General features: G+C 43.0%; 1 protein-coding gene across 2 annotated transcripts; it reads right to left on the bottom strand.

Moving 5' to 3' along the window:
- Positions 1-22,340: 22,340 nt before the first annotated feature.
- Positions 22,341-65,546, bottom strand: LOC121282039 (magnesium transporter protein 1-like). Of its 2 annotated transcripts, XM_041195399.1 has the most exons (11): positions 65,402-65,546; positions 48,216-48,385; positions 47,977-48,094; positions 46,854-46,994; positions 38,583-38,723; positions 37,059-37,148; positions 30,476-30,539; positions 28,961-29,035; positions 28,551-28,586; positions 24,398-24,488; positions 22,341-22,875 (listed from the first exon to the last, which is right to left on the bottom strand). In XM_041195399.1, the coding sequence occupies exons 1-11, from the start codon at positions 65,483-65,485 to the stop codon at positions 22,860-22,862; spliced, it is 1,026 nt and encodes a 341-aa protein (XP_041051333.1). In that variant the 5' UTR covers positions 65,486-65,546; the 3' UTR covers positions 22,341-22,859. The 2 variants fall into 2 exon arrangements, with proteins under 2 accessions (XP_041051333.1, XP_041051334.1); XM_041195400.1 differs by lacking the exon at positions 28,551-28,586.
- Positions 65,547-121,896: the final 56,350 nt, after the last annotated feature.

The following is a 121,896-nucleotide window of genomic DNA, read 5'->3' as shown; positions in this document are numbered from 1 at the left end:
GGTGTGAGGCACTCTCGCTGTTGCTGTACGTGGCGCAGGTCTGGCCCATTCCAAACTCCTGCGCAAAGGCGATCACCCGAGCCATCTTTCACTTTATCTGGAGGTCGAAAATGAATCGTGTCGCAGGGACGCGATGTACAAGCCTCTAGATAAAGGGGGAAAAAATGTGCCCAACATCATCCTCATACTGATGGCCACCTTTGTGTGCGGCTGCATCAAGCTGTGTGTAGACCCTCGGTACGCAAACACCAAGTGTCACTACATGTTGAGGTTCTACCTGTCCCTGGTGTTGCAAAGGATGGGTCTGGCCACGCTGCCGCGGATCAGTCCAAGTAGTTGGACTGTGCTGTACCACATGTCCCTGGTGGAAAAATTTATGCAGAGAAACACCTTTGACCACAAGTCGATCAGGCAGTGGTCAGCACGTAACATCTTAGAGGCTCTGCGGGAAAAGGAGAGGGTGGATCCTGTGGGATGGTTCCCCGAGCAGACTGTCAAAGTCATTTGGCAGAATACCTCATCACCAGAACTTTCTAACAAGCACCAAGATGTAGCTTGGCTAGTGGTGAGAAAGGCCCTCCCGGTCAGATCCTTCCAACACGCCAGGAGTCTCACCCCCTTCGCACGTTGCCCTCGAGGTGGCTATGGTGGGGACAAGACCATTGTTCACCTCCTTGTGGATTGTGCCTTTGCAAAGAAGGTCTGGAGAGAGATGCAGTGGTTTCTGTTGAGGTTCATCCTGAGCAGTTCTGAGACACAGGACTCTGTGCTCTACGGGCTGTTCCCAGGGACACACACCGAGACAAACATCAACTGCAGCTGGAGGATCATCAACTCGGTGAAAGACGCTCTTTGGTCTGCCTGAAACTTGTTGGTCTTCCAGCGCAAAGAGTTGTCCCCGACCGAGTGTTGCAGACTGGCACATTCCAAAGTCCAGGACTATGTGCTGAGGGACGCACTAAAGCTTGGGGCAGCTGCCGCAAAGGCGCAATGGGGAAGGGTCACTGTCTAAGACCTTTCTGCCACAGTGCACCGAGGGGCTGGGAACTGTTGAGAGCCCCTCGGGCTGTACAGCTCAAAATGAATGTATGCAGTGAATACTAAGTGTATTATAAATGTATTGAAGCACCTCAGAGTGCAACATGATTTATGTTAATAACTCCAATACCTTTATCTGGTTGTCTGCATTGACCATATTGAAATTATTGTAATATTCGTTGATTGTATTTATGTACCTTGTGATACATGTGTAAAAGTTGAATCTGATTGTACTTATGTGATGGTGATTTTGAAATGGTTTGGAATGTTCTTCCAGAAATTTTATGAATAAAGTATATTTTTCAAAAAAAAATTCTGGGAGAAGTCAGCACAGTCACCGCAACTCAGAAGGGGATTGAAGAGGACCCACTGTCAAAGAACGGAATAGCCCCAAACATTACATTGCTGTAGTGTTTCCATCCCTCCCTCCTCCTCAAACCAAAAAAAAAGAGAGAGCGAGGGAGAGGCAGTACCTTCAGGAGTGCACCAGACCTGGGAGGGACACTTCTGAAAGTGGAATTTTTTTAAAAAGCAGCTGATTGTTGAGTAAATCCTGGTGAGTTTTTTTTTCAATCTATAAAAGTAATTCATTGCTTAAAACTGAGGTAGGAGCTAAAAAATATATAGAATAATACTGTACAAGTATAATTAGTCAAAAAACAAGGTTCTTAGCTAAATTAAATACGGCCCCGAGCTAGCATATTTTTTAAGGGAGTAACTAGCTTAATCGAGAGGGACATCATTGGCAGGAGAACTCAGACCCGTGATATGCTCCTCCTGCAGCATGTGGGAAATGAGGGACGCTTCCAGCATTCCTGATGACCATGTGTGCGGAAGGTGTGTCCAAAAGCAGTGTCTAGCTAACCAGATTTCAGAGCTGGAGCTGCGGGTAGACTCATTGTGGAGCATCCGTGATGCTGAGCAAGTCATGGATAGCATGTTTAGCAAGGTGGTCACACCGCAGGTGAAGATTACACAGGCAGAAAGGAAATGGGTGACCATCAGGAACAGTAAAAGACTCAGGAAGGTAGTGCAGGAGTCCCCTGTGGTCATCCCCCTCTCTAACAGATATACCGCTTTGGATACTGTTGGGGGAGATGGCCTCTCAGGGGAAAACAGCAACAGCCAAGTTCATGGCACCGTGGGTAGCTCTGCTGCTCAGAGGGTTGGGAGGAAAACATGTGGCAGGGCTATAGTGATAGGGGATTCAATAGTTAGGGGCACAGACAGACACTTCTGTGGCCGCAAACGTGAATCAAGGATGGTATGTTGCCTCCCTGGTGACAGGGTCCAGGATGTCACAGAGCAGCTGCGGGACATTCTGGGGAGGGAAGGTAAGCAGCCAGTGGTCGTGGTACACATTGGTACCAGCGACATAAGTAAACTAAGGGATGAGGACCTGCAAGCTCAGTACAGGAAGTTAGTAGATAAATTAAAATGCAGGACCTCAAATGTAGTAACCTCAGTATTACTCCCAGGTCCACGTGCTAGCGAGAGCAGGAATAAGAGGATAGACCAAATGTACACGTGGCTAGAGAGATGATGTAACCGGGAGGGATTCAGATTCTTGATGCATTGGAACCGGTTCTGGAGAAGGTGGGACCTGTAGAAACTGAACGGGCTGCACCCAGGCAGACCTGGGACCAGTGTCCTTGCGAGGGCTTTTGCTAGTTCTGTTGGGGAGTATTTAAACTAGTGTGACAGGGGGATGGGATCCCAGGAGTAGGATCAGATAGGTCAGATTCAGATCAGAAAAATGGAGGTAGAACATTAGCTAGAGACATTGTGATAGACATGGAGTTACAGGAGAAGCGAAGTTTACAAAGTGTCCAGCAAGGGAAATTGACGGGGTTAAACTGTTTATATTTCAATGCAAGGAGTATTACAAACAAGGTAGATGAGTTAAGGGCACAGGTAGACACATGGCAGCAGGATATCATTGCTATAACGGAGACCTGGCTAAAGGAGGGACAAAACTGGCAGCTTAATATCCCTGGTTATAGAGTCTTCTGACACGATAGAGTAGGAGATAAAAAAGGAGGGGGGTAGCACTAATGGTTAAAGAATCAATTCCAGTTGTGAGAAGGGATGATATACTAAATGGATCAACAAACAAGGCTTTATGGAATGAGCTTAGAAATAAAAAAGGGGCAGTCACACTACTGGGAGCATATTATAGTGAAATAGTGAAAGGGAGATAGAAGAACAAATATGTAGGCAAATTTCTGCTTGTAAGAACAAGAGGGCAATAATAGTAGGAGACTTCAACTATCCTAATATCGACTGGGATTCAAACAATATAAGAGGATATAATTAATTAACAGCCACCCTTTTTCCTAGCTTCCTATCTTTTCTAAACATCACATACCCTTCAATATTCAGGTTCCAATCTATGTCACCCTGCAGCCATGGGCAGAATTTTCAGAGTGACGTGTGGGGGGCAGTGCGTAAAATGGTGGGCGGTGACTTCGGGTGAGTGTCCCAACGTCACTGTGTGCCATCACGATATTTAGTTGGGTGGGCATGCGATGTAGTGCAATGCTAGTTAAAGCCCTTAACTCAGCAATCAACGCCGATTTTCAGGTGCCCAAGAGATCTTCGGCTCGACGCACGGGTGCAACGGGCAGGTGGGTAAGCGACTTTTTAACAAAACTTATCCACGGGCGGGATATGAGGGCTCAGTGGGGTTGTCAATATGTTCTAATGAAGTATTTATTGCAGAAAGTGTTTTAAACTTGCCTGTGTCATCTGTAGCAGTTCAGATCGAATTTCAGCAGCTTTCTGTGTCTTCTGAACCTTCAGCTCAGCAATCTGCAGTCAGTAATCTTTGTCGGGCCTGCAGCTTTCTGGAGGTCTCCATTTAGCCTGGGTATGGGCTCTGACATTTCCACTGGAGGCAGCTCCTCTGAGGAGGCCAGGAGTGGACAATTAGCCTCCAGGGGAGCCATCTTTGGGAGTACAGGCGCAGGCACAAGGGGCGCAGGACCAAGAGGTTGTCCAAGGTAGAAGGGACCGCAGAAAATGCCACTATCCTGCTGCCAGGGTATAAAAGCGGAGAAGCAGCTACCTCAATATGACTGAGATGCAGGGCTGAAGGAGGCTCCGACTGTCAAGGGAGAAAGTCAATTATATCTGTTAGATGATTGGCCCTGAGATCTCTCCTTACTGTGTGGGCAGACACCCCATGCCAGTGGCTCTGAAGGTCACAGTTGCCCCCCACTTCTATGCCTCTGGCTCCTTCCAGTGCTTGGTGGGTGATCTTTGCAGTGTCTTCCAATCAGCTGTCCACACTTGTGTTAAGCATGTTTCAGGAGCTCTGTTCAGACGGCCATTGACCTTCGTCCATTTCAGCTGCGACCAGGCAAGTTAGACACAGCGAGCCAGAGGCTTCGCGGCCATTGCTGGCTTTCCCCGTGTCCAGGGTGCAATAGACTGTACACATGTGGCCATCAAGATGCCAGCAGGTGAGCCCGATCCCTTCGTCAACAGGAAGGGCTTCCACTCCATGAACGTGCAGATAGTGTATGATCACAGGATGCTGATTCTACGTCTGTGCAAGGTACCCAGGCAGCTCCCACGATGCCTACATCCTCAGACACTCCAGCTCAGCTAGATGGATAGCTGCTCAGTGACAAGGGCTATCCCCTCAGAAGGTGGCTCATGTTGCCTCTCCACCATCCAAGAACAGAACTGAGCAGCGCAACAAAAGGAGCCACGCCTCCATGAGGGCTATGGTGGAGAGAGCCATTGGTCTTCTCAAGATGCACTTCCGATGCCTGGACTGCTCAGGGGGCGCACTCCAGTACCATCCAGATTGTGTCTCTGTGATAGTGGTAGCATGTTGCGCACAATCTTGCGCTGGAAAGGGGGGATGCAGTGGACGATGAGAACCTTGACACAGTGGATGCGGCTGCACACGATAACTCCAGCAGTAGTTCAGAGGATGTGGAAACACAGGGCAATGATGAGGGGCAGCACGCCGACCTGGAACTACACCAAGGAGGCAGGGACACCTGGGAGACTTTAATCCAACGAACCTTCAGCTAGCTCCACACAAATGGACCTGCAGGACCAGCATTGTCTGGTTCATCCATTCGCAGCACTTAAGTGCTATATCTTCCACTTCAGCAGCTGCAACTAAGGGCTTAGTACATAAAGCTCGATGTCCACTCAAACACTCATGACATGTCTGTGAAACATACAAATGCAGCACAAAGGAGCCACCCTCAGCCATGGTAACACATGTGGATTTTATTTTCATCCATCATATGGTGCAACAAAATTAATTCCTAACGTTGTTACATTAAAAAATATAAATTCCCTAATCTAGGGCCAACAGAAAAGCACCAGTGAGAAACCCGTGGTGTGCCTAAGGTGTCTTATGCTTATGTTTAGGAGTGCTACTTCTTGGTGCCGCCCCATTGCTCAGAGTGGCTTCTGAGACAGCCTACTCACTCTGCTGTCCTGTTGGTCTCGATGACCTTGGCGGATGTCTGTGGTCCGTGGAGCTGTGCTGGCCCCGCGTGGGACGGAGCTGCCAGTTCCACAGCTGGCACCTCCCCAGTCGTCGCAGCCTCATCAGATGCTACGGTTACTGGGAGAGGGGCGGAGGAGCTGCTGTCCTCATCCGCAGCACCCTGAGAGGAGACGACAGGCAGCTGCTGCGCTGACATGGAGTCACTTCGGACCTCCCTGCTCACCGTAGATGGATGGGCACCGAGCTGGGACACTTGATGCCCAGACCATCTCCCACATTGCCAATGACCAGCTGTGGCCACTAGTGCTATGAGGGCTTGTAGGTCCGAACATATCCCCAGGAGAAGTAGGTTATTCTGTTGGAAGCCCCTCTCTGTGAGAGTCACCAATCCCTCCATGAAGGAAGCCTGATGCTCTGACATGAGGTTCATGGCATCACTGGCGTGGATTCCTCCACCATGGAAACCAAGTGAAGCACACTCTCATGCAACACTCCCAGATGCTCCTGCGCACCCAGCCGCTTTTCCTGCAGCTACTGCGTGGCGGATGACTCCAGAGGCACATCATCACGGCCCGACTCAGCATGTGCCTGGTCCCCTGCAGTCCTCCGGCTGCCTGCGCCATTGGCACTCTCTGTCTCTGCCATCTCCTCCAGCGATTACAAAGTGCCCTCTCCACTGTGCCCCGGTACACTAGCCAATGTAACAATTCCCACTGATGTGGTAGTTGCTGCACTGGTGCCTGCCTCGCTGAAATGGTATGATGATGCAGGTGACAATTCAGGCCCCTCAGGTGTGAGAGGGGGCATCTGCACTTCCTCATGGCAGCCATGCTCTGATGATGCTGAAATTAACAACAAAGACAGTGCATCAGTTAGCGTGCACTCAGTAACACAATTCATCCCTTTCCCCCCAGGCTCCTAATGCGCTCAACCTTCAAAAACCTAAGGAGGTGAACATTGGTGGGGTGGCAAATAGTCAGGAGGAGGCCCAAACATTACAGACGGATACAGACGGGCTGGTCAGATGGCCTAAGGAATGCTACATGGAATGTTACGTGGATAAATGTGAGGTGATGCACTTGGGCAAGACAAACAAGGTACAGGGATACTTGAGAAATATTAGGACCATGGAAAGTAAGGACGATTAGAGGGACCTTGCTGGACATGTCGACAGGCCCGTTAAGGTAGTGGGACAGGATCATAAGGCATTTACCAAGGTAAAAGCCATACTTGCCTTTAATAGCTGAAGAATAGAATGTAGGAACATGGAGGTCATGTTGCAAGGGCAGAAAACGCTGTCAGCTACACTTCTGCTTTCAGTTGTGATCAGCGCTTGATTGGAGTGGAGAGAGTACAGAGGTTTGTGACCAGGATGCAGGCTGGCCTGGAGAGTTGGAGTTATGAGGAAACATAGCATACACTGGTGAAATTTGCTGTGGAGCACAGGAGATTGATGGGTGACATTATTAAGCTTCATACCATTATCAGGGGCATAGATCAGGTGCACAGAAAGCAACATTACCCCTTGGCAGAGGATGACTAACCTGGTGGCATTTATTTAAGGTGAGGGGCATGAGGTTGATAGGTGAGGTGACGAGGAACTTTTGGACAGAGTATTGTGGGACGCACTGGCTGAAAGGATGGTGGAGGCACAAACCCTCCTAAGATGTGCAGTAGCAATGTCCTGGCATATAAGGCCATGGGGATAGTGGTCAGAAATGAGATAAGGCGACTTTGGAAGGTGCTAGAGACACGCATCTTTGAAGGGCCAAGGGACCTTTGTCTATGACCCACACATCTGACTCTATCAGTCTGTGAATGAGCAGTGTTGCTGCATTAACGATTGCAACAATCATCAGTGCTGTGGCCCTCAAATACTTGGCCGCTTCACCCCAGCATCACCAACACTTGTCGACCTGGGCGCATGGCGGATTTCTAGCTCCAGGGCCTGCTGTTCGAAGCGGCTCAAGATGACGAGCTGGGCCTAGCCACCTCTAGTGCGCAAATGTTCGTGCACATTATGCGCATTTTTCTCCTGCAGAACAGAGAAGAGCATTTATTGGGGCTGATCGCTCATGCACTCTGCACTTGCACACCGCACCCCAACCACAGTGGCCCATCTGAGGCCTCCAGTGCCTCCTGTCCACACTATTGGTGATCGGTCACCAAAAGATAGTACGGCTGCTCCCAACCTCCACCACCCCCAACAGCCACCTTGGACACATTCTGCATCTATCACTTTCAGAAACACACAGTCATATTCCGATGGCAGGGAGGCGCAACTAGGTGCGGCGCCGAGACCACCAGATGGCTCTTGGCCACGACATCTTGAGGCTTCCCTTCCACCATCTCATCACCGTGAGTAGGACATGTGTTAGAGTTATGAGTATGCGCCTAACTGCATCTCCTGCGGGTTGTCCCCAGACTACTCAAGTGCATCTAAGACCAACACATGGTGTGGGGAGAACCCATCTTCTCATTAACCACTAGGGCTGATGTAAGCACGGTGACTATCTGTTTGACCACCCAGCGTGCGACAAATGCCCAACTTGAGTCAATGCATTCACGACACTAAGACGGTGGGGGGGGGGGGGGGGGGGGGGGGGGGGGTGCTCAAAGGTTAAGGCTACCTCTTGGGTTAAATGCCCAAGGCTAACATGGTACTCACCCTTCCAGAGTGCAACAAATTATTGAACCGCTTCCAACATTGGTCGGCGCACCACTTCCAGGGAGCTCACCATCCCCGCCACGGTTTGTCATGTGGGGGGCCCTCCTCCTCCCATCCTGGGGAAACAACACTCCCTGCTATGTTGCCACCTCCTCCACAAGGGCAGCACAGCAGTCATCAGAAAAGCGAGAGGCACATTGGCCCTCCGCTGGCCTACCCTACAGCCTGCCCTGCTCCTGGCCCACACCCTGCAGCCTGCCCTCCTCCTCTGGCCTTCCCTCTACATCGGCCTGCGGTGGCACCTGTAGCTGACCATGGAAAACAGTCTAAAGGAGGCTGGCTGGCCTTTTTTTATACAGACTGCCGGGTCGCCATTAGACTCCAAATTTAAGACTCCCGCTCTCCGCAGGAGTGGGAAATGCACCGGACAGGCCTTAATTGGCCCGCCCATGCAAAATGGAGGCGTGACCACGATCACTGATGGCAATCAGGTCCGCACCCGCACACTCAACAGCTTCAGCTCCGCCCGCCTGCCTAACGGAAAATTTAGGCTCATGTCTCTGTGATGGCTATCAGATTATACTTATTTATTTCTATTTTCACTCTCAGTTTATCAGTTTTGTTTTGAATGCTTCATGCATTCAGATACAGAGCCTTTAGTTTTGTCCTTTTATTATTTTTGTAACTTTTAGCCTTATCTGTTAAATTACTGTTAGATTTGTACACCCTGTACTCTCTGTCCCTTCCTCTCATGGTCTGGTTATCATTTCCCACATTAATACCTTTCTCTCTTGCCTTTTCTCTACTCTTTGATTTACCACATCTTCCCAAATTTGATCCCTTGCATCTCACATACGATGCTAATAAAAGGCATAATTTTCAAATGCATTGTCCAAAAGAAATGTCACAAGCATATGCTCACTGTTAGCATTTGGCATGGATAGTGAGCATCTCATGAATTGATATTTTCATGTTCATATTTGCACATGAGAATAAGCACTGCTGTTAGTCTGCATCCACAGCACTACGGTAAGACTACTGCCTCAAGTTGTTGCTCCACTTTTGAATTGTGATGCACATTAGGAGTACCTGAGCCTGGCACAGGGCAGAGTGCAGAAAACTAAAAGTTTAATTGAAATTGTTTATTTCTGAGGCGTGGTATCCAACAACAGCTGAACCCCAGAATGGCACTGAGAATGCAGCAAAAGAAGTGGACAGCAGATAGACAGAACAGAGAAAGAAGAGTGGTGGCATGAACAGCTGGGACTGGAGTGGGAGAGTCTTTGAGGGAAGAGAATGTTTAAAATTTACCATTAAACATTATTTTAATGGAAAAATAAAACATTTTCCAGCAAAGCATGCCCAGATCTCCAAAAAAGAATTACCAATTGGGGATGGGGGAACTGTGTAAAATTCTAAATTTGCTACCTACAACCCTGAATATGTTCTGTAAGGTCAGGTTCAAAACTGCTATTTACTAATTCTCTCGGGGAAGCACCCCAAATCCCTCTTATAAAATAAGCCTTGTGTTTTTGATACACATATTCCTCTACAGATTTCCAAAACAAATGAAGAAACTTTGCTGTCTTGTTACTCATGATCAAGCAGCTCAAAGCCTTCTGAATAAAAGTAAGTTGTTTTATTTTTGTGGCTTATGTATTCATGGAATAAAAGGGACTGTAGCAACATTGAGACAAAATTGGCTGAGTAACAGGAAACAGAGATAATTGTTGATGGATGTTTTTCGGAGTGGAGGATGGTTTATAGTGGAGTTCCCCAGGGGCTGGTTTTGGTATTGGGTATTTCCTGATATATATTAATGATCTCGACCTTGATGTACAGGGAACAATTTCAAAATTTGCAAACTATACAAAACTTGAAAGCATTTAAACTGTGAGGAGAACAGTGTAGAACTTCAAAAGGGCATAGACAATTTGGTGGAATGGGTGGATAGGTGGCAGATGAAGTTCAATACGGATAAATGTGAGATGATACATTTTGGTAGGAAGAACATGGAGGGACAGTATAAAATAAAGGGTACTACTCAAAAGAGGGTGCAGGAGCAAAGGAACCTGGGTGTATATGTGCGTAGGTCATTGAAGGTGGCAGGACAGGTTGAAAGTGCAGTTAATAAAGCATACAGTATCCTAGGCTTCATTAATGGGGGCATAGAGTACAAGAGCAAGGTTACGTTGAACTTGCATAAGACACTAGCCAGACCTCAGCTGGAGTATTGCATACAGTTCTGGGCACCTCATTTTAGGAAAAATGTGAAGGCATTGGAGAGAGTGCAGAAAAAATTTACGAGAATGGTTCCAGGAATGAGTAACTTCAGTTATGAAGTAAAATTGGAGAAATTGGGACTCTTTTCCTCAGAGAAAAGAAGGCCGAGAGGAGATTTGATAGAGGTGTTCAAAATCATGAGGAGTCTGGACAGAGTAGATAGGGAGAAACTGTTCCCCCTTGTGAAGGGATTGAGCCCAACAAGAGGGCACAGATTTAAAGTAATTGGCAAAAGAAGCAAAAGCAATATGAGAAAAAACTTTTTCACACAGCGAATGGTTAGGGTCTGGAATGCATTGCCTGAGAGGGTGGTGGAAGCAGGTTCAATTGAGTTTTTCAAGAGGGAATTAGATGATTATTTGAAAAGAAGCAATCTGCTGGGTTACGGAGAGAAGGCAGGAGAACGGCAACAGGCAAAATCTCATTCGGAGAGCCAGTGTAGACACGATGAGCCAAATGGTCTCCTTCTGCACTGTAACAATTCTGTGAATCTGAGATAAGAAAAATAGGGGTCCAAACATTGAACCTTGTGAGACTCCAGATTGCAGTTCCCTTCAACCTGATATTAAATATTTCATGCTTACTACCTGCTTTTTTTAACTTCTAACTCCATCCACGCTGAACCTTGTATTCCTTTAGTTTTATTAGCAGTTTTTCACATAGAACCTTGTCAAAAGCTTTCTGAAAGATTTAACAATACTACAGCATAGACAATGGCATAATTAACTTTATAACGTGCTCAAAGAAGTCAGGGAGGTTCATCAGGATCAAGTCAAATCATGTCCACTAACTAAATTATCTGGTGCCCCAAGAGCTTTGCATGCTGATGATGGCAATGCTTTAAAATGGCTGGAATTATATGCCATGTCTACATATAATAAATACATCAGGAGGACCTCCCCTTTTTGAAAGTGTGTAGGCATTTTCTGAGTTTATTGTTGTACAAATAGTCCTCCACTCCTCCCCTCGGAAAGCTTCCATTATTTTAGTGCCCACTGCTTAGTATGAATTTGAATCTTACCTTAGGTGTTTTTTCTGTTGCTGGTCACTTCCACAAATGGTCTTTATATTTTCCATTCAGGAGTTTACACAAACGATCCAATACATAACTGTGCAATAATGTAATCTAGGAGTGTAACAATGTCCCTTTGTGACCTGAACTAGGTACTTGTGTTAATCACACATTTAATTCTCCAGTGTCCCTAATGATGGAGTTATCAACATTTGATGGGATGGGAATTGTTGAGCTGTTTTATTTCACAGCAAGTTAACATACAGATCAACAGTTATAATCAGATATTTATAGTTCAACCAGTTTTTTCTTTATGTAATAATAAATGTAATAAATATGGTATGCATATCCACATCAGTATATTGCTTGATTTTAACAAATAACTTCTAATTAATTTCTTGTTATTATTTACAGTCTTTGGGGAAAACAACTTTTATTAACATTTAAACCACCTATCATTTTAATGCCTTTTTAACATGTGTGAATACATTTTACTTAAAAAAACTAATATTTAAACATTTTTTAAAAATATTTTTCTAAATTTTGGGAACCAAATCCCAAAATATGACACTGATGCTAGGCCAAAGACATAAAACATGGATTCTTTCCTAGTAACTCAAAACTACCTGTGTGTAGTCACTCAATTTTCCCTTCCTCCAACAATCTTCATCAATTTGAATGGTTGTCACATCCCAGTTTTGTGTTGCTTAATTGCTGCTGCTTCATTTAAATAATATTCTCTCCTATTCTCAATAAAAGCTTAAATTTATGCAGCAGCTTTAATGTAGAAAAGTGTCGCAAGATGCTTCACAGAAGTATAACTCTTTTCTTACAAAACAAACAAACTAAATTAATAAATCAAGGGACAAAGTAAAAGGCAGCCCCTTAAAGGGTGACTGCAAAAACAAAAGACAAAATGCAAAGGAAACTTCTGACATTAAATCAAAATGTGATTAAAGGGGTTGATAAAACACCCCAGACCCCGTGGTGCCCACCGAGCATGGAAGGCCTCGATGGTGCTGGCAGATACCACATGCTCCCTCACTAAGGTTCACAGAAGTGTAGTTAGACAAAAGAATAGATGTCGAGCTAAAAGAGCGATTAGGAGTGGTTCCCAAAAACAGTTGAGCTTTAAAGAGGATCAAAGGAAGGTGGAGTGGGTAGAGGTACTTGAGGGAAGGAATTCTAGAGAATGGGGTCTTGACGACAATGCACACCTGCCATGCCATAGGGAGAATGCTGAAGAGGCTAGAGTTGGAATAACAGGGAGTTTGGGGAGAGGTGTGGGGTGGACTTTTAGGGCTGGAGAAGGTTACAGTAGGGAGGGAGACCATGATTTAAACACAAGGTGTAAAAATATGGATATATTTTTACATTATTTAATATGGAGCAACGACTGAACAACAGGGACTCCCCGGGTTTCTGGCATTTGGAGGACTGCTGGAGGCCAGAACTTTGCTGTGTCTGAGTCAGATGATGAGCCTCTGGACTCGGTCATGTCACAGTTGCTGGAGATGCAAAGGCAAGCTCAGGAACATCAGGAAGCGATGTCCGCTGCACTCCTCAGAATGCAAGACACAATGGAAGACCGTCAGTCTGAGGTGATAGCACCGGCATGTCAATGCACCGAGCTCAACACTGGCAGGATGGCGGCCACCATGGAGGCCTTGGTCCAGGACTTTGCTCCTGCACTGGTGAGCAGACACAGCCCCATCGCTGATGCCATAGTTGGCCTCCAACAGTGTGTACGCGAGAGGGGTGCTGGGCAGATCGATCTCACTCCAGCTACCCCTGCTCCTCAAGGAGTCAGACTGGGGCCCCTGGGCACCCATAGGGAGGAGGATCAGCAGGAGCACCCCAGGCCCATCCATCCAGATGAATCCGAAAGTGTTTGGCCCATCCGATTCCCCTCTTCCTGTGACCTTAGCAGCTCCAGCTTCACAGGCCAAGGAGGGTGCCACTGCCACACAGCAGGACCCCGAAAGCTAACTGGGGCCCTCCAAGTCTTGGCCCTCCAGAGGATGCCCACCAAAGTCATCACAAATAGGACGTCACAGTCAGCAGGCTGCCTCTACCTCTGCTGTGGATGTCCGGAGAGCACCAAGACATAGCAGCTGGGTTAGGAAGGTTAAGGAGTATTAGTTGCACAACCTGGGCATGGGTGTTGATCACCTGTACATACTGTTCACTATTGTCAATAAACTCCCAAGAATGTCTCCCTGCCTATGGTTCCTTGTTCTGGTGAACAGTGTTCTTCTCACTCAGATGTGAAACCTTTCTGCACAAGATAAAGGCAGGTGTCTCAGTCCAGGTTCTCTTCCCTGTGTTCTGTGGAGCCTTCAGACCAAAGTGATGGTCCAGCCTCACACTCCCCGGAAACATTGCTGATGGCTGCACCTTGGCGGTGCTTGTCATTGCTGCCAGAATGTAGTGGGCAGGCGTCACAGAGTTCTCTCATTCTCTCTGTGTGCTCTCAGCACCTTTAAGGAGGAGCTGGCCCCCATCTCTTCAGCATCTGTGACCACTGATGCTGTACTCCTGAAGGGCTCAGGTGCTGAAGGTGAGTGAAAGATCAGATGCTTCTAAAGTTTCATGACTGAAACTCTATGATATGACCCTGATCACAGAGCGCAAGTGTTCTGTTCTCAGCCAGACAGGAGTCAGACATTCTCAAAGGCTATGTGAAAATCTATGGAGTGTCCTCACTGCATGTTGTCATCATCCTCCTGCAATCAAGTGACTATTGGGGCCTCCACTGCATCTCCATGACAGGAGCATTCTCACAGAGGATATTCGTGCCGCCATAAGCCAGCCTGGAGTCAAACATTCACTGACGCGATTTGAGGATCTATGGGGTCACCTCACTGCATGTCATCATCCTCCAGAAATCTAGCAGCTATGAGGGCCTCCTGAGCATACCTGCCCTGTCTAGCCAGTGTGAGGACCTCATCCCCATCATCATCGCCTTTGAGGACCTCCACCCTCGTCCCCGTTGGCATCCTCCTCATCAGAGAAGACTTGCATCTCCTCCATCTCCTCAACCAGCTCGTCTCCTTATTGGAGTGCCAGGTTGTAAAGGGCACAACAGATGATGACGATGCATGGCACCCTCTGCGGACTGTATTGCAGAGCTCCACCAGACCCGTCCAGGCACTGGAACCTCATCTTCAGCGTCCCAGTGGTCTGTTCCACCAAATTGCGAACTGCAGCATGAGCCTCATTATACCGTTGCTCTGCTACAGACTGAGGCCACCACACAGGTGTCATCAGCTACGGCCTCTGCAGGTAACCCTTGTCCCCAAGGAAACATCCCTGCAGCTTCTGTGGACCCTGGAAGACTCCAGGGATCTGTGATTGACTGAGGATGTAGGCATCGTTCATATTCCCTGGAAACAGTGCGCACACCTGCAGGATGTGTTTCTGGTGGATGCACACCAGCTGCACATTCAGTGAATGGAACCTCTTGTGATTGATGTAGTCCACCGTGTGTTGCAATGGAAATCTGAGCACGGTTGATCGCACCTTGCACCTGTGGGAAACCCGAGGTCTGCGCAAATCCAATTGCTCTTGCATCCTAGTTGTTCTGGTCCCGGTCGAAGTGCACAAGATTGTGTGCCTTCGCAAAGATGGCATATGTGACCTCATGGATGCATTTGTGGGCGGAGGCTTGTAAGAACCCAGAGGTCACATGTGGAGCCCTGAAAGGAGCCACTGGCGTAGAAATTGAGCGCCATGGTTACTTTCACAACCACTGGCAGTGGATGCCCTCCATGTACCCATGGCGCCAAATCCTGCAGTAGCTGGCAGAAGTGAGTGACCAGTTCCCTAGACATGCACGGTCTTTGGTGACACTGATTCTCAGTCATCTGCAGGAATGACAGAGGGCATCTATAGACGCTGGGAGTCACTAGGCAATGGCTTGCGAAGGCTCACTGTGGCTCTTCAGCGGCGGGAGTGGGAGCTCGAGCCATCACTTCTTTCTGAATTTGTTGCTCCTGCCTCTGCACAACCAGAAGCCTGAGTTGCTCCATCTTCCATCATCTTTGTGCTCTATCAGCATACAGCTAGTTCACCAGGCTCCATGCAGGATGAAAGACACACAATTAGTATGGGTGTACTCAGAACTTGTCCAGGTTAAGTGTGATGGCTCCTTAGTGCTTCCTGGAGACTGCTGGCATCCACTTGGATGGCCAGAGATTACTGCACTGCATAGCTGCCCTGTTAGCTTGAACCATAGGGGAGACTGGTCCAAACCAAGATGCTGACATTGCAAGGAGCTGTCAGTGCCTCCAGCAGTGACTGCTCCATGGCCAACTTTAGTGAGAAGATTGTACGTGTACAGTTGTCCAACTGTTCTGCAGTTCATTAAAATGCTTATGAATTTGCAGTCTGTGCCAGGGGGCTGGAGGGGGAATTGGGGTGAAAGCTCTGGAGCACTTGGTGGCACTTTGATGTCTCTGCATTGCTCGAATGGGCAGATAAGCTAGGAGCCCAACCCCAATCATATCAACGTGGCTGCGTCTGAACTGTCTCAGTTACAGAGGAATGGTGACTTTATACAGGTTTCCCAATTTGTGACCACTTCCCTCACTCACCCTACCCACCTCGAATGCTTGAGCACTATATTCAATGGCAGGGCTGCCCTTAACCCCACCCCCTTGCAGCTTGAAGTACAACAGATGACCCTGGTGAGCGCTGCATGTTACTGTGTACTCACCTCCAAGTTCCCCTCAAAGTGTAGGCCGCCAAGTGCACACCTTTTGCGTGCTGTGAAACACATCGACGTGCTTTGTGCTTTCCTGCCAATGTGGACAATGATCCAGCTTGGGGGTGGGGGGGAGGAACGATTCTGGGGGGCTGGCCTAATGATGTGCTGATGTATTACAAGGTTCCTGCTGTCCGATAGGAAATGCGGCCCACCATTGGCGGGCTGAGCGGATGATCGTGACCGACTCCTACTCCTAGTTTCTGTGAACTGGTTTCCCACCAGTGCCATATTGTCCACTTATGCCACTGATCACACCTGACGTCAGTGGGCACAGGAAATTCCGTTCAAAATTAAACTCAGTAAGATCTAAACAATATATTCTTGTTGGTGTAAAATAATATAAAAGAGGGATATAAAGCAAAACTTTGCTACTTTCAAGGAGAGGTGCTATGAATGGTCTGCAGCAACAATCACTCGTTTCCTGGGAAGTTCCTTACATAAGTTTCTAGATTTTGCACAGTGTGCTGCTCTGTATGTAGGCTTAAGATGAATGTTTTGAAATAAATTAGCTTGTCAGACTTATCACTGTCTCTGCATAAATCTGTTATTTAAACAATAAGGATTACCCAAAGCAATAACAAGAATTTGAGATTTGGGAACTAGGAGCCAATATAGATTAGCAAGGACAGGAGTGATGGCTGGACAGAAATTGGTGGGGTATCAGATACAGGCAGCAGAATTTTGGACGAACTGAAGTTTAAAGTATGGAGGAAAGGAAATTTCTGAGAAAAGCATTGAAATAGTTGAGCCTGGAGATCACAAAGGCATGGATGAGAGTTCCAGCACCAGACAGTCACAGTGAGCTCTCACCTTCAACCATGGGTTCACAGTAAAAAAAAAAATCAGAGAATTTACTGCGCAGTTTAGGTAATTTTCTATAAGAGACCCAATAAGTTTTATGCCCAAGACTCCTACTTGTCTTCAGGGGACTCAGCCAACAATGGTTAGAGCACAATCCCTTGAGGCTGTCACCACTTAAAAAATATATAAGTAGCCATGTTGGCAATACAATTAATGCTATTAATCTAATTTATATATTATATATTAAGCATGCCAAGCTGTTTTGATGATCTTTATGTACTAACAAATTCTGTACAATGAATATGACAAATCTAAATTTATTTTTGATCAGAACTACTTCTAAAGTTGGTTGCTTTTACTCAAAATATATATTCCTTTGTGAATGGGAGAGTGGTAAGCAGGGTTTCTTTCATTGACACTAGATTATAGAAAATGGGAACTGAGCTAATATTTAATGACAGAGTTGAATCTTGAACCAAGTAGGCCTGCAATATTCACCATTTTTGATTAATCAACCAGCTTGCCTAATTCATGTGATTTGAAGATATATACACTAGTCAGTTTCAGACAACCCTGCAAACCAGCATTCTAATAGCCAACATGGTTTTGGTGGAGAAGGCACAGGAAGGTTTCTAGTTTTGTGCTTGTAAGCTGTATGGTTTTAATTGGTTAACCTTGCGTCAAACGGAGTGTAGCCCTTTTATCTTTCTTCCAGACCTAGATGTATGCAACCTAAGTTTCTGGGTCATATATAAAGTTTAAATCAATATTCTCATTAAACTGCATATAGCTCAAGCTGTTATTAATAAATCTCATTATATCCAATGGTGCATCTATGCTAAGAGCAGCCCTTTATGAATCTCCAAACCCACAAACCTCAACCAGAATAAACCAGCAAAGAAATATAAGCTCAAAAAAGACCAAGTTGAGGGGGCTGTGAGGGTTGCAATTCCAGTTTTTTTTGCTTGGGGGTGGGTGGGGGGGTGAGGTATCCCTACAGCTATATGCACATTGATTTCCACAGCTTGCCGTTGCCAACCTGCGCCTCAGCTCTCATGTCACTTTTGGAAGGAGTATGTTCACTCCATATTAAACAATCAATCTGTAGATTGCTCAATAGCTTGGTTTAGAGACTCTTAAGCTTGGCATGAGTTTCTGCTTGTATCAGATGTGCATGCAAAGAAAACAAATACAATATTTAGCTGAGGTGTTTTATTTATTGGATTAGCAGTTCTGCATACAGTAAAGATTGGAATGGAGTAGAAATTTGTTTCGGGCTTTGTAATTTGTCTTATAATTCTCAGGGGCATCACCTCCATAAGTCAATGCATGGAGACTTGTATCTCTGCAAATAGGACTGAACATTATGATGAATTTGAGAACTTCAAACATATATATCTGCAACACAGCAAATATGGAATAATTCGGTAGAATCTGTATATCCTTTTCTTTTTAGAGAACATAATGCATCTCACAGGGACACATGCAATAAGGGATTTTACAGCCTAGAGGGAAAAACGTTTAGGACAAACAGTACAAAGCAAAGCTCGGTTGCTGGTGGTACTCATCAGTTGCAATGAGGTGATAAATGAAGCACCTAGAGAACAGATTAGGGTCCCATGCCCTTCCTCATTCTCACTAATCTTCGCAAGTTAATATGTTAAAATGTGCATAAAAGCAAACTGTCAAATTACTAATTTATAGTTACATGCTAGATAAATGGAAAGTGGCCTTTAGTGTGGTGAGGTATTATGAAATAGTACTAAATGAAGCAAACCATTAAATTGTTTAAGGGAGTTTGGAAGTAACACTTAATCAGTTAAAGGTATTTCTGTAGCATAATTATAAAGCCAGTATAAACTAAAAAATGTTATACATTTTAAGTCCAATTAAATATGGGCTTTTGACAATGTATTAGTAAAACCACAATGGTACAAATATTGCTTCAGTATAGGCTTTTTTTAAAAAGGAGTAAGAGACATCCAGTTAAAATAATTCCTGTGCTCAGACTGATGTTACATGGATAAGCTGAAAGATTATGCTGCTTAGCAAAACAAGGGAAGAAACATAGCAGTAAGCCCAAGAAAAATATATCTGATTCACAGTGCCGAAATTGTATTCTGAAGTGCAGAATAAGTTTCCCCACCCCCCCTTCTGCCTGGGATAAATTGCAATCCATTAGGCATTCTTGTGAACTTGGACAGTAGGTGCAAGCAGAGTACTCAATCAGCAGCATCATTAAAGCTGAATTTAATCATGTTACTTGCTTTCCATATAGGCAAGCTACCATCATGGCTTGTGAATATTCTGTAAAAGTGGGAGCCCTGGGTTAATTACCAGCATTATTTTACTGCATTGCAAGAAAGCTTCATATTTATTTCCCTATTAGACAGTATCACCATGACAATTAAATAGAAGCATCCAGTGACTTGCCCCTCATCTTCTGCCCTGTACAAAATCAGGCAGCATAGGATAATTAAAAAATAAAGTGCATTATGTACAAAACAGATCTAAATACACAGGAAATTGGTGACCGAAAACTGACCATACATGATAGTTATTTAGTGAAACTGGAAAGCAGGCTTGTGCAATCTAGTTTTCAATTATCAGAATTAGCATGTGGTAATTTCTAGTATCAGACAGTCCAATTCAAAAAATCCACATGACTCCAATAGTCCAACATTTAAAATTTGGTTTTAAGGTACAGTATTGACTCCCTTATGTTGTTTATGATCATAGAACATGCCATCTTCTAATGTTATGCCAAGTGATGTACAATACATAATTGTGGCAATTTTGTCATAATATTCCATGATCATCATCACTGCTTTGGGGATTGAATTCTATTGCTTTGTCCATTTTGGCTCAAACCTTAAACAAGTGATAATTATGTTAATTTTATTTTTAGGTAATTTAAAAACAGTACACACAGGAAAATGGTAGGCAACATAAAAATTGGAGACACGTGTCCCTTAGCAACAACAGAGCTGGAATATTGAGATTTTGGAGCCGTTGGGAGCAAGGGAATTGGTCTTTGGTTGTAATGGAGTGTGGTTCAGAGGGTATGGGAGTATTTTTGATGGTGAGTCCATGAGTTAGTAACACTGGTGGAATGTGGAGCTTGATAATATTGGGTTTTGGCACTGATAGTGGAATTACATGGTTTGTGTAGTGGGTGGGGTAGAGGAAGCCAAGCCCAGGGAGGGAGACCCACAGGAGATGTTAACAGTGGAAGCTATGCTAGACTGGGGGAAGGGCAGATCGTACTCACATACACTTCCTATAAACATCACACTTACATTCTGTAACACTTCCCAAAAGACTTTTAATATACTATAAGGGTATTTTTAAAACCAGGCATCAAACCAAGAGGAGGTACACAGGGAAAAGCCCTTTACTATCATCACTCTCCATTCCTAAAGACGCCCTTCTCCTAAATGTTCATTTTAACTCCTTTTATGGCTATGGTGTTGTACAAAAACAAAACCATGTCAAAATAACTTTCCATTTCTGAAGGTATTGACTCACGCTTAAGTACAGTGCCCTCTGACCACAGCCATTCTTTGAGAGGATAGGCTATTTTAACACAAGATGTGGTACAACTCAGCTCAATTGTCTCCTCACCTGACATCTATATGCACTTTTCAGCAAATGCCTCTGGGTATCAATCAACAGCCCATGCTGATTTTCTCTTCCCAAACCCAGGAAACCAACAGTACTGATAATGAATTCATTGTCAATCCAATTGAGGTCAGCAAACGAGAGAACTCTGTGCTCATTTTACCACTGGAATATACTAATATATATTGCACCCCATACTCAAATCAGACACCTGCATTTCAGGTATACCCTGGTACAGCTGCAAAGTTAAAGCTTCTCTAGCCATGGGTCAGGAAGGTCCAGTGCAATCCTTAGTCAGACCCTTGATTAGAAAACTCTCCATCATTACCACGCCTATCACAATTCAGTGAGCACTGCTACAGAGGAACACATGAATGAAGTCTGATTAAGCTATAATGGCCCTCACATTGGGAAAATCTGAGTGGAACTGTACCCTAGCAAGAAGTTGATGCCTTCAGAAGAGGGATAAACAAATGAGAAAAATTAGGTAATCAAACTTTGAAGAGTGAGAAAAGCAAATTAATTCTAATTAAGTTCTACATTTAACATATAGCTATAATGTGCTTACCCCTCCCTAAATAAACTTGCAGTCAATTCCCTCAATCCACTGTTATGAGTTCTTTGAAAACAATTTACATTACATCTAAAAAACCACTGTGTTCATGAAAAGTTCACTTGGCGCAAAGTAGGAGGTTACATATTTATGACAATGCACTAACATGACAAATTCTGGCACAAATTGAGTCGAGTACGAACAAAAACGTTTGCCAAACTTTTCATGAACACACTGGATTTTCAGACACAATGTAAATTGTCTTCAAAGAATCAAAGATAGCACTTTGAGGGAATTTGACCTACATATTGAATACAGAACTTAATCAGATTAAATTTGCTTCTACTCTCTCTTCAAAAGTTTAGTTACATAATTTTTTTCATTTGTTTATTCTTCTTTACTTCTCTCCTAAAGGTACCGACTTCTTGCACGGGTACAATTCTACACATTTATTGGGAGGCTATTCCACTATGAGCCCATCACAACTTAGTCAGACTTCATTCATATGTACACTTGTAGCTCTGTTCACTGAATCATGGTCAGGATTGCGGTAACTCTGGGGAATTTTCCTGAACCAGGGGTTCCGACTAAGGACTCTACATGGGGCCTTCCTGAACTATGAATGGAGAAGCTTTAACTTTGCAGCTGTCCCAGACTGAAACAGGTGTCTGATATCCATACTGGATGCAAAATGTGTTCTTTTATTCCAGTAATATTAGTCCCTTTTATGGAGCATAAAATTACATTCATCAGAAATGTTTAGAAAGAAAATTAAATCTAATTTTGCAATTACATAAAATAGTTAATTCAGTTTTGTATCTAATTTACATTTAATTTAAAATTTAAGGCATTAAGCTAGATTCTTACTCGGCATTTTCAATCAACTAACATCTTTCCGGTTGTGAACCCAAGTCTTGAGGTAACAGCACCATACACTCCCCATTCACTTCATTTAGTTAAGTTGCATTAATATTTTACATCAAAATTCTCCATGAACCGTCAGAATCAATAGCTTAATCACATTTTAAAAGACTCCCAGATGATCTCTCAAGCATCAAGGTATTTCAAGAAAGTTACTTACAGACTTAAGTTCGCTCCCAGATATTAACACCACAGACATCAAGTTATCTCTTTATTGTAAATGCAACAGCCAAGTTCACAGTATTGTTAAAGAAAATGATCCAACATACAAAATGAAACGTAGCATTTTAGGTCAACTTACTGAAAATTATACTTAAATTTTACATTTCACCAACTAGTACAAATTCAAAAGTATGCAAATCAGCCCTTTGAGTCTTGATGAACAATTCCATTTAAGGCACTTTATCAACAGAAATTGCACACTTTTTTGAAAACAGCAAATCAATTTCTAATTATTTTCTACTTTTCCCCAGGGTACCTTGAAATCTTTTCATAAGGAAATGGTTTAATTTTTAAAATATTTTTGTTGCCCGAGAGTAAACTCAAAAATCTACTAAGGCACTGTAGGCTCTCTTTGGTTCAAGTCTTCCTTTGAGAGACCTTGATTGGAACAACATTGGGAGGTAGTCTGAAACTAAACTCTCCTTCGTGTATATTTTCATGTATATCTCTCAAGCCATGGTGCTGTTCTTCTAGCTTCTGCCTAGATCTCTTGGATCAACTAATAAGAAAGCTAAAAAGGCAAAAAAGATAAAACAGCAGAGTTTAAAATGGATCCAGTTAGTGAACATTCTGGAGTTTACTAAGTTTGAAACAAGCAAGATATTTCGATTATAGCACTTTAGCTCCACTTACATGCAAGACTGCAATTGTTCAAAATGCTTCATTTTTCATAGGTGTTAGACTTGCCAGAATTTTACTGACTTCCCAAATGATAATATGGATTTCTAGAATCCCAAAGCTTCAATCTTAAGTCTCAGCCCTTGCCAATTCCTACAAAGCAGTATCAAATTGGCCCAGCAGCAAAGAAGTCTCAACCTGAGAGTCTCCATGTTGCTAAGAAATTGATGATTTATAAAGAACCAATTACCCCAAGAAAAATGCTTTCTTGTACAAAATGAAGGAACACTTCAAACAAAAAATATTTTCCCTAGAGTCGCCTTACTGTTTGAGCTTTAATAAGTAAATATTCCCAGACATGCTTACATTAAAAAAAAATGTTTATAGGACTCCTTCACGGAACCAACTACGTGTGAGACAGGCATAGAAACCATGTTTTCCAAAGAACTCCAAACAGGTAGAAATTGTATTCAACTGCAGAATCTCTATAGGCTCACTTCCCCTCATCTAAACCACCCCCCACCACCCCGAAGAGCTGAGGTCCAGGTTGACAAAGTCATCAAGTATGTAAAGAAGTGCTGCTTGAGTTTAATGAACTAAAACTGTATAAACCTGCTGACAAAGAGCAGTGGGAAGCTTCCCACTTCTCATCCAGATAGGACCACTAGGCCTTTAGGGCCCCGATTTCCAGTATTACAGAGAGCAGAATTGGAAGGATTCCCATTTCCAATGGCTGACCCAGTCCTCCAAATTATGTTAATGAACTAAACTGCCTGCTCCATCATCAACAATGCCACGAAGCATTGCCCATGCTCAGCAATTGGGTTAAAATGAGACTTTAAAGAGGATTGATTGGCTCAGATCCAATCCATCAACACAGGCATGACTTCTTCAAGATACCTTGACTCCAAAGATATCAGGTACACAATGAAGATAAGTTTAGGTGATATAAAAATCAAAGGATTCTCATTTTTACCAGCTTGTAAACAGACCGATGGTGAGAAGGATGCAGTAGCCAGAGGGGAGAGGGAGCAAGGAGGTAATATTTTCCTTCTTACTCTGCTGAATGATGATAATAAATTAACAAAAAACTTGAAACCAAAATGGTGGACAGAGGGGAATATGGAACAAAATTACTTTCACTAGGCCTTAAAAACCAGCTTAACATATTCCACAATGTGTGAATGTACAATGCATAATTCCATTGCTAATCACAGCTGTACATCAAGTGCGCAGAGAAGCTGCTGAAATAGATGAGAGAGACGCTTCAAAGAAGAAACCCTGCCAAATGGAAATTAGTTGCAATTCCTGTTTGATATGGAAATGTATACAACAAATACAGATTTTAATTGTGATAAAGTATTCACTCACTGTAACATAACTGCATATGCGATCAACATATATCCACAACTCACCTGTATGGATACCCATGGTATTTAGCTCTGAAAATGGACAACATCAGGCTGAAGAAAAACCCAACCAGTCCTAGTCCTGCCACACATAAAACTGCAGAGTAAAGAGTAAAAACAAAGGTCAATTACTAACCCACTACAGCCTCACATGGTTATTACAATCTATCCCAATCACATGCATGTTTGCTTTTAAATCACATTTTAAAAGACCAAGTCCTTACTTCCTTTCTATATCCATCAGAGTATCATATTATCTTTACAATGCAGGAGACCAGTCGGCCCATCAAGTCAGCACTGGCTCTCCGAAAGAGCATTCCACCTTGTCCCACTCCCCTGCCGTATCCCCATAATCTTGCACATTATTTCTTTTCAGCTAGCAATCCAATTCCCTTTTGAATACCTCAATTGAACCTGCCTCATACCACCCTTTCAGAAAGTTTGTTCCAGACTCCTACCACCCTCAGTGAAAAAATATTTCTTCACATCACATTTGCCAATTATTTTGAATCTGTGGCCGCTAGTTCATGATGTGTTTTCTTGCTATTCTCTTGAGTGGGAATAGTTTCTCGCTATTTACCCTATCCATACCCCTCAGGATCTTGAATACCTCTATCAAGTCTCCTCTCAGCCTTCCTTTCTCCAAGGAAAAGCGTCCCAATCTCTCCAATCTATCCACATAACTACAGTTCTTCATCCCAGGAATCAATCTCGTGAATCTCCTTTGTGCTCTCTCCAATGCCTTCACATCCTTCCTCAAGTATGGTGCCCAGGATTGGACGCAGTACTCCAGATGAGGCCTAGTGTCTTATACAAGTTCAACACGACCTCTTTACTCTTGTACTAAATGCTCCTATTAATAAAGCCTAAGATACTATGCTCTATTAACTGCTCTCTCAACATGCCCTGCCATTTTCAATGACTTATGTGCATATACACCAAGGTCCTTCTGCACCTCTTTTAGAGGCTCGCTCACTATTTTATACTGTCTCACCACATTCCTCCTGCCAAAATGAATCACCTCACACTTCTCGAACTTCATCTGCTACTTGTCTGCCCAATCTACCAATATGCTTACCTTCTTTTGAACTTCAAGACTATCCTCATCACAGTTGACAACATTTCCAATCTTCGTATCATCTGCAAATTTTGAAATCATGCCCTGCACACCAGTCTGCGTCATTAATATATATCAGGAAGAGCAAGGGTCCCAACGCTGACCCCTGAACCCCTACAAACCTTCCTCCAATCTGAAAACCGTTTATCACTACTCTCCGTTTCCTGTCACTCTGCCAATTTCTTATCCAAGCGCCTTTCTCTTTTATTCCATGACCTAGGAGTTTGCTCACAAGTCTGTTGTGTGGCACTGTATCCACCCATATACAACACATCAACAGCATTTCCCTTATCAACCTTCTGTTACCTCTTCAAAAAAACTCCAGCAAGTTAGTTAAACATGATTTTCCCTTAATTAACCCATGCTAGCTTCCCTTAATTATCCCACACCTGTCTAGGTGACTATTTTATCCTGTACCATAGTTTCCAGAAGTTTCACTACCACGGAGGTCAAAATGACTGGTCTGTAGTTGTCAGCTTTACCCTTGCACCCTAACATTCGTAGTTCTCCAGTCCTCTGATACCTCCCCACTGTGTCTAAGACAGACTGGAAGATCATCACAAGTGCCTCTGCAATTTCCACTCTCACTTCCCTCAGCAACCTTGGATGCATCTCATCTGGTCCTGGCACCTTATCTATTTTAAGTAAAGATAGCCTTTCCAACACCACCTTCCTCTCAATTGTTGTACCAGTTACCTCCTCTCACCTCCGCCTGGGTAGCATCTTCTTCCTTCGTAAAGACAGATGCAAAATATTCGTTCAACACATCTATTTTTCCAGCCCCCACATGCAGCCCCCTTTTTTTGTCCCTAATTGGCCCTACTCTTACCACCCTTTTATTATTTACATGCTTATAGAAGACCTTGCGATTCCCTTTTATGTTCGCTGCCAGCCTTTTTTCATGCTCTCTCCTTGCTTTTAATAGTTTCTTCACTTCCCCTCTGGTCCTTCTATATTCAGCCTGATTCTGCCTTGTATTTTCTACCTGACATCTGTCATACGTGCACTTCTTCTCTTACATCTTCATCTCCAACTCGCTTGTCATCCAGGGCACTCTGGACTTTTTTGTCAACGTTTCCTTTCAAGGGAACATACCTCGACATTGCCTGCAATACCTTTTCTTTGAAGGTGGCCAATTGTTCAGTCACCGTCTCTTCTGCCAACATTTGATTCCAACTCACTCAAATCAGATGCAACCTCACTCTATCAAAGCAGGCTTTCCCTAATTAATTACCCCTGTTCTGGATTTTCCCTGTCCATTTCCATGATTAACCCAAACCTTATGATACAATGGTCACTGTCCCCTAGAGGCTCTCCTGCTGATATTTAATACACTTGGGCCAACTCATTCCCCAGAACCAGGTCCAAAAGTGCATATCCTCTCATTGGACTGGAAACATACTGCTGCAGAAAATTAGCTTGAACACATTCCAGAAACTCTCGCCCCTCTGTATCCTATCCGCGTCTATATTTGGATAATTGAAGTCTTCCACTATAATTATTCTATAATTATTGCACCTCTCCATAATTTCTTTGCAAATTTGTTTCTCCACATCCCTTCCACTAGTTGGTGGTCTATATACTACACCAAGTCACTGTTATTGCACCTTTTTCATTCCTTACCTCTAGCCAAAGAGATTCCATCCTTGACCCCTCTGGAACATCCACTCTTCTCCAGTACTATAATGCTATCTTTAATCAACATTGCCAGCCACCCATCACCCACCCCCCCCAACTTTTCTTCCCTTCCTAGCTCTCCTAAACACCATCATTTTAACATTAATTCCTCTTAATTTCAGGTTCAGCATTTGTTCTTGGGCAGTTCCCTTAACCAGGCCACTAGTTAAAAAGAGTTACAACAGAAACATTCCATATGCATTTTCTCAAAAAGGTGTTAATGTTAGCATATGCATGCGTGGGATTGAAGTGTGGGATCTTGGAAGCTGAAACTATAGAGTTGATACCAAAAAAATTTATAAAGGATTGTAAATGCTAGCAGTTTATCAAGAAAACTGATAATGAAGAATGACTGAATCAGGCTTAAAAAGGGATCTGAACTAACATCAGCACAAGTGGTTAATAATCTAGGCATATCAGCGATCAAAATTAACCATGTGACCTCTCCAAGCTAGTTACCCACAAAGCAATCAAGATAACGGAAAGGGAAAAAAAGAGAAAAATAAAAAGGGATGCTATGGCTAATTCACTGGAACCATCTAACCTTTAAAAGCGGAATTGGTGTGTGTTGGCACTTACTCCTTAATCATAAACAATGTGCAATGCTGCACCACATTTCATCAGAGTATTATAAACCTATTACAAAACACATTGTCATCATTACAAATTCAAAACAACATGCCTTTTTCTCAAGTTCTTTGCCCAAAGGCAGATCTGACATACAGCGGTATGAACTCCACCATGGGTAGGGCAAAGAGGCAGGTCTCAAATCCACCCCAGCCAGAACGGGGAACGAACCCCATGCTGTTGGCACCAATCTGATCCACACCGGCCATCCAACCAACTGGCCCCCAATAAGGAGTCTGAGTTACTGTGGCCACATATACTTATATGCATTTTGTAGACTGGAGCTATGGATAGTGACAGTAGAGGTTCCAACTTCTTTCCATCACATGGCTGGCCAGGAATCGCTCCCGCTCTTACCGCCTGCCCACTGTATGTTGGAGGGATTTACAAGTTAATACTTAACCACATTATGAACCTTCCTTGGCCATCAAGTGTGGGACTTGAGCCCAGAGGCAGCGACGCTACCACTGTACCACAAGACCTCCTCTTTTGCAATATTATCCATGAATGAAAACTAATCTGTGGAAACGCTGCTCCTCTCAATGACAGTGAGCAAAGATGAGATTAACATGTTCCTACTTGTTTCACAAATTTCCTGTGTTTTGTTACCATGGATTATTGACAAGATATGTGATTACAATTTGATTAATGAAAAAAAAATTAGGTGTAGAAAATTCTCAGAATAACCACAGAATTCATCACAATTCTATGCAGATTCATACCAACTCAATAACATACCATGCATACTCATCTGACAAAAAAGCATTCTTGTTGCTGCAATAAAAGTTGTATTAATGTTAAAATGTGTTGTAATGAGGATTAATAATTCATTAGGTCTTGTAGCAATTAGAATAATTACATTTTTCTTTTGCACAAGTTACTAACTTCACTCGTAGCTCAATAAGAGTCAATAGCTTTAAGAATGGAGGGGGAAATGGCTGGAACATTTGGATGGTTACAAATGTATGGAGCTTGAAGAAGAAGCCAGTTTTTGATTAGAGTAGATTTTTTTGATGTTCTGACAAAAGCTTTTTTTAAAAAAAATCTATTGCCAAAATAAATGAATGCACATAAAATATTAATAACGATTCCCCTCAATTAACCCAGTTGCAGTAACTAGCCAACACAGATGTATTTAAAGTACTTACTTCTTCGTTTGCCTATTTCCATATTAGATGTTGCCGCTTCGTGAAGAAGCACCATACCTAATGTTATAGCAGCATCTGCAATTGGTGGTTAAGATACAACTTGTAGCAAATTCAGATTCATTACTCTCACAGAACACCTTTAAATCGTATGGTTAACGTGGGAGCATTTACTGAAAAACAAAAGTTAATTGCCAAGGAAATATATGGTCACTCAAAATTTCTTCATGTGCTATAACACCAAACATATCAAGTCTATCATGGTAACATCTCCAATGCATCACCTTTGAATTATCAAGATGAGAAAGTCACAATTTGTGACAAATTGAAACTGATGCCACTAATTTTCTCAAGTAAAACAATGCAAGGGTTCATGTTGTCTTTAAAATGGATCTTCAAACGTACCCTAAAACAGTACAATTGTCAGACAAATTTCACCAGTGAACCTCAAGTTTGTAACTGGTCACTGACAAAATGCACATTTGCTCTGTAATGGCTTTCGTAAATCTGTGTTAAGCTGTTAAAGTACATGGGATGCTTGGCAGTATTTATAGAGATAAAGAGTACAAAAACAAGGAGTTTCTGCTGAACCTTTCTAAACACCGTTTAGACCTCAGATGAAGTTGTGTGTTCAATTCTGGGCACTACACTTTAGGCAGAGAGTGTCAAGGTCTAAGAGAAGGTGCACAAGAGATTTACTAGAATGGTACCCGAAATGGGTACCATTCTAACAGAATGGGTAGTAACTGAAGGACATAGCTTTAAGGTGCTTGGCAAAAGAATCAGAGGTGACATGAGGAAACATTTAAAAAAAAACACAGTAAGTTGTTCCCATGAAAGGGTCATGGAAGTAGATTCAATAGTTAACAGGAATTGGGTAAATACTTGAAAGGGGGAAAAAAAACAGAATAAAAAGTGGGGGAGGAGGGGTGCTGGGGGCATTTACCATTTTAATTGTACTTTATTCTCTTTGATTTTTATATTTTGTACATGTCCCATCCAAATAACATTTTTCTTCATTCCCCTTTAGATGTCATACCATTTCTTCCAGGGAAGTAAGATTCAATCAAAGTTGCAAATTTCTACACAAATAGTGTGCATTTACCTTATGATAAATCTATAGCAGATGATCAATTGATCCCATCCTCTCTCCCAAAATATGTGGTGCTTCATCTCAGCTCTCCATCCGGCAATAAACCCAAGAATGGATGATGCTCAACCACCAACAGCTAAGTCAAAGTCAGTCAATCAATAAACCAAACACAAATCTCATGTTGGCAGCCTTGCAAGTGACTAGTAGAATGCATGAGTTGCTCTTGATCCTACATTTTTATGGTAACGATGCAAACTAGAAGTAGGAATGTACGTAAAATATATCTTATCCACAAATGAGGTAAACAATTTCAATCAAGTTAAATAATAAATGGTTATTACAATAATGATCATTTTCTATTCCCAGCAGTGCACTGAGTTCTTCAATATTTAAAACATTGTGCTTAGGTCAAGGCCAAAGGATACTCAGCAAAATAACAATATGCGTTTCAGCTACAAACTGTGCTTGACTGCTTCCATGAATGTAACTCTGCAAACAGAAAAAGATACAGGGTTAAAGGGTCATTCATTTAAGATTTCAATTTTACTATCTTATAGCTTTAATGGTCAACAAAACGGTCAGTCTAAAGCGTGGGTTACATTTAGGCCTCAATTTCTCATCAACAGGAAATCTTAAAATCAGAGATGCAACAGAACAGAAGGAAGCCATTTGGCCTATCACGTACATACCAGCTCTCTGCAAGAACTCAGCAAGCCCCACTCCCCCATACTTTCTCTATAGCTCTGCAAATTTCTTCTCTTCAGGTGCTTATCCAATTCACTTTTGAAAACCATGACTGAATCTGCCTCCACCACTCTCAGGCAGTGCATTCCAAATCCTAACCACAAGCTGCAAAAAGATTTTTTTGTGTCATTGGTGAAAGAACCAATCACCTTAAGTCAAATTTTCTAGTTCTCGACTTTTCTGCCAAATTGAATAGTTTCTCTCTATTTACTCTGTCTTGACCCATCATGATTTTGAACACCTCCATCAAAGCTCCTCTCACTCTCTTTTCAATCCCGGCTTCTCCAATCTATCCAAGTAGCTGAAGACCCTCTTCCCTGGAATCATTCTCTGTAAATATTTTCTAAACTCTAATGCCTTCACACCCTTCCTGAAGTGGGGTGTCCAGAATTAGATACAATGCTCCAGTGGAGGCTGAACCGAAGATTCATCAATACTTCCTTGTTTTTGTACTCTTATGTCTCTATTTAAAAAATCAAGTGTCCCAAATACCTTTTTAACCACCTTCTCAACCCTTGGATCTCCTGCACCTCCTTTAGGATTATGCCCTTTATTTTATATTGCCTCTCCTCATTCTTCCTACCAAAGTCTATCACTTCGCACTTCTTTACATTAAATTTCATCTGCACGCGTCTGTTCAGTGTCTATGTCCTCCGGAAGTCTATCACTATCCTCCTTGAAGTTCACAATACTTCTAAGTTTTGTTTCACCTGAAAATTTTGAAATGGTGCTCTGTACACTCAAGTTTTGATCATTAATACAGATCATGAAAAGCAGTGGTCCTACCCTGGGATAAAAAAAACCGTTCACAACTATTGTTTTTTTTAAATCACTCGGCCAACCTCGTATCCGCACTGCCACTGCCCCTTTTATTCTACTTGCTTCACTGTTGCTGACAAGCCTAATATGCAAACACTTTCTTGAACGCCTTCTGGAAGTCCATGTACACCACATCAACCCTCTCTGTTATAAGTTAGCCAAACACTATTTACCTTTAACAAATCTATGTTGGCTTTCTATAATTAATCCACATTTGTAAAGTGAACATTAAATTTGTGTCAGATTCTTATTTCTAAAAGCTTCTGCACCACCAAGGTTAAACAGATTGACTTGTAGTTGCTGGGTTTAGCCTTACATTATTTTTGAGCAAGGGTGCAATATTTGTAATTTCTGCAATCCCCTGGTGTCACGCCTGTATCTGAGAATTGGAAGATTATGGCTAATGCCTCTGTAATTTCCACACTTCCTTCCCTCAGCATCCTCAGATACATCCCATTCAGTTCTGGTGACTTATCAACTGAAGTACAACCAGCCTTTTCAATACCTCCAATTTATCAATTTTTAGCCAATCCAGTGTCTCAACTACCTCCTCTTTCATTATGACTTTGGCAACATCTTTTTCCTCATTTAGTAACTCAGCCTTGCCCAATGCCTCCAAACATAAATCCCCTCTTGGTCCCTAATTAGCTCCAATCCTCTTCTTACTACCCTTTAACAATTTATAAGCCTACAGCAGACTTTTGGATTCTCTTTTATGTTTGGTACTAATGTCTTAAACTCTCTCTTTGCTTCTCATTTCCTTTTTCATTTCCCCTCTGAACTCTCTACAACTAGCTTGGCTCTCACTTGTGTCAACCACCTGATATCTGTCATTGCATGCTTTTTCAGTTGCATTTTACTATTTCTTTTCCTCATCCAGAGAGTTCTGGCTGCAGCTGCTCAGTGACATCCTTGACCCTGGCACCAGGAAGGCAACAAGCCATCCTGGAATCACATCTGCGGCTGCAGAAACATTTGTCTATTCCCCTAAACACAGAATCCCCTATCACTATTGCAATCTTCCTCCTTGCTCCCCCTGTGCAGCTGAGCCATCCATGGTTCTGTGATTTGGGCCTGGCTGCAATATTCAGAAGAACCGTTACTCTCACCAGTGAATACAGACACAGAGCAAGATACACTCAGGGGATTCTTGCACTACCTGCCGATTTCTACTTGGCTATCTGGCAGTCACCCATTCCCTCTGCTTGCACACCCTTAAATTGCGGGGTGACCAGTTCTAGTAATATGCCATCCACATGGTAGCTTTTGAAGAACGAACAGCCCAACTAATCTGAAAATACAAATGTTACTTGTTTCTCTTTAAAAAATATTAATTCTGAAATACAAGAGCACTTAACACTAACTATAACACTTCATCTAAACTTCAAAATTTTCCAGTCAGATTGTCAGAAATGCCAAGTTGTGCCTTCAACATTTATATTTCCTCTTCAACTCTCAGATACCTGTCTTTTTCTCCACTATTACAAGAGAACACACATTGGATATATCTACAGATCTAACTATAAAGCCTTTTTTTCTCACATTTAAGACATTTATAGTCAGGGACATTTTTTCTGTATCAAAAAATGTTGATAGAAGTTATCTGTTAGTTTCAGCTAGCTTTCTGCATTACAAAAGAACAGTGGAGCAGGAGATGCCCATTCAGCCCCTTGAGCCTATTCTGCCATTTAATTATATTGTGGCTGATCTGTATCTTAACTCCATCAACCTGTCCTTGGTTCTGCAACCTTTTATACCGCTAAAATTCTACCAAGAGAGAGCGAAACAGAGTTAACGTTTCAGGTCCACGACCTTTCATCCGAGTTGATCTGATGTAAGGTCACTGACCTGAAACATTAACTGTTTCTCTCTCCACAGATCCAGTCAGACCTGCTGAGTATTTCCAGCATCGCTTTTGGTTTTTATTTCAGATTTACAACATCCACAGTATTTTGCTTTCATAAAAAATTGGTTTTGAAATTTTAATTGACCTAAACTCAATAGCTTTTATTTTGGGGGTGGCTGAGGGCTGCACGCAGAGGGGAGAGAGTTCCCAATTTTCAGAGCCTGTGCATGTAAATGCTCTCTGACATCACCTCTGACCTGCCTAGTTCTAATTTGAAGGCTGTTATGGATTCCTCCACCTGAGGAAATGGCTTCTGTATATCTACCATACCAACTCTTTTAATCATCTTAATCTACCATACCAACTCCTTTAATCATCTTAAAGGTCATAGTCAAATCACCCCTTAAAGAAGCCTACTCTATGCTGCATGTCCTCAATTTAACCATTTTAGTTCTGGTATCAATATGGTGAATCTATGTTGCACCACTCTAAGACCAATACCAATTCTGAAGGTTCAGTCTCCAAGACTAAGTGGAATAGTCCAGAAGGGGTTCAACCAGAGCTTAGTACAGCTATAACATAACTTCAATCACTTTGTATTCCAGCCCTCAATACAAAGGGCAACCTTTTAATTTTTTTATTTACTTTTCAAATAGCTTTAGTGATTTCTTCACTTAAGACCCAACAAGCCTCCTTAGACAGCACCTTCCAAACCCACAACCTCTACCACCTAGGTCAAGGGCAGGAGATCCATAGGAATACGATCACCTGGAAGCTCCCTTCCAAGCCACTCACCATCCTGACTTGGAAATATATCGCTTTTCCTTCACTGGCACTGGGTCAAAATTCTGGAACTCCCTCCATAATAGCACTGTGGCTCAATAAAAATAATCTCTACTCATCGACATTTGGAAAACACTTTGATCTCCTTCGAATGAGACAATAAACCGAGGTCCGATCTGACTGCTGGGGTGGATATAAAAGATCCAATGGCACAACTTCAAAGGAGAACAGTGGAGCTGTCCCAGGTGTCCTGGCCAATATTTATCCCTCAGTCAACGCAACATACAAAAAAGAAGAGATTATCTGGTCATTGTCACATTGCTGTTTATGGGAGTTTGCTGTGCTTATTCTGGCTGCTGCATTTCTTATTAAAACAGTGATGACGATTCAAAAGTACTTAATTGGCTGTAAAGCGCTTGAGACATCCAGTGGTCATGAAAAGTACTAAATAAATGCAAGTCTTTTTTTCTTGCTTTCAATTCCCTATCCAATCCAGTAGGTTGCCTCCAATTTCACATTTTTTTTAAAAACAGTCTCTTATGTGTAACCTGGTCAAATGTCTTGACATCCTTGGACATTTCCTTATTTACCACAACAGTTATTTCTCAAAAATTTTAATTACTTTCATTAGACATGGCTTGCCCACTACAAATCCTTGCTGGCTCTCACTGATCAGTTCATAATTGACCAAATGCTCAATCACTGTCTCTAATAACTGATTCTAATAGCCTCCCCAGAACTGACTTAGATGTCAGAACTGACAATAGATGTATAACATCCTAGTTTCTCTCTTACACGTTCTTAAATAGTTAAGTGACATTAGCAATTTTCCATTCAAGGGGCACAATTCCTGGAAGCGTTTTAGAACATCATTGGTGCATCAACAATTTTTTCATCTACTTGTTTTACTACCCTTGGGTGCAGCCCATCAGATTTTGGAGATTGTCTATCTTTAATCTCATTAGTCCTCTTCACTTTTTTATATATTAACATGGAATCTAGCGAGTTCCTCCTTTTGATTAATTTTTAGTTTTCCTAGTAACTCTGGTACATTATCTATCCTCTTCTGTGAAGGCTGGTTCAGGTGAAACCCAGCCCAACAATACAGCTCCTTCCTGTTGCAGTACTAGTGCCAGTGCCGCATAAAATAAAACCCCTCTTTCCTTGAGATGATTAGGTAACAGTCAAGCTCACTTCTAACTTACCAACTAATCTAACTTCATTATGCATTCTGAGGTTTTATGAACATTAGGTTCACCAGATTGCCCCCTCTGTTTTGAATGGTAGGGAGATTTATGGTAAAGTTACTAAATATCTTTTTATAAAATATATCTCACTGTGGAACAGAATGGTCCTAGAGAATGAAATGATTCTCCCAATGTTTTGTTGCATCTAGCCATAGTATTCGTGTATTTCTAGGTTGAACAAATAGCATCAACTAGGATCGCCAACCCAGGGTATTTTTATCATAGCCAAATCGTAAGCATAACTCACAGCAACTCAACGGTGTTTGAGCACTACATATAAAACAATATCATCGTACATCAAGGGCAAGAGACAACATAGGATTATTAAACTACATTTATATAAAATGGTTTATATTTGAATTATGTTGATAATACATCTCATTTGGAGAGCAAGCTGGTTGTTCAATTAAAAAAAGATTTGCATTTATATAGTGCTTTACTGTCAATTAGTAATTTCAAGAGTGGACACTGTAGCCTTTTATGAAGAACATCTGGATAGCATCCCTACACTCACCTAATCTCCTTGCTGTAAATCAACAATACAGAATCTGACTGTAGATTAATACCAAAAAGAATAGCAGTTTGATCAATTCCCACCCCCAACTGAAATAAATCATAAATCATTTACTGTAATGGTGTTTAAATCTGTATTTTTTTTTCCATTTGCCAAAATGACAACTATAACTGATAGAAAGAAGCATTCATCTGATTTCTAAAATGGCATACTAGAAAAAAAAACAAAGCCAAAATCTTTAGGAACATTACTTCATGAAAAGTACTTACAAGAAACTGACCACTTGGTTTTTAATACCAAATAGGGCTCTCAAAATTGTTACTTGAGTCTACATGTTAATGTAGATTTTTTAACACTGCACAATAAAATCCTTTTCCAAAAGCGGCAGTGTCTATTGTTTGGCCACTCCGCCCTCCAATCATTAGAGGTACATGGTGGGGTGGAGCAAAACTGGATTCCTCCACTTCATTACTTCAAATCGAACCTTTATTTCTCCCCAATCTGACTTTACAGTTTCCACCATCTGTTGCAATAAAACCACAGCCAGAATAGAGTTCGATATTGCAAAGAAGATTTCATACTTCAAGGGATAGTTCTTTAATTGCACAGCTTTGTTTCTAATGTTTGCTGTTAAACTCTGAAAAGGAGATGAAGGTGGGGTAATCTCCAAAGCACCATCTGGTGGTGAATCACATCAATGTCAAATGTTAAAAAAGTTTTTTTAAAACAATTAAAAATTGAATTTTTTCCATGTTTTCATCCCTCTATGTTTTTCCAGAGGACAAAGAGAAAGACATTTAATGGCACCCTACTCCCCATACGGAAAATGTGTTGATGTGTGTAGAACAGGAACTCCAGTGCAGATTTTAATACCAGATTATGGTATTAAAAAATAAATTGCTCGGTAGGTAGTGAGCTATAATCCCAACTGCAGCAAGAGGGATTAAATCAGTTAAAATATATGTAAACATTGGAAAAGTATTCAGCGCAACAGCAAAACCCCCTACAGCAAGGACACAAGTAATTAGAAAATCAAAGTAGGCTGAATTACTCACCACTTGACCATTATGAGGGTTCTTATGTGCATATGGGGGACCTCGGATGTGGTTCCACATCTGGCCAGAGGTCATAGCAAGTACAAAACACTGTGGATGAAAATGTAACAGAAAATTAACAGACCAGATTTTGAAACCATGGCAGCTGCTTGTTCCTACACGCTTCAGCTCAAAACATTTTTTGCCCAGGAAGTAGGTTCTTTATAAAGTTATTTACCCTGTCCATCCACTTTCAGTTCCAACAAGAGAGTTTGTGATCTCCTTTACCATTTAAAATTGGAGACATCATTCAGCTGCCCCTGCCACATTCCTTCCTTCTCCTTGTCCAGCATACTAAACATTGAGGTTCCTATCCATCCTAGCCCAGATTACTCATTTTTTTGTAGTTTCTCTATATCCCCTCATGCGAGGCGAGAAAAAACTTTTTCACACAGCGAGTAGTTAGGGCTTGGAACGCACTGCCTGGAAGTTTGGTGTAAACAAGTTCAATTGAGGCATTCAAGAGGGCATTGGGTGATTATTTAAATAGAAACAACATGCAGGTTACGGGGAAAAGGCAGGAGATTGGCACTGAGTTAAAATGCTCAGAGGGCCAGTGCAGACACGATGGTCTGAATGGCCTCCTACACTGTAACAATCCTGTGATTCTGTGATGCCTTCTCTAAGCTTTTGTCCAAGAAACCCACATTGTGCACTTGAACCTATTCCTATTAAACTGCTGACCACACAATTTCCCTTCACTGTCCCCATTCCTGTTGTTACTGCAAATGGTTCTCTCTCTTCAGGTATTATCTTAATTTCAAATCTGCCATCATCATCCCCATCATCAACAACGTCTGTGACATTTTCCACAGCAAACATTCTTTGACATTAATTACATTTTTAATTGGTGCCAAATTTTGTGTTAAACTATAGACTTATTTTTCTTTTGAGATTATTAAGGGTCTCCAGATGAAGGAGATATTGGGCCTGAACTTCCATCGAATGGCAGAGTCAGTCAGGTGGGGAAACCCCTGGGGGTTCAGGGGTGTTGGGGGAATCCCATGGTGAGGGTCAATGTGAGTCTGTGCAGTAGTTAGATGTACTTTTAATTCTTCTAATTTTTTCTGGGTAGCTATTGATGCAACCCAGTCAGAACCATCTGAAGTTTGCAATTTAAAGGGCATTTTCGATGGTTCCCAGTGCAGGGCAATTGCCCAGGAGATGTTTGCACTTTCCAGGCAATTGCTGTGCAAACCTTAGCTGGGAACTTCCAGGGTGGGGAGTCCAACGCATTTTTGGGGTACCCCTGGAAACACTGTCCTGGAGCTCAGAAGTTACAGCTCATGGATCACATTAGTGGGAACAAATTCAAACAAAGGTCCCACAACATTCATCCTTTCACTACTTCTAACACAACAGATATACATCAACGAATTATGTTTAATTATGTCATTTTCAACATGGGCATGTGATCATCCCAGCAACGGGAATGCACAAAAAGCCAGGAGAAACTTAGGAGTAAGCAATTTCATTTTCACTTACCAATGCAACAAATGCCCAGCCATTTTTGTTATATAGGAAGTCAAGGTTATTCCGCCTAAGATACACAAGACCTCCAATTATGGCAAGTAAAAATCCCAGCATCAAGGGACCAGCATAGTTTGGAGGCCTTATCACTCGGATCTGTTTCAAAAAAAAGTCACTCACTTAAGCTTTGCTTTTACAACTACTGACATTTTGTAATTAAATACAGATAATATTCTTTTGTATCACACATTTATGTCAAATCACATAGTTGCATTTTTAAATTATACAAGTTCCCTAGACACTGACTCCATCCTGCTCCTTGACAACTGTCTGAGACTAAAGCAGCCTGTTCACAATTTTGATGTCATATTTGACCCCATGATGAGCTCCTGACGACATATACAGGATATCATTAAGACCGCCTAATTCCACCTCCATAAACATCATCCACCTTCGACCTGTCTCAGCTCATCTGCTGAAACCCTCATTCATGCCTTAGTTTTTAGATTTGACTATTTCAATACAGGTCAATCCATAACCTTTACTCGTGCTTTTTGAAGAGTGTGCATTATCCCACAATGAACAATTATCAATGCAAATTTAATGGGTACACTGTCTTCCGTACATCCAGTGTACAAAATCTTACTCAAAACATTTAACAAATAGAAATCCATATCCGATGTCTCCACAAAAGTCGGTGTTTCAGCAAAGTACTTCCAACAGACAGTTTTTCCCAAGCCAAGGGACAAGTTTTCCCATTCTTACACAGAAGAAATACTATAAAATGAGCTGCACTAGAATATCCACTGGGAAGGTTGCTAAAAATAAGTTTTATGTTCTTTGGGTCATCTAAAGGTGGGCCTTTAAGTACACATTTCTCCAGATTTAGTTTTCTGATGTGACCCTTAAAAAATTCTCAACTTTTAAAGTACTTAACTCTGGCACTAACAACTCCAAAACTACCATATAGTCTAATCTGAGCGTTCAAACATTTTAACTGACCAATCAAGCTTCACAATTGCTCCGTTTCTTCTTTAGATAAAACATATTTTTGTGATGACCTAGCACAATTCATTAGGATGGAAGCAACACTCTTTAAATAAGATCGTTCCATTAAAGCCATTCCAGATCCACTTGCTTAATATTTAAACCAATATATTTAAAAGCCCAACTCCAAATTTTAAATTCTATTCTAATTTTATAGCACATTTCTCAAATTCTGTAGTGCCACTCCATAACAGATCAACATGCACCACAAAGATGCCCGAAAGTTTCCCTTTACATACCAATAAATCAACGAAAAGCAGGTCCTGCACTGAAGACAATTTATTTTCAGCAAAGCAGGTTTCACCAAAAATCACCATACTTTGGAAGCATCATTCAGATCATAAACACATTTGTTCAGTGAGAGAAGAGAGCGAGACTTCGTGCAGAGCAGGTCTATAAACAGCAAGAGAAGAGAGCAAGACTTCATGCAGAGCAGGTATATAAACAGCAAGAGAGGAGAGCGAGACTTTGTGCAAAGCAGGGCTATAAACAGCAAGAGAGGGCAATGGGTTTGCAGCAGAGCAAGACTATAAACAGCAAGAGATTAGAGCAAGACTCTGGAGCAGAACAGGGCCAGGAGCCAGTTAGAGCCCACGTTCAGAAACAAAACTCGAGGTATGGGTAGGCGGTGGCATAGTGGTATTGTCACTGGACTAGTAATCCAGAGACTCAAGGTAATGCTCTGGTGACCTGGGATTGAATCCCACCATGGCAGATGGTGAAACTTGAATTCAATTAATTAAATTATGGAATTAAAAGTCTAATCATGACCATGAAACCACTGTTGATTGTCGTAAAAGCCCATCTGGTTCTTTAAGGGAGGAAATCTGTCGTCCTTACTTGGTCTGGCCTACATCTGACTCCAGGCCTATAACAATATGGTTGACTCTTAAATGACCTCTAACAAGCCCCTCGGCTGTATCAAACCGCCAGAAAGTCTATAAGGAATGAAACCGGGTGACCACCTGGCATTGACTTAGGCACCAGTACTGTGGGCATGCCTACTGCACACGGACTGCAGCAGTTCAAGGCGTCAGCTCACCACCACCTTCTCAAGGGCAATTAGCAATGGGTCGGCTGGTATTCCTATTTATCTTACCTAAACTAGGGAATTTCATTCAGGGTAAGTAGAACATAAATTGAAATAAGAACATAAGCACAAGCAGAACTACATGCATTAATTATTAGGGAAAAATTAATTAAAACACAACAGAGATGGCTGAGTAAGTGATGTGTTGCAGCTGTAGTATGTGGACCCTGGAGAATGCCTGTGTGATCCAAAGCAAATACATCTATAGCAAGTGCCTGTAACTTATGGAGCTTTGCCTCTGAGTCATTGAGTTGGAGGCTGAGCTACGGAATCTGCAATGCGTCAGGGAGGGGAAAAGTTACCTGAACACTTTGTTCCAGAAGGCAGCCACATCAATTAGGCTAGGGACACCTGATTTGGTCCATGGTCAGGGGCAGAAAGGTGTGACTGTGACTGAGGCAGGTATGGGGATCAAGAAGGAGGATCCTCAGCTTTTGCAACTGTCCAACAGATCTGAGGTTCTTGCAGCTTGTATGGATGAGAGGAGGGGCTGCATGGTGCATTAGCAAACTGACCATGGCACTGTGGTACAGGAAGCCATTCAAGCAGGGGGATAAATAGGAATGTAGTGATAGTGAGGGAAAATATAGTCAAGGAGATGGACACAGTTCTCTGTAGCCGAGAGCAAAAGTCCAGTAGGCTGTGTTGCCTGCCTGGTGCGAGGGGTTAGGAGATCTAATCAGGGTAGGTCTTACAGGAGGAGGAGGATTCAGTTGCTGTGATCCATGTAGGTAGCAAAGACACAGAAAGGACTTAGAAAGAGATTCTGCATAGGGAGTAGGTGCAGCTAGACACTAAATTGACAAGCAGAAACTCAGAAGGTAATAATCTCTGGATGCTGCAAAGGTGATGGGTTCTGACAACATTCTCGCAATAGTGAAGACTTGTGCTCCAAAACTAGCCACATCTCTAGCCAATCTACCGAGGTGATGTGGAAAATTGTCCAGGTTTCACAATGTTCAGCACAATTTGCGATGACTCAGGTACTGAAACAGACAACATTAAGACTTGGGCTGATAAGTGGCAAGTGACATTCACATCACACAACTGCCAGGCAATAAAGAGAGAATATAACCATCTCCCCATGACATTCAACAGCATTACCATTGCTGAATCCACACTATCAACAGCCTGGGAGTTACCACTGACCAGAATCTGAACTGGACCAGCCATATAATTACTGTGGCTATAAGAGCAGGTCAGAGGCTGGGAATTCTGCGGCAAGGAACTCACCTCCTAACTCCCAAAGCCTGTCTATCATCTATCTACAAGGCACGTTCTCAGGAGCAATTGGAGATGGGCAATAAATGCTTGTCCAGCCAGCAAAGCCCACATTCCTTGAAAGGATAAATTTTTAAAAATCACCTGAGCCATGAGCAAATTGGCATAGCATAAATAAGATTAGACTTAATTGCATGGCTCAGATTGGTGTGGGAAAAATGGGTTTTGATTCATGGGGCACTGGGTATTGGGGAAAGTGTGAGATTTAGCTTTTGGACAGTCTTCACTTGAACCGTGCTGAGACTCGTGTTCTGGCGACTTGTATAACTAAGGTGGTTGAGAGGGCTTTAAATTAAATCATGAGGGCAAGGGATCACGTGATGGGGAGGTGTGGTAAAATTCAGATTAAGGGAAAGTCGAAAGAGCAGTGTAATGGGATGGGTAATAATAACCAGAATGAGGCAGGAAGGGGCAGACCTTAAAAACTTAAGAGTGCACCAACAGATAAGGCCAGAGTGTTTGTGAGAATGGTACAAAGTCAGAATTACAGGCTCTGCATCTGAATGCGTGCTGCATTCAGCACGAATAAGCATAGCCATTACAGAGACATGGTTACAAGGCGACCAAGGCTGGGTCCTAAATATTCAAGGCTTTGTGACATTTTAGAACAACAGAAAATTTGGAAAAAGGTGGTTGGGTAGTTCTATTAATTAAAGGATGATATTGGTATAGCTGCAAGAGATGACTTTAGTTCTAAAGATCAAGATATGGAATCAGTTTGCTTAGAGATAGGAAATAGCAAAGGCAAGTCGTCACTTGTTGGAGTAGTTTACAGGCCTCCTAATAGTAGCTGCACTGTAGAACAGAGTATACACGAATAAATAATGGGAGCTTGTGAGAAGGGTACTGCAAGAATCTTGGGAGATTTTAATTGTCATACAGGCTGGATGAATCAGACGGACAAAGGTAATGTGAAGATGAGTTCATAGAGTGTAGTCAGGACCGTTTCATAGAGCAGTACATTCTACTGCCAACCAGGGAGCAGGCTATCTTAGACCCTGGTAATGTACAATAAGACAGGATTAAATAATGATCTCATGCTAAAGGAGCCTCTAAGCGACATTGATCATAACATGATGGAATTTCACACACAATTTGAGGGTGAGAATTAGGGGTCTAAGACTACTGCTTTAAACTTAAAGAAAGGCAATTTCAAGGGTATGAAGACAGAGTTGGCTAAAGTGAGATGGTAAAATTGGTTAAAAGGTAGGACAGTAGAGAAATAGTGGCAGACATTTAAGGACATATTCCGTAACCCTCAAAGACATATTCCACTGAGAAGGAAAGACACACTATGAGAAGGATACACCATCTGTAGTTAAGCCAAGTGAAGGATAATACCAAAATGAAAGAAAAAAAACCATACAATACTGCGGTGATTAGTGGTAAGCCAAAGGATTGGACAGATTTTAAAAATCAGCAAAGAATAACTAAAAAAAGAGTAAATTAGAGTATGAGAGAAAGCTAACTAGAAATATAAAAATAGACAGTAATAGATTCTACAAGTATTTAAAAAGGAAAAGAAATAATAACTGAAGTGAGCATTGGTCCCTTAGAGGTTTGGAATGGGGAATTAATAATGGAAAACAGGGAAATGGCAGAAACGTTGAACAGTTATTTTGTGTGCCTTCACAGTATAAGACAAAAAAATCCCAATAATACTTCAAAGTCAAGAAGTAAAAGGGAGGGAGGAACTTGAAAAAAATCACAATCACTAGGGGAAAGGTACTAGGAAAATTATTAGAACTAAGGTTGATAAGTCCCCAGGACTTTTTGGCTTTCAAACTAGGGTCTTAAAAGAAGTGGCTGCAAAGATAGTAGCTGCATTGGTTATAATCTGCCAAAATTCCTGATATTCTGGAAAGATCCCAGCAGTTGGAAAATTATTCAAGAAAGAAGGGAGAAAGAAAGCAGGAACTATAGATCAGTTAGCCTAATGTCTGTCAGAGGGAAAATAGTAGAACATTTAGAAAATCATAACGCAATCAGGCAAAATCAACACTGTTTTACCAAAGGGAAATCATGTTTGACTAATTTATTAAACTTCTTTTGAGGAGGTAACAAGCAAGGTAGATAATGGGGAACCTGAATAGGCGGTGTACTTGGATTTCCAAAAGACATTTGATAAGGTGGCAACATCAAAGGTTACAGCACAAAATAAGAGCTCAATGCAGGGTTTAACATATTAGCTTGGATAAATTATTAATAAATTATAAATTATTAGCTAACAGGAAGCAAAGGGAGGGATAAATGGGTCATTTTTGGCTGACAAGTTGTAACTCAGTTCAGTGCCACAGGGATCAGCGCTGGGGCCTCAACTACTTACAATTAATATCAATGATTTGGATGAAAGAAACATGTATGGTAGCTAAATTTGATGATGACAAAGATAGGTAGGAAATTAAATTGTCAAGAGGACAAAGAATCTACAGAGGGATTTAAATAGGTTAAAAGTGAGTGGGCAAAAAACAGGCAGATGGGATACAATGTGGCAAAATGTGAATTAGTCCACTTTGGCAGGGAGTAAAGCAGTCTGAATGGAGAGAACTCTACAACACAGAGGGATCTGGTTGTCCTGGTTAATGAATCACAAAAAAATTGGTATTCAGGTACATCAAGTGATTAGAAAGACAAATGGAATGCTGGTGTAAATCGCTAGGGGAATTGAGTATAAAAGTATGGAAATGTTGCTGCAACTATACAGAGTGTTGGTGATACCGCACCTGAAGTATATGTACAGTTTTGGTCTCCTTACTCAAGAAGGGACATAATTGAATTCAAAGCAATTCAGAGAAGGTTGACTCAACTGATTCCTGGAATGAAAGGAATATTTTATGAGGAAAGGATGAACAGATTTAACTAATACTCACTGAAGTTTAGCAGAATAAGAGGTGATCTTATTGAGATATACAAGATTCTGAGGGTACTTGACAGGGTGGATCCTGGGAGGTCATTTCCCTTTGTGGGGGGTGTCTAGAACTAGGGGCCAGTTTAAAAATTAGAGATCTCCCATTTAAGACTGAGATAAGGGGAATTTTTTTCTCTTAGAGGGCAGTTAGTTTGTGGAATTCTCTTCCCCAGAGAGCAGTGGAGGCTGGGTCACTGAATATAATCAGGGACAAGTTAGATGGATTTTTGATCAACAAGGGAGTCAAGGATTATGGAGGGAATACAGGAAAAGGGAGTTGAGGCCACAATCAGATCAGCCATGAGCTCACTGAAAGCCGAATGGCCTAACCCTGCTAATTCTTGTGCTGCGTACACCACCTACAAGGCACAAGTCAGAGCATGGTGGAATACTCTCCATTCACCTGTATAAGTGCAATTCCAACACAAAAGGCTTGACACCATCCAGGATAACAACCTATTTGACCAGCACCCCCACCCACCAATTTAAGTATTCAGTCCCATGGAGGACACAGCACACATAGGCAGCAGTATCATTTCCAAGATGGTTTGCAGCAACCTACCAAGGTTTCTTCGACAGCACTTTCCAAACCAGTCAACTCTACCACCTAGAAGAATAAGAGCAGCAGATGCACGGGAACACCATCACCTGCATGTTTCCCACCAAGCCACACACAACCCTGATTTAGAAATGCCTCATTCCTTCACTACTACTTGGTCAGAATCCTGGGACTCAATTCCTCTCTAATAGCACTATGGGTGCAACTACATCACATTGACTGCAGCAATCTCACAACCATCTTCTCAAAGGGAATAAATGCTGTCCTGACCAGTGATGCTTACATTCTATAAAAATAAAATGAATGAACAATCAGTAGCCTGTCATATGAGGCATCTAAGCACAATCCAGGAATTTAAACATTAGTAATGATCCAGGGATCCCCAAAGTGAATTTCATCAATGATACAAATTTGTTGAAGTCCATGATATCTTCTTCTATGGAATGACCATCTGTTTCAGAAGTCTACCAAAGTCTGACCATGCCTCATAAGCATTTGATGGATGAAATCTACAAAAAATATAATCTAAGAACACTAATCGAAGTCCAAACCTTCACCAGCGTTGAATCGGCAGACATCCACATCCATCATAATTTTTCTGATTTTACTTCTTGTAGGAAGTGGCAACACCAATTGTTTCTTCTTAGGCAGGGATGTAATCTATGCCCACATATCCACTTCATTCTTCCACTGGTTGGATTCTTCAGATTCCAAGAACAGAGGGTTATCATTTTTTTAACTCTTTCACGGGATGTGGGCTTCACTGGCTGGGCCAGCACTTATTGCTCATCCCTAATTGCCTTTGAGAAGGTGATGGTGAGCTGCCTTCTTGCAGCACTGCAGTCCATGTGGTGTAGGTGCACCCACAGTGCTGCTAGAAAGGGAGTTCCAGGATTTTGACCTAGTGGCAGTGAAGGAGCAGCAATATATTTTCAAGAAAGGATGGTGAGTGAGTTGGGTGGGAATTTCTGGGTGGTGGTGTTCCCATCTATCTGCTGCCCTTGTCCTTGTAGATGGTAGTGGTCGTGGGGGGTGGTGTCTAAAGAGCCTTGGTGAATTCCTGCAATGCATCTTGTGCGTCAGTGATGGAGGGAGTGAATGTTTGTGGATGTGGTGCCACAAGGAAGGTAACAGGAAACCACCTCATGTATTCTTTTCTACAGTCATGTTGCTCATTTTTCATTGAAACTGCAAACAGGAGGCTGTTATGATCAACTGAAGAGGAAAGTGCAAGATCGCAAGGAGTGGAGAAACAGGCAAAGGACCTGCTCTTAGGCAGATCACTATTATTTATGGAGACACAAGTGGGTACCCAGTTAACACCTACTGCCTGCATACAATTAAACAAAATTAAGAATTAACAAGATGTTGATAAATACGGACACACAATCACCAACTTACATTTATCTCTGTCCTATCAGCAATCCATCGTGCAATCTGCTCAGCTGCAAAGCCTCGAACTTGAAGCTCATAAGTATCTGCCCGTTTTGGTTTCCCTTTAGCAGGAAAATGCATGAATGTTGGAGCAGAATTCATATTGAGCTGGACAAAGACACAAACATTGAAGGTTTATGATTACATTTTATGCCTTTATTCCTCTTTTCCCAATTCTCTCTCTTTCTGTACCAACAGAAGTGATTTATGTTAACATGAGGTTCTACAGGTGCCAGAAGCCCTCAAATATTTTGTCCTTGGCCATTCTCAGTGAATGTCAGAATGCTATTTACAGAGAACTTACAGCACAGACACAGGCCATTCAGGTGAACTTGTCTATGCTGGTGCTGATGATCCAAGAATATCCTTTCACTTATTTGCCCATGATGGTGACCTCAAACATGCATTTGGCAAGTCACTAGATTATGATCAGGAATTTTATCATTAGTCACTGTTCCCATCAGCCTGTTGACACTCATGCTGTCTCTCCAGCTAAAAGTTAGCTAAGTGAGAGCAGGCCATATGTTGACTATTCACTATGCCAAGGTTTAACCCAATGAGGTGTCCACATTGTTCCGAAGCAAAACAAAATTTGCAGATGGCTGCTAAAATCTCCCAAAAAACACACATGATCAACAAGACAGCGGAATCCAAAACCTCTCATCTTGATGGTTTCCAGCCCAGTGCATTGGCAAAGAAAGAAGAAAAGAGTCCCCTCTCTCTACCAGGAGATAAACAGTAAAATTAGTAAGACACATAGAAGGTAATAGTGTGTAGCATGCAAAAACAGATTGGCATCAGCTGAAATAGTCGCATAAAAAGTTATCTAATATATCAGTGTTTTCCTGATGGCTATTACAAGTGATCAACTGCTTCTCAGTTAAAGTAAGTAACAGAAATTAATAAAGAAAGACTATTTTGAGGATTATGATCAACAAAGACACAAAAACCAGTTAAGGACAATATCAAAGCCTAGAATCTTAATTAGGCTAAACAATAGTTGGTATTATTGAACCTTGTGCATGCTAATTTTATTAATAATTATTCAACACCTTACAAATATCTGAATCATAGAAGTTAGTTTTCTTACCTGGTGAAATACATCAGATCCTTCATCAAAGTCCACCATAGCAAAAAAAAGTTTATTTACAAAGGAGCTCGAATAACGCCAGGAATTAGCCAGGATTTGGTATTCTTCATCCACTTGCCTTTTGAGAGTTGAAATAAGACTTTTAGGAACTTTTGCAATTCAGTATAAAACATAAATCACATTTGATGTATCACACTTTAGTGAGGTTTTAGCACAATAATAGGTAAGTAGTAATATACTTGCAAACAGTGCACTGGCGCTGTGGCTGCAAAGCAGTGAACATCACAATGATGGAGTAGTTTCTCGGAGGAGCTCTCACAAATCGACGAAACTTGTCTCCATTCATCCGAATTACAGCTCGCCTGTTTGCCCATTCCATCATCTGACCAACTTTTTCAGACAGAAGAGTCTAATGAGGTAAAAAAAGGAAAGTCAATATATAAACCTTGTAACAAAGAGCCTTGAAAAAAACTTCCTTTTTTTAAGTTGCAGTTACATGCCAACCTTCAGTCAACTTAAAAGCAAACATAGGCAAAATGCCACATTTTAAAATGTATGTGGTGGCATCTCTTTCATGAAAGACTGAAGACCATAACTACATAGAATGCTTGAGAAGTATCAGGTGGCATATCACCAATTGGGTTATTTATTTTGTGGGTGATTCAGGACACCTCCAACGTAATTCAGGAAGAAAAGAAATTTCAGTATAATCAACGATTGGCCTTCGGCATTTATAAACTGGCATTCTAATATTCCCTTCCCTAATTGATGGGGAAATTAGTCTAACACTGTATCAGGAAATTTCAAAATAAATATGAAAGTTAAATGGAATTTGTTTCTGTATCTTGGTTCTTAGTTCCTACTTAGATTTATAAAACAGCCAAAAAAGTTTACAATTTTGAACTACCCAGTTACCTTAAAATGCAAGTCTGGAATTATGCAGTAGTTACTAATTTACAAACAGTTAACACATTTCCTTATTTATCCATTATTTTAGGAGGCATCAACCATTTACTTTAAACAAGCTACCATTTTCACTCAAACAACGGAGGACTCACAGCTGAAAATATTAAGCAGTATAGAGGTTGAAAATTCATACACATTGAAAATAATCTTGACAACTAAGGTTTTGACTTGGGCACTGATATACAAAATTCTGCTGAGTGGATCACAATTATAGACATAAATGGTTTAAACAACAATTTTTACAAAAGGCTTTCATGTGACTCTTCATATACTTAAAATGAAAAGCATCTGAAGTGTATATGGACATACTACTACCATGGTAAATGACAGTTATTATGAAGTAGGAATCTAATGAGAAATGTTTTATATTTTCCTAGTTAGAGGATAACTTGCAAGGAATCCTTGCTCTCATTATTTTTTCTTATCTCTCCTTCTCCTTCCTCCCACATGTAAAACTATTCTTCCAGTTTAGTGAGAGGCATAGAGAAAGAATGTGAATCATAGCCAGTTTATGCCCAAAGGCCAAGAGTTCTTCTTGCCAAAAGCAGCAGCCATGGACAACTAAACTAGTACCAGACAAAAAATTAAAACAAAAAGCATTCAAAAATGCAAAAAGAAAAGATTCAGAAAATAAACTTTTTTTTATTCTTTCGTGGGATGTGGGCATTTGCTGCCCATCCCAAATTGTCCTAGAACTGAGTGGCTTGCTAGGCCGTTTCAGACGACAATTAAGAGTCATCCACATTGCTGTGGGTCTCGAGTCACATATAGACCAGACTGGGTAAGGGTGGCAGATTTCAGTCCCTCAAGACTTTAGTGAAACAAATAGGTTCTTACAACAATCAATGCTAGTTTCATGGTCACTATTACTGAGACTAGCTTTCAATTCCAGGTTTTATTAATTGAATTTAAATTTCACCTGTTACCGTGGTAGGATTTTAACCCATGCCTCCAAAGCATTAACCTGGGCTTCTGGATTACCAGTCCAGTAACATTATCACATCACTGTCTCCGCTTGCAATGGATGAACGGACAATATTTACAATTATATCAGGAAAAAAAGCAGTCAGGGAAATGTGAGCCCCTTATACTGACAACTGTGATATTGTCAAGGAAATTAAGGAAATGGCAGACAAGTTGGGCAATTACTTCGCGTCAGTATTTACTGTGGAGAGGGGTCAGCATGTTGTGCATCCCAAGGAAAGTAATACTGAATCAGTGACAGGGACTTAAAAGATTATTGCAAGCAAACTAATGAAGTAATGGCACTGAAGAACGACTAATCCCTAGAATCAAAGTTTCCATCCAGGGTTTTAAAGGAAGTAAGTGAGCACATTGCAGATGCTCTAATTATAATCTTCCGAAGTTCTCCGAATTCAAAAACCATTCCTTTAGATTGACAAATTGCGCACGTCACCATTATTTAAGAAAGCTGAGGGAAGAAACAAGGGAATTACAGGCTTCACATCAGTACTCTGGAAATTACTACTGTCCATAGTTCAGGATAGTGTCTGAACATACGGAAAATTTTCATCCGATCAGACAGCAGCATGGATTGGTAAAGGGCAGAGCATGCCCAAAGAAACGGACTGAATCTTTTGAAGCGGTAACTGAAGTACTGGGAGTGGAGCATCCCTTCCTCTGGGCCAGAAGCTCTGGGTTCAAGTCCTACTTCAAGACCTGATTGCCATGGAAGGTGTGTTCAAAACATGGCCAAACAGGTTGAGTATCAGCCTGTAAATCCTTCCAATACTCTTGATGGCAATGGCGGGAGATATTCCTGGTCAGCAATACTGGAGATGGCAAAGGCAAACCGTTGCAATACTTTGCCAAACATAATCATGGACCAATCCAATGGCAGTCCATGGGTGCCAATGCCCTCTTAGGGCATGGTACCTGAAGAAGGAGGAGGAACTAAATTAGTGGACCAGGGAATGTCTATAGATGTTATTTATATTAAATTATACCAAAAAGCATTTGATAAAGTGCCTCAGAAGAGACCGTTAGCTAAAGATGAAACTTATAGAACTGAAGGTAAATTGACCTGATTTGAAACTGACTGACAGGAGGCAAAGTAGAAATAGTGGTCAGGTGCACTAATTGAACGATATGACTTGTAGAGTCCCGCAAGGATCTGTGCTTGTGCTTCAACTATCTATCATATTTTTTAATGATTTCGATGAGAGAATAAAAAGCCACATATCCAAATTTGCCAATGACACAGGCAGGCAGCACTGTAAACAGTGTAGATGGAAGAGCAAACTATAAAAAGGGATAATAGCAAACGGTGGAAAATGAATTTCAATGTAGGCAAATGTGACATCATCTACTTCGGACCTTAGAATAGAAAAGGGTACTTACTAAGTGGAGAAAAGCTAGAAACGACGGAGGTTCGAAGAGACATGGGGGTCCAGGCACACAGGTCATTAAAATCTCATGAGCAGGTCCAGAAAATAATCAAAAAAGCTACTGGAATGCTGCCTATTAGATCTAGAATAGAAGGGAGTATAAGTCTTGCTTAAGCTAAACAAAGCCCTAGTTAGATCACACCTGGATTACTGCAAGCAGCTCTGGGCACCACACCTTAGGAAGAATACAGCAGTCTTGGAGGGAGTGCACCAGAGATAATCCAGGATACGAACCAGGAGTAGGCCACTCAGCCCTTCAAGTCTCCTCTGCCATCCAATAAGATCATGGCTGATCTGATTGTAACCTCAACTCCACATTCACACCTACCCCAAATAAGCTTTCATCCCATTGCTTACCAAGAATCTATCTACTTCTGCCGTAATTCCATTACTTTTTGAGAAGTGTTCCAAAGGCTCAACTCTTAGAAAAAAATTCTCATCTCTGTCCTAAATGGGCAGTTATTTTTAAGCAGTGGCCCCTAGTACCAGATTCTCCCACAAAAGGAAACATTCTCTCCACACCCTCTCAAGACCCTCAGGATCTTATATGTTTTAATCAAGTCGCTTCTTATTCTTAGACTGTCCAACTCTTCCTCATAAGACAACCAGCCCAATCCTGGTATTAGTCTAGTAAACCTTCTTTGATCTGTTTCCAACACATTTACAGCCTTCCTTAAATAAGGAGACCAATGCTGTACACAGTACTCCAGATGTAGTCTCACCAATGTCCTGTTTAACTGAAGCATAATCTCCATACTTTTGCATTCAATTCCCCTCACAATAAATGATAACATTCTATTAGTCTTGCTGTACCTACATACTAGCCTTTTGTGATTCATGCACATGGGTGCCTAGATCCTGCTGCATTTCAGAGCTCTGTAATCTCTCACCAGTTAGACAATATACTTTTTTATTTTTCCTGCCAATATGGAAAATTTCACACTTTCTGACATTATTCTCCACTTGCCAGGCCTTTGCCCACTCACTTAACCTATGTCACTTTGTAGCCTGCTTGTGCCTTCTTCACATCTCGCTATCCAACTTATCTTTGTGTCATCAGTAAATTTAGCAATCGTTCCGTTGGTCCCTTAATCCAAGTCATTTATCTAAATTGTAAAAAGTTGAGGCCCCAGCATTGATCCCTTAGCACATCACTCGTTCCATACTGGCAACCAGAAAAAGACCCATTTATACCTACCCTCTGTTTACTGTTAGCTAGCCAATCTTCTATCCATGCCAATATGTTACCCCCTACACCGTAAGCTTTTATTTTTCGCTCTAACCTTTGATGTGGCACCTTATCTGGAAATATAAGTACAGTACATCCACTGGTTAGCTACAGTATGTGTTACTTCTTCAAAGAACTCCAATAAATTGGCTAAACATGATTTCCCTTTCTCAAAACCATGCTGACTCTGCCTGGTTACCCTGAATTTTTCCAAGTGCCCTGCTATAACGTCTTTAATAATAGCTTCTAACATTTGCCCTATGACAGATGTTAAACTAACTGGCCGAAAGTTACCTGCTTTCTGTCTCCCTCCCTTTTTGAATAAAAGAGTTACATTTGCTATTTTCCAATCTAGTGGATCAACAAATATAGGGAATTTTGGATAATTAAAACCAACGCATCAACTATCTCATTTGCCACTTCTTTTAAGACCCTAGGATGAAGTCCATCAGGACCTGGGGCTTGTCAACCCACAGCTCCAACAATTCTCATCTCCCCACCGAGTTCCACCCTCCCTTAAATTTCCTGATGATCAGCTATTTCTGGGATATTACTTGCATCCTCTAAGGTAAAGACTGATACAAAATACAGGTTCAATTCATCTGGCAGGAACAGGCTTTCCTAGATCTGGTATTGTGCAATGAGAAGGGGTTAATGAATAATCTTATTGTGATTTAGGGAACAGTGACCATAACATGATAGAGTTCTTCATTAGGATGGGAAGTGAAGTAGTCTGATACAAAGCTAGGGTCATAAATCTAAACAAAAGGAAACCATGAAAGGCAGAGTGTTATTTAAATGGTGATCGATTAGGAAATGTTGATGTACAAAGGGACCTGGGTGTCCTTGTACATCAATCACTGAAAGCAAGCACGCCTGTGCAGCAAGCAGTTAAGGCTGAAAATGGTACATTGGCCTTCATTGCGAGAGGAATGAGTACAGGAGCAAGAATGTCTCACTGCAGCTGTACAGGGCCGTGGTGAGACCACACCTGGAGTAGTGTGTGCAGTTTTGGTCTCCTCACCTAAGAAAGGACACACTTGCCATTGAGGGAGTGCAGCAAAGGTTCACTGGACTGACTTCTGGGATGGCAGGATTGGTGTATGAGGAGGCATTGGGTTGACTAGGCCAGTATTCACTGGAGTTTAGAAGAATGAAAGAGGATATCATTGAAATGTATAAAATTCTGATGGGGCTGGACAGGCTGGATGCAGGGGTGATGTTTCCTTTGGCTTGGGGGGGGGGGAGTGTTATGAAGCTATTAGTGTATATAATATTTTGGAAAATATTTTTCTTTTAAAATAGAGGTTAGTCTGTGGGTATGTCTTAATTGGATTGAAGCCAGCTAGTCTGGGTGCTTTGATATGTACTGGTTTTGATATGTAATAGAGATAGCATGCATTTGCGTTATTTTGAATAGAGCATTCGAAGTAGGGTGAAAACTTGATGCCTTTCTGACAGCTACCAAGCCATATGTTTATATTACTAATAAAATTGGTACAATGAATGGGGTTTCATTATTAAAAGGTAAAGAAACTGGTGAGACAATGAGAATTTGAATTCAATCAGTGGTGGTAGATATAACCTCAGTAGTTTTCGGGTGTGCAGGCAGAGGCAATGTAAAATCAAAAGGCAGCTGTAAGCCTCCAACTGGCTCCACAGTGAAAAGAACCTCATTTTGAATTTGTAAGGTGAAAATGCTTTGCCTGGTGTTTGGTTAAGTCTATGGGTTGCTGTTGCCTTAATGGAGATTGGAATTTGTTAAAAGATATGATAGTAAAATATATGTACACATGGCTACAAAATACTACTATGTAAATTAATAAAATGTTTCATTTAGTTTAATGTAAAACCTCGAGAACTAGTGGTTTGATTCCTGAGTTTAGAGTCGCATCTCAAACGTAACACTTAAATTATTGGTTATGACAGTTGATTAAAGTTTCCCTCTGGGATTTTAAAAATAACTCTGTTTTACCAACTGCATTGGTCATAACAATTGGGGGCAGTGCCACAATAAATTATATTTCAAATTCCTTGATTGGTTAGGAATTGGTGGATCTCAAAGCTCATGAGGCAATTTGAATTCAGGAATTGGTGAGGTATTTTATAAGACTTGTCTGGGAGCAGAAGAGATAATTCAGTGCGATGGAGAAAATAACCAAAATCAAGTTAACAGAGTTGGCGGATAAGTTACAACTGGGGTTACCTGCAGGAGCTAGGAAATCTGACATAGTTAAAAGTATAGCACATCATCTACAGTTGGGAATGAAACCTGACACTAGTAAGTCACAGCTGGAGGTAGTGAGACTTTAGTTGCAAATGAAAAAGCTTGAATTTGAAGCAAAAGACAGAGAAATGGCTTTTAAAAGGGAATTAGAAATTGCAAAGATGGAGAAGGAGGAAAGCAAAAAAAAGAGGGAAAGAGAATTCCAACTGAAAATGTTGGCAGTTAGGAAACAGATGTCAGTAGGTGAGAAAGGATTTGTCTCCAGAGAAGAACCCAGTGGGGACATATTTAAATTTATACAAGCTCTTCCAAAGTTTGAGGAAACAGATATTGAAGCGTTCTTTATTTCATTTGAGAAGCTAGCTAAACAGATGAAATGGCCACAGAAAAACTGGACATTATTATTACAATCTTAAGTTATTAGGTAGGGGGCTTGAGGTATATGCTTCGCTTTCAGAAGAAATGCCAGGGAATTATGATGTGGTGAAAAAAGCTATTTTGAGTGCATATGAGTTGGTTCCTGATGCATACAGGCAGAAATTTAGGAATGTGAGAAAACAGCCTGGGCAAACTTATTTGAGTTTGAAAGCATAAAACAAAGTAATTTTGACCAGTGGATACAGGCATTAAAAATAGAGACAACATATGCCGCTCTTAAGGAAGTCATTCTTTTGAAAGAATTTAAAGATTCAATCCCTTTGGTAATGAGAACTTATGTGGAGGAACAGAGGGTTGATTCTGTAAGACAAGCAGCAAAGGTAACTGATGATTATGAGTTAGTTCATAGAGCTAAACCTTTTTTCCGTCACGCTTTCAAATTGGAAAAGGATAAAAAGTTGCAAGGTGAAAGGAAGGCAGGTGGTCAGGGAAAAAAAGGAGTAGCTGGAAGTTCTCAGGAAGTTTTTTCTCACAACAAAAGGTGCTGAAGGCAGAAGTGACATTCGAAAATTGAGGTGTTTTCACTGTAATAAAGTAGGGCAGTCAGTGTGTTGGAGGTTGTAGGAAAAATCTGTAGGAATTATTGGGGTGCAGAAAAGCTTTGAAGGTAAAAGTTCTGTGGGCTCTGAGGTTCAGACACTGGAGAAACCAGTGGTTTGTGTACAGGTGAAACAGAGAATCAGTGAAAGGTAAAGAAGTGGGATTGTGAGCACAGTTTACTCAAGAGAATTCTGAGGAGCAGGTTTCAGAAATGTTTAAAGACTTTGTGTTTGAAGGGAAAGTCTTTCCATGTGTACAGGGTGGAGTAGGTAAAGATGTTAAAATATTGAGGTATGGACTAGTCAATCCTTAATGTTGTTGGATAGTGATTTTTGCTGTTCAGAGGGAGTGTTACAGGGGAAGGTAACAATAAGTGGGGTTCATGGAGATGCTAAATCTATTCTGTTGTGGAAGGTAAATTTAAAGAGCAGATTAAAGACGGGCGAGGTTATAGTTGGAGTGGTGGATAAATTGCCCATTGCAGGGGTTCAATTTATTCTGGGTAATGATATAGCTTGAATGCAAGTGTGAGTGATGCCTGTGATAGTTGAGCAGCCTATAGAAATGTTTTCAACAGAAGTGCTACAGAAGGAACATCCTGGATTGTTTCCTGATTATGTTATAACAAGGTCAAAGGCCCATCGGGAAGAACAAAATAAACTAGATAAGCAGACAGTTCAAAGGCAAGAAGGTGGTGTCGAAATCCACTTAGCTAACACTGTATTTAATAACATTGTTCAGGAGGAAGGAATGCAGGACAGTTCAGTTGAAGTGTTTAACTCAAAGAGGTTAGTGGAGTTACACGAAAATTATTTGCAATTAAAAGTTATATCAGAAAGCTTATTCAGAAACTGAAGCAAAATGTATTCCAGTATAAAAACAAAAAAACTGCGGATGCTGGAAATCCAAAACAAAAACAGAATTACCTGGAAAAACTCAGCAGGTCCGGCAGCATCGGCGGAGAAGAAAAGAGTTGACGTTTCGAGTCCTCATGACCCTTCGACAGAACTTGAGTTCAAGTCCAAGAAAGAGTTGAAATATAAGCTGGTTTAAGGTGGGGGGGGGGGGGGAGGAGAGCGGAGAGAGAAAGAGAGAGAGAGAAGTGGAGGGGGTTGGTGTGGTTGTAGGGACAAACAAGCAGTGATAGTAGCAGATCATCAAAAGATGTCACCAACAATAGAACAAAAGAACACATAGCTGTTAAAGTTGGTGATATTATCTAAACGAATGTGCTAATTAAGAATGGATGGTAGGGCACTCAAGGTATAGCTCTAGTGGGGGTGGGGAGAGCATAAAAGATTTTAAAATATTTAAAAATAATGGAAATAGGTGGGAAAAGAAAAATCTATATAATTTATTGGAAAAAAAAAGGAAGGGGGAAACAGAAAGGGGGTGGGGATGGAGGAGGGAGCTCAAGACCTAAAGTTGTTGAATTCAATATTCAGTCCGGAAGGCTGTAAAGTGCCTAGTCGGAAGATGAGGTGTTGTTCCTCCAGTTTGCGTTGGGCTTCACTGGAACAATGCAGCAAGCCAAGGACAGACATGTGGGCAAGAGAGCAGGGTGGAGTGTTAAAATGGCAAGCGACAGGGAGGTTTGGGTCATTCTTGCGGACAGACCACAGGTGTTCTGCAAAGCGGTCGCCCAGTTTACGTTTGGTCTCTCCAATGTAGAGGAGACCACATTGGGAGCAACGAATGCAGTAGACCAAGTTGGGGGAAATGCAAGTGAAATGCTGCTTCACTTGAAAGGAGTGTTTGGGCCCTTGGACGGTGAGGAGAGAGGAAGTGAAGGGGCAGGTGTTGCATCTTTTCCGTGGGCATGGGGTGGTGCCATAGGAGGGGGTTGAGGAGTAGGGGGTGATGGAGGAGTGGACCAGGGTGTCCCGGAGGGAGCGATCCCTACGGAATGCCGATAGGGGGGGTGAAGGGAAGATGTGTTTGGTGGTGGCATCATGCTGGAGTTGGCAGAAATGGCGGAGGATGATCCTTTGAATGCGGAGGCTGGTAGGGTGATAAGTGAGGACAAGGGGGACCCTATCATGTTTCTGGGAGGGAGGAGAAGGCGTGAGGGCGGATGCGCGGGAGATGGGCCGGACACGGTTGAGGGCCCTGTCAACGACCGTGGGTGGAAAACCTTGGTTAAGGAAGAAGGAGGACATGTCAGAGGAACTGTTTTTGAAGGTAGCATCATCGGAACAGATGCGACGGAAGCGAAGGAACTGAGAGAATGGGATGGAGTCCTTACAGGAAGCGGGGTGTGAGGAGCTGTAGTCGAGGTAGCTGTGGGAGTCGGTGGGTTTGTAATGGATATTGGTGGACAGTCTATCACCAGAGATTGAGACAGAGAGGTCAAGGAAAGGAAGGGAAGTGTCAGAGATGGACCACGTGAAAATGATGGAGGGGTGGAGATTGGAAGCAAAATTAATAAATTTTTCCAAGTCCCGACGAGAGCATGAAGCGGTACCGAAGTAATCATCGATGTACCGGTATGTTATTTTCTTCAAGGGAATATATTAATGAGAAAGTGATGGTTGGATTACGTCTCAACAAATGAAAGCTGGAGAGAGGTGCATCAGCTTGTTAAGCCATTAGGTTATAGAAATGAGATTCTGAGGATTGCTCAAGAAATTTCAATGGAGGGCATTTAGGAATTAGGAAAACACAGGAAAAGATAGAGGTATTTTTTATTAGCCAGGATTACATAGGGATGTGGTCAAATTCTGTAGAACCTGTCATATATGTCAAGTAACAGGAAAAGCACAAGCAGTGATTAAGCCTGCATAGTTAATTCTAATACCAGCATTTAAAGAACCTTTTACCAGGGTCATGATTGACTGTGTAAGACCCCTCCCTAAGACTAAAAATGAAAATCAGTTTTTATTAACAATAATGGATATATCTACTGGGTTTCCTGAAGCGATACCTTTTAGAAATATTACAATTAAGAAAACTGCAGAGGAGTTAATTACATTTTTTACAAGGTATGGTTTACCTAAGGAAATACAATCAGATCAAGGGTCAAATTTCATATCACAGTAAGTGATGAAAGTGAAAGTAGATAAGGTAGCTGAAATTCACTGTTTTGTTTCTGGAGAGAAAGTATTAGTTTTGCTACCAGTACTGGGGGATTCATTAAATGCAAGATTTAGTGGGCCTTACAAAATTGAAAAGAAATTGAGTGAAGTAAATTATTTAATAAATACTCCAGGTAGAAGGAAGAAGTAGAGGGTGTGTCATGTAAATATGCTTAAAAAGTACTTTGACAGGGAAGAGGAACAAAAAGGAGTGTTAGTGATGATGGATGATGAGAAAGAGGTAGAAGTGCAGGACTCTGAAATTGATTTTCCTCTAATCAAATTGGATATTGAGGGGGTGCTTGAAAATTTAAATGAAATATTGAGTTACCTTCCAAGCAAGTGTCTAAGTGATTTAGAAAAGCTACTGCAGTCACACAAACCTATTTGTGGAAATAAGTTGGGAAAAGCACATTTAGCTTTACATGATGTATGTATATATCATCTTCAATAATGCAACAACTTTATAAATTCAATCTGGCAAAGTTATCCCAAGTACAAAAAGAAATTGATTTCATGCTTCCAAATGATATTGAGTCTAGTTGCAGTAACTGGAATTTACCTGTTGTACTGGTACTGAAATTGGATAGAACACAAAGACTGTATGTGGACTACTGAAAGGTGAATGTGATGACAAAAACAGATTTATATTCCAAGCCACTGTTGGAGGATTGCATTGAGAAAGTGGGATAATTGAAATTTATCACAAAGGTTGACTTGCTAAAAGTATATTGGCAGGTACCATTGTCGGAGAGGGCAAAGGAGATATCAGCTTTCGTAATGCCAAGTGGACTACATCAGTTTAAAGTCATGCCGTTTGGTATGAAGAATGCAACTGCAACATTTCGAAAACTGACAAACAAAGTAATTGCCGGTCTAAGCAGTTGTATGGTTTACACTGATGATCTAATTGTTTTCAGTCAGACGTGGGAGGAGGATTTACAGCATCTGGAAGAATTACTTACTCGACTACAAGAATTGTAATTTGGTGATGAACTTGGCTAAAAGTGAATTTGCAAAAGCGCAAGTTATGTATCTAGGCCATACTACTGGACATGGTAAGGTGGCTCTGAGAGATGCAAAAGTCAAAGCTATCGTGGATTTCCCAGAATAGCACAACGAGAACTTTTAAGATTTAAGGGCATGAGTCGGTTTTACCGGAAATTTGTACCAAATTTTAGCCAAGTGGTTGCTCCACTGACTGAACTATTAAAAAACTAGAAGTTTCAATGGACACTGGAGTGTCAGAAGTCATTCAATAGCTTGAAAACTGTAATGACTACGACACCAGTCTTGGTAGTACGCAATTATGCCTAGCAACTTAAGTTGGCCATTGATGCAAGCGATATAGGCATTGGGGCTGTACTGTTACATGATGATGACACTGCAATTGAAAAACTAATAGGGTATTTTTCACGAAAGCTGAATGTACAACAGAGAAGATATTCAACGATCGAAAGAGAGCCTTTAAGTTTGGTGTTAGCATTGCAGCATTTGGAAATTTACGTTGCAAACAATTCATCAGAAACAATTGTATATACAGATCATAATCCCCTGAAGTTTTGACAAATTACAAGACAAAAATGCAAGGCTTTTCAGATGGAGTCTATTGTTACAACCATTTAATCTACATATTACACATATTGCTGGAAGAGAAAGTCTGTTCGCAGATACATTATCAAGAGTTTGAAGCTTAAAGAAAATTGGGGCATTTAAAAAAAACTTGGACACTGTACTGGAGTTATTTCTGTTGATACCAAGGACTTGTATATATATTTATGTTAATGCATACATCTGGTAATGTAATAGTGTAGTAAGTATAGGAAATGGTGTGAGATGGGTTATTAAAACAAAGCTGTCGTTTAGAACTATGACTATTCATTTTTTAGATAAAGGGGATATCATGAAACTATTACTGTAATATTTTGGAAAATATTTATCTTTTAAAATAGAGGTTAGTCTATGGGTGTGCCTTAATTGGATTGAAGCCAGTTATTCTGGGTGCTTTGATATGTACTAGTTTTGATATGTAAGAGAGATAGAATGCATTTGCATTTTTTTGACTAGAGCATTCAATAAGTGGGGTGAAAACTTGATGCCTTTCTAACAGCTACCAAGCAATATGTTGATTTTGAATTCGTAAGGTGAAAATGCTTTGCCTGGTGTTTGGTTAAGTCTATGGGTTGCTGTTGCCTTAATTTGGGAATTTGTTAAAGGTGTGATAGCAGTAATTTGTAGCCAGGTGCACATGTATTTTAACTGTAAATTAATAAAATGCTTCATGTAGTTTAATGTAAAACCTCAAGAACTAGTAGTCTGATTCTTGAGTTTAGAGTCGCATCTCAAACATAACATTTAAAATTATTGGTTATGACAGTTGTTTAAAGTTTCCCTCTGGAATTTTTAAAATAAATCCGCTTTACCAACTGCTTCCATCATAACAGGGGTCTAGAACAAGGGAGTCACACTCTTAGAGTACAGGGTCAGCCATTTAGGGCTGAGATGAGGAGAAACTTCTTCACTCAGAGGGTGGTGAATCAATGGAATTCTCTACCACAGAAAGCTATGGAGGCCAAGTCACTGAATATATTTAAGAAGGGAATAGATAGATTTCTAGACTCCCTAAAGGCATCAACGGGTATGGGGAGAGAGTGGGAGGATGGTGTTGAGATGGAGGATCAGCCATATTGAATAGCGAGCTCCTATGTTCTATGCCATCTCCTTATTTTCCATTATTAATTCCCCAGACTCATTTTTCATAGGATCAATGCTCACTTTGTTAACTATTTTTAAAATATCTATAGAAACTCTTACTATCTAGATTTACCTTTCTAGCTAACTTTTTCTCAATTACCAATTTTTCCTTCCTGATCACTCTATTGGTCATTCTTTGCTGTTTCTTTTATATTCTGTCCAATCTTCTGACCTGCCACCCATCTTTGCACAATCTTATGCTTTTTCTTTAAGTTTGATACTATCTTTAATTTTTTTAGTTAACCACAGATGATGGGTCATTCTCTTGGAATTTTTTTCTCATTGAAATGTATCTATTTTGTATATCGAAATATCCCCTTAAATTTCCACCACTGCATCTCTATCGACTTATCCCTTAACTTAATTTGCCATTTAGTTTGGCTAGCTGTGCTTTCATGTCCTCATAATTGCCCTTATTTTTTAAATATAGTCTCAAACTCAATGCAAAATTCAATATTATGATTGCTGCTTCCTAGGGGCACCTTCACTGGGGTCATTAATTAATCCTTTCACGTTGCGCAATACAAGATCTAATATAGCCTGCTTTCTGCTTGGTGCCAGAACATGCTGTTCTAAGAAAATATCCCAAAAATGTTCTCTGAATTTCTCATCTAGGCTACCTTTGCCCATTTGGACTCCCCGGTCGATATGCAGATTAAAGTCCCTCATAATTACTGCCATATCTTTCTGACAAGCTCCCATTATTTCTCCCTTTATACCCATCCTACCATATGGTTACTGTTAGGGGGCCTGTACACCACTTGCACAAGTGACTTCTTGCCGTTATCATTTCTCATCTCCACCCAAACTGTTTTGACATCCTGCTTTCCTAAACTTAGGTCTTCCCTCTCTATTGTGCTTACATCATCATTAATTAACATAGCCACCCGACATCTTTTCCTAACTTCCTGTCCTTCCTAAATGTCATGTACTCTTCAATATTCAGGTTCCCAATCTATGTCATCCTGCAGCCATGCCTCTGTAATGGCTATCAGATTGTACTTATCTATTTATATTTGCAATCTCAGTTCATCTGTTTTATTTTGAATGCTGCATGCATTCAGATACAGAGCCTTTAGTTTTGTCCTTTTATTATTTTTGTAACCTTTAGCCTGATCTGATTTACTCTTAGATTTGTACTCCCTGTACTCTCTGTCCCTTCCTCTCTCAGTCTGGTTATCATTTCCCACATTAATATCTTTCTCTCTTGCCTTTTCTCTACTCTTTGATTTACCACATCTTCTCAAATTTGATCCCTTGCATCTCACATACAATGCTAATAGGAGGCATAATTTTCAAATGCATTATCCAAAAGAAATGTCACAAGCATAAGCTAACTGTTAGCATTTGGCATGGATAGTAAGCATCTCATGAATAGATATTTTCATGTTCATATTTGCACATGAGAAAAAACACTGCTCTTAGTCTGCACCCACAGCGCTACGATAAGACTTCTGCCTCAAGTTGTTGCTCCACTTTTGAATTGTGATGCACATTAGGAGAACAGCTGTCTGGACACTCACTCTTTGCTGCAGAGAACAGTGTCAATACATCTCACTATAGTGACTCCTACTCCTACTACATTCCTTTTTGCTCCCTCCACTGACTGGCTGCCTATACCATGATCAGTTTGCTTATCCACTCTGCAGCCCCCACTCTCATCCAAACAAGCTGAGAACACCTCAAACCTATAGGAAAATTGCAAAGGCTGACACACCTGCACTCCAAGTCCCCTTACCTGCCTCACTCGCAGTCACACCCTCCTGTCTGACCGCTGACCAAATCAGAAGACCCTATCCTAAGTGATACGACTGTCTCCTGGTAACTTTCCCCCTTCCTGATGTATCCAGTATCTGCAGCTCAATGACTATGAGCCAAAGCTCCTCATTCCACGAACACTTACTGCAAACATTTGCCCTGAATCACACTGGCAGCCAGGAGCTCCCACATGCTGCAGCCTGAGCACATCACCTGTCCCACTGTCCTTAATATGTTTTAATTAATTACTTAATTATATTATTCACTTATTTATTTGCCTTTTCAATATGTTTTATTAACTTTACCACCAGTTCATATACTATTTTAAACCTCAGGAACAGGCCTTAACCACTTACCAGATACTTGCCAAACAGCTAGTTCCTTTCCCTGCAGTAGAGCAAAAACCAATTCCTACAGAGTGAAAAAGGTAGAAAAGGCAAAAGGAATGGAACACCTCCTTCTCCTCTTCACCAAACTGCCCCACCCACCAAACGCCCAGGTTTGCACTCAGTTCCAAAGCTGCACTTGCCTTAGCTGTACTAAAGAACCCTGAATTTATAGTAAACTGAACTGGAGCTAGAGAAACCGGATTCAACCAATTAGCTAACAACTACCTAGCTCTCTCAGCAAATGTGTTTACCCTGTCTGAGGCTGGAAGAAAAAAATGTAGTCTACTTACACAGTATTTTCCAGTTACTACTAATTACAGACTAATCTTTTCAAGAACAAGGTTAATACTTTAAACACCCCCACTCACCAAACTCCCAGTATGCACTCATTATGATAACTGGACCCCAAGGATTAAATTATGAGGAGCAATTATAGAAACTGGGATTGTAATCTTTGGATTTACAAAAGGAAGGGGGAAATTTGGTCAAAATTGAAGAAATTAAGGGCTCAGAGAAGGTAAATAGGGAGAAGCTGTTCTCTCTGGTTGGGGAGCATAGAACTAGGAGGCATAGCCTAAAAAAATAGAGCCAGGCTTTTTAAGACTGAAGTTAAGAATCACTTCTATACACAAATGGTAGTAGACACTTGGAACTCTTCTCCAAACAACAACTGAAGCTAGATACATTTCAAATCAACTGATTAGTTAACAAATCTAAAATATTAAGGGATATGGGTCAAAAACAGGTATTTGGAGTCAGGTCACAGATCAACCATGATCTGATTTCAGAACAGACTATTCCTGTTCCTATGCAACATCACATTAGTTATTCACTTCCTACATCTCATGTGAAATAACTGTCACTTCTTATGCAATATGTTCCATCCACCCCCATCCAGAGATTTTCTGTCCGCCTATAACACCAGCTAAAGGAATTCCTCGAAACCCAAAACAAGTGAGGATCTACCGATTTTAATAGCCCTCTGTTAAAAGGTTACTAGCCACCATTTCCAGCAAAATTCATGAATAGGACGCTAATGAAAAAAAACTTTTCTTCAAGTGGAAATTTCTGGGTACAGCGTCTAAACGTCAGTTCTGACATTACACTCAATTATTTTGGTGTGGTATTATCAGCTTGAACATAATATAGCAATGTTGTACACGTCCGCAAAAAAACGAAGGTTGATTTTAAACTGCAACCGTTTTTTAAAGGTTGAATATTTGTTCAGTGCAGAGTCAAAAAAAGCAGTCTAATTCTTAAAACGGGATCTTGTCACTGCTCTTTTGAAATGATACCAAATCCCTTTCCTGGTTAAGAGGGAAAATCTTACAAAATGGATTCCCCAGTTTATGCAGTAACGTTTGAAAAGGATTCAATTAAAAAAAAACCAACAAGGAAGTTAAGGAGAAATACTGCAGCAGTGCCAAGCCTGTGCCAGGAGAGAAAAGGCTTTTATTGTTAAGCGGTTTGAAGGCTCGCACTTCAACTGTTTATTACTGGGAGTCCCTGGCCCCTCGGCTGATCAGTGTGTGTGCAGCAGCTGCTGCCTGCACGCGGCCTCCTCCTACCCACAGGCCTGACACCCTACCCGCTTATTTTAAATTAATTAATGAGTTTCTTCCCCCGCCCCTGCCCCTTCAAACCTCTTTCTTCTTCTGCCCATCAGACGGGATTCCGCAGCACACAAACAGGACAACAAACGCCACCAACAACCGATTCCCTGCCATCTTGGCCTCCCACCTCAACTCGCTCAGAGCGCCAACAACGCCATGACGTAGACGCACGGCACGCCGCCATGGCGGTGACGTCAGACGCAAAGGCGAAACGAAACCCCCCCCCCCTTCAGTCGAGTTTTTGTGATTGGTTGGCTCCTGCGGCCGGGACAAATATTTGGCACTTGTCTCGTTTGGAGCAAAGCTACTTATTTGGCTAAGATTTTTAGTCACCTGCCTTAATGTCTCCTTATGTGGTTCGGTGTCAACTTTTGTTTGATAATACTCCTGGGAAGTGAGATACTCAACTAGTTTAAAGGCGCTATATAAATGCAATCTGTTATTGTGGTCTGTTGGACTTAATTGAACCAATGGTACATATTTACCCTTCTGAAACATAGGGTAAGAAGGAGCCAATCACAAACCTCTCAAATTTAAAAATAATATTGAACATAGATTCATCTGTGATGATGTGAAAATGCATCTTGTACATTTCCTCCTCTTGCAACCATGGGCCAATGACTATGTTGACCAGCTTGAAAAAGAGTTTATAAGCAAGAAAGAATTTCACTTGGGACATAAATTAAAAGTAAATGAACAATGTTACAAATCCCAAGATTTATAAACTTGCATGCACTACAGATAGATGCCCTTGTTATTTAGGAGGAAGTAAAACTCCTAGGGAGGGAATTTTACAGCCCCCGCCCCAGCCATGTTATCAGGAGTAGGGGGCACATAATATAGGTTGTGTGGGTGGCCCACTGCCTTCCCGCCCACCCCCGACCCAGTACCCATAATACTGGGGGCGAAGGGGTGAGTGGGTAAGGTGTCCACTAGGTCTCCTGCCCTTCGGCTTATTGAGGCACTTGACTGCCCATTTAAGTGGCAACTAAGGGCCTCAATCCACCTCCTTTGCCATAAAACATTAGGCAGTGGCAGGCAGGTGAAAGTGGGAAGGCTGTTTTTTCACCAAAGTTCGTGAAAGGGTGGGAAGGAAGGAGGCTACTTCCTTTGAGGGTGCAATGTGTGAATCAGGAGCACCCCCTCCGATCATAACCCTACCTTTGTGTCTCCCTGCCTGGCTTCCAAAACCTTTTCCCCCCACCAATCCCTTGCCCTCCCCCTAAGATGCCCGATCCCTCTCCACCTCAGAAACCCCAGATTCACGTGGCCTCGTGTCCTTGCAATCCCAGCAGCACCTACTACTTTCTTCTGGTGCTATTTGGCCAGCAGCTCTCGAGGGCAGGACCTCCTTTCACTGAGGGTCAGAAGTTCAGTTCTCAGCTTATTAAGGCCACCCGTGGCATATTATCGCTGCAGTGGCCTTTTTTTGAAGTCGTCAGTTTGTGTCCAACTTTTCTTTGCCCCATCGAAAAATTCAGCTTCTAATATTCAGAAAGCACAAATATAATGAATTTAATTTGAGATGCTTAAACTCCACACAAGCCTCTTGTAACTCTAGTTAGCTCTTCCCACTTTGTCCTAAAATCACTCTGTTCTATTCTCTCTCATGTAGGCATCAACCCTCTCCTTTAATGCTCAATGCCAACTACTTCAACCACTCCATGTGTCAGCATGTTCTACATTCTTACCACCCTCCGCATAAAGTAATATTTCCTAAATTTTTGAAATTTGATTTTAAACATCATTTGTTCTGGACTCACCAACAAGTAAAAGCAGTTTCTCCACACCAATTCTATCAAACTACATCACAATTTTAAAGGCCTCCATCGTGTTTTCTTTACCCTTATGCATTTACATTAAGACCATTGTCTCAAGCAATGGAGTTATCGCTTAAAGTACCATCGCATATATTTACTGAAGGAAAATAATCTAGCTATGTTTCCTTCTTTATTACTTATGTCATTTTGAATAATTCTATCAAATCCGTCCTGAATATTTTCAGTGTTAGAGAATTCAGCCCTGCTTACTTCATCCTTTTTTCATAAGTCAGATCTTCATCCCAGGTATCATCCTTGAATCTCATGGTTTACGTGGCTCATTGTGGTGTTTAGAGATGCATTTACTCCTTGAGTCATTGGTGATGCTCACTACCATATTCTTAAATACTATATTGTTAATTAACTTACATTTTTCAACCAGATTTCTTATATTACAACAGTGGCTACATTTCAAAAATGGAACATTTTGGAGTCATGAAAAAGCTATATAAATGCAAGAACTTTCTTTGTTTCCATGGTAAATGCAACATACATACGCAACATATTCATTTTATAGCAGTTTAGTCCATTAAAGCAGATTGGCCATTGGGCTGATAACAGAGTTAGTGCATTTGGCCTGTCAAAAATCACTTCTGTGATATAAACTGCTAACATGTACTCTATTTGAACTGCAGATAATGCAAATACATTGCAGGACATGACAACCTCATGATGAAATTGACAAAAATTTGGGAATATTCACTCTGCATCCGTTAATCATTAAAAATGCTTTGTTCTACATAGAAATGTGCTTAAACAGTTTCATCTATCCAACGCATCATATTTTGTCATGCTAAATGGTGCTATTTCTCTGTTCTTGCTATATCTGATGCATTTGGCTTTTTTTTAACTGTTGTACTGAAATCAACTATTTATAAAAACGAACAGAAATGATGGATAGTAACTTCGGAATTTGCTGACAACTTGTCACAGAAAAATGCTGCATGGGGAGTCTTTTTCATTTAGCTTGAAAAATTATTTCACTGAAATGAACAGTTTTAGCTCAAATGACTTATTGTTACAATGTTAATTTAAAACACTCCTTTCTGCTCTTTCAAGACAAATGTGCAGGAGACAAGAGACTTCGCTGTGTGAGATCATAATGTGGGCAAAACCCATGATAATGCTGCTTGCCAGTAAGCTCTCTCAAACTAAATGCATGCCAACATGCCCACACGGTCAAAAAAATAGCTTTTCCCGGGTGGTATTAAAGCTTTTGCCTGTAAACGTTTTCCATCATTATAATTGTAATCTTCAGTGCATATTTATATTCATTGATTCACCCAGGGTAGGAGTAAATTTCAGAAACAGATTCAATCAGATTAAGGGTTGAAGGTTATTATTTATCTACTGGGATTCCAACAAGAGCTCCCTAAACTACAGACTGACATTATATTGCATCAACACCACTGTAACAATTAGTTTCTAATATAAAAGTCAAGCTTCACTAAAACATGCATACATTTTGATTTTAATTAGAACAAGCTATACCTCAAGGGCTCTAGTTTCTTTGAGTGCACAGTTATTTTCCTATTTTATTTTCCTTTTGGCTTTAGCTATGGATTTTTTCAGCAACCTCTTCCAATGATGGCTGTCAAATTAAAATTTTCAAGATTATGAAGGGAATTGTGTAGCATGGCCAAGGGTTTGTTTTACTTGGGAAACAGATTTACACTACATAGTTAGGGTTGAGAAAAAAGATGGGTCAGAACTGTCTCAGCCAAATCGCAGTAGCCTTATGGAACGAATTATCAGGGAAAGCCATTGAAGGGGACTGTTTAAGTGGGTTCAAGAAACAATTGGATTAAGGGTTATAGTGATTAGGCAGATGGCTGGAGGTAATCTATCAAAAAGACACTCGTTAAGCCTTACAGATTTTTTTCCTGTACTTAAAATCTATGCTCTTAAGATTTATGCTTCATGTAATAGTCCCCATATACTAATGGAAACAAAAACTGCTTTTCAATAGGAGCTTTGAAAATTTCACTTTGCAAGTTGTGGCCACCTTTTGTGCTCCTGTGAAGAACCTGTGATTTCAACCATCATTGCATCATGTCCTGTGCACACATCCATCAATAATGTCAACGTCCTGGAAAAGCTTTGAAATAAAAGAATAAACATGCATTGTGGACACTGTTTAAGCATTGACAACTTTGAGTTAGCATCAGTGGAGTCTTTTGTATCTGGAGAACCGATTTGAACCCTCCTTCCCTACCTTCTAGCAGGAAGACTGTGAGTGATGGGTAAAAGTGTAAATTGTACTGGATCCTTGAAGCATTCCTGAGTCTGCATCATCCTGCTGCTGTCTTAACTTGACTGAATTTAAGTGTGGGAAGGGAGTCCATTCCAAAGAAATACAGGCCTAATTTAAATGATGTAATTGGGACATGTATGTAATTTTAACTGCAGGCCTGACTTAGTTCTGCAGAGTCACGAACCCACTAGTGAAAGAGAGGCAGCATCCTGGCCATAGGAGGCCCTGGCAAGTTAATAAAAACAGAATTACCTGGAAAAACTCAGCAGGTCTGGCAGCATCTGAGTTCTGTTGAATGGTCATGAGGACTCAAAATGTCAACTCTTTTCTTCTCCGACGATGCTGCCAGACCTGCTGAGTTTTTCCAGGTAATTCTGTTTTTGTTTTGGATTTCCAGCATCTGCAGTTTTTTTGTTTTTATCCCGGCAAGTTAATGTTTGTTTAACTTTTTATTGGTTCCACGTTGGCTAGGGATGGGGTTCTCCTCCCCTCCACAGAAGCGGTGACTCTTTGCCTCTGTTGTGAACCTTACCGAGTTCTCCTGCACCACCACCTTCGAACTCTAACTCACTTTAGTTGCTGGGGACCAATCCTATGAGGCCCCAGTGCCATCATCCTCACTGACCTCAGGTGAGAGTCACACACAAATGAGGCCTGAGAATTAAAATCACCTGCTTCAGACCATCCACCAATGCCTATTCTGAGTTGAAATTGAGGGTTAAATGTTTGTTGTTTGCCTGTTTCATCTCAGTCTTAAAACAAATGAGAAGAAATAATTTGATTAGATTTTATTTCATGTTGGCAACGCAATGCTTTTGAGGACCAGTTCATTGTACCTCAGGTGAGTGAGCATATTTTTCATCCCCTTCCCACTGAATTTCTGACCCTAACCACATTATCATGAGGAGGTACTGACTAGAGGCCAGTCAAGGGGTAAAAATCAAAGCCTGTGTTGTGGCTGAGTTACTCGTTCTTAGTGCTCAGCTAAGAGGCATGGGAACAAGTTGCCTGCATGTCCTTTAGGCCACCTATGTCCTAGTGAAGTCCATGTAGGGAAGTTACTAAGAGGCATTTCATACACTCAATGAAAACATTTTATTTCATAAAACTTTCTTCCACAGTTTATCTGTGTTGAATTGCTGCCCTCATTCATGCTTCTATCCTTCAACTGGGAGAATTTGGATTGGACAACTGAATCTATTTTAAAATGGAGTATAGTGGGCTACACCCAATTCCAGTGAGAAGTAACTATCTTTAGTATCAACTGATGGAACAGAAGAGACATTTTCTTCTTATGTTTATTTTATGACTGCAGAACGTCATGCATTTTAAAAATATGACTTTTCAGATATGCAGATTGTGTTAGTTTTACAATGCCAAAATTCACATAAGGGCACAATTACAGTAGAAAGGTCTAAGATAAAAACAGGACTTATAGCCCATTGCAGCTTGTCCCTCTTGTACGTTAATTCACTGCATTACAAATAGTCGTTTGGTAATATAGAACTTGAGCATTGCTGAAGAAAGAGACATGTCTAATCTTTTAATCTTGCACTCATCAGGACACTTGCAAGGATACCAATATAAGGGGAAAACAACAATTAATACAGCATGTGAAGAGCATGCTGATTGGTTGGCAAGCAGCATCGCCATGGAGAATGCACCACTGATGGTGCCTGATAGTTAACTGCCAAGCATTGTTTGTAATTTAAACCAGGCAGCTTGACCCTGATTGGTCAAGGCATTGCTCTGAGGAATGAGTCAGCAAATGGCTGTCACTTATTTACTTTGGCTGAAAGAGGTGCAATGTATGTACATGTTCTTTCTGTCTGCAAAGAACAGGGCCCTGTGTATTAATATATGTAACTTCCAGTACATGCAAATGCGCTGCACTGTTAGCCCACCTGACAATCTTAAATTAGTTGTTAGCGTAATTCTTAGCATGTTGAGGATTATTTAGCAAACGTTGTCCAATCGTGGAATCACATCTAATGTTGGACACTGTGTTTTGGGTTTTGCAAGCAGAGGCTGGTTGGGTATGATCTGTACATTGCTCGTTGTGAACGGCAGCTGGGACATGCTGTTTGATACAATCTGCCAGTCTTTGGGACACCAGTCAGTGTGATGCTAGGTATGTGGGCCATATGTCCCTGATGAGCGCAAGACAAAAAGTTTAGACATGTCTCTTTTTTCAGCAATACTCACTGCATTACATTCTATCAATGGTTTCATAATAAGGCTCAGGCGACACTTGATGCCAACATTCCCTACATCTGAACATCTCAGCAATGCTGTGTCTTTAAGTCTCTAACCACAAACAACCGGATGTTGGTGAAGGCAGAATGTAAGTACAAAATGGCCTGAATTCTTAGGTCGTTGGGCACGTGCAATCGGCGGGCCTGGGAGTGCCCGGGAAACGGACCCCGACCACGATTTCATGTTGGCTGGCCAATTAATGGCCAGCCAGCATGAAACACATGCTGAAAAGCTCGGCGCTACCAGGTAGGAGGCAGGAAGAGGATGGGCGATGACGTCACCAAGGGTGCAGATGGGAGCTGCTAGAGAGCTCCCTGAAGGCAGACAGCAACTTCATGGAGCTGTAAACCTGCAAATAATAAAATACAGCTGTAAAAAGCTGCAAACAAATGTCCGTGCAACACAATCAAGCACCTGAAAGCATATCTCATAAAAATGCTGTCCACAGATATTTATTTTTATTTCATTTCCTAACAGAGATTTGATCCCACCCTTGGACAAGATTTGATGAAAATTGTAAAAGCCACCTGGCCAATTCACTCCCTGCCAACCATAACAACCTCATGAAAAATCACAGACAATTGCGCTGTTAATGGGTTTAATTACCCGTCTAATTGTTGGCAGGCGCGCTTCCAACTTTGTGCATGTTTGCCGAGCAAAATATCACGCGATGATGTTGGGACACTCACCCGATGTCATTTCAAGCGATTTTATGCTCAATCGAGTCGGGCGTGCACCAGCGGGACGTAAAATTCTGCCCAATAAGTTTTGGTATACTGATCTTTGATGGAAAGTTTGTAATTGGCCTTGCCCTGTGTAAAATACTATCCTTTAGAAATTGTAATAAAGGTTGTCAAACTGAATTTCCATGAATCTAAAGCAATTATAAATAAGGCCATTTTTCAAATAATGTATTATTAATTCTAGACCAGCTGAATTGGTTCAAGAGTTTCAAAAGCTGTTCTTGGACCCCAGAACTGGAATCTCAAGTCTGAGTCTCAAACCAATCACACAATGATTCAACCACCCTTTTTATACACCAAGTGGTTTCACCTGGATGAGTAATACTACTGGCACTATCCAAGCTGATGATCTTGTCTCCCTGAGCTTGTCTGCTTTCCCATGTCACTTATATCCCAGTTTAGCTGAGCTGGTCAATCCTTCACTCTTGCTATCTAATTTGAAAGAAAGTGCTCACATTTTATATAGCACCTTCTATAAAAGGATTTTATAGCCTATTAAGTATTTTTAAAATGTAGTTGGTGTTGTAATGTAGGAAACACAGCAGCCAATTTGCACATAGCAAATTCCTACAAAGATCAAAGGCCAGATAATTACTTTTACTGATGCTAGTTGAAGGATGAATATTGGCCAGGACACCAGAAAGAACTTCCCTGCTCTCTTGTGAATAACACCATGGGATCATTTACATCCCCCTGAGAGAGCAGATGGGACTTGGTTTAACATATCATCCAAGAGACACACCTCCAACAGTGCAACACTCCCTCAGCAGTGCATTTGAGTGTCAGCCTAGATTATGTGCTCAAATTTCTGGATCGAGTCTCAAACCCATAAATTCCTCTTTCAGAGGTGACAATGCTACCGCAACTGACATTGAAGTGGAAAGTAAATGAAAGTGAAATATCTGCGTGTACAACAATTGAAAAACAGCTTTAAGTTTAAAATTAGACTTTGAATCAAATGCTGCAACTGTCACCCTGATGGATGGTGAAAAAAAAGCCCAAAGTGGGAAAGCAACCTCCCAACTGGATGGCGGGAGCAGTGGGGTTAGTTATTGTTGAGGTGCCAAGAATTCAGGAACAAAGTCCACCTGTCTGTTTATACAGGTCTGATCCCTCTCACATGCCTTCAACTCACCCTGGATAGAAGCCATTTTTCCGGCGGTCTTCATTGATCCAAATACAATTCTGAAGGTGATAATGCATGACATTTATAGCAGCAAACAGCAGATGAATTTTTGGTAGATTTAACTCACACTTGTTGCTATAAACAGGGCATCACTGAAAGAGGCAACAGGACAGCTGCTGTGTGAAATAGAAATGTCATACAAGAGTGAGGCTTTTCAGAACTAGGGATTAATACGCATTGTTGGGTTAGTAGAGAAAGAACTTTAATCTATATCTAACTAGTGCTGTAACTGTCCTGAGTGCTCACACTGTGCACTAACAAAGGCAAAAACATTCCACCAAAGAATGAACACAATCATAAGCTGTTTTGCACTGATGATATGTTAGTCATTAATTGGAATTATTAGTAAAAGGATGGAAGACAAACCGTGAGCACCTGCGTCAGCTATTATCTCTTCTTGGGATGTTCATTGTTAAATATGAGAAGGTTAAACCACCTGTTGACCAGATGAGGGTGCTGTAACATGTAGAAATGTTATAACTCTGCATCATAAGCCATATCTTATTTCCAGCAACAAAAGTTAAATAGAGTGCTGGATTCAACACCTGGTTGCAATTCCCTTCTAGAATAAAAGCAATGTGAAAATGAACAAATTGAGGTCCACTGCTGATTCCTTGCTGCTAAATAATAAATTCTGCAATATCAGCGGCTGGGATATTTCCGAATCTGTGTTCATAAACAATCAAGGTGTCCAAGGTTTTTAAAACCTTGCAGTGGCTCAGTGTGTGAATGTGCTGGCAGAGTGGAACAGATTCAAACAGTCCAGAAAAGTCCAATCACAGATTAAATTTGGGTGAGTTTAGGGGCATTATAACAAGGCACCTTTGCACTAAGGAGGGAAAAGAAATATCAACCAAATTATCCACTCTTACAGTAATCAGTGCTACAGGCTGTTCACTGCAGCCAGCATCTCATTTACAAATTTCCTTCCGATAGTAAAAACAAAGCCAGCTGAAGTGATTGTGATAGAGGAAAAACAAAGCATGCAGAGTTCCACCCTAATGTGTTGCTGTTCAGAACCAGTGTTACAGCTGAGGCAGCTCTTTATCAATCTATGCAGACAGATTCCAATATAAAGCCTGGTTTAACAGAAGGGGTGAAATAGATGTATTAAACAACAAATACTGCCCAGTGAACACCACCAAGTTTCTCCTTTATAACTTCATGAAAGATGACGGTATAGTAAGGGCACACAGTCCCAGCTCACAAAATCATTGAAGAGGACCTTCATGATGTCAGGGATTATACTGCCATGATGGTGGATCATAGCCGAAGTACAATATCTTTTTTTTAGAAAAGGACCTACAAGCAAAAGCTGGTTGAAACTGTAAAGTAACCACATGCTGGAAAATTCCTATGTGGATTACACATCACCAACTAGTCCAAAGAACGAAGTGTTGCACCTAAAAAGGTGTCAAGGTCTATTTCAGACAGAGACACTTCATAAGAAAAGACGCAATGCAAAAAACTGAACGGTAATCTCCTATGGTTATGGAAGTAATGAAGGCTGATTACCATCTCAGCAGAAACCATATCCTGTGAGTTATATCCCAGACTGTGGCTGTGACCTAAGTTGAAAGAAAGTAGTTTCTGGGCAAAAGACATGTTTGTTTTTCCCTTCCAGGAATACACAAGAAAAGGGGTTAAAAGTCATTGTAACCCTTGTCTCTGTGTGCTAGTTTTGATGTTCCAGGCCTGGTGTGCAAGGGTGTGTTGTGAAGGTCACAGCTGAAGAACCTCAACTAGGCATCTCAGCATTTGCATGTTAAAAAAGTTTCCCTCTGATTGCTGGAGGCAAGTCACAAGTCAGCAAAGCCACAGTTGAAAAGGAAACAGGACAACTCCTTTCAACTAACCTGCAGAACCAAGAATCTCCAAACCAGCTTCTCAACTGCTCACAGTCAGCTCTACTGGAATCATCTAACTTAACGACCGCAATGTTTCACCATCTACTCCTCACAGACCAGCCAAAGACTGAGTTGTGTATCTTTTTATCTTTTATTTCTGGACTCACTTCTCATTTCTAAACTGTGTGTATGTGCGTTGCATTTTTATTATTTTTCCTCGCATTTTCGTATCTATTAAACTCACTCTTGCTTTGACTCAAGAAAGCCTGGTTAAATTGGCTCTTCTTAAAACATAAAAATATTTGGATTGAGAAAAGTTATCCACGAGGGAAGGGATTCTTTTTTAATTAACATTGTTGCGACCAACCGAAGGGACTGAACAAAGGAGGGGAGCTAGTTCAGCCCTCCTCATCTGGGAGCATAACAATTTGGGGTATCTCATTCAGAATCTTAACAAATTGGGGGAACCTTGCCCCGGACCGATCGTTACAATACATAAAACATTTGTTTCTCTAAGCGCAGTTTTAAAGCATAAAGTCCATGACTAAAGGGATGCTGAATGTCCTCTCATGTGTGCCAGTACCACTTTTTACAGTAGCTAGGATTGTGGTTATATTGCAACGCCAGTCTGAGGTCGGTGGTTGCAGAGTAATAACAGCCGCCAAGCCCCCGTTACACAACGAACTGCAAATCACTCCAGAAGTGTTAGTTATACAATTATGAAGATTTCAGTCTCCCAACTGATAAACTTTTCATCTTTTGGCAGCATGAGAAGAAGCGTTTGCTTTCGCAAAATATTTTAAAAAGATCCTGTGTCAAGTTTACAAAACGCCTTGAACAACTTTAAAAAGCTGACTCCGCCGCACTGAATTTATGATCCACATGTTAAACCATACACAGTATGACAGCCTTCCCAAGGAAACCTCATGCTTTGTGGTTTTAATGCCTTTGAGATCAGCACCTGATCCTGATCTCACTGCAGTAGCTTCCACATTGATGCATAGCAATAATCCAGATTTTACTGCTACTATTATTAATGTGTAAATCATCCAGTAACTCATGGCAAGGAACAGATACCATGTCAGCTGTGAATCTCCACAAGTTGTTGGACAATTTGCCAATAGTCTTGCAAAAACAGCAGTTCGCTCTTAACCACACCAAACCACCCACTCCCCATCCCCCATGAGTTTCACATAATTTCTGCATTTGCACATTAGTTGCCAGTTAAACTCACTGTAGAAAGTTAGGGTTGGAATTTAACAACATAAGCATTATTTAATGATGAGAATTAATTTCCTGCAATGACAATCAATCTCTGGCCCAGGAAGGGAATGATTTAAACTGTGGAGTTTCATTCCCACAGGTAGTAAATTGTTGAAGAGATTTTTTAACTTTTACATTTGAATTTTTTACATTTTTTCTTACTTTTCCTTGGGCTACCTTAATCCAGTCTCTCTGTTTCCCTCTTCATTTATCTTTCTGTATTTGATTTGACACTAATGCACCAAATTTCCAACTCCATTATTCATCTATTTTTTTCTCTAACATTAAATCTTGTTGGCTATTGTCCTGTTCTACACAAGGGTCCCAGTAGCCCTGTTGTCCTTGCTATGCCATTATCAGCTTGCGCTTCCAGCAACTTGCAGGACTAAAAACATTTGAGAGAGAAAGTCCAATAAACAGGACAAGATCTGCTGCTATGTGGCAATTGCAATGTATACAGCGCTCTTTATTGTGACAGTTTAATAACTCTCCCAACAAATAACTATTTGCAAGGATTGTGGCAAAACTTTGTGGGTCTGATTTTCTTGCAATGACAAAAATGGTGAGGCTCACCATAATTTGAGACGTCTAGTGCCGAATAATAATTAGAATAAGGTGTAGTCAGCATGGTGGCAAATTGGTAGTGTTGCAACCACATTTTCCAGAGACTCAATGAAAAAATTCAATGCAAAGCATTTCACCTTTGGCTGCCAGAAAGATTGACAGGCAGCTCCCAGAACATTGTTACATTTACAATTAGTTAAGAAGAAAAAACCATAGACTGAAACAGCTTGGGACTCCAAATGGGTCCAGACCTTTACTAATATTGAGCAAAAGAAAAACATGTTAGATTAATAGCTTATTAGTTTCATAAAACTGGCAATTCATACAGATGCAGAATATTTTAATCAATATATAAGGGAAGAGCTGAGACTGCCTTAATTGAAGAAAAGAAGGAAAGAAAGACTTGCAACAATATAGCGCCTTTCATAACTTCAGGACATCCCAAAGTGCTTAATAACAATGAAGTGCTTTTGAAGTGCCAGCACAGTTGTACTTTTGGAAATGTTGCAGCCAATTTACCCACAGCAAGCTCTCAAAAACAGCAATGTGATAATGACCAGATAATCCACTTTGTGATGTTGATTAAAGGATAAATATTGTGCCATGAGATGAATTTTACATTCATCTTAGAGCACTGAGAGGTCTAGTGTTAAAGACTCATCCAAACGACAGCAAATCCAAAGTGCAGCACTCCCTCAACACTGCACTGGAGGGTCAATCAATATTCCAATGAAAGCTCATCACTCTGTTCCTCTCTCCACAGATGCTACTAAGTATTTCCAGCATTTTGATGTTTTCATTTATCCTAGATTTTTGTGTGCAAACCTCTAGAGTGGGTCTTGAACTCACAAACCTCTGAGTCAGAGGAGCAAGTGCTATCAACTGAGCCACGGCTGACACAGTCCACTAAAATCACGAGTCCACTAAAATAATGACGTTCTGGACCAGTATTCTTTGTAACCTAGATTCTGGTGAAGGATCATCAACCTGAAATGTTACCTTTATTTCTCCCTCCTTACATGCTGCCTGACCAGTTGAGAATTTCCAGCATTTTTTGCTTTTATTTCAGATTTCCAGCATTTTCAGTCTTTTGCTATTGTTTGTCTGGAACACTTTTGCTACACATTCCGTTCCAGTTTATTTTGTTTATGTATTTCTGCTGCTGTTTCGAAACTATTTTACTCTTCAAAGCAACAACCACTGCTTAAACAGAAGTATAATTAAAATAATACTTACAAGAAAATAATCACCATGACAATGCAATGGTTTAGGGACTTGCCTTTCAACGAGTACTGATCAATAAACACATTTGCACCTCATTTAAAAGCAGAGGATGCTTTTAATGCTTATAACTCGCTCTGCTGCCAAGGCCACCAATTTTTAAATTTAAGTGGTAGCAGTGTGAAAACTGGCGCTAATCCAGGAAAATTGCAAACGCCATTGAGTTAATTGTGAGGGAGCCATGATAATTAGAGTTCTAGGGAGGAATCGTCCCAGGCTTGTACAAAGTGTGGTAGTGGGCAGGAAAAAAGCCATTTTATCCACCGGCCGCAATGGCAGGTTTTTGTGCCCTGGACGCCTCAGTAATTATGCAGCCACAGGAAACATGCCTCCGATTGGCCCACCACGCTGTTACCTCACCACTTCCTCACGCAGGCTTCACGCACACTTCTCAATGCTTGGAGCCCAGGACTGCTCAGGTAAAGACATGGCCCCAAAAGCCAAGAAGAGTGCACCCCCTCATGCCGATTCAGTGTCACATCCCTGGGACACCTTCTGGAAGCCAGAGGCCCGCTGGGATATCCTCAGACCCAACTCTAACCGCAGGGGGCCCATTAGTCTCACCACTCCAGCTTGTGAGGCAGTGGCAGAGGTGGTCAATGCCAATGCTGCACACAAGCAGTCGGCCATCCAGTGCAGAAAACGAGTGAATGATCTCATCGTTCCGCCAGGGTAAGACAACCATCTTATGATTCTAAACTCACACATAAACAAGGCCATCAGACATTCAGTGGCATCTCACTCACTGCCAGCTCAAGGGACATCACCACTCACTTTCTCACACACACGCGCACATATCTATCTGGTCTCATCTCCTTTGGTGACTGACTCCTCAGCCCTCAACATCTTGAGGCCACGTGCATACATGCTGGGATACCCCACTTCCCCAGCACAGCCCTCGCCCTGGAGCCGCTTCCCTTGCCTGAGGCCAGTCCTCCCCTTTCCCCAAGCAAGTCCGAGCCCTGCAGCTGTTGAAAAGCCACTCCTGCATTACAGCTGGTCTGGTACATACAGACCTGCCCATAACCCCGCTAACAGTGATATGGTGCTGCTGACAAAGCTTGGCACTGATGACCACAAAAGTGCTGACCGAAACAAGTTGGCAAACAAACCTCGAAGTCCAAAGCAAAGTGCAGCTTGCCAGGTGCACGTCACTTATGTACAGTTGTGAAACACGTCGGCATGATCAGCGTGGGGGGATGATTCTGGTGAGCAGGGTTATAATGAGGTGATAAAGTGTTGAAATTAGTCTCCTGAAGTGTGCGGCAGGAAACACGGCCTGCCATTGACGAGTGGAACAGACAATGGCAAACCGGTTTCATCATGACATGAAACTGATTTTTGGCTATCTTGAACCCCGCCCCCTCCCCGCATCGCACCCCCCCCCCCCCCGCGTCCGCCATGATACCTGACGTCAATGGGGCCGGAAAATTCTGTCCATGAAGTCATTATAGCACAGAAGGACGACATTTGGTGAGGTTAATAGCCAAAGTCCCAGGAAAATATGATATGGAATAAGTAATGTTGTGAGTCACTTCCACCCTAATTTAAGCCGTTCAAGGGACCCAACATCATAAATCTCCAAGAAAATCTGGACCCCCGGTATTAAGTTCCATGTTTAATAGTGTAATTTATTTTCATGCAAAAACGTCCTACATATAAGTGAGAAATTCCAGATCTCGTAAAAGCTGAACAACTAATTATATGGTCTGTAGCTTTGCTGGTCAGGCCTTTTTTTTACTGGTCTTTACAGTAAATGTATCACTCATTGTCTCACTGATTGCCTGTTAAAATGTTAGGATATTATTACCATAATTTGCTGATGTATTACCCAAACCATCAAAGTTCTCAATAATTATCGAATTCCACTGTGTGAAGGCAAACTAGAATTGATGATAAATTACAGTTAGAAATTTAAAACACTATATACCACACACATATTTTGAATGATTTATTTGTCTCATACCTGTAAGTTATATAAACAAACCAACTGGTAATTTTCAGCAGATAATTATTTTATCACAGCTCAGTGCAGCTCTTTGCAAAAGCTTGAGCATGTGTTTGGTATTAGAAAAGGTATGTGATGTTCTTGACTGATCATGTCATTCTCCGTGAAGGCAGCTGTCCCAGTGGAAAATTTACAGATGTTTCCAATTTTAAAAGGTTAAAGCCTCTGAGAAACTTCATCACGATTCATACAATTCTGGGGCATTATGTTACTTCAAAAACAGTCCCAACTTTGTCTCCAAAGAAAGGAGACAGGAGTTTTAGAAATACAAGGAAAAATATTTATTTACAAGGCTCATAGCGGTGAATTGCAATTTATAAATGGCAGTTTCAAATGCTCAAATTAACTTTTGTTCAGGTTACTAAGTACACCTTTAATTCTAATCACTTGCCAAGAGCGAAGTGAAAGTTCTGTATTAAGTAAATAAATCCTAAGTGCAAAGGGGAAAAGTTCCGCTGGTCATATTGTGTAAAAAAAATCATAAAGAAAGCAACAAGATTTCCTGTGTTCATTGTTTCTAGTTCAACCGCAAATACATTCTGAAAGAACAATCAGAGTAAACATTTCCCACAATGATTCTGATGTCACTGACACATGGTCTCCAGAAGAAACCCCTTTGCCATAGAGACTTTCATAATACAGTACCTGCATGGCTGTATTGAAAATCTTTAAAAAACACATTTTAAAAACATAAATATAACTGCAACTTTAGATGGTTCCTCAGAGATGCCAGGCGGTTTTGTAGATGAAACCATCCTATCTCTCAAGAGGGCAAAGAGGATAAAGATACCATTTCCAATATTGACACACTGGTGAAACCAGTGAAATAGCCGAAACTGCATCGAAAATTTCATCGTAAAAATGCAAATTTGCCTTGTCAAATCTAAATGCTTTGGCCACCAAAACAAACCACAGGTGAGAGGAGACTTCACACTGTTAATTGAGTTACCACAATACCTTATTTGGGATCATGACTTGACGCTGATGTGTGGTCGCATGGGGGAGAATTTTTAGCTCGGTGGGAAAGGCGGGCGTGTGCCCTACCCAATGCAGCATAAAATGACACACGATGATATCGGGCGAGTGTCCCGAGGTCATCGTGGACCCGTGCAATATTTTGGTCAGCGGGCGCGCACTGGAGTCGGCAGCGCGCCCCCAACAATTAAAAGCCTATTAAGGCCATTAAAAAGGTAATTAAAAGAAAGTTTTTGCTGCCCATCGACCCTTACGGTTGGCAGGCAGGCAAAAAGGCCAAGCGGCCGTTACATTTTTTTACGAAAACTCATCCACGGGTGGGATGAGGTTTCCAACAGCAGATAAAAATAAAATAAAAATTTTAAACTTTAATAACATGCCCCTTCTCATGTGACAGGGTCACATGAGGGGACATGTTTTATTGCATTTTTAAAACCTTTATTTTTTATTTTGAAAGATGTTCATCTCCCTGAGGCAGCCCTGTGCCTCCCAGGGATTTTCAAGTGTGTGCACACGCGTGCGCGAAGTTCGTGCTCACCCTTCTCCCCCACCCACACAGGCAGTGCTGAGTGCTGTCACTCGTGTTTCACACTGGGCAGGCCTTTATTGGCTGGGTCGTTAAGTATATTCAAGGCTGCGATAGATCTTTAATCAGCCAGGGAATCAAGGGTTATGGGGTAAAGGCAGGAAAGTGGAATTGATCAGATCAGCCATGATCTCGTTGAATGACAGAGCAGCCTCGATGTGCCGAATGGCATACTTCTGCTCCTATGTCATACGGCTATGGAAGCAACTGCCATCTTGGCTCCCCACTAAAGATATAGCAGAAAGTTCAAGCTGCTTTTCGCTGATATTTTCAGAGACACAGACAGAATTCGATCACAGAGAGAAAGGGTCCAACAGCAAAGTCATCGACCACTGCAGCCAGTTAAGCAGGAAAGTAACCACTTACAAAACCTTGAAAGAGAAATTAAGTCTTTCTTTCTCCTCTAATGTGTTCAGTCTTCAAGCCTACCTGTGAAAACAACATCTGGCCAGATCAACTCTGGGAACCATCACAACTACTGAGAAATCTCTGCTGTGGCGGGACCTTCACTTCAGCTAAAGTAACAACTCAGCTACGAAACATCAGGCCTGCACCCAAATAGAGACCAAGTTAAATTCCATTTTTTTAATGACTGTTTTATCTTCAACTGTATCTAGTTTTTGTTCGTATGATGGTGTGGGTGAGTCATGTGAGTGAGATGTCACATTTTCGGTAATCTCTAGGACAAGTGTGCAAGAAATAAACTAACCTTCTTCATTTTAAAATACAAAAGCTTGCTGCTGACTTATTTAAATTGACACAATCACTCTGAGGGTAAGAAAATGCACACGTCCACATACAAATATATTTGATCACAAGCAATGAAAGATGACACTTCAAAATTGCCATACAAACATACAAATACACGAACATACGAAATAGGAGCAGAAGTAGGCCATTTGACCCCTCAAGCCTTCTCTGCCATTCAATAAGATCATGGCTGATCCACTTGTGTTTAGAATTCCACATTCCCATCTACCTCCGATAACCTTTGATTCCCTTGCTTAACAAGAATCTATCTACCTCAACCTTAAAAATAATCAATCACCTGCCTCCAGTGCCTTTGGAGGCAGAGAGTTCCAAAGTCGTGCAACCCTCTGAAAGAAAAAAATTCTCATCTTTGTCCTAAAGGGGCAACTCCTAATTTTAAAACAGTGCCCCTAAGTTCGGGACTCACCCACAAGAGGAAACATCTTTCCACATCCATCTTGTCAGTACCATTCAGGATCTTATATATTGCAATCAAGTCACCCCTCACTCTTCTAAACTCCTGTGGAAAAAAGTCCAGCCTGCCTAATCTTTCCTCATAAGACAACCCACTCATTCCAGGTATCAATCTAGTAAATCTCTGAACTGCCTCCATTGCATTTACATCCTTCCTTAAAAAAGGAGACCAAAACTGCACACAATATTCAAGATGTGGTCTCAACAATGCCCTATATAACTGAAGCATAACATCCTTACTTTTATAAAAACAAAATACTGCGGATGCTGGAAATCTAGAACAAAAACAAAAATACCTGGAAAAACTCAGCAGGTCTGACAGCATCTGGGGAAAGGGATACATTTGATATTTACGTTCAATTCCTCCGGTAATAAAAGATAACATTCCATTAGTCTTCTTAATTGTTTGCTGTGCCTGCATACTGACATTTTGTGACTCATGCACAAGAACACCTAGATCCCCCTGCACCTTGGAATTATGCAACCATTCTCCATTTACATAATACTCTGCTTTTTTTATTATTCTTGCCAAAATGAACAACTTCACATTTTCCCACGTTATACACCACCTGCCAGATTTTGCCCATTCACTCAACCTATTTATATCTGTCTGAAACCTCCTTATGTCCTCTTCACAACATACATTCCTACATCTTTGTGTCATCTGCAAATTTAGCTACCATGCCTTCACTCCCCACATCTAAGTCATTGATATAAATTGTAAAAAGCTGAGGCCCCAGCTCAGACCTCTTTGGGACTCCATTCTTTACATCCTGCCAATTAAATAAAGACCCATTTATGCATATTCTCTGTTTTCTGCCAGCCAGCAAATCTTCTATGCATGCTAATATTTTACCCAGTACACCATGAGCTTTTATTTTCTGCAATAACATTTGATGTGGCACCTTATCAAATGCCTTCTGTAAATCCAAGTACAGCACGTCTACAGGCTCCTCTTTATCCACAGTTATGCTACTCCTTCAAAGAACTCCAATAAATTGGTTAAACATGATTTCCCTTTCACAAAACCATACTGACTCTTCCCGGTTACCTTGAGTTTCTCTAAGCGTCCAGCTATAACCTCCTTAATGATCGATTCTAAGACTTTTCTTATGACAGACATCAAGCTAACTGGCTTATAGTTTCCTGTTTTCTGCCTCCCTCCCTTCTTGAATAGATGGGTTATATTTTGCTGTTTTCTAGTCTGATGGAGCCTTTCCAGAATCTAGTGAACTTCGGAAAATTAACACCAACGCAACTGCTACTTCATTAGCCATCTCTTTTAAGACCCTAGGTTGAAGTCCATCAGGACCCAGAGACTTGTCAGCCCGCAGCTCCATCAGTTTGCTCAGTTTCCTTCTCTGCCCACCTCCTGATTTACAGCTATTACTGGAATGTTTTTTGTATCCTCTATCCTCTATAGTGAAGACAGAGGCAAAATATTTGTTCATTTCATCCACTATTTCCTTTTTATCTACTATTAACTACCACTGTCACTCTCTAGAGGACCAACACTCATTTTATTTACTCTTTTCTTTTTTAAATACCTGTAGAAATTCTTGTTATCTGTATTTACATTTCTAGCTAGCTTCCTCCCATAATCTAATTTCTTTCTCATGATTAACCTTTTAGTCATTCTCTGTCATTCATTATATTCTGACCAATCACTTAACATGCCACTTATCTTTGTGCAGTTATATGCTTTTTCCTTAAATTTGATGCTTTCCCTAATTTCTTTAGTTAACCACAGATGGCAGTTCCTCCCCTTAGAATTTTTCTTTATAGTAGGAATATACTTATCCTGAGTATACTGAAATGTCCCCTTAAATGTCTGCCGCTGCTTCTCTATTAATCTATCCCCTAGCTTAGTTTTCCAGTTCACTTCAGCTAGCTCAGCTTTCATGCCCATGTAGTTGCCCTTATTGAAGTTTAAGATACTAATCTTAAACCCACTATTCTTCCTTTCAAACTGGATGTAAAATTCAATCACATTGTGGTCGCTGTTACCAAGGATGCCTTTACTCTGAGGTCGTTCATTAATCCTGTCACATAACGCAATAACACGTCTAATATAACCTGCTCCTTGGTTCGTTCCAGAACATGCTGCTCTGAAGAACTATCTTGAAAGCATTTTATGAACTCCTCAAACGGGCTACTACTGCCAATCTGATTTTTCCAGTTTATATGTAGATTAAAGTCACCCATGCTTATTGCTGTCCATTTATCAAAGCACCCAATATTTCTTCTTTGTATACTTTGTCTTACATTGTGGCTAATGTTAGGGAGCCTGTAGATCGCTGCCTTTAATGTCTTCCTTCCCTTACTATTCTTCATCTCCACCCAAACCGATTCTACATTCTGATCTCCTGAACAAAGGCCATCTCTAACTATTGCACCAATGATATCCTTGACCAACACTACTACCCCTCCACCTTCATCTAGCTTCCTTTTCTCCTTGAATGTCATACACCCCTCAAAATTCAGGGCCCAATCCTTGTCATCCTGCAGCCATGTCTCTGTAATGGCTATCAGATCATATTTATTTGCTTCAATGTGTGCTGTCAATGCATTTACTTTGTTATGAATGCTATGCACATTCTGAAACAGAGCCTTTAGTTTTGTCTTTTTGTTATCTTTGTAACATCTAGTCTTGACTATTGGTATATCCTTAGCTTTTATCTCTCTGTCCCTTCCTCTATTCTATGACCCTCATTTCCCATATTGCTATATGGTCTCCTGTTTTGAATCTACCCCTTGATTTGCCACATCTACCCAAGCTTGATCCCTCACACACTGCCCCCCACCCTTGTTTAGTTTAAAGCCCTTTCTACTTCCTCAGTTATGCAATTCGCATCCCAGCATGGTTCAGGTGCAGACCGTCCCAACGGTACAGCCCCCACTTTCCCCAATACTGGTGCCAGTGCCCCACAAACTGGACCCATTTCTCCCACACCAGTCTTTGAGCCACCCATTCATCTCTCTAATCTTAATTGCTCTATGCCAATTTGCATGTGGCTCAGCTAATAATCCAGAGATTATTACCTTTGCAGTTCTGCTTCTTAATTTGGTAGCTAGCTTCCCATACTGACTATGCAGAAACCTCCTTCCTTGTTCTGTCCGTTGTTGGTACCTTCATGGAGCATGACATTTGGATCCTCCCCCTCCCACTGCAAGTTCCTCTCCAGCCCTGAGCAGATGTCCTGAACCCTGGCACTGGGCAGGCGACACAGCCGTCTGGACTCTCGCTCTTTGCTGCAGAGAACAGTGTCAATCCTTTCACTCTACTGTCTCCTACTACCACTACATTCCTGTTTGCTCCCCCTGCTTGAATGGCTTCTTGTACCATAGTGCCATGGCCAGCCTGCTCATCTACCTTGCAGAACTCGCTTTCATCCATACAGGTGTTGTGAGCACCTCAAACCTGTTTGGCATTGTCTGAGGCTCCACCACACTATCTGTTCGGTCCCATTACCTGCCTGGCATGTAGTCCTGGACCTTGGATTGTGCCAGTCTGCAATACATGGTCGGGGACAATCTATGCACTGGAAGGCTAACAAGTTTCGGGCAGACCAAAGAGTGTCTTTCACCGAGTTGATGATCCATCAGCTGTAGTTGATGTTTGTCTCGGTATGTGTCCCCGGGAGCAGCCTGTAGAGCACAGAATCCTGTGTCACAGAACCGCTCAGGATGAACCTCGACAGAAACCACTGTATGTCTTTCAAGACCTTCTTTTGCAAGGAGGTGAACAACAGTTTCTTCCCCACCACAGCCACCTCAAGGGCAACGTGCAGAGGGGGGTGAGACTCCTGGCATGAAGGAAGGATTAGACGGGGAGGACCTTTCTCACCACCAGCCAAGCTACACCTTGGTGCTTATTGGCAGTCTGCTCAGGGAACCATCTGACAGGATCCACCATCTTCTTTTCCCACAGGGCCTCTTGGATGTTACATGCTGACCACTGCCTGATGGACTTGTGATCAAAAATGTTTCTCTGCATAAATTTTTCCACAAGGAACAGATGGTACAGTCCAACTACTTGGAGGGTTCTGTGGCAGTGTGGCCAGACCCATCCTTTGCAACACTGGATTCAGGTCGAACCTCAGCACGTAGTGACACTTGGTGTTTGTGCACCGAGGGTCTACGCACAGCTTGATGCAGCCACGCACAAAGGTGGCCATCAGGGTGAGGGTGATGTTGGGTATGTTTTTTCCTCCTTTATCTAGAGGTTTGTACATTGTGTACCTGCGAACACGATCCATTTTCAACCTCCAGATAAAGCGAAAGATGGCTCGGGTGATTGCCACAGGGAGGAGTGAGGAGGAGGCAGTGGCACAGTGGTATTGTCACTGGACTGGTAATCCAGCGACCAAGGCTAAAGCTCTGGGGACCTGGGTTTAAATCCCACCATGGCAGATGATGGAATTTGAACTCAATAAATAACTGGAATTAAAAGCCTAATGATGACAATGAAATGATTGTCATAAAAACCCATCTGGTTCACTAATGTCCTTCAGGGAAGGAAATCTGCTGTCCTTACCTGGTCTGGCCTACATGTGACTCCAAACCCACAGCAATGTTATTGACTCATAAAAAATGCCCTCTGAGGGCAATTAGGATGGGCAATAAATGCTGGCCTAGCCAGTGATGCCCACATCCCAAGAATGAATTTAAAAAAAATTGGGCCAGACCTGCGCCATGTACAGCAATACCGAGAGTGCCTCATACCTGATGACAAGATTCTTACTCACAATGGAGAGGGAGTGTCACTCCCACATACCCAGTTCTCTTTTTACCATAGCCACTAGCTCCTTCCAGTTTCTAACACATTCCCTGGTCCCTCCGAACCATATCCCTAGCACCTTCAGGCAGTCTGACTGCCAAAAGAACATGGCCTCATTCTTGCCACAATTTACCTTGGCTCCTGAGGCCAGTTCGAACTGGTCACAGATGTGGATCAGTCTGCACACTGACAGCAGATCCAAGCAGAAGACGGCGACATCATCCATGTTCAGGGAGGCTTTGACCTGAGTGTCTCCACTGCTTGTGATCGTCAATCCGCTTATGCCCAGATCCTTCCTGATGAATGCAACAAAGGGTTCTATGCAACACACAGACAGGACAGGGGAGAGAGGGCAGCACTGCCTGACTCCAGATTAATTGGAAAGCTTTCTGATTCCCACCATTGATTGAAACTGTGCTCCAGATGTTTGTGTAGAGCAGTTGGATCCAGTTGCGGATCCTCTTCTCAAACCCCGTTTTGGAGAGCACGTCCACATCCAGGTGTGCAATATTCTGTCAAAGGCCTTCTCCTGATCCAGGCTGATGAGGCAGGTATCCACACCCCTGTCCTGTACATAGGCAACCGTACTCCTGAGAAGCACAAGGCTGTCAGAGATGTTCCGGCCGGGTACAGCACAGGTCTGGTCAGGGTGGATCTCCAATTCCAGAACAGACCCGACCCGATTGGCAATGACCTTGGACAGAATCTTATAGCCCACATTCAACAGTGAAATGGGTCGTCAATTTCTATTTTCCTCCCTTTCCCCTTTCCGCTTGGTAGATGAGGGTGATGATGTCTTTCCTCATGGATTCTGACATGTTGCCAGCCAGGAGCATACTCTCATACACTTCTAGTAGGTCTGACCCAATCCAGTCCCACAGAGCCGAATACAACTCAGCCGATAAGCCGTCGATTCCAGGAGTTTTACTCTTCTCAAAGGACTCAAGGGCCCTAGTCAGCTTGTCAGGAGTTAGCAGTTTGTCCCCGTGTACTGTCATCTAAGACCTCCGTGATAGAGGACAGGAAGGACTGGGAGGCCATGCTGTCTATGGATTTCACATTATACAATCCAATATAAAAGGATTTGCTGATCCTCAAAATGTCGGACTGAGAAGAGTTTATTGAGCCGTCTTCTTCCTTCAGGTTGCTGATCACAGAGCTCTCTGTGTGTACCTTTTAGAAGAAGAAACGTGAACACGTCTTATCCTGCTCCATGGAGCGGACTCTGGACCGGAAGATGATCTTGGAGGCCTCTGAGGCAAACAGCGAGGCTTGCTGGCCCTTCACCTCTTGGAGTTCGTCCTTGACATCAACCCCCATTGACTGCAGCTGGAGCAGGTTCTGCAGGTTTTTCTGGAGTCGGAACATTTCCCTCTGTTCCTTTCTAGTCTTCTGGACACCTTTGAGATTGAAAAACCTCTTGATGTTCTCCTTGATTGCTTCCCACCAGCATGTCAGGGACTCAAACAGGGGTTTCACAGTTCTCCAACCTTTGTAATCCCTCTAGAGTTCCTCAGGGTCCTCTGAGGTCAGCATTTGCACGTTCAGCTTCCATGTCTCCCTGCCAACCCTCTGGTCTTCCTGTAGGTGACAGTCAGCTAGAAGCAGGCAGTGGTCAGAGAAGAACACCGGCTTGACGTCAATGGATCCGACTGTGAACGCTTGGGACACAAACAGGAAGTCTATCCTGGAATGGCTGGACCGTTTTGTTTTGGATGCTGCAAGCTCCTTGAGTATAATTGCAGTTGCAACCATTCATAAATATGGAGAGTACTCCAACATGCTCCTGACTCATGCCTTTTAGGGAGTGCAAAGGCTTTGGGGGATCAGGAGGTGAGCTACCTGCTGAAGGATAGCTAGCCCTGATGAGTCCAGGATGAGTTTCTGATCACTGGTGAACATCAGGATGTTGATTATGGGGGATTCAGTGATGAATATTATTGCAAGGTGATTAGCTTTCTCTTGCTGTAAATGCTCATTGCCTGTCACTTGCATTGTGCAAATTTTACTTGTTACTTAACAGCCCAAGCCTGAATGTCAACTAGGTCTTGCTGCAGGCAGGCATGGACTTTTTCATTAAACTAAATATGGTTCTGTTGCTGTTTTTGCAGATATGCATTTCAAATTTTTTTTAAATTGAGAAAACTGGGGCAGATGATAGATGAATTCCTGAACTTGAAGCTCATAAGTGTCTGCTCATTTTGGTTTCCCTTTAGCAGGAAAGTGCATAAATGTTGAAACAGAATTCATCATGAGCTGGAAGAAAGGAATGCGAAAGGTGTGAGGTAATGTATTTGGGGAGAGCAAACAGGACAAGGGAATATATAATAAATAGTAGCATACTGAGAAGTGTAGAGGAACAGAGGGACCTTGGGGTGCATGTCTATCGACACCTGAAGGTAGCAGGAGAGGTAGATAAGATGGTCAAGAAGGCATACAGGGTACTTTCCTCTGTTAGCCCAGATATAGAATATAAAAGCAGGGAGATTATGCTAGAACAGTTAGGCCAAGATAGAGTACTGTGTGGAGTTCTGGTAACTACATTACAGGAAGGATGTGATCACACTAGAGTGGGTGTAGAAGAGATTTACAAGGGTCTTGCCAGGAATGGAGAATTTTAGCTATGAAGAAAGATTCGATAGACTGAGTCATTCCCTTTGGAACAGACAAGGCTGAGGGGGGATTTAATTGAGCTGTACAAAATTATGAGGTACCTGGGTAGAGTGGATAGTAATGACCTAATTCCCATAGCAGAGAGAGCAATAACTAGAGTCCATAGATTTAAAATAATTGGCAGAAGGATTAGAGTGGCGTTGAGGACAATTTTTTTCACCCAGAGGGTGATGGGTGCTTGGAACACACTGCCTGAAAGGGTGGTAGAGGCAGAAAGCCTCATCACATTTAAAAAATACCTGGGTATGCACTTGCCATACTGTAACCTACAGGGCTATGGACCAAGAGCTGGAAAGTGGAATTTGACTGGATAGTATTTTCAGGCAGTACAGACTTGAGGTGCCAAATGGCCTCATTTTATGTCATAAATTTTCTATGAGATGGATTTTACAGGGGGATGCATTTTCTGTACCGACCCTGCCAAAAAGCCCATCAGCACCCCACCCACCTGAAGCCCAGCTGCCCCATGGTGATAATACGCTGGGGGCAGTCTTAATTGATTTAAGGTGGAATCATGCGGTCCTTTTGGCGGCTGGCGTCATGGTGGGCGTTAGCGGACAATATGGTGAGAAGGCCAAAGATTAGTTTGTCATGAAACCAGTTTGCGATCATCCGCTCTGCCCGTCAATGGCAGGCTGTGTTTCCACCATCCAACATTGGGAACTTAATTCTAATGCATTTGTATCTCATTATTGTGCCCTCATGCTGGAATCATACCCCCACGTCAATTTTACTGCCCACATTGGCGTGACTTCAGAAGGGCATGCTTTACGACTGCCTTTAAAAGGTCTGCACCTGGCGAGCCGAACATTGAGGTTTGCGGGAACTCGGAGGTGAGTGCAGACAACTTTGCATCATCTTATTCATAAGCATCACCCGTAAGACATCAAGCAAGAGGTGGCACACAGTCGTGAGGGGTGGGGGTGGGGGGTGGGGGCGGTGGTTGGCACAGGCAAGTCACTTCTTCCAGGCAGGCTTTCAGTGTGGTCCCAGGGCAAGGGCTCCAGCGCGGATGCGGGTGAGGCCGGGGGTCAGTGGGGAAGAGGGGTGGGCGCCAGGCAGCACAGCCTGAAGGAACTCCACAAGCACATGCCGAAGAGGAGTGGGAGGGGTGGAGAGGGAGTGAGGGAAAACTTGGAAGAGTTTGTGAAAAGTGAGCACTATTCCACAGCTGAGACCGTTCAGCAGCAGCTCCATTGACATGATTGGAATCGGGCCTCTGAAGCTTTTCTGCCCAATCAAGCAATGCAAAAGCATAGAAGTGCCACTGAGTGCACCAGAGCTTTTTACCCCTTGGACGCAGACTCCAAAGTAATGTGCATTTTAGGGGTCAGCAGAACATTTAGCCGACTGGGCAAGTAGTACAATCGCCTTGTGAAAGCTGGCCATGGTACAGTCACTGGTAGAGGCACTCACAGCCCCTTGCAATGCCTTTATTAAGGTTTGGACCAGTATCCCTCATGGTTAAAGCTAACAGCACAGCCTTGCAGTGCAGGTTATGAGAAGGCCAGTGCCTGAGCTGAGGGCACAGCATGCAGTCCAGTGGCCGAAGCTGCCATCAATCCACCACCTAGAAGGACAAGGGCGGCAGATAGATGGGAACGCCACCACCTACAAGTTCCGCTCCAAGTCATTCACCATCCTGACTTGGAAATATATCGCTGTTCCTTCACTTTCGCTGGGTCAAAATCCTGAAGCTCCGTTCCTAACAGCGCTGTGGGTGTACTTACACCACAGGGACTGCAGCAGTTCAAGAAGGCAGCTCACCACCACCTTCTCAAGGGAAACTAGGGATGGGCAGTAAATGCTGGCCCAGTTAGTGAAGCCCACATCCCGTGAGTGACTATATAAAAAAAATCAGTCAGGTGGAGTGGGGCGGAGGTGGATGGGCTTTGGACAGCCATGAAGCACATTTACACACTGGCCATCCAAGTGGTGGCCAGCAGTCTCCTGCAGGCATTAAGGGCTCTACAGACTTAACCACAAGAGATTGTTAGAACACACATGCTAACCCACACATCTCACTCTCTGATCCTGCAGGAGGAAAACGTCAGGATCATGGAGTCTGGTGATTTAGCGGTATGCCTCAAGGCTTACAGGAACCAGAGAAGAAGAACAGAGTGGCAGATGCGCCTGGCTTGGCAAAGGGAGGAGCACCTCCCTCAGGATGAAGGGGCAGCACGGCCTGCTGCACACGCAGCTGCAGATGCACAAGGAGCCGTTGTTTGTAGGTGCCTCACGAGACCCAGAGTCTGAGAATCAGTGTTGCCGAAGGCTGCACATGTCTAGGGAACTGGCGGTCACGAATGCCACCGGCTGCAACATTTGGTACCACAGGGACATGGAGGAAATCCACTGCCAGTAGCTGTGAAAGCAGCCGCAGCACTCAATCATTACATGAGTGGCTCCTTCCAAGGCTCCACAGGTTAACTTGTGCGAGATCTTGCAAGCCTCCAAGCACAAGTTTATCCAGGAGGTCACAGATGCCAACTTCACAAATGCATTTGTGCATTTGCGCAGGATTAGGAAAGCCAGGAAGCAGGAGCATTGGGATTTGTTCAGATCTCTGGTTTCCCACAGGTGCAGGGTGCCATCGATTGCACTCATGTGGCGCTTAGGTCTCCATGGTAACTAGCAGTCAACTATGTCAACCACAAGGGCTTCTACTTGCAGAATGTTCAGCTGTTGTGCAACCACCACAAACATCCTGCAGGTTTGCGCACGATTCCCGGGGACCGCCACGACTCCTACGCCCTCCTACACCCTCAGCAGGTCTCAGATCCCTAACATCTTCCAGGGTCCAGAGAGGCTGCAGGGTTGGCTCCTCGGGTACAAGGGCCACCCACAAAGTAAGTGGCTGTTGATGCCCATGTGAACAGCCTCAGACTGCAGCAACATTATATTGAGGCTCATGCCAGACAAACAACAGGCACCTTGAAAATGAGGTTCTGGTGCTTCAACAGGTGCATTGGAGCGCTGCAATACAGTCCTCAGAGGATGTCGCATATCATTGTCACTTTTGCTTGCTATGCAACCTGAGGGGAGGATCTGGCTGAAAAAGAGATGGAAGAGCTGCACATCTCTTCTGATGAGGAGGATATCCAAGGGTATGATGGTGATGAAGTCCTCGAAGATGAAGATGCCGGCAATAAGGCTATCGCACTGGCCAGTGAGGCAGGTACTCTTGGGAAGCCCTCATAGCCGCAAGATTTATGGATGACAAGATGCAGTGAGGACAGTCCTGACATCCTCACCTTGCATCTGTGAACGTCTGACTCCTGTGTGGCTGATGGCAGGGCACATGCCCTTGATGCTCAGGCTTATTTCATGGAGATGCAGTGGAGGCTCTAAGAGTCGCTAGATTCCAGGAGGATGATGATGACATGCAGTGAGGACACTCCATAGATCTTCACATAGCCTCGAAAAATGTCTGACTCCTGTCTGGCTGAGGATTGCTTGCTTGCGCTCTGTGATCAAGGTCATATCATGGAGACACAGCCATGAAACTTTAAATGCACCTGAACCTTTGTCAGCCTTCAGCATCTATCCCCTTCCAAGCACTCCATTACCGGATACAGATGCTGAAGAGATGGGGGCCAGCCCCACGTCAAAGGTGCTGATGCACACAGAGAGAATGGCAGAACTCTGTGATGCCTGCCCACAACATTTTGGCAGCAATGACAAGCACCATCGAGTTGCAGGCATCACTTATGTGGCTAGTGAATGTGAAGTTCTGAAGGTTACAAACTGCACAGGGAAGAGGCCCTGGACTGAGACACCTGCCTTTATCCAGGGCAGGAACCAAGCATTCACATCTGAGTGACACAAACACTGCTTATCATAACAAGGAGCCACAGGCAAGGAGACATCCCTGGGAGTATATTTATAGTAGTGAACATTAAGTATAACTGATTAACAACTGTGCCCAGGCTGAGCAACTAGTATAGAGGTTAGTGTCCCCACCTGTCATGCAGGAGACTGGGGTTCAATTCCCTGATGGGGAGTGCTTTGGCTTGGCCTAAATAGCCAAGTGGTTATGGTACTGGGTTTGTAACCCCAAGATCAAGAGTTCAAATCTCACAATGGCAAACTATGAAACAATGTAACTTCATCTGAAAGAGATGGAAACGGGTTTGTACTCGAAAGAGTTACATCTTAACTTTCCTAACCCTGCCACTATGTCTTGATGCTCCCTGCCATCCACAGTGAAGGTGGAGGCAGCCTGCCCTTCTGTGATGACTTTGGCATGTGTCCTCTGGATGGCCGAGACCTGGAGATCCCCGGCCTGCTTTGGGTGTTCTGCTGTGGGCCAGCTGCACCCTCCTCGGCCTGTGGAACTGGAGCAGCGGGGGTCACAGGCAGAGGGGAGTTGGGTCAGTCAGACATTCCCAAAGTCACCTGGGTGGATGGTCACAGGGTGTTAAGCTACTGAACCTCCTCCCTATGGGTGCCCAAGGGCCCCTGGTTGTCTCCTTGAGGAAAAGGGGAAGCTAGGGCAAGATTGAGCTGCCCCGCACCTCTCTCACATTGGCACTTTTGTGGGCCAATGATGCCATCAGCGATGGATTTTAGCCTGTGCAGCAGTGCAGGACCGATGCCCTGGACCAAGGCCTCCATGGCGGCCATCATCCTGCCAGCATTGACCGCGTTGTGTTGGCATGCCGGCGCTGTCAACTCAGACTGAAGGTGGACAAACTCCTCCGTTGTCCCTTGCAATCTGAGGAGTGCACCAGGCATCCTTTCCTGACGTTCCAGCCTTTGCAGCTCCACCAACTGATTGAGGGCTGAGTTCAGAGGCTCATCATCTGACTCAGACTCAGCAGATTCCTTGCCTCCAGAAGTTCTCTGAGTGCCGACGACCTCAGATATCCCTGCCTCTGCCTGCTATGGAACAGGTTTTATGCTGTGCTCACCAGATTGTGATCCTGAGGCTGTGCTATATCTAGTCTCACAGCAGTGTGTATCGCTGTGCTTGAGGAGGGTGTGCATGAGTGTTCTGACAGGTCTTCAATAGTGCTGCCCTCAGAGTCCTCATACAAGGTGCTCTTGGTACTGGGGATGGGGTCAAGATTGCCTGAGAGCGACACATCAGATGCGCCTAGGACAGAAAGTGGAGACTATTGGTGCTTGGCAGCCGTGATATACACAAAACAGTGGACTCAAAGTAACGTTGAGAGAAGGATGATCTTGTGTAGGATTCTCACGTGTGTGTTCACCGTCGATTTCACTATCGCCATAGGAATGGTTCACGTCCTCTCCAGCCAGCTCCAATGCGCGACTCTAGAACAGAGCGAGGACCTTGATGTCCTGCACTCCACCCCCCGTCTGGGACCTCTCCCGTGGATTTTGTGCAATTTTGTCTTGCATAAAGACAGATGGAGAGAGTATGAGCAAGGCGCATGCCAGGCCAAATGAGAAGGATGCCAGACTTGCGAGTGTGCTGAGTGGTGCCATGGACGGGATGAGGAGGCAATCGCCAGAGGAGATAAGCCAGATGGAGATGTGAGGGTGTGTGTGAGAGAATGAGTGGTGATGTCCCTTAAGCTGGCAGTGAGTGAGATGCCAGTGAATGTGTGATGAGTTTATGAGTAGGTGAGTTGAGATTGATGAGATGGTTGACTTACCCTGGTGGTATGGACGAGATCATTCATCCATTTTCTGCACTGGATGGCCAATCTCTTGTGTGCAGTGTTGGCACTGACCACCTCTGCTGCCTCCTCCCAAGCCAGAGTGATGAAACTGATGAGCCTCCTGTGTCCAGAGCGGGGGTAGAGGACATCGTGGAGGGCCTTGGACATACAGAAGATGTCCCAGAGATGCATCACTGAATCGAGGGGCTGCACTCTTCTTGGCTTTTGGGACCATACCTTCACTGGGCTGCAAGCATTGAGAACTGTGCAGGTTAAATATGGCATCCGGCAGGAAGAAGTGGCGATGGAGTGGCGGGAAAATTGGAGGTGGCCACCAGTGATCTGGCATGTTTCCTGTGACTGCATAATTTATGAGGCAGGCAGGGGACAATACAATGCGAAAACCTGCCATTGCAGCCAGCAGGTAAAATGTCTTTTTTCATGCCCGCTATTGCACTTAGTGCAAATCTGGGATGGTACCGCCCTTGGAGTGGGACTTTAAGCCCCATCTAGGAGGAAGACCCACCTGAGAGAGTTGCTGGCCAATCTGTCCCCATGTGGGGGAGGCAATGGTGTAGTGGTAATGTCACTGGACTTGCAATTCAGTGGCCCAGGCTAATTCTCTTCAGACACCATCTAGAGGGCACAAGTCAGGAGTCTGATGGAATACTCCCGACCTGCCTGGATGAGTGCAGCTCCCACAACACTCAAGAAGCTTGACACCATCCAGGATAATGTAGCCCACTTGATTGGTACCCCATCTACAAACATTTAATCCCTCCACCACTGACGCACAATAGCAGCAGAATGTACCATCTACAAGATCCTCTGCAGGAACTCACCAAGGCTCCTTAGGCAGCACCTTCCAAACCCATGACCACTACCATCTAGAAGGACATAGGCAGCGGACACATGGGGACGCCACCTACAGGACGTTCACCTGCAAGCTACTCACCATCTTGACTTGGAAATATATCGCCATTCCTTCACTATCTTTGGGTCAAAATCCTGGAACTCACTTCCTAACAGCACTATGGGTGTACCTACACCACAGGGACTGCAGTGGTTCAAGAAGGCAGCTCACCACCACCTTCTCAGGGGCAACTTGGGATGGGCAATAAATGCTGGCCCAGCCAGCGACACCCACATCCCATAAACGAATTTTAAAAAAGGGTTCAAGTCCTAACACGCAGCTGGTGGAATTTATATTCAATTAATAAATCTAGAATGAAAAGGTAGTCACAGTTATGGTGACCATGAAATATTGTCAATTGTCATAAAAACTCATCTAGTTCACGTAATGCCCTTCAGGGAGGGAAAACTGTCTTCCTTACCCTGTCTGACCTGCATGTGACTCCATCCCTACAGCAATGTGGTTGACTCATAAATGCCCCTCTGAAATAGCCTAGCAAACTACTCAATTGTATCAAACTGCAACAGGAAAGTCAAAAAGAATGAAATGCCAGGCAGACCATCTGGCATTGACCTAGGAACCAAAACAACAGCAGCACACCCTGTTCTATTGTTGTGATATTTTACGCATGCCAAGGCAGACAATGACATGTACATTTAAGGAGCTGCATAGTGACATCACAATGATGTCGCTGTGTAAAAGGCTGGAGGATAAAAGGTACAGCCTCCATGTTAGAGATCCACTATTGTCTATGACTCTGTATCAGTAAGACTTTATGTATGCCTTATGAGTCAGGCATATAGTCAAGTAATCAGCCTATGTAACTGTTAGGACCCAGGCTAGGTCAAGGCTTGTGCAGAGCTGTATATGTTTGTTGCTAGTAATAAACTTACTGGGCAGAATTTTTAGGTTGGTGTGCGGGCGTGCACCCGACACGTCCGAGCGAGAAATAAACTGCGTTGACGTCGGCCGATGTCAACGTGCATTCTTGCGATATATCGTGAGGCAGGCGCCCCTCCACCTTCATCGCGCGCCCGCCATTAATTAAGCGGCCAGTTAAGGCCCTTGAGACATCAATTGTCTCGGAGGTTACGTAGCCCTTGCGGTTTTCAGACCATCACATGGGCTAAATGTGCAGGCGGGCAGGCCACATTTTCGAAAACCTCGTCCACGGGTCGGATAAGAGGGGTTAGTGGGCTTGTAAATGTGAGTAATTTGTAGTTTAGAATATAACTTGCTGCTGCTTCCTTGCGTGAACAGGACATCTTCATTTTGCTTCAGAGCTGCTTTGACAGAAATAAGAGTTCAGGTCTTGTTGTTTTCCAGGCTCCCGGAGGATTCATACCACTTGAGGCTATCCAGGTATCAGACGGCCTTCCCTTACCCTGGTAATGGGGATTGTAGTGTCCATTGGAGGCACCTCCTCGGAGGAGGAAGAGAAGGTCGGAAGGGAGAGGAGGCCAGGTGTCCCAATGCAGCTTCCAGGGGAGCTACCTGTGGGAGGAGAGGCGCAGGCACAAGGGGCGCAGGGCCAGCTTGCAGTCCAAGGCGGAAGGGGCCGTATAAGACGCCACTATCCTGCTGCCAGGATTTACAGACAGCGATGCAGCTACCTCAATATGCCTGAGGTGCAATCCCAAATGAGGCTCCGCCTCTCAAGGGAGATAGTGACCTTCATCTGTCAGATGATCGGCCCTGAGATCAGCTCCGACCGTGTGGGTGGACACCCCATGCCAGTGTTGCTGAAGCTCACGGTGGCCCTCAACTTCTATGCCTCTGGCTCTTTCCAGAGGTCAATGGGGGATCTGTGTGGAGTCTCCCAATCAGCTGTCCACAGTTGCGTCAAGCTGGTGATAGACACTCTGTTCAGGCGTGCATTGACTTTTATTCACTATTGTACGGATGAGAGCAGCCAGACACAGCAAGCCAGAGGCTTTGCAACGATTGCTGGAGTTCCCCACGTCCATGGTGCAATCGACTGCACACCTGTGGCCATCAAGGTGCCAGCGGGTCAGCTCGGTGCCTCCATCAACAGGAAGGGCTTCCACTCCATGAAAGTGCAGATAGTGTGTGATCATAGGATGCAGATTCTGCAAATCTGTGCAAGGTACCCAGGCAGCTCCCATGACACTTACATCCTGAGACGCTCCCAGGTGCCAGCGGTCTTCAGTGCTCCAGCCCGAGTGGATGGATGGCTGCTGGATGACAAGGGCTAACTGCTCAAAAGGTGGCTCATGACACCTCTCTGCCACCTCTGAGCAGCATTACAATAGGAGCCATAGGTCCACAAGGGCGGTGGTAGAAAGAGCCATTGGTCTTCTCAAGATGTGCTCCCGATGCCTGGACCATTCAGGGGACTCCAGTAACCCCAAGATTATGTGTCACTGATAGTGGTTGCATGCTGTGCTCCCTACAATCTGGCGGTGGATAGGGGGAACGCAATGGAGGAAGAAGATCTTGACGCAGCTGCACAGGCAACAGACGATGAGCCCAGTGGTGAGTCCGAGGACGAGCACACTCAGAAGAATGCTGAGGGTATAGACACTGACCTGGGTAACCTCCAGGGAGGCAGGGACACCCAGAACACTTTGATCCAACGCTCTTTCAGCTAGCTTACCAAATAAGAACCATCACCACATGCCAGGGCTGCAGGATCCATACTCCATCCCTGACGGGACCATTTGCTTGGTCAACAACATGCGCTATGTGCCATTTCAATAAAGTTTAATGAAAAACAAGTCAATCATAACATCATGGCTTACCCTGCACCCAGAGGCTTGTTGTACAAAAACACATTTAATGAAATGATGCCTGGCATACATTCCACAAATTAACATTGACAGGTGTTATCCATCACACCATTAACAATGGACATAGAAGTGGGGGAAACAAGTATCACCCGAGATCAGGCCATGTTGTGATTAAGGTGCTTTAAGTTTTTGCTTGCGAGTGCTACGTCTTGGTCCTCCCCTTCGCTGGCACTGGCATTGGAGACAGCCCGCTCACTCTGCTGTCCTGTTGGCCTTGATGAATTTGGTGGGCGTCCTCTGGAGCCTTGGTGCTGGCCCCGCCTGGGAGGGAGCAGCCAGTGTAATCAACAGCAGAATTGTATTTAACCACAATCTGTAATCTCATGTGCAGGAGAGCATGCCAAGACCAGCACCAGTCATATCTAAAAATGAGATATCAGTCTGGTGAACCAACAACACAGGAATACTTGCATGCCAAACAGTGCAAGCAGCAAATGATAGACAGAGTTAAGCAATCCCGCAGCCAACAGATCAGATCTAAACTCTGCAGTCCTGCCAAATCCAGTTGTGAATGGTGCTGGACAATTAAACAACTCACTGGAGGATGGCACATATGTCCGCATCCTCAATGATGCACATCAGTGCAAAAGACAAGGCTGAAGCATTAGCAACAATCTTCAGCCAGAAGTGCCGGCTTGTCATCTCTGCTTGCTCCTGAGGTCCTCCACATCACAGATGACAGTCTTCAGCCAATTTGATTCACTCCACATGATATCAAGAAACAACTGCTGAAGGCACTGGATACTGCAATGACTATGGGCCCTGACAACATTCCAACAATAGTACTGAAGACTTGTATTCCAGAACTAGCCAGACGCCTAGTCACACTGTTCCAGTACAGCTACAACACTGGCATCTACCTGCCATGTGGAAAATTGCTCAGGTATGTCCTGCCCACAAAAAGCAGGACAGATCCAACCCGACAAATTGCCACCCCGTCAGTCTACTCTCTTGAGCATCAGCAAAGTGAAGGACGGTGTCATCCACAGTGCTAACAAATGGCACTTACACAGCATTAACCTGTTCACTGAGGTGAGTGGAGAGTGACGGACCTTGGTGTCAAGACAGCATTTGATCGAGTGTGGCATCAAGGAGCCCTAGTAAAACTGGAGTCAATGAGAATCAGAGGGAAAATTCTCTGCTAGTTGGATTCATACCCAACTGTTATGATCCCAGCTGATGTTAGTACTGAACAAGTCAGATCCCAGTGTGGAACCTAGCTTAATAAATCCTAACTTTTATTTTTTTAAGAAACCGTGGAGGTAAGTTACTGAACAAATTCACCTGAGTCTGCTGATGAGCTTTCAACACAAAGAATAAAACATTTATTAAACAAGAAAAATTAACTCTTATTACACCAGATTTAAAGGTTGGAAGGAGCTCAATTCAAACACAAGAAAATGATTCAAATATTCACTATTCTTTCACCCCATCTTTATCTTTACAGACACATACAAATTAGGAAAGAAATAACAATTTGTCATTTCTATCTTATACCCTAATATTCAGGGTAAGCATGTGGTATATGTGAACCAACTGGTGAACTGTGGTCAGACACACCACACTGCAAAGTAAATGACAGATGTGACCAAAGCAGATTCTATGGATTTCTCAACAACCCATCTATACGCTTGTCACACCGTGAGCCAACTGGTCTCATTAAAACTTTGTCTTTCTCACGAGGGTTTCCAATCTCCATGTTTGAAGATCTCACCTTGCAATTCTCTCCAAAAGCTGCTCCCACTTGGATGGCTTCAACAAGAATCAAGCTCTAGGATTTCAATCTCGCCTTCTGAGATTCCTGTCCCTTGGATCTCCGCATACACTCAGGCTTCACCTTCTAAGCACAGTTCCCAATCTTCACCGTGCCAAGTAGAACACTACTACTCCAAAGGGTTCCCCTGCCCTTACAGCCTGCAGCATGGAGTCACCAACCTTCAGTGCCCTCTCGGGTCTTCAGGGCTTCTCTTGAGCCCACTTTGCTTCAAGTCTGCTCCCCTGAGCTCTCTCCCTTTAATTCAGAGTGAATTGCTCTGCTCCTTTTGGTCAACCTCATTTAACAGGATCTATTTCTGATTTCCGTCCTTATCCTTTACCTAGGACTGTCTTCTGGGATCTGTTTCCATCCCACTCCCATGTTTGGAACATTGCTCTTGGTTTTGGGACTGTCCCTGTCCCCCTTCCCATGTCCTACATCCTGGGACACCTTCTCTGCAATGGTGCTCTTGTTCAGGTCACTTGACCTGCAGTTTTGCGCTGCTTCTTCATTTTCTTCTTCAAAGGTGCAGAGGGCTGGTTCTCGGCCTAAAGATGTTAAAGAAATGAACCGGGCATGTGCAAGTGCCAGGACCTGAAGACATGAAAGGCATCAGCTGCGCATGTGCTACCCTTTCTCAGCTGACACATATGCAGAAGTCCTGAGGCCTGACAGAAACTGTAGTTCCTGAACTATAGCTGGAATTTAACGGCCTTGCCGCAGTGGGGAGGGGATTGTAAAATGCGAGCCATTCTAAACTCCATTGACTTCGGTGGAAACGTAAAATCCTGCTGCCATAAAATTCCACCCTATGAATCCAATTTAAACTTAAGATGGGTTTTTTTTTTTTGCCTTTTTTTGTTTCATCACACTAGCCTAAAGGTAGATGGTTGTTGTTGTTGGAGGTCAATCATCTCAGCTCCAGGACATCACTGCAGGAGTTCCTCAGGGTAGTGTCCTCGGCCCAATCATCTTCAGCTGCTTCGTCAATGACCTTCCTTCCATCATAAGGTCAGAAGTGGGGATGTTCGCTGCTGACTGCGCAATGTTCAGCGCCATTCGCGACTCCTCAGATACTGAAGCGGTTCATGTCCACATGCAGCAAGACCTGGACAACATTCAGATTTGGGCTGAGAAGTGGCAGTTTACATTCACACAATGCAAGTATCGGACAATGACCATCTCCAACAAGAGAGAATCCACCCATCTCCTCTTGATGTTCAATGGCATTACTAGCGTTAATCCTCCAATATTAACATCCTGGGGGGTTACCATTGACCAGAAACTGAACTGGACTAGCCAAATAAATACTATGGCTACAAGAGTAGGTTAGAGGTTGTGAATTCTGTGGCGAGTAACTCACCTCCTGACTACCCAAAGCCTGTCCATCATCTACAAGGCACAAGTCAGGTGTGTGATGGAATACCCTTCACTTGCCTGGATGAGTGCAGCTCCAACAATACTCAAGAAGCCCGGCACCATCCAGGACAAAGCAGCCCGCTTGATTGGTGCCCCATCCACTCCCTCCAACACCTTTCCACATTGGCAGCATTGTGTACTATTTACAGGATGCCCTGCAGCAACTCACCAAGGCTCCTTTGACAGCACCTTCCAAACCCATGACTGCAATCACCTAGAAGGACAAGGGCAACAGATACAGGGCTGGATTTCAGAGGCTGTTGAGGGGGGAGGCTTAATGTGTGGTGTTCCAAAGGGCATAAGGGACCTCCGAAATGAGGTACCTACTTTTCCTGCCCCACAGAAGCCCACACAGTGAAAGCTGCTAGGTCACCTGGCTTGCCTCCATCCCCCCAACACCCACATAAAATAATGGCAGAGGTCAAACGAGGCCCACTACTTGGCCACTTAAGGGCTTTTATAGGCACAAGGGTGGGTGGGCTGCTTGATGTCTTCCCACCTACCATAACAAGGGACACAGGTCAGGGGTGGATGGGAAGATGGCAGGCAGGCCTCCCATTTTATTATGCAAGGTCCCCGCTTTCAAATATGCCATAAAATCCAGCTCTATATTTCGATGTTTCTCGTTACATTCTTGTACTTCAGTGACTATATTCCTCCTTTCCCACTTTTCTGCCTTCCTCTTCTGACATCAGCTGAAACAGCCCTCCAGCTTTTTGCCCAAGTGGCCATCCTCAATATGTGACAACAGGCCATTTACATAGAATTTACAGCACAGACACAGGCCAGTCAGCCAACTAGTCTATGCCAGTGTTTATGCTCCACAGGTGTCTCCACCCACCCATTTGCCCAGAATGATGATCTCAATCTTGCGCTTCAGCAAGAGTCACTGAAGTCAAGAAGGGAAGAAGGGATAAAACAGGGAACTATAGGCCAGTCAGTCTAACCTCAGTGGAGGGGAAACTATTGGAAGCAATTCTGAGGGACAGAATTAATCTACATTTGGAGAGGCAGGGATTAATCAAGGATAGTCAGCATGGTTTTGTTATGGGGAGGTTATGTCTGACCAATTTGACTGAATTTTTCAAAGAGTGACCAGGTGTGTAGATAAGGACAATGCATTTGATGCAGTCTATTTGGACTCCAGCAAGGCTTTTGTTAAGGTCCCACATGGGAGACTGATAACGAAGGTAAGAGCCCATGGGATCCAAGGCATTTGGCAATTGGATCCAGAATTGGCTGAGTGGCAGGAAGCAGAGGGTGATGGTGAAGGGGAGTTTTTGTGACTGGATGCCAGTGCCCAGTGAGGTTCCACAGGGATTGGTGTTGGGTCCCTTACTGTTTGTGGTAAATATAAACAATTTAGACTTGAAAGTTCGCGGATGACACGAAAATTGGTGGGGTGGTAAATGGTGAGGAGGATAGCCTTAGATTACAGGAGGATATAGACCGGCTGGTCAGATGGGCTGATCAGTGGCAAATGGAATTTAATCTGGATAAGGTTGTGAGGTGATGCACTTGGGCAGGACAAACAAGGCATGCGAATACACGATGGATGGTAGGACCCTGGGAAGTACCGAGGATCAGAGGGACCTTAGTGTACATGTCCACCGGTCTCTTAAGCTAGTGGGACAGGTAGATTAAGTGGTTAAGAAGGCATATGGGATATTTGCCTTTTTTAGCCGAGGCATAGAATATAAGAGCAGGGAGGTTATGATGGAGCTGTATAAAACGCTGGTTAGGCTACAGCTAGAGTGTTGAGTGCAGTTCTGGAATCCGCATTATAGGATGGATGTGATTGCACTAGAGAGAGTGCAGAGGAGATTTACCAGGATGTTGTCTGGGCGGGATAGTTTTAGTTAGGAGGAGAAATTGGATAGCCTGGGGTTATTTACCTGGAGCAGAGGAGGTTGAGGGGGGACATGACTGAGGTGTATAAAATTATGAGGGACATAGATAGGGTAGACAGGAAGGAACTTTTCCCCTTGGTGGAGGGATCAATAACCAAGGGACATAGATTTAAGGTAAGGGGCAGGAGGTTTAGAAGGGATGTGAGGAAGAATTATTTCACCCAGAGGGTGGTGGGAATGTGGAACTCACTGCCTGAAAGAGTGGTAGAGACAGAAATCCTCATAACATTTAAGAAGTATTTGGATGTGCACTTGCAATGCCATGGCATAAAAGGCTATGGGCCTAGTGCTGGAAAATGGGATTAGAATAATTAGGTACTTGTTTGACTGGTGCAGACTCGATGGGCCAAAGGGCCTTTTTCTGTGCTGTAGACCTCTATGACTCTATAATCAGGAATGTCAAAGTTAATCAATTTTTTCCCTGTTAACACCCATATTGTCTTTCCAGCTAAAAATCAGCTAACTGAGAGTAGACAATGGGTGGACAATGAGTGAGCCATGAGTGATGGTGGGGAAGTCAGTGGTGGTTATATCATTAAATGTCAAGGGGAGGTGCATAGGCTCTATTTTGTTGGAGATGTCAGGCACTTCCATGATGTGAATGTTACTTGCTGGTTATCAGCCCAAACCTGGATGTCATCCAGGTCTTGTTGCTTTCAGGCACAGAATGCTTCATTATCTGTGCGATTGCAAATGAAGTTGAGCACTGTGCTCTGCTGCCTGTATCCTATCTCACAACAAGTGCCGCTCACTCATCACTCCTGTGCTCATTGATGCATGTAGGCTTCCAGTCCCCAGATGACTCAATTTTTAAATTCTCATTCTCATGTTCAAATCTTTCTATAGCAGGCATGTCCTATATACGGCTCTCAGGCCACAATCTGGCCTGCCAAGTCTCGGTATCCAGCCTGCAGACTCACTGCTCAAAAATGGGTAGGTGCAATGAGAGATTTGCAAGGAGCTGCTCCTCCAATCACAGGCCATTTCTCTCCCGCAGGAGAGAAACAGTCTCTGATTTGAAGAACAGCGAGCAGTGTGAAAGTGAATGGTTTCTCTTTTGTTTTCACAGTGTGTGTTTTCTCTCGACCTTTGGCTGCGCTTGCTCTGTCTCACCATCCTGCACGGGTGCCAGCACCTTAAAGGAGCACAGGGGTTAAGATGGTGGAGCAGCCTGAGGAGGCCATGAGGAACAGCAGAGTCACAGCAACAGCGTCCACCGAACCGCCTGCCCGCCTGGGGTAGCTGCAGTCTCTGACAGGGCTGAGTGAGGAAGCTCGTCATGGCACCGGCACAGCCATCCTAAATCTCTCCTTGGCAGTAAAATCTCCAAACCTCCTGGGCCCGGGTGGTGAGTGAGTCTGTGCGAGTCAGTTCTTGATTCTTTTATGGGATGCGGATGTCATTGGAAAGGCCAGCATTTGTTGCCCATCCCTAATTGCCCTTGAACTGAGTGTCTCGCTAGAGTAAAGGCAATTAGGAGGCAACCACTTTGCTGAGGTTCTGGAGTGACATGTAGGCCAGACCAAGTAAGGATGGCAGATTTCCTTCCTTAAGGGGCATTAGTGAGCCAGGTGGGTTTTTATTGCCAGGATTTTCCGATGGTTGGACAGGCTCGGCGGGTGGGCCTGGGAGTGGTTGGGAAGTCGACTTCCGCCTTCGATGGGGCTCTGACCGCGATTCCACGCTGGCCGGCCAATTAATGGCCAGCCAGCGTGAAATGAATGCTGCAGTGCTCAACACTGCTGGGGTGGGGCGCAGGAGGAACACGCGTGCGGAACTTGGCGCATGCGTGGGGCTGCGTGCAATAAAATCTCCCTGAGGCACATAGCCTCAGGGAGCTGAAAAGTTTTGAAAATAAAAAATAAAAAATTTAAAAATGTCAGTCCCCTCATGTGACTCTGAGCAGGGACATGCTAGAAATTAGCTTGAAAATTTTTAATTTTCTTTGATCACTGATCGAAATGTCATCTCACTTGTGGATGAGGTTTCACAAAATATCCAAAGGCCGCTTGGCCTTTTTGCCTGTATGTCAACCATAAGGTTGGACAGGCAGTGAAAAGTTTCACTTAATTAGAACTTTAATAGCCTTAATAGCCTGTTAATTGTCAGCAGGCGTGCTGCCAACTCCCATGTGCGCCCACCTACCAAAATATCACACAAGTGCATGATGACATCAGGACACTTGCCTGCTTATTCAGGGTAGGTGTGCATCCACCCAACAAGTGCAATATTCTGCCCTATGACATTAGCTTTCACTTCCAGATTTTATCAATTGAACTTAAACTCCATCAGCTGCTGTGGTAAGATTTGAACCCATATCACCAGGATATTAGACTGGACCTCTGAATTACTAAGCCTAGTGACATTACCACTACCTCCAAACCTCCTAGGCCTGGGTGCGAGTGAGTGAGCCTATGTGAATGACTGAGTGAATGGGAGAACCCTGAGACTGGGAATGAGACTGACACACACACACACAACCCTTCCCCTCCTCCTCCCTCCTCAAAACCTATCGACAAAGCAGGCCAGGAGAGGGAGAAAACTCAGGCTGAAATGCAACCCACTTCCAACCCCAGCTTTTGTATGAATTCCACTGAGGCCAGCAAGGAGTGTGCACCATAGAGGTTAGTTAAACCCAACTCCTTAGGTCGGCCCTAGTCCCCAATCTTTCCCTGACCAGGACTTGGGCTTAGTCTGTCTCTCTCTAGCTCTGCTTCTTAAGCAAAAAGGTTTTATTGGTTAACTCTGCTGCTTGGCACTTTTTAACAGTAATTTTTATTAGTTACTCTTTTTAAAATTATCAATTTATTGCTTTGACATAGATTTTTAAAAAATTGATGTTTAATGTTGTGCCAAGCCTTATTTTTCTGAACATTGCTCATCACCCCCTTGAGTGAGAGAAAAATTGAAATGTGGCCCCTCACGCTAAAAGGTTGGACAACCCTGCTCTATGGCCTTTCCCTCCAAATCTCTGTAGTCTCTGCTAGCCCTAGAAATCTGATCTCTTGAGCATCCACAACTTCCTTTGCTCTACCTTTGATGGTGGTGTCTTCACCTTTCTAGGCCCTGAGTACTGGGATTCCCCCCCTAAACCTGTCTACTTCTCTCCTCCTTTAAGGAGCTCCTTAAGACCTAACTTCACCAAACTTGTGCAGTGGCTCAGCAAGTTTACCAATGTACAACTCAGTATGCTCACCAGAAAGGTTCCCAGTTCTATCAACAGTCTAGGATGAATTCACATATCTTGGTTATAGGAACAGTGGTAGCTCAATGTCACTTGGATTAAATATATGGAAAATCAGACAGGTTCTTGCTCCCTAACAGTCCAGAAATCTGTTGTGGATGTTGGTTTGACTTGGCTGTAATGCCTCATATTAGGTTAAGTGGCTTGTAATAACTTGCTTTTAGGTGAAAAATGTCCACTTGAATGAAATATTTGAGGGTGCCTTGTACATTCAGAACTGTGCCTCAGCATGGAATCTTTGTCTTAAGGTAAAGATTTTCAAATTGGGGTTCCATGGATCTTGAAAAGGGAGGGAAGTCCATGGATATTACAATTATTATGCACATATCACCAGATTTTGTACTTGTTCATTTATTAGCATGTTGCACTATTTTCCTTTGGGTAGCTGACAGTTTTTTAGAAACCGAACAGAGGGTGTGTGGGAGTGTGTTACAATTTGCATGAGTCCTTGGAAGTGTGTCATTATTTGTAGAGGGCTCAACATGCAACCAAGATTGAGTATCAGTGCCTTAAGGGAGGGAGGGAGGGATGGGATGATAGAAAAGCTGCTGGAAAGTATACGTACATGGACATCAGATAAGAATAGGATTGGGCTAAGCTGGAATATTCTCCATGATTAAATAATTGGCTGGTGTTCACAGTCTTAGTACATTATGAGAAATGGGCACTAGGCTGAGGTAGCAGTTGCTGCTGGTACCCATGGAAATGTGCACAAGCATGAGTCTGTGCCTTCAGGAGAGGAGGAGAAAAGTGTGGAAATGAACTGTTTACAGGTTTAACCCTTAATGGTAATGGCTGTTGGGGCTTTATTGGACTTAGTGCATTCTGTCTTCTTATTTTCATTCAATGCTTGAATATTATTGAATAAATCAATGATATACTCTTACTGTTTTCTTCATAGATTTTGTTGCCATCAAGTTTTGAAGACACACTGCCATTCTATCACTTTAGGCACTGGCAATCATTTTGTTCTCAACTTGCTATTGAGATATTCCAGAACACCCTCCCCATGAGGGAACGAATAGGCATACTTCCACACGCAGGTTAGTGCAGTTTGGTTCTAAGGATTGTTACCAGGAGAACCAGGTTTATTAATCTGAAATAGCTCCATTTAGATCATTTCAGATTTGGAAATTTGTATCACCTGCAATAGATATTCCATAGTGGCTTCCCTATAGGTTAAACTGTGTCTGTTTGAAGGAGGGCAAATATTTTGCAATGAAAGTTTATAGTGTATACAGATGCACTAAAAACAGATAAGGTACGCCTGCACTCTTAGCACTCTCGATGGCCTACTCTGTCAGTTGGATGACCTAAAGGAGGTTTTTGTAAACAGTTCCTTACTGCACAAAGTATGTTGCCCTAAAATCTTTAAGTGTCAGAAGGCCCCTTGTCAGCTTCCAAACATATACACCTTTTTTGTATACATCTGCAAAAGTGATTTGCTACAAAGTTTAAAAGAAGGGCGTTATAGAATTAGACAATTAATCAGAACAATTTTCATTCATGTATTCTCAAAATAAATGAATACACATAAATATATACTCTTGTCAATTTTACATTAAAATTTTTATGATGGTATTAAGTATTTCTTATATTTTTAAACTTCATATATATGGAATAGGCAAAAGATTTTCTTAAGTAACTGGTGCTAAAAGGCAAGCTTGCTTTCTCTCAAGAACACAACTAAGGGTGGCATCTGGTCTCATGCAAGAAAACAGGCCAGAGTGTTTGACCTACTTAAATAATTGATACTTGATGGGTCAGGGCACATTGTGTCATCTTTAGAATTTCCTGGGTGTCTGTGAATAATATTGTGCATTGATATGCTATGCAACCATCGTGACCTTTATCTGATTTTCATTAACAGTTCTATATAGCCAGAATATGGTAAGTTTTCACTAGTTTTGAATCCTGCTGGCAAATTTCACTTGGATCAACTCTACTTCCAGATCATTGTGATGAGGTAGAAATTTATTAGTGCAAAGGCAAATGCTTATCTAAAATACATACCAAATGGCTGTTGTTATTTTGGACTTAGTAAACAATTAAGTGACCTGGCGAAATTCCAGTATTGCACTGCTATCCATTCCGCTGAATTATTCTCACTTTTGTATAATTTTACTGCAGCCAGATTTTGCAACCACTTCAAGGACTTTGTTATTGACTGTCCAGAAGAGATTATCTTGAGTTGTTAGTGTCATTGGATTATTTGAAGCAACAGCAAGGAATACATGTTGAATCTACTAACTTGTAATGCCCAGCTACATCAAACAGATCACAAATTCCGTGTTTGCTTCGGCCAACATTTTCATTACTTTTTTCAAGGATAGCTATCCAATAGAACCTTGACTTATGACCCTTTGTTGTATAGAGAGACTAAACCTTAAGTCAGTTACAAAGATGAAACACAGTATAACAGATTACTGGTACACTGAAACTAAAGTTTAGGTGCCTCAGCATATCAAGGGCTGTCTTGCCTTACAAATTATCTGAGGTTATTGTAGTCAGCTTTGGCATTGCCATGGGTTCTGGGGAAGAAGAAGGCCGTCTTTAACCAGTGGCAAAACAGCCAGAGGAGAAGTCTGAAGAAATAACTGGTTTCACAGAAGCAGTATTGAACTAGACTATAATAACTGTAAAGGGAAGCTGTAAAAACGCTTCTTAAGAAAAAAGTTCTTATTAAGGATCTTTGGTCCCAACTGATGTAGCAGGGCCTGGTACATAAGGGGTTAACATGGGACAGAGTAGAGTACCACCCACACAGTGATGTAAGAAGACACGTGACCCAAAGCCAGGGTCATGTCTAAAGATAGACAGAATAGATGAGGACATAGGATGGAATTTTCTGTGCCCATTGGCATCAGCCGTCATGGAGGGTGTGAGTGGACAATATGGTGGGAAAAATTGGTTTCATGACGTCGTGAAACCAGTTTGCCATCGTTCTCTGCACCTGTCAATGGCGGGCTGCTTTTCTCACCGCCGCGTGTTGGGAACTTCATCTTAATACATCTGCATATCATTATAAGCCCTGCTTGCCAGAATCATACCCCCACGCTGGATCATCCAGGCATGTCGGAGTGATTGCACGCCGATGTGATTCACAACAGAACATAAACGACATGCACCTGGCAAGCTGCACTTCACTCGGGACTTTGAGGTTTGTTTGCCTACCTTGCTTCAGGCAGCACTCGCAGTTATCAGCGCCAGGCTTCAAAGGCAGCACCGCATCACTTTTAGGGGAGCTCATGGGCAGGTCTCTACTTACGAGAATAGCCGTGAGGTGGGGGTGGCTTTTCAACAGCTGCAGGGCTAGGGCTTTACTGGGAAAGGAAGATATCTCAGGGCATGTGTGGGGACACGTGTTAATCTGTGCAAGTGGCCTCAAGATGGTCAGGGCTGAGGAGGCAGTGTCTAGAAGAGATGAGGCCAGATGGAGATGTGAGGGTGTGTGTGAAAGAATGAGTGGTGATGTCCCTTGAGCTGGCAGTGAGTGAGATGCCAATGAATACGTAAAGGGCTTGTGAGTGTATGAGTTTGGAGTGATGAGATGGTTGCCTTACCCTGGCGGCACAAATGAGATCATGCATCCCCTTTCTGCATTGGATGGCCAATGTCTTCTGTGCAGTGTTGGCACTGACCACCTCTGCCACTGGCTCCCAAGCTGGAGTGGTGAGCCTGATGGGCCTCCTGCTGCCAGAACAGGGTTAGAGGACATGGTGACGGGGCTCCAACAGTGCCCAGAAGGCGTCCCAGGAATGTGTCACTGAACTGGGGTGGTGGGGAAGCTGCTGTCTTCTTGCCTTTCGGGGCCATGTCTTCTGTGCAGCAGCCCTGGGCTGGAAGCACTGAGAGTTGTGTGAATGGCTGCACTTTAAACCTGGCCCCCGGCATGAGGAAGCAGAGAGGCGATGGCATGGTGGGTGAATTGGAGGCCGTCTGCCAGCGAAATGGTGTATTTCTTGGGAATGCATGATTAATGAGGCAGGATTGGTATGATGTGGCGTGAAAAGCCGCCATTGTGGCCAGCGGATAAAACATTCCTTTTCCAGCCCACTACCACACTTAGTGCAAATCTGGGGCCATTCTGCCCCTAGACAGGAGTCAGCTCCATATCTGTACCCTCTACTGTAAATATGTGTATAGTTATGAGTTGTTAATAAAGACTTGCTGTTAACATACTCAAGGCTACGAAGCCTACTTCATGGTGTCCGAAGCAGGATTCTTCATGGTGGCAGCAATGGGATCAAAATCCTCATTCTTACAAGAATACTGAGAAACTAAGAAATGGTGCACCTTCAATGGATCCTGCACTGAATCTAATTCCCAACCGAAGCAACAGACGCTGAGAAAACTCACCAGAAAAAAAAGATAAAGCTCCAGAGACAGAAAAGCCTGGAAGCAAACAAGAAAGGGAGAAGTTTTACTCTAGCCGAAGACTCCATCTCATCCTTCTTGAAAGTCCAACTTCAGCTAGCAAAGCTTGCAGGCTACAAGGGTGAGACAAAATTTTTAAATTCCAAGCCAACTAGTCCTGAGAAACCCCTTTTAAGTCATTCAGTCAGAAGCACCATTTGAAAGCAACCCAATGCTAAACTCCATCCCAGACTTCAAGTCTAAGTACGTGGCTCCCGAGTCCAGCAAAAAAAGATATCCATAAATAATTTCATCCACTCCTGATACCTCGTGATCATCTAAGTTCAGAAACAGCAAGCCCACTCTTCTTTTCCAAGAGTCCCAACTTGTAATGCAATATCGCTGAATGAATGAAGTTGGCAGCCAGTCGACCTACCATTGCAACCCCTTATTCTTCAGGCAGAAGCGCGCTGCTGCCATTTTAGAAAGCCCACCAAAAACCCACAAGCGTGGGAAGATTCTTTGTTCAGCAGTAACTGGCGACACCATCTTGGAAGTCTGTAACCTCTTAAAACTGTACCTACCCTTTTTAAAATCATCAAAAATACATTGCAATTCTACACACTCAGCTCCACTGGGAGTCACACATGGCCCAGACCAGTTGCACAACTGGAGTCTTTGAAGGAGAAGATTTTTAAGATACAGCATTGCTCCAGACTTCAGAAAAAATTCTGCAGACCTGCAAGCTAGAGGCTATATTGTACTAGACAAGGCAATCCAGCTACTATGACTGTCTGAGCTACAGGAAGAACACAGGATCGCCCTAAGAGGAGAGAACACTTAATGGGGCAGAAACTAACCCTCAGTTTGCCATATCAAGTCACAAAATGCAGGGGCCATCCAAGTCAGGGAAAGCAATCCCTGAACTGCCCAGCAGAGTGACCTTACCAGTGCTGTGGTGTGAAGCGTCCTCAAAGGAAAGATCAGTGTCCTTTAAGTACTGCCTAATGCTTCCACTACCACAGACAGGTACACTTTGGTAAACTGCAGGTCAAAACCCCAGCAGCACACAGACATCCCAAAGACCATCCATGAGGTCGAGACCAAAGACCCAGACAATGCACAGCCTTCTTGGGGACATCAGAGAATGTGGTTCTTCATTTTGGAATGCTGATATCCTGACAAATGGTCATCTAACCAAGTTTCAATTAAATTCAAGTGCCAGCCTGACAGTCCTGCCAGATGAAGAACCATGGCTCCAGAGCTTTTGGATTTGAATGGCTGAGACTCCACTGTATGGAGCAGGGGGAGTCTGACTCCCGGTCATTGGAATGATCCTTGAACCACTGAATTATGGTGACAAACAAATCTTTGAGCTGATGTAAGTTGTCCACAATCAGTCTTTCTCTCTTCGGCGGAAGCTGCCAAGACTACCACACTACTCCTGGCAAGCATGACCTGGCTCCAACAGCTCCGCCAAGAGCTTCTCCACAATGAAGAGGGTGCCTGCATCCGCACCTACTGCCAATAGGGATGGGTTTGGCAGAGACCAAGTGGTAGTTCTGCCAGGACGTTGTTCTATCAGCAGAGCCACTTCACAGTCACAGACAACTTGCTGATCTGTGACGAACGGCTAGTCATTCTGGCCTCTCTGCCTCAGACGCCCTTCTGAAGATATACCTAGGTTAGCTGGGAATCACAAAGTGTAGGGCACTTGCCCAATCGGCCACCTGCTGTCCAGGCATCTCCAAAGCAGTAGAAGAGACCATCACAAATTGCCAGGTTTGCTGGCCGCACCGCCAAGCCCACACAATTCCCCAACAGGCTGAGATAAAGGCTCGCCATTGACCTACTTGTCTACAATGGCAGATCCTTCCTAATCGTCATAGACTACTTTTCCAGATAGGTGGAGGTAAAGCAACTTCATATAACTACATGGAGGTGGTCATCAAAGCATTTAGAGATATTCACAAGCTATGGCATTCCAGACGATGCTCATATCAGATAACGACCCTCAGTTCTCTAAACCATGCTTTGCACACTTTGCAGCCGTAGCCTGCTTCCACCACCACACCAACTTCCCAAGATACCCGCAGTCAAACACCGAGGTGAAATGAGAGGTCAGTATGATGAAGGAAAACTCGAATTTCCTCACCACACGGCCAGTTGACAGGCCCATCCCCTTACTGTGCAGCCTTGTCCCCATCCGAGTTTCTGATGGGCAGGAAACTTTGTACACAACTCCTGTTCCTGTCGAAGAAACTCCTGCCAGTGTTGGTAGCCAAAGATTACCAGGCAAAAGGGGAGTCCTATAGTCAGAAGCAAGCTTGTGCCTATAACAGATAGTGCCACGCCAGACACTTGCCGGAGCTGCAGCAGGGTGACAAGGTCTGGATTCTGGATCTTGGGAAACAAGGGACAGTCCTCTGCTAGAACAAGGATCAACCCTGCTCCTACCATACTGGTTCGCCAGAAAGCACAGTCAGAAGCAACAGGAGGAGTCTCCACCCTCTCCCTCCATTGCACAATGGAGGACCATTGATGAAGATGCCCAAACACCAGTCCAACCATCAAGCCAACAACAAGAACAAGCGACACTGGAGCAAACCCCTCTCCCAACAGAACAGCAAATGAGATGTAGAAGGGTTATAAGGTCTCCAGACTGCCTGAGCCTTTAACTTCAAGAACTTGAAGGGGGAAGATGGGGCAGTAAGAATGTTATTAATGTCGATACTGTAATAGCAAAAATATTAGAAAAGCATTAATGTTGTAACAATTGGATTAATGCACAAGACTTATTAACAATGTAAGGCTTGCAAGTAAATTAAAACAACTCTACATCTATGGGATAAAAACTTGGGGGAGGTGTAGTTGTAGGGTTTGGTACATACAGGGAGAATGTGGGACCAAGTATAGTACAGCCCACACAGTGATGTAGGAGGGCACATGACCTTGAGCCATGGTCAATCTAGAGATGGACAGAGATGGGTAAAGGTCTAGACTGGAGTCAGCTCAATACCCACACCCTCTGCTGTAAATATGTATACAGTTATGAGTTGTTAATAAAGACTTGCTTTTAACATACTCAAGAATACAAAGCCTACTTCCTGGTGTTTGAAGCAAGATTCTTCACCAACCTGAACCCCCAACCACCCCCCCCACCCCACCACCCCACCCACCCACCCTCCTACTCAGGTAGTTCCTACTTCCATGATTGGCAAGGCAGGTATGCCACTTTTCTCCTTGTATCTTGAGTGCTGAGGCTCCAAGTGACTGGGCTGCCTAATGTAGGATGTTTTTTTCCCCCAAATTCAATTCTTCTGAAACTGCTGGCACAGGGATTGTGAGGTCAGGCATTGGCCCAGAATATCTGGATCCTGGAGATAGATTTTATGCTCCCCTGCCAAAAGGTTTGAAGGTAGGGTGGGCTTGTTAAAACCAGTGGGCGGTCTACCCACCACTTACCTGTCTCCTCCTGCCTCCACAGCAATTATACCTGCAGTGGGGGTGGCGTCGAGTGGCCCACCTGCCAATGGGCCAATTGAACCCCTAAGTGGGCAATTAATGCTCACTTAAGGGCTTCATCACGATTCTGCCAGCTTTAACTGATGGCAGGAGAGGACTACGCCAAGTGCCCAGACTGGGAGGTTTCCCTACGAGGGTTTGTGGTGAACGGAGGGGTTTCCCTCCTTAACAGGCCCCCTTGGCTCCATCAAACGGCCGCCCCAAGGTGGCATCCCCTCCTCCCCCACCCCATGGCCTTTCAAAACGCCAATCCCCGCCGCACCACCATCCCCCCCCCCCCACCTTGTTCCACTCGCCAGCACCTGCCAGCTTGGCACCTGGCGAAACCCCTCCAACACTTACCCAAATCCCGATCCAGCATTAAATGCCTGTGTCCTGAAGTGCTGGCAGCTTTCTGGGATGGGACTTCCTGACCCACCCCACTGGAGCGATGGAGGGTTTTTAACCCTCAGAGAATCAAAAATTTTATATCAGATGAACCACCCTCAATCTCCAGCCATGATTATGTCCAATATTCATCAGCAAGCAGACGTAAAAGGGGCATAGAATAAATTAAGATATATGAGCAAAGATGTTTCCCACCCAAGTGCCCGGACCAACAGAATTTAAATGAGTTTGTGAACATAAATTCTCGTATTAGGAGTATTTATTGACCATTTTATTTACCACTGGGCAAATTGTGTGCACAATATATATATTTTATATATATCTTGTGTATATATTTGTTCATGGGATGTGAGTTTTGTTGGCTAGGCCCAGCATTTGTTGCCCATCGCTAATTGCATTTGAGAAGGTGGTAGTGAGTGACCCCTGGAATTGCTGTAGTTCATGTGATGTAGGTACGCCCTCAGAATCTTAAACAAGGTGTTCCAGGTTTTGACACACCAGCAGTAAACAAACAGAGATATAGTTCCAAGTCAGGATGCTGTATGTGTGTTGGAGGGGAACTTGCAGGTGATGATGTTCTAATGCATCTGCTGCCTTTGTTCTTCTAGCTGGTAGAGATTATGAGTTTGGAAGGCACAAGTTGCTGCAGCACATCTTGTAGACTGTATCCACTGCTATCACTGTGCACTGGTAATGGGGGGAGTGAATGTTTAAGTGGTGGATGAGGCGCTGACGAAGGGGTCTGCTTTGTCCAGGACTGTATCGAGCTTCTTGAGTGTTGTTGGAGCTGCACTCATCCAGGAACGTGGACAGTATTCCATCACACTGTTGACTTATAAAGTCATAGAATCATGTGCCTTGTAGATGGTGGACAGGTTTTGGGAAGTTAGAAGGTGAGTTACTCATTGCAGAATTCCCAGTCCCTAATCTGCTCTTGTAGCCACAGCATTTATATGGCTGGTCTAGCTAAATTTTTGATCAATGGTAATACATGGAATGTTGATCATGGGGTGGGTGTCCAGTGATGGTAATGCCATTGAAGGTCAAGGGCAGATGGTTAGATTCTCTTGCTGGAAAAGGTTATTGTATGGCACCTGTGTGGTGCGAATGTTAATTACCGCTTATCAACCCAAGAAGTAATGTTTTCAGTACTTCTTGAATGCAGATATGAACTGCTTTGAAGAATTATGAATGAAACTGAATCGTCAGCAGACATCCCTACTTCTGACCTTATGATAGAGGGAAGGTCATTGATGAAGCAGCTGAAGATGATTGGGCCTTGGACACTACCCTAAAGGACCTCCTGCAGTAATGTCCTGGGGGCTAAGATCCTCCTTTGTGTCATCAATGACTCCATTGATGTTGATTGTGCTAGGGCCCCTTGATGCCATATTCGATCAAAGGCTGCCTTCATATCAAGGGCAGTCACTGTCACCTCACCTTTGGGATTTACCTCTTTTATCTATGTTTTGACAAAAGCCTCATTACAATGAGGGCAACAGCCAAATGGCCCCAGTGGAACCCAAACTGAAGAGCAGGTTATTGCCTAAGTGTTACTTGGAAGGACTGTTGATGACACCTTCCATCACTTTGCTGATGATGGAGAGGAGGCTGATGGGACCGTAATTAGCTGGATTGAATTTGTCTTGTTTTTTGTGGACAGGGCATACTTGGGCAATTTTCCATATTGTCAGGTAGATGTCATGTTGTAGCTGTACTGGGACAGCTTGGCTAGGGTTGCAGCTAGTTCTAAAGCACAAGTCTTCAGTAGTGCTGCCGGGATATTGTCAGGGTCCCTAGCCTTTGTTGCAACAATGTCTTCAGGCATTTCTTGAAAGCACATGGAATGAATTGAACTCGCTGAAGACTGGGATCTGTGATGCTGAGAACCTCAGGAGGAGGCCAACATGGATCATTCACTCAGCACTTCTGGCTGAAAATGGTTTCAAATCCTTCTGCATAGCCCTTTGCATGGAATGCTGCACTCTGCCATCATTGAGGATTGGGGTGTTTGTGGACCCTCTTCCTCTGGTTAGCTGTTTAATTGTCCAGCACCATTCATGACAGGCTGTGACAGAACTGCAGTGCTTTGCTCTGATCCATTGGTTTTGGAATCGCTTAGATCTGCATTTAGCATGTGGCTTCTACACTTTAGCATGCATTTAATCCTGTTTTGTAACTTCACCAGTTTGACGCTTCATCTCTAGGTATGCCTGGTGCTGGACCTGGCATACTTTCCTACATTTTTCATTGTACCAAGGTTGATTCCCTGGCTTGGTGATAATGGTAGATTGTGGGACATGCTAAGGATTGTGCTTGAATACAGTTCTATTGCTGCTGATGGCCCACAGTGTCTCATAGATGCCTAGTTTTGCGTTGCTAGATCTGTTCTGAACCTATCCCATTTAGCACGGTGGTAGTGTCAAGCAAGACGATAGAACGTGTTCTCAGTGTGAATTTGGGACTTTGCCTTCACAAAGACTGCAGGATGGTCACTCCTACCTATAGGTCATTGACAAATACATCTGCGTCAGGTGATTGGTGAGGACGAGGCTAAGTAGATTTTTCCACCTTGTTTGTTCCCTCAACACCTGCACAGGCCCAGTCTGCTAGATACATCTTTCAGGACATGGCCAGCTCGGACAGTGATTACCCGAGCCAATCAGTGATGGACATTGAAGACCCCACCAAGAGTATATTCTGTAATTTAGCTGTCCTCAGCTGAGGGAGGAAGGTAGTTGGTAATCAGCGGACTTCCTTGGCCATGTTTGACCTGATGCCATGAGTCTTCATGGGGTCCAGATTCATTGTTGAGGACTCCCAGGGCCTTTCCCTGTTGACTGTTTACCACTGTGCCACCATCTCTGATGGGCCTGTTCTGCCGGACATACCGAGAGATGGTGATGGAGGAGTCTGGGAGCTTGTAAGGTATGATTTGACGACAATGACTATGTCAGGATGTTGCTTGAGTAGTCTGTGAAGCTGCTCTTTCAATTTTGGCATATGTCCCTAGATGTTAGTGAGGAGGACTTTGCAGGGTTGACTGGGGAGGGTGTGCTTTTGACATTTCCGATGCCAGGTCAATGCTGGGTCGTCTGTCTGGTTTTAATCTTATTCGACTTTTCCATGCTGTTTTATATGAGTGGCTTGCTAGGGGGCAGTTAAGAGTCAATCACATTGCTGTGGGTCTGGAGTCACATGTATGCCACACTGGGTAAGGATGGCAGATTTTCTTCCTTGAAGGGCATCAGTGAACCAGATTTTACAACAATACAGTAGTTTCATGATCATCACTACTGCGACTAGCTTCTTATTCCTGATTTGTTAATTCATTGAATTTAAATTTCTCCAGCTGCCTTGGCAGGATTTGAACTCATATCTCCAGACCACTAGTCCTGTAATAGTACCGCTATGCAACCATTCCCTATTGACATGGAAGTGATGTGCATGTAGTAAAACAAGTATTTTCATGATTTTGGAAACACTTAAACAACTGCCAGAGTTTGAGCATTTCTCCTCCATGATGCTCCGCGAAGCCTACAGTGATGATGATGCATTGTAAGATAACAATGGAACATTAAGAAAAATGTGAGCGCACTTATCTAGGTTACCTTTTGGAGATCATTACATTTCTTCCATTTAGCCTGCTCTATAACTGCCATACCCTCAGCTCCATTCTCTGAAAGACATCCTTCAGCATGACCTCAAAACTACATTCTGCTATAGAGCAGATAAAACAAATTGCTTTAATTATATTCAACTGTTCCAAAGAGAGGTTTCAGCCTATACTCTCACAGGAATTTGGAGGTGTAGGGCTTGAAAAAAGGATGAGGCTAAGTTGTGAATTCTTGGCTCTGGTATCCAAAAGCAAAACCACAATGCAATATTTATCTATGTCATGCAAGATGTTGACAAAATTTACTCTGTGATGCACACCCTTCAACATGTATAGTGTTCATCAGAAAAATCCATGTAGAGGCTCTGTGACAGATAAAAAGGCCTTCCAGTGCCTATGGAAACCGAGGGACATGTTTTTGGTGTCTGACGTCAATGCCCACTTATTCACATTTTCAGCATACTTCAGTGGCTTATTAGAACCGTCCTTTGAGAAGGTTATAGTCTCAGGCATGGATGGAATGGAGCACACTGAGGCCAAATCATCTTTTCTTTATTTAGCATCAGTGATATCAAAGAGGATAAACCAAAGGTAATTATTAACATTGATCTCTTTATTCTGGTAAAGAATTTTATTAAATCCAACATGCTCTATGGAAAAAGGGAAAAACATAATAAGGAAAATATTTGTTGACATTTGCCGTTATGCTACAGAAGATTTTAGACTTCAAATGTACTACAAGTGTTGAAAGTTTACTACAGATGCCAGAGGAACACAGAATAATACAGGCAGGTGAAGAATTTCTTTACAGAACTCTTGTGAATTAGATTCTTATAACCAGATTATGGCAGATTTTGGGAATAGTGCTTTCAAAGTTGTTGCACGTTATTGAAAAATTGATTAGAGAAACAATCCATACATTTCACATTTTACACATGGTACAGGCTTTGAAACATATTTTCTTCCTTGTAGAGTAGATTCTAGTTTATGCCGAGCATGCAATTCGACTGAAAAAATTAGCTAAATTTTCGCTCCTGAGTGAGGAGCGCAGTCAGGATTTTCATTCCAGGGAAATGGGTGCTAACGTGAGTTGGGCCTGTTGTATCAGAAAGGGTTCGGAGGCAGCCACAGGAGCTGCTGGGTGCCATGACATTCTGGTTAAGAGGCTCTGGGCCTTGTTCCATGTGTAAAAAACCCAGTAAAAAGAAAAACAGCAATCATGCCCTCACCCCTCACACCCCACACACTCCCCATACACTATCCATGCTAAATCATGCCACTTAATGCACCTGATCCACCCCCATGGCCCTTAATCCCTCCATGCCAACCTAAGCCCCTTTTCCCACCCTCCATGGTCCCTCTTATCCTCCATGTAAATTTGGTGCCAACCCATGCATCCCCACCAACCATCCTTTGCCATTACATCCTCCATAACAACTCCCTGGCATCCATCATGGACAGCCCTCAGGAGCCATAGTGAGATGAAACAAAATAAAGTT

This window comes from Carcharodon carcharias, chromosome 9 (assembly GCF_017639515.1).
Source record: "Carcharodon carcharias isolate sCarCar2 chromosome 9, sCarCar2.pri, whole genome shotgun sequence".
In the NCBI taxonomy this organism is placed as follows: Eukaryota; Metazoa; Chordata; class Chondrichthyes; order Lamniformes; family Lamnidae; genus Carcharodon; species Carcharodon carcharias.
The sequence above is the reverse complement of the archived record's forward strand: the minus strand, read 5'-3'. Positions and strand labels throughout refer to the sequence as shown.

Coding starts and splice junctions, on each gene's coding strand:
- LOC121282039 (XM_041195399.1), bottom strand. CDS start 65,485: ATGGCAGGGAATCGGTTGTTGGTGGCGTTTGTTGTCCTGTTTGTGTGC. Junction 46,995..47,976: donor GATCTGATGTATTTCACCAG/GTAAGAAAACTA, acceptor GTCTTTGTCCAG/CTCAATATGAATTCTGCTCC. Junction 24,489..28,550: donor TTGTCAGATGAGTATGCATG/GTATGTTATTGA, acceptor TTTACTCTGCAG/TTTTATGTGTGGCAGGACTA.